Source organism: Tamandua tetradactyla, chromosome 25 (assembly GCF_023851605.1).
Source record: "Tamandua tetradactyla isolate mTamTet1 chromosome 25, mTamTet1.pri, whole genome shotgun sequence".
Taxonomy (NCBI): Eukaryota; Metazoa; Chordata; class Mammalia; order Pilosa; family Myrmecophagidae; genus Tamandua; species Tamandua tetradactyla.
Window position 1 is genome coordinate 12,313,430 of NC_135351.1, and position 144,179 is coordinate 12,457,608.

The window sequence follows — 144,179 nt, forward strand, 5'->3', positions numbered from 1 at the left end:
TGTCTGTTTGTGTCATTGCTTTCAGTTCTTCTGGGTATATATCAAGTAGTTCTATTGTCACAGGGCAACTCGATATTTAGTTTCCAAAGGAAGAGCCAAACAGTCTTCCATAGTGGCTGCATCATTATACATTTCCACAAGCAGTGCATAAATGTCCCAGTTTCTCCACATCCTCTCCACCATCTATAGTTTCATGTTTGTTCAATAGCAGCCATTCTTATAGATGTATGGTGGTATCTCATTGTAGTTTTGATCTGCATTTCCCTTATAGCCAATGAAAATGAGCATTTCTTCATGTGCTTTTGAGCTGTCTATATCTGCTCTTCAGAAAAATGCCTATTCGTATCTTCAGCCCGTTTTATAATTGGGTTGTTTGTTCTTTTGTTGTTGAGTTGTATGATTTATTTGTATATACAACAAAGCAAACCTTTATCCTATATGTGATTTCCAAATATTTTCTCCCATTGAGCTGGCTGCCTCTTCACCTTTTTGACAAAGTCTTTTGAGGGGCAGCAGCATTTTATTTTGAGGAGTTCCCATTTAACTATTTTTTTCTTTTGTTGCTTGTGCTTTGGGTGCAAAGTTTAGGAAGCTACCTCCTATTATGAGGTCTTGAAAATGACTCCCTACGTTTTCTTCTAGAAGTTTCATGGTGCTAGTTCTTATATTTAGGTGTTTGATCCATTTTGAGTTAACTTTTGTGTAAGGTACAAAATAGGGATTCTCTTTCATTCCCTTGGCTATTGATATCCAGCTTTTCCATGTCTAATTATTGAAAAGACTATTTTGTCCCAGTTCAGAGGATTTGGGGGCCTTGAGCCCATAAGTTCTCAAAAGTCTTTTATTGACGGAAGTAACAAAAAGCTTGTTCATATGTTAATACACCATGGTATCAATTACTTTAATCTTGTTAGCCACCAAAGATGCGTCCTTGATTAAATGACTAAAGACATCCAGGATCTAGCACTGGGATTCCTGGAACAGGTTCTGTAAATACTATAGGATCCAGTAACCATATTGAAGATGATGAGTTGAGCTAATAAATTGGGGATTAAATCAACATTTCAACAAATTCATAATCTGGTCTGAATACTAGTCACCTCTTTCACAACTTTCTGTTTACTTTTTTCTTCTCAAAAATTGTTAAATTTAGGAAATACGCTTAGTTTTACCAACATTTTTATTCTAATGAAGAAGGAAAAGAAATCCTTATTAAAGATCATATTATTCAGAAAACCATAAGAAATTTGCACAGAGGTTAGTTGAAGAAGGAAGAAGAGAAGAAAGGATCTCTCCTCTCTAAAAGTATTTGTGGAAGGGAACAGGAAAGCTTGGCTGATTTTTTTAAATGGAAAAACCACTTAAGGTTATGGTATCTGCTAAGAGAAATCTGTTATCACAAATTGTCCTGGAAACCTAGTGAGATCTTATAGAAAGTAAAAGGGAGAATTAGCAACCCAAAATACAATAGTACAGACATTTATATTTACCCAAGTTATTACTCTTACTGAAGGTCTTAATTTCTTTATGTGGCTTCAGTTAATTATCTAGTGTCCTTTCCTTTCAACCTGCAGAACCCCCTTTAGAATCTCCTGCAGGGCTGCTCTGAACCCCCTCAGTCTTTGTTTATCTGAAAATGTCTTTATCTCACCCTCATTTTTGAAAGATAGTTTTACCAGACAAATATAGAATTCTTGGGTGGCAATTTTTGCTGTCAGCACTTTAAATAGGTGTTCCTACTGTTTCCTTGCCTCCACAATTTCCAATGAGAAATTTGCATTTAATCTTAATGAAGCTTGCCTCTACTTGACATATTGTTTCTTTTGGTACCTTTCAGGAGTCTCTCTTTATCTTTGGTTTGATGGTTTGATTATAACATAGTGCAGTATAGATTTATTTTTGTTTGTCATGATAAACATCTTGGATGTATGAATTCATATCTTTTGTTAAATTTGGTAAGTTTACAGCTATTATTTCTTTGACTATTAGCTCTGCACCTTTCTTTCTTTTCCTCTGGGACTCACACAATGCGTATACTGGTTTGATAGTGTCCTACCAGCTCCCCAGGCTCTGTTTACTTTTCTTCATTTTTTCTTCATTCGACTGGATGATTTCAACTGTCCTATCTTCAATTTCATTGATTCTTTCTTCTGCCAGTTCCAATCCTCTGCTGAACACCTCTAGAAGTTGTTTTTTTTTTTTTAATTTCTGTTACTATGGTCTTCAGCTCTATTTGGTTCCTTTACAATTTCCATCTCCTTGTTAATATTTTTTTTATTTTCATTTATCATTTTCCTAAATTCTTTCCATTTTTTGTCCATGTTTTCCTTTAGTTCTTTAAGCACATTTAGGACCTTTTAAAAAGCCTTTGTCTTGCTATTCCTCAGGTCTGGTCCTCCTTATCAATGGTTTCTAATGTTTTAATCTCCTTTCCTAGGTCATCATGTGCTGTTTCTTTGTAGGTTTTGTAATCATTTTTTGGAACCTGAATGTTTGATATTTTAATATGTCATCATTGGAATTTTGACTCTAAGGCATCTGTTCTTCAAACTCGTATCCAGCTAATGTGATGACAGTGCCTTCCTTGAAAACCACAAGTTAAAGAAGAAGAAAAAAAAGACAGAGGAGGAAGAAGAAAGGAAGGAAAGAAGGAAGGAAGGAAGGAAGGAAGGAAGGAAGGAAGGAAGGAAGGAAGGAAGGAAGGAAGGAAGGAAGGAAGGAAGGAAGGAAGGAAGGAAGGAAAGAAAGAAAGAAAGAAAGAAAGAAAGAAAGAAAGAAAGAAAGAAAGAAAGAAAGAAAGAAAGAAAGAAAGAAAGAAAGAAAGAAAGAAAAAAAGAAGAAAGGAAGGAAGGTAAAAAAGTAAACACCTTTTCTAGTCTTTGCAGATTGACCTTTGGGAGTGCATTCCTTCAGAGTTTATCCACACATTAAGTTTAGAGACTAGCTCAAGGCTTCTGTATTTTTTTTTTCTGCATGTATGTCTTATCTTAGGCATGAACACGTTCCTAGTAATTCCCCTGTTTACAAGTGTGTGAATGTTCCCTCTTCCCTGAAAACAGCTTCCTCATGGTTCTGGACACTGCACAGGCTGTCCCACAGCCAGCCACCCCTTATCCCAAGCAGCCATGTTATTACTTCTCACCCATAATATTGTATAGGAGAGTATGATGGTTTGAAGCTGTTATGTAACCCCTAATAATCACATTCATGTAAACTAATAAATCCCCATTGTGAAAGCCAGAAAACTAAAAGCTCCATGAGCTGCCTTCTACAAACAAGGCAAATTCTGGGAAAGCAGGCCTAGGAAAAATGTCTTGGTCAGTTCCACAAGCCACCATCAGACAGATTAGGCCAGGCATTCATGCTGCCAGTATGTGCACAAGGGTGCTCTGATATCTCCGGAACCGGGATGACGGATGTGAGCTGGTTCCATACCAAGCCAGGGAGTGGGTGGGGACAAGGCCAACTGAGGAGCCACTGCTTTTAAAATGTCATTTTCTTGATTCAGCACTCATACCTTATTACTGAAATACTTTAACTGTTTCCTGGAGCTTTGAGAAACATGTTTCTGTCAGTTCTTTCTGGGTATTCAAAGCTTCACTGAGGGGATGGGGAGTCTTAAAACTTACACTCTGCCATCATGCTCAGGGCTATAGGGCATATATTTTGATTGATTTATGAAGCTCTTCAATTAATCACTATAAATCAATCAAGTTTTAAGTTTATTTATCTTACCCAACACCTGTACTCTATGAAAAATCTAAAGGAAAATGCTGTAAGTTTTTATTCAAACTGAGTGATTTATTTCTCCAGTGCTATTTATAGCTTAGGGGTCCTGGATCATTAAGACAACTGAAATCTCAGCAGTAGGGTCATGGGGGAAGGAGAACAAGCCAAGGCTGTAGAAAACAGTTGATTCTAGGGTCTGCAAACCAGACAGGAACCTTCAGTCCAACCTACTAAATCAAAAAGGACATGCAGAGCACTGTTCAATAATGGAGACACATCTACAATGACTACAGAGATAATGGTGTCCTCTAGATTTGTGAAGAGAATAACCAGTGCAATTCTGCTCGGCAGCCAGTAAACTCTCTTTGGGCCAAAGAAAACACCTAAAGAGTTCCAGCCAAAAGGTTGGGTATGATGGCAAGTGTGAATTCTTTGGAATGTTGAAGTAGGGATAGATGGCAATTCCTTGGCTCTGGTTGAATCTGCGGGAAAGCAGGGTCACAACCAATGACCTCTACTAGAAAAAGCAGGATCCAGATCTCAGAAGAAATTGGAGCTTAGAGCAAACGAATCATTTTTTAGGGCTCTAGCTGAATTGGACATAATTCAAAATAGAGTTTATGTTTTTAAAGACCAAGTGGTCCAACAATAAGAACAGTGAAAAGCTATAGTCATATGGCCTTAGGATTTGCCAATCATTGTTGTATACCATATACCTATAAACATTATACCAGGAGTGAATTCAAAACACATTTAATAACTCATGTGGCATGGTTATATATCAATCAAAATAAACACTGAATGTAGCAAGGAAAGCAGGTCTTGGAGGGTCTTGGTATTCCAAGAGTTAACTCTTTAGTTGCTGGATCATGATGAGGTCTTCTCAAATACATATTGGAATCAACTGTGTATTCTTTCGTGTCAGATGTTGTCATCAGGTCCCATTCTTAGAGATTTCGATTAATTGATCTGGGGTGTGACCTGGGCATGGTGATTTTTTTAAAGCTCTCAGGTGATTCTAATATTAAGCAAAGCATCTGAAGTACTTATCTGGCATTTCCCAATGGTAAGGCCAAAAATCCAAGCATGTGTGTGAAAACTGTGTTGTCAATAACTTGAAAATAGTTCACTTATGTTTCAATTTTTTTGTTTTAAAATTTCAAAAGAAATGAATCATTTCCATGTTTTCATATTCCCTTGCTATCAAAATCCTCTCATCACTCTCCATGCTCCTTATCAGATATCAGATATGGTCACCTGTCTTTGAGAGGTTGTCTGCAGCACCTTCTGGTTGACCCTTTATTTCACAAAATAGTGTGAAAAGTCTAAATTGCCCTAAATTGTTTCCTTTTATGCATAATTTTTCTTTCTTTCTTAAATATTTTTAGCAAGGAAAAATCCTTTCAACCTGGCTCCCTCCTCCTGAAAAAAAAAAAAGGCATGGAAATTTCTTTTTCACAAGCTTTCATTGAAACCCCAAATCATTATCTGAAATTTGGTTTCTACAAGAGCAGGTTGTATTGGTTAGCTACAGACATTAAAGGTATGGACCAATTTTTTAAATTAGCATGAAAATTCTTTTTTATGAGCATATGAGGACATACCTTTGAAACATCTTGCCAAAGATTTTCTTGTTTTCTCCCTGTTATATGAGAACATGCTCATCTCAAAGGAGTGAAAAAAACCTGAGTGTGGTTCCACTTTAATCAGGTTCCCAGTCATGTCCTAATGTAATTTGTCCTAATCCATTTCAGAGGAAGACAACCATTTATGATTCCCAGAGACATGTGGGAATAAATGTGGCTATGTGGAGATCCCATGGGTGTTCTATATACTATATTTACCAGTTCATAAAAAAGTTAATTACATTTCTGAAAAAAGGGCTTTATGGATGCAATATATATTCTAATGCAAAAACCCTACCCTAGCACTCTGCAATCACATAGCCCTGTTCTGTTTGCCATACACTTGCTATATTTTGGATTGAGGTAACTTATTTTACAATAAGGGGTTCCCCATATTACTGCATTTGCCTTATCACATATGTCAGTGTTTGAGAGACAATCCTATATTTAGTTGTTTCACTGGGAAAACAAATAGGTAATACTTAGCATAGCAGTAAATTATTCCCTGGTAAAACAGAAAGTTATTGGCCTCCAATTTTTTCCCTCAATGACTTGGAAGATAAGTACATTATGTGGTTTATAGAAACAAAAACAAAAAAAGCCCACCATATTTTTATCTCTGAGAAACATGAAGCTATTGTAGAAAAAGCTGCCAAGGGTAATGAATCTACAAGTTTATTTTATGATGAAATCCTTTTCTCACGGATTTTATTTTTCATCACAAACATATTTTTTACAAAAGCAATGTTTTTTCTAAACAGAAATGGTAAACAGATGACACGCTATTGAAGCAAGGCAGAAATGTAAATAATCAAAGGATTTCTGTAATAATCATGAAATCATACTGATCTAACATCTCATCATTTGTTTGCTTATTTTCCATTTGATGTATTAGTTTTCCTTTATCTCCAGTGCAGGTTAATGGCCATTTGTTACTAAATTAACTGAGTTAATTTAGACATATAAACGGAATTTGAAGTCAGGATTATCTGCTTTAGCTGTTTATATTATTCAAGTGACCTGGATAATGTCAGAATCCACTTTGGTTCTGCCAGCTACAGTCTCTATATCTTTTCAAATGGGTAGTGATGTGGTCTCCTAGGCCACTCCTTATGATGTTTTAAGAATAGTGTAATTGTTTACTGTCAGCAGAAATTGGTCTTTGCAGACCTCTGGAAATCAGGCCTTCCTTCCAAAAACACGGCAAATCCATGAGTTAACTGATTAGCAAATAAGAATATGGTTGAACAAAAGCAAAGTGATATTTAAGCAATGTTGTATCTCTGTGTATTGGACAAGCCTTCTCCAGGTCATGAATAGAGGTAAAAATTACCTATTTCATTGTTTTAATGTTGAGCCATACCCCTGGTCAACATTAGAACTTATATTTCAGGCCTCTGAATGCCCTAAAAAACTGGTTAATGGGTATCCTTCAACTCACTTCTGTCCAGCCCCTAATGATACTATCAAAGAAATGCCTTAATCACTCATCTAGTGTTTTTCTCTCTACTTTCCTCTCAAGAGCCCCCAAGGATTGCTTGGGAGATAATTTTGCTTGCATCTCAGAGGGCTAAAATAACTACCAGGCTTGGCATGAAAAGATGTTGGAATGCAAACCGAAATGCTAAGTAGCAAAGATTTAGCACGGATCTTGTGAAAAGGGAGTGCTTTATAGCAATTACTCAACTGGACTGATTTCTGCCAGCCTTCAAGATACATCAAAGAGGCTGAAGCATAAACCGCACCTAGAATTACTCATCATGACTCATTGATGTTTGATGTTCAGTACCCAGCAGAAGTCTCTTCAAGGAGATGTGCGCCTTGGTAATGGAGCTTTCAGAAAAAGAAAAGGAAATCCCCTATTTCCGTTTTGTCTCTTTTTCAATACATGATCAACTTTTCTGTCTCTGTCTAAAGTTTGAAGTTACCATAGAAAGTTACGTTTAGAGATGCTTACTAATAAACTAACATGAACTTACATACTCTCATCTCAGTTGATTAGAATCTGTAATAGCTGAAAGTAAGATTGAGACTATGACCGCTGAATAGGGTGCTGGCATCTGCAGTGTCACAGTCTATAACCCATCTTCCCACCAGCTGCCTACTAATACTTGGTTTTTTATCACTAAGGCCAGACGAAATAGCACAGACTCAGCAACATAACTCGAGAAACAGTTCTAAGTGAGTGCTCTAATAAGTGCAGTGCTATCACATAGAAAATGTAGCTGGCATTACAAGTGAGATATGACTAAGGGGAGAACAGACGACCTTTAAATTCTGTGGAAGAAAGCTACAATTTCCCCAGGACCATCCCTATTTTCCTGGGACAGCCCCAGCTTATGCAAGTTTCCTGGGACAATTATTGAGAACACTAATTTCACTCCAAAGTTGAAGTAGTTTGGACAGGGAATTATATAGTCAAGCTAGTTTGGACAAAGAATCATACCTGTTTTAGTCCATTTGACCTGACTCAAAAGGTTGAGAAAACAGTTTTATTTTGAACAAGAATTTCTTGTTTTACCTGGTGTCGCACGTGCTACATAAAGGATCTTTGCGTATTATTTAAACAAAGGAATGTAACCTGTTCTTTTGGATAATGTGGATACATGGCAGTGAGTGTGCTTAATTGTATAAAGAAACGATTAAGAACAATCATGAACTCTTTTAATCCTGATTTTGTTTTAGGACTTTAATAGCAATTATTCCTAAGTCAAAGTTCCTGAAAAGGATTACTAAATGTGAAACTCATGGGATTATACACACAAACAAAAAAAACCTTAAACTGTAAATGGGCCAAACTATTACACTTGCTCAGACCCCAACATTCGCAGGGCTGAATGGAGATAACCAAAATTAACAGATGAACTGTTTCCTGTCCCAGTTGGCAGCTTAAGGCACTGAATAATAGAATCCTTTGATGCTAAATACATCAATTATCAATTTAATTTAAGACACTCATGGCATGCTATAATTGTTCTGAATACTGGCAACTTCAATTCAGGAACAAAGTTGTAGAAATATCTAACATTATGAGCCTAAAGACACTGGTTTCTGAGCACCCGCCCCAACAATATTTTGTGTGTGTGGCAAAGATATGCATGTATTTTGCTTGACATAGGTCCCTTAGACAAAGAACTCAAAGTCAGGTGTATTCATGGTTGCTAAATGTGACTATAATATGCCATCTTCTCAGTTATTACCAATTGTGGCTGCTGAGTCAATTGTGAAGTAATTTGCATCAATTGTTTAACTAGATAAAATGTTCATCTTAAGTGAAATTAGGGACACATTTTTTGGGAAGCTTTAGGGGGCAGAAACTGAAGCCCTAAATAATTATTGTAATCAACACTGCAGCACATAACAGCAGCTAAGAAACCATTTGAAACAACACTGTGAACAGTTTTTCCTCTCTTTCTAATATCTCATTTTGGGGCCCATATGCCTAGATTATTGCAACAACTGTTTTGATGAAACTAGTTTGTCTGGTTTAATCCTTTCCCTAAATAAGTAAGTGTATTTATACTTCAAGTCATCCCTGTGCTAAGATTATTTATCATTAAATGATTATTGAGGCCCTAAACTATACAACTTAAATTATATGTGTTTTGTGAAATTGGCAATAGTTTTAATAACCTAGCATCACTTTTTTTCCTTCCACATAAGGCATAAAATCACCAGAGAACGAATGAAGTAGCTCATTTTGATTTGATATAGTGCTTTAGATATTAACCATAATGGAAGTGACTAACACTTAAATTTATTTTCAATTAATTTCTTTTAAAAACTTGGAAGGAGTTGTCACAGAAACTACAAATGTGCTTTCTCAAAAACAATATGAGTAATCTTTGATACAACTAGGCCTATTAAAAGCATAAGCATAATATCTATATAGGGCTGCAAAAATAGCTGAACTGAGAAGTCCAATGGTGACAATAAAATGCTAAGCACAAATATTTTCAAATATTTATTGTAAGGATTTGCTTAATAAGTGCATCCTATGAATTGAACCCAGGAGTTGTTTCAGCACACGTTCATTTCATTTACTACATCTGGATATCAGTTAAAGCAACTTCACTTTACACTTTTAAGGAAAAAGAAAGATCCAGACCTGTTTACCAAACCTTTTTAATACTGATTTGGCCAATAAAGTCAAACAGGCACTCAATTCGACAGGAAAGAATTTAATCAAATTTGGAAACTAGATGCCTGATGAGGCCAAGTTATATAATTGTCCTAATGGTCCTGAATTGCAAACATGCAATTCAAAGCTAAATTCACAGGAATACTCCTCAAATAATCTTAAAACTTGGTTATGCATTCAATTACATACATCAATTTTGACTCTTCAGGTCAGAAACATTTGTAAGCACTAATTTTTCTTCCCCTGTATGTATTCTGTATTTTAGGCTATGTAGGCCCATCCCTTTTTAGATTAAGACAACTGCCTGTATTTCAGAATGTATGTGCTTATTCAATTATTCGTCAAAATTTTATTAAGCATTTACTCTATGCCAGTTTCATTCTAGATTTGAAGATAAAGTGATGGGCAGAGCAGACCAAGTCCCTGCATCCTGAACTGTTAGCAGGGTCTGGAGAATGGACTTTTGGGGAAATAATCACCCTAATTTTAGTAAGGATTTCAATAATGAAAGTCAAAATTACTTTGGAAGCACAAAGGAGCATCTTGCCTAGTCTGTAAAGAGAAGGTGGTGGTTAGAAGGGACTTCCTGGAGGAAGTGACATTAAAGGGAGTGAGGAAGGAGCTAGCCAGAGAATGTGAGTGGAACAGAGCGCCACCTAGACACAGTTTCTCAATTCAACTGACCTTCCCAGGTAGGAAAATCCCTCCTCCACCCCAGAGTTTCCCACATTTTAGTGACAGCTTAAGGCAAAAGTCAAAACCTAGGGTGCACGGAATGGTTCAGTGGTACAATGCTCGCCTTCCTTGCAGGAGACCTTGGTTTGATTCCCAGACCATGCATCCCCCCCAAAAAAAAAGTCAACACCTGACATCTCAAGCTCAATCTAGTCTGAACAGATATATTAATTTACAGGGTAAATACTGCTGTTGTTCGATTGCATTAATTGATGACATCAAAAAACTAGGACATTTCACATAGAAATCCACAATTTTGGCTTCTCTTGAAAAATGTAATCTCGGACAACAGTTGGTTTCCTAAGGAGCAGTTGACACCTTTATATCAAATTTGAGTTCTCATATGCACCAAAGTCCCTGTTGCTCTTTAGTAATTCTCAAAATTGAGACTGAGCATCTACAGTTTTTTTTCATTCTATCAACATCATTCGTTTAGGTCCCTTTCCTGGCCTTTTCAGGCATTTCAAGGTTCAACCCTGACCTGGGCTCAAGGCTATTTCCAAAATTTAAGTAAGAGAAACACCCGGCATTTCATAGCCTTTTGAATTTTTGGTTCGATTAATCCTTCTCCACTGCAGAGAAGGATATAGCCATAAGATATTTAATTCAATCTTTAATATATCAGAAATATTATTCAGGATTTTTTTTAACATTTTTTTTTTCATGCCTTGTTCGCACACTTCCATGTAATTTTGTTGTAGTGGTCAAGTGAAATGCAGATAGTTTGCTTAAACAAGATATATTCTCAGACATATGAAGCATCATTTTTAAGTAAAAGGATATGCATGAACTATAAAAAAATGAGATGTAAAAACTAATTTAAAACATGCTCAAATTTTCTTTATTTGTACTTTGCAACTGATTCCCTCAAGCCTGTCTAGGAATTAGGGAATTTTTTGAGGCAGATAGCAAAACCCTCGCACTTGGAAATTGAAATGAACAGTATGAAGGACATTGCAAAAAGAACAATTTAGTAAAGGCATCTGGACAACACCTAGGGGTACATGCATACACAACTGAGAAAATAATAATATGGCGGTCTTAATGAACTCATTCGCCATGCAGTACACTCTTTAGTGTCTTTTTGTGTGCCCTTCAACTGTGTATCAGACGTGCAAAATTAAATGGTGGATCATGGTGTGACAGAAAGGGAACATTTCAAATTTGTCACTTTTTCTTGGTTCTTTGTTTAATAAAAGAGAAATAAGCAAATGTTGTCTGGGGGGGGCAGTGGGGAGGTGGGACACTTTCTTACCAGCTAAAGCCTCTGAATTCCTGGCACAATGCTGGCTCCTCTCTGAGATCATAGGAGACATTTGAGTGGATTTAGGTCTGAGGCACTAAGAAATCGTGAATGAGAGGCAAAGAGGTGTTAGCTGGGATTGGGGTGTAAGGCCGCCTTTCCAGGAGAGTGTGGTTCAGTGAAGGGCAGTTTTACCTACAGCAGATGAAATGGGTGGGGGGGAGAAGGGCAGTAACTTCAGTCTTGGCAGCCAGCAATCATTTTCTACATTCTTCCCTATACAAAGCCTGGAAAGTTAAAATCTACATTTCCTAGAGTCTTTTGCAATTAGAATTCTGGACAGGATTTCAGTCCTCTATTTAGATATACCTTCAGAAGATCTGGAAAGTGAAAGAGGACACAGGTTATCTTACTGATGCTGATTCTGAAAGCTGGCAAAGCCAAGGTCATGTGAGCGTCAGGAGATATTTGCAAAGTTCAGACTTGGCACTCCATCGGCTTCCTGATCTCTCCGTTGTACCTATCTGTTCTTCAGCTCAGTAGTTCCAGAGTTGATTATTTATCTCCTACTCCTGATGTCTAATTATTTCTTTGCATTCTTTTTTGCTTAAAATACAGAGTGATTTCTGTATTCTGCACTGAACTTCAACTAGCAGAGTCCTAGTTCCAGTGCTTGCAAATGACTGATGGAATATATCCAATTGGATAGTTGCCTGTAGAAGAGTTAAGGTGGCTTTGGTTTTTGTTTGGGACCATCTATCTATAAACAGTACAATCCAGGCCCTTGGTTTAGAGGAAATGGCTTCAGTTCCAGGAAAAAGGGCTGGCAGAAATTGGATGTGGTCCCAAATCAACACTCAACTTTTGGAAGCTGTGTCAGGACTCCAGTTCTAGAGCAATTGGGGACTGAGGTAGTAGGTTGAGCAACATGTAGATAGTAAGAAAGAACTAAGGAAAAATTGGGCTAAAGTCTAATTCCTTTGACTGGATCATTAATGGGCATATATGCTACTAGAATAAAAATTTAAAACTACACAGAGTGGTACAAAATAAACCATGAACCCTAATGTAAACTATGGACTATAGTTAATAATACAATTAGAATAGTATTCTTCCATCATTTATAATAAAACCATGCTAAGGCAAAATGTTGATAACAGGAAAAACTGTGGGGTTCAGGGGACTTAGAAGGTGACTCTGTTTCTTGCATCATTTTTTTCTGTAAACTTACAACTTCTCTAACAAAAATAAAAGTAATTTAAAAATAATGAGTTGACAATAGGGTAAAGGGAAATCTGTAATTGAGAAAAATCATCCCAGGTCCTAGGTTGTAGCTGAGGGATTATTAGGGGATGAAAACAAAACAAATCTGTAGTGGCTAGGTTCCACCTCCCATATCTAGAAGCTGACTGAATTCTAGAGAAGTGAGCAATGCCTGACCTGACAAAAATAGAACTGAAATTATAGGCAGGAAAAGCACTTCAGAGGGCAGGTTTCTAAAACTTTATACTAGAGCCTATTAAAATGCTAAGTCTGTGGAGACAGTGCGCAAGTCTATTATACAAAAAAAGTACAGCAGGGGCAGCACAAGAGAGGAACACCAGGGGAGGCTGTGAGGAAGTGGCAAAAGTATGGGGAAAGATGATTATCTCCTTATTATTTCATTTTTACTATTATGATAATGATAATGACATTATTATTATTTTATCATTATTATTTCAAAAGAATCATTTTGATTTATACCCAGAAACTGAGTAAAAGATTAAAAACTCGAATAATTTCACCATCTGCAACTAAAAAGAATGTCCTATTGGTCATCTATAAAGAAGGCTGGAAAATATTTTTAAAGGGCAAATGTCTAAATTATGCCCATCAATAGAATATTTCTTTCTCTAAAATTTTTATTTGTCCCTAATTTTCCTTTCCTGCTCTTTTTTAATAACTTAATTATTTCGGAAGCTAGGTGGAAGCCTCAAGCAATGGCATAGACAGATACAGTTGCCAATTGAAGTAGCATGATGTGAAAAAAGAAATCTGATTAGGAATGCTTCATGTCTAGATGTAGCCATTAACCAGTTGCATGTACTTGGACAATTCATTAAATTTTTCTGTGCTTCAAATTTCTACACTTATAAGAAAAAAAGTTGGATTAGCTCATTTTGGCAGGTGGGCATGCTGTATGAAGGGGGTCACATTTATTCTTTTTCCATATGACTGTCTCGTTATTGCAGCACCATTTGGTGATTTTTTTCTTTCCTTCTTTGTTTTTTTTTTTTTTTTTTTTTGAGGGGGGATGTGGGAGTGCATGGGCCAGGAATTGAACCCAGGTCTCCTGCATGGCAGGCAAGAATTCTACCACTGAGCTACCTTTGCACCCCCAGATTAGATGACCTTTAAGACCAAATAAGACTGATCTAAAAGTACGTGAATGAAATTTTATAAGTGGTCAAAAGAAAAAAAGGAGTGATAATATCCATTTTTGTCCATGGTGCTAAGAAACCATCACTCATATACTGCAGTTGGTAATGTATATTTGTTCAGATTTTCTAGAAGTAATTTGTAATATGCTCCAGGGGTCACACAATTATTTATATAATGTGAACTAGTAATGCTGTATTTTGAAATGTACTATTAAGCAAATGATTTACAAAATATAGGGTCACCACGTTACAAAAAAATATCCATCACCTTAGTATTTGTAAGGTCAGAAAATCAAGCAACTTAAATGTTGAAGACAGAATATTTAGGTTAATAAAAATCTACTTAAAGAAGTGTTATCAGGTACTATAATCATCTTTAAAAGACATTGTAGGTACCTAGAATATATGTATGCTGTAATCCTACATTGAAAACAAATTCAAAATTACATATTGTGCCAGTTTGAAAGGATTTATGTACCCTAGAAAAGCCAGGTTTTAATCCTAATCAATCTTGTGAGAGCAACTAATCCCTATTCAGTACTATAGGTTGGAAACTTGATTAGGTTGTCTCCACGGAGATATGACTCAATTAGTTGATTAGATGGAGACATATCTCCACCCATTCAAGGTGGGTATTGATGAGTTTACTGGAATCCTATAAAAGAGGAGAAATTTCAGAGAGACTCCCTTTGAAAACGAGGGGAGAGCTGCAGAACCGCCACAGATTGATGGGAGATCCCACGAGAATGAAGGGAAAGCCTCAAGAACCGCTCACAGTCCACCAGCCAGTGACCTTTGAAGATGAAGAAGGAAAACGCCTCCCCAGGAGCTTCACAAAGCCAGAGGTCTGGGGAGAAGGCTAGCAGACATCACCATGTTTGTCACATGCCTTCCCAGTTGAGAAAGAAACCCTGAACTCATTGACCTTTCTTGAGTGATGGTGACTGCTTGATGGTGCTTTGGTTTGGACACATTTGTAGACTTGCTTTAATTTGGAGATTTTCATGGCCTTAGAACTGTAAACTTGTAACTGATTAAGTTCCCCTGCCATTCCATTTCTAATATATTGCATTCGGGCAGCTAGTAAACTAGAGCACATATATAAAATATGTAAAATACGTAAAATAGGTAAAAACGATGAAACGAAATTTTCCAGGAAAAATACACTTCATAATCCTATCATCCCCATTGTTCTTAGGAAGACTATTTGTTCAGCGAAGGAAGGCACCACTGTGTGTTCCCACACTTTCTCCATCCATGGTCTGCATGGATCTCTAGTGAGTCCTGTGTGCCTTCCCCATCTCTCTGGGCCTTCTAGTCTCTTCTGATTACCATGTCAAGTTACTTTCAGCTTCTCTACCTCATATACCATAGGCCAATGCCATGACCAAGCCTCCGAGGAGACATTCCATCAGTGAATTAAGACAGGCTCAGTTGTCCTTGTCAGCTTGTTAAATCCCATATCACTAAAAGGTACTTAATGTTAATCATGGCCCTTCCATTTAGCCTTATATTCTGCACCCCATGTATTAATACATTCATTCAATCTCCGACACATTCTCTCAGTTGCTTTTGGAACAAATTAGTCAGGACCTGCAATTATTTTGGTGGCTATTTCATTTCTTCCCATGCAGGAACAGTACTTTCCAAATTAAGCTGGGCTGAGAACTAATTCTAGTTTTCGGTGTGGATATAAGCTCAGATCTTAGAAAAGATCATCATTTTATGAGACATGCTTTATGTGAGCTCTTTGGAGAGCCCCTTTCTCAGCAAGCATAGTTGGCCATTTCTGTTAGCTCAAGAAGATTCAGATAATCTGGAGGAGAGAATATTCTCAATTGTGTACACCCAAAATGTCTTCATTTTAGATCTCTAGGTCCCATCTCTTTCCCTATTAGATCCGACTTTAACATATAAAACTTTCTGAGGCTAAAAATTGAGTATCTCTTTTTAATCCACAAACAATGATTGAATCTCAAGCCTGAATTCATCAGATTCTGCTTTCTGTAGATGAGGACCTCTTTACACCCTGTCCTGGAAGTTTTTCACACTGCACTCTGAAGCACCAATTGACTGAGTCTCTTATTATTTCTTATCAAGATTTTTATAGCAATTAACAAACCTGAACCAACTTCATAATCCTTATAATGACCTCTGCCACCCTATTGTTCAATTCCAGGGCTTCCAATTCCACCTGTAACCTATCGCATTCCAACCTGGTGAGAGCCCTAGTAATTGTGACACGAGGGCTGTTACCACCCCACCTATGACCAGTTATAGGACACTTGCTGCCATCCTTTCAATGACCCAATTCCAGAATGTCAATATCAGAATCTACTCTCTAGGGTACTAACTCCATTACTTTGAGTTCCCCCCATAGCAGATGCTGAGGCAGGACTTTGGTCCTGGTAGTTTACTTGGGAAGTTATCACAGAATGTATGTTGTGGTGGTCAAGAAGGGAGAAAAGGAAGAATATGCTAATGAGACTGTTATAATTGTGAGGAGCTGACCTCAATCCTGGCAGAGACCCTCAGATTCAATCCACTGAGGCACAAGGAAGCTGGAAAGGGTATCCACCAACTCCCATCTCTCCTTTGCTGATGGTCATTCCTAGGGACCTAACTCCCTAACACTTCTGGTGGCTTCCAAAGCCAGAGAATACCTCAGGGGAAAGAGAAAGCAGGGAACACTTGGCCTTGAATCAGACTGCCTGCAAATAAATGCCTTTGAGGATGAACAGAGGAGATGGGAATATGGGAGAGGACTGACAACATCTGCTACAGCTAGGAAGTAAATCCTCAATGAAGACGAAATTACGGTCTCAGTCAACATGTACCGCTATGGGCTTTACAATATTTGATAAACTAAAAAATCGCTTAGCTGGTAGATTAAATAAATATGGCATAAACCTAAGAATCCTTGTAATGTCTCTCTTTAGAATAGGAACAAAGTAAAGTAAAGGGGAAATAAATAAGAGCAAAAAGGCATCTGACTGGGAGCTCTGTAATGCTCTCAAAATGTGAGGATCAACCTTTGCTTAGAGATATATGATTACTGAGAAGAGGATTGGCAGTAGAAAGAGAAGGAATAGGTAAGGCCTTACAGCAATAAAGAATCCGTGTAAGTAGAGAAAATGAAGCACTTTGATATACTATTTAAACTTTTATTCTCTTTTTTTAATATACATTTCTCTACCATACATGTGGATATATATATATATATATATGCTTAAAATACATAAGTATATGATGCACAGCTCCATTATAAAATCATTTAAATATGTTCATTTCTGGACTTTTTTCATAAAAAAATAAATTTTATGCTCCTTATTCATCTTCTTTGGTTCTCTAAACAGAAGAGAAGATGGTTTTAACTTTCTCTCCCTTCTGAAGATTTGTGATCTACTAAAAGAAATTGAGTGGATGGATGAATGGATGGATGAATGGATGGATGGATGCAGGATGGACAGAAAGAAAGAAAGAACAAAAAAGAGAAAAGTTTTATATCACTAAAATATAAAAGTTGCTATGACAGCAGATAGTTCAGAAGACATTGAGCTTGTATGGATTTTAGAGGCTCTTGTAAATCCTGACGGATTGCATTTAAGCTGAATCTTAAAGAATAATTAAGATTTGAAACTGTGGAGCTGGGAGAGGGTATGGAGAAGAGACTGTCTAGATGTTCAAAGAGTATACTAACTAAATAGCAATAAGAAGGAGGTGGAAGAGGTTTATATTTCAGAATTCATTACCCTGGGAATTATTGCATAAAATTGTAGCTGAAATATGATCCAAGGTCAAATGCCCACCTCTGGTGTTTCTTTGAGGCTAAGATGAGATAACAGACAATGTGTATAATTGCACATAATTACAGTAAAAAGTTAGTGCCAGCGAAATGGCCACAAGGGGTATTAAAATAACAGACATCTATGTGATATTTCCTTGTTCCTTCTTGTCTGGGGCACTTTAATGATATAAAAAAAATCAGGAAAAGTGTTATCCATTTCTGGCTATTGTCCCCTTTTTGGTTGATTTCCCTTTTGCCCTTTTGGGTTTCAGGCTGTTCTCAGAATTCATTCGCATACCCCTTTCTGCTGCTTCTCTGGCTCAGCACTCAGTGTTGCCACAGCAGATTAATGACAGCTAATAATATCTGATATATCTGGACATTGCCACATAATGAGTTGCAGTCCCACTGGGTCCCAGAAGTGTCACCACTAACAAATTCACTGGACCTGCACATAATTAGCATGTAAAGGGAGTGATCACATAGTAAATCTGTAGGGAAAGATGGATAGCCCAGGAGAGAAAATATAAGGGTGAAAAAAAATTCCCTCCTTATCATGCCTTACTAAATATATGTTTCTTGGCAAGAATATTTTCTTGATAACAAACCGTGGACAGGTTACCTTTGCAGTAACATTATTCCTTCCATGGCTGATAGGCAGAATTTCATTATGTCACTGCTAATGTTTCAATATTTCTGCAAAATGTCACCATATGTAAATTAGGAGAGGTTAGGGTTTCCCTGGCAGTTTTCTTTAAAGATGCACAGCCCCCTTTTCACAGTGGCCTGGTGCTCACTTACCACCCTTTGACAAGCTGGAATTTAGTGAATAAACCCACAGAAACTTTGCCCTTACCCTACCAAGGCTAATGAAACAGAACGCATGCTCGAAGGCATTGCCCGAAGAGCTACAAATGGAACTTATACTAGGAGGGGAAAATAAAAAGGGAGAAGAAATCCAGAAACCCACAGTGTGCCTAGTATAATTACCAGCTCCAAGACATATTTCTCACATGACACTGAGTATTTAAACCCACATGGTAATTTTAGGATTTGTCTCGCACAATCAGAACCGAAATAGAAATGTTTCTGATTACATCGGGTATGGCATGAAAGCTTTGCACTTGATCCTTCAAACCCAGCACACAAGTCCTTGCAATAGAGTAATGCACGCTACTTGAAAGGAAACAAAAATATGTCTATGAGAATAAATCCATGGAGGGAGACACGTTTGAAATTTGGCTCAACCTTTTTCTTACAAGAGCATTGTTATGGCACTGAGCCAGAGGGCAAAGGTGAAAATTCAAAAACCATTTTAAAAAGCAAGGCTCAGAAGGAGAAAGAGCATTTTTACATTTGGCCTCAGAAGCAAGTGATGATAGAAGCGCTTTCTATCTCTCTCACCTATGATTTGGAAAGTGTGGCCAGTGTCAGCCCCATTTTTGACACCTCACAATTCTTCCAGTAGCCTCGGGATGGGTGGGGGTGTAACTCTTCAGCCAGCAATTGGGAAAGACAGCCCCAGATGCTCAGAACAATGGAGTAGGTCAACAGCACTTGTGATCTAATTGCCCCGTGGAGTAATCAATAAGGACCCTGAAGCAAGAGGCCTTCTTCACCCCTCAACACTTTATACTCAGGCTTCTCCTCCTCCACCTCTGGAAAATGACACCCTGAGCTCCAACGTGCTGAATGGAGTGGTTGCTTTCAGGTCTCCTTTGATTTCCAAGTTATATATATATATATATATATTTAATGGGAAAGATATATATATATCTTTAATGGGCAATTCTACTCACACGTCTTCCACTATCCTTATCCCTGCTAATTTCTCACTGTGCACTTGCACTTCAAATCTTCCTCAGGAGCTCAAGTCGCCTTTAACCAATATCCACATGAACATCTGCTCCTGAATGGCCCAAAGTCTTCTCTACTTTTATACGTGTAATTTAAACGTCTTTGTTCACTGACCCAATCCCAATCCCCAACCTGCTCCTAGATTGAAAAATACTGATACGGTAACTCATCCAATTTTCAGAAACATTCTATCTGTGTTCTTCTCCATCACCTTTGAAGTTAATCAGTGACACAGTTTGTGTATTTACCTTTATATCCATCCTCTTGTCAGTGATTCACTTCATATCCTTCATTTTTCTCCCAGATTACAGAAAATATACCTGATGGATTTCCTGATTTAATCCTTATCTTTTATGCATCCTTTCCTGACCTTCTATAGTAACAATCCTTCTAAAACCCAAATACAGTCATGCTATTCACTTACTGCAAACCCTCCGATGGCTCTCCATGGCCAAAAAATCAATCTGAATTCCTAAATGCATTTAAATAGCACATACAAGTTTCCTTTGTCTGGATTCTGACTTCCTACTGTCTGGCTTTATCTTCAACTGCTTGTTGCTATTGTTGTTAGAAGTGTAAAACCTCAGGTCCTACCTTGGTCCTATTGTACCAGAATCTTCATTTTAAGAGGATGGTCAGGAATTCACATTTAAAGTCTGAGAGGCTGGCATCTGCTGGTCCCTTCCTCCTGAGCCTCATTGTTTTCAGTCTCTGTCCCCATGGAGATTCCTTACTTTGTTTCTCTTGACCTGGCTTTCATCTTTTGACTTCCTTTGGCTCTCTCAGGTTCTGGCTTGCTTAACATTTCATGGTGATGTCTGATGGGCTCCAAACATCTTCAAACATCCGTGTCTCTGTTCTCTGAAGCAACTGTTCTACAAGTGTCTTTATCTGCTCCTTCTGTCGGCTCTGAAGCTTCTGTCATTTCTGGCTCTCTCCAAAACGTTTCCTCTCTTAAAGGATTCCAGGAAGCTAATCAAGACCCACCTGGAATGGGTGGAGTCACATCTCCATGTAATCAAAAGTTAATACCCACAATTGGACTTGTGACATCTCCATGGGGATGATCCAATCAGAAGATTCCACCTACATTTTTGAAATGGGATTAAAAGAAATGGCCGCCTCCACAAAATGAATTCAGGATTAAGATATGGCTTTTCTGGGGTACATAATATTTTCAAACAGGCACAAAGTCTGATAATTCTGCCCGGTTAAGGGACTTGTCTCAGGTCATACATTCACTAAGTGGCTGAGCCAATTTGGAACCCAGGAATGGCACTCCATGGTCCACCTTCTTGACTGTTTCACCATGGTCCTCAGCCTAACCTGACCCAGCACTCAATTTAATAATGGATATTTTGTAAGTTCCTCTTTACCATCCTGAAATGAAATTCATAGATAATACACACTGCCTAAAAACACACTTTAAAAAATCAATACAGGGCGGGTCGCTGTGGCTCAGTGGCAGAATTCTCTCCTTCCATGCTGGAGACCCAGGTTCGATTCCCAGTGCCTGCCCGTGTTAAAAAAAAAAAAAAAAAAAAAAAAATCAGTATAAAACTCTAAGTATAAGATCAAGGAGTAATAGAAAATATTTTACAATAAGATAATATGTGTTTCATTATGTAAATGTTTGGGCACAAGAACAGTAAAAGATGTACCAAAGAAGTGAGATGTTTGCAACTAAAATGCCTTGAATGTGACAGCTAAACATAAAATGATACAGATGTATCCTATTGGTGATGGGATGGTGACAAGTAGTGTTGAGTCAATGATGTGATGTTTTAAAATGGTGAGCAATCTTGGACATTTTCCAAACGAAACAAACTGATATTTCCTCTATTTATGTGGCAGTTGTCTTTCTAAAACATTCGGTGTATGTTTTAGGAAGGATTTAGAGGGAAATCAACCACAATGACTTTTTGTCCATATCTAAAACCAAGTGAAGCTCTAGGTACAGATAAACAGTTTCCTCTACTGAATTTTCACCCAAAGGAAAGTCATGAGATACACAGGTAATTCTTCACAGGATAAGATTGAACCACACACTGTAGTGACAATGAAGCTCTTTGGCATCTGTCTATTAAATGCTAAGTTCATGCTGCAGGCAAGGAGCCCTTCATTCATTGTGACAACCAAAGAAAGCCACAAATACCCAAACCAAAGAAACCCACAAATACCCAAAATGCTTCCCTGAGATGATACTGCCCCACTGAGAATCACAGAACTTCACAAATAGTCACTCTCATATAAACTCTTGGAGCATATGTCCCTCTTGATAAACAAGAAGCAAATTTCTTACTTTCAACTTGGAATATGAGACTTATTAACCATACACGCACAGCCTTGTGGTATTTAAAATAATGACTATCGAGCATACAGATATAGCTAATGAGGCATTCACCTTTAACTAGAATTTGATACTACAAAGAAAATGTATCTCTTACTCAGAGACTACCATTGCATCTGGGGTCTAAGAAGCTTCTTTGGAATGGAGTTGACAAGTCTAATAATGGACTGGAAGTACACAACTAACATAGATGGATGGGTTACTGGGCAATCCTATGTTTCCCATTAAATACAGTTTTTGAACAAATCCGTAACTTTGAAAGGTTAATTATTTGAGTGTGCTCTGCCATGCTTGACTGAACCAATATCACTTGGTTTGTTCTACAAAAAATCTCGTTGCATGAAGTTATTCTTTCACTGGTCATGTTTCTTTGTACTTCCTAGTGTGAAAAACAATGTGTCCATTGCTTTTAAAAATAATGCTGTCTAGTGTTTCAGTTTCCTATTTAGAAGGAATAAATTAGGTATAAGGAATAAATAAATAAAGTGTGGGTATTAGTAAGCTCACTGTGCAGATGAGGAAAATGATGCTCAGAGAAGGTGGGTTTCACTTCCAAGCCGTCAGCCAGGAAGCAGACAAACCACAGTCCCAAGACTGGTGTATCTGACTTCAGAATCTGAACTTTCTCTACTAGAACATGTTGTAGAAAATTCAGCAGCGATCAGTCGGACTTGAATACTCACTCATCTCACCAAGGGTAAAATGAAAAGTAATAGAATCCTCACAGTAAATCCCAAAGCCCATAAAAGCAAAGCTGCTTGGGTGAAGCCCAATTCCTCACCTCCCCAACTGCCTATAAGGCACCTCTGAAGAACTGGAGTACTCCAGGGAAAACAATTTGAAAACCAGTGCTCTAGAGGTCAAAAGAGGAGCTAAGATGAATGGTCTAATCTTTGGAGGTCAAAAATGCAAAGTTTATTTTTTTTTTAGAACTTTGAAAATGGTACTTATAAAGATTTTAGACATATTCTTTTAAAAAAACACACATTTGGTAGAAAATGAAGAAAACATTGGGGTGCCAAATTATATTTACTCCACAACAAAGAAAAATGTGCATGGAAAAAAGTAAAACCCCAAATTGCACAGTGTTTATATTTCAACGACTGAGAGTCAATTTATTGAGCACCTATTGTGCTCTAAGCTTTTGTTCACATCTCTGATTTAAATCTCAGAGGAATTCTCAGAAGTGAGTGCTATTGTATTCATTTTTCAGGTACAGGAATTGAAGGTTAAAGAAACTAATTATTTGCCCAATGTTAGACATTTGGTCAGTAACAGAGCTAGGACGTGAATTCAAGTCTGCTACTCTAAGACCTATTCCCTAAATCTGTTGAATTGTGAGCAATTTTCTTTTTCTTCACTATCGTCTTATTTTTTAAAGGAATTATATTACACTCCTAATGGAAAATATTTCATTTAAAATAAAAAGGAACCCTGCAGCCTTTCACTGACTTACAGTAGTCAATTGATTAGAGTCTATGGGAAATGTAAAATAGAAGACTGTATATCTGTCATTGAATTAATTTTATGGAGAAAATTTGGTTTCCTTAATTCTTGATGAAAAATGAGATTAGAACCCATGTTATTAGGTTGCTTAATAAGAAAACCAAATTTCTTTTGTAAGTGTCAACAAATATAAGTACTTAGAATTGTGCCTGGCACGTCACAAGTACTCAAAAAATGTTAGCCATAATTACTACTATTATAATTGTGTAATGAGAGCTCAATCATTGGCTCTTGTTTGGAGGATGATTTTTCTGAGTTGAACACTCGCTGCCTATTTCTTCCAATTTGAAGAAACCCTTTGTGTCCTGAACAAAACAAAGATCCTTTAACAAATCCTAAATAGCCATATACTTTGAAGGGCAAAAACTTCATGGGAAAACTGTACATCAGGAAGTTTAATTTGTATTCTATAGACAAAACAACTGACCGATTGGCAGGAAATTTCACAGAATTTTGGCAAGTAGCAAATTCTTTGAAAAGAATTTTAAGATGGCTATGCTATCACATGGTCCTTAAAATATAAATGCACACAAAGTCAGTCTTTCTTCTGGGACAAGTCACACACAAGAAATAGACATACGATAATATGCCTGGAATGTGGTCTCACAGTAAAAATGCCATCACTTTATCTCAAGTTTGTAATTTTGAAAACAAAATGCATCATTTCACAACAGGAACCCACTGGGAATGATGAGGATTATAAAATATCTCAAGCAAATTAAGCTGGTTTAACATGTTTGGACTCTTCCATTTTTGTTTTCTTCTTTTGAACATGTGTCCTTTGTTTATAGCTGTTGCACGGGAGAAAACCAGCGCCGCATGTGCATGAGAAATCCGTCATGTGATTACCTGAAGGAAATTAAAATGATACACAATGTAATGAGGCAAATGGAATGTTGAGCAATTACTCAGGAAATCTGATTGGCCAATGGGCAGGGCAGTAATTTCTTAGACATTCCATTCTCAAAGAGATCTTATGCTACCCACAGAGATGTGAAAAAATGCCCTCGCCTGTAGAATGCCCATGGGAAGTCAATGCAAATCAAGGCACTTCCTCTTGTTCTAGTTCTGCGTAAAGGAACCTGAAGGGCAAAGGAACATGTGTCACGAAAAGCATATTATTATTACTATTAATAAGCACAAATGGAACCTTTGCATCTATAAACAAATCATGGGAGATTTATATATTTTTTTCTCAGCTTTTAAAAATCAATAATAAGTAGAAGGGTATTTTCTTGGGGTTAAAATCACTAGCCAGAGTTATTGCTACTTTGATACGAACAAAGCTCAGCCAGTTATTAATCTTGGAGAAATTCTATTCCAAGATATGGGTGGCTCCTCCCCCTGAGTCCCAGGGGAGGTGTTACAAAGACACCAGTCTGGGCACAGGATTGAAAAACAAATGAAGAGGAAAGCAATCGCCTAGGCTTTCCTGAGTATTTCTTGGAGTCAGAATTTAAAATATAATTTGCCAAGCAAATTTTTTACTGAGACTCTTACAGTGCTTCTGAGTCACTGCAAGTCCAGCATTTCGGGAAGAAAAGATTTTCTGTTGCTAGCCTGTCCAAGCACCTTTTGCTTTAGTGATTGGATAGAGAATTCCCAGAGGGTCAAAAGCAAGCAGCATCACCTGGCTCCCTGCCCAATGTGTAGCCATCGCCAGGCATCAGTTCTTTTTTGTTGTTGTAGTTAGTAACCCAAACTATAATCAATTTCACGTGTTGGTTGTATAGGAAAATATTCTTTCCATTATCGTATTTAAGTATCACATTAACATGAATAATTCACTCGTAAAGAGGCAATTTCAAAATCATTAAGGAACTTCCACATTTCAAAGGTGTGCATTATAAAAGCTTTGGCTCTGCCGAAGGATGACTTATTTAAAGCTCCAAACTCTTTGCACAATTCCACATTTGCCTTCTTTGATACCCTAGACTCCTTCATACATGATCTATCAAGGTTCCTACCACACCAGTCATGATGTGGCAGTTTATTATAAGAGTCTGAACAGCCTCTTTCATTGATTCATGTTTCCCCCACTATTCCCTGAGTCATCTTTCCACTGATAATTGGGAAATCTCTAAGAATATTAATATTCCGCAAAGCTTGTATTTCCTTAAGTTTCATTAAAATTTAGCACTTAGAACTTCAGTATGTTACTTAAATATTTTTTTCTGAACAGCCAACTGATACAAATCCACATCAAAATCCTTTTGAACCACTTTCTTTGAAAACAACAAATATTTTATAGGTTTATATTTGAATATTCATAATAGAAATCCCTCCTGATATTTTTTAAATCAATCTTTCCACAATTTCTGTTTTCCTAGCATAAGGTTAACTCAGATTTCTACGTCTAATTGGTCCAGCTCTCGTCTTTTTTTCTTTTCTTTTCAGGATTCACTATTTGTGTAGTGCAATTCCATAGATTTTAAAAAATTATTCTGTTATCATATATATATCTATGTACAACTTAACATCTTCCCCCTTTAACCATTGTTCTAGTTTGCTAGCTGCTGGAATGCAATATACCAGAAACAGAATGGCTTTTAACAAGGGGAATTTAATGAGTTGCTAGTTTACAGTTCTAAGGCCAAGAAAATGTCCCAATGAAAACAAGTCTATAGAAATGTCCAATTTAAGGCATCCGGGGAAAGATACCTTGGTTCAAGAAGGCCGAGGATGTTCAGCACCTCTCTCTCAGCTGAAGGGCACATGGCAAACATGGCAGCGTCTGGGGGCTTTCATGGGGCTCTACCAAAAGGGACTCTCTCCAAAATGTTTCCGCTTTTAAAGGACTCCAGCAAGCAACTCCACCTTCAGTGGGTGGAGACACACCTCCATGGAAATCATCTAATCAAAAGTTACCACCCGCAGTTGGGTGGGTCACATCTTCATGGAAACAATCAAAATGCTCCCACCCAACAATATTGATTGAGGATCAAAGAGCATGGCTTTTCTGGGGTCCACCACAGATTCTGACCAGCAAACCATATTCAGCTATATATTTCAGTGCTGTTAACTACATTGTGACTACAATGTTGTGCTACTATCACCACCATCCATTATCCAAATACATTCATTACTACAAATAGGAAACTTGTAAATTTTAAGCTTTCACTTCTCATTCTCTATCCTTACCCTGTACCTGGTAACCTAAAATGTTCTAGATTCTGACTCTATGAGTTTGCTTATTCTAATTATTTCCTATCAGTGAGATTGCATAGTGTTTGTCCTTTTTGTGTCTGACTTATTACACTCAACATGATATCTTCAAGATTCATCCAGGACATGTCATGTATCAGGATTTCATTCCTTTTTCTATAGCTGAATAACATTCCATTTTACATATATACCATAGTTTGTTTATTCATTCATCAGTTGATAGACACTTGGGTTGCTTCCATCTTTTTACAGTTGTGAATAATGCCACTATGACATTGGTGTGTAAATATCTGTTCAATTCCCTGATTTCAATAGTTTTGGGTATATACCTGGTAGTTGGATGGCCAAGGAGGCATCAATTCTTACCTAAAGGAAAAAAAAAATCAACTATGGCGGAGTGCTCTATCAGTAATGAGTGTACCCACAGGGGTAGGCAGGCATGTGCGTGAGTATTTACTAATCATAATATAGATGTGGAGAAGAGTGATAATTTCAGTTAACACCAAGTATGGAGTTTAATGAGAACAGTCAATAGTCATTGAACATCATATGACACATGGGGGATAAAAGTTACTGTTTTCTAGATGATAATTGCATTATTTATTGTACCTTCAATTAGAAAAAAATGAACTGTTAAAATTATTTAGATATTTTTGATAGCTCTTCATATGCATTTATTAGAAATTAAGGAATTTGCATTTGTGTTTTCTCTATGACATTGAGGCAACAAATAATTTGTTTGTTGGGTATAGTTAACTGTTAAATGAAGAAGGAAAGTAAAATAATTTTCACTCGAATACTCAGAACTCATTTTGGAGCCTGTGACTCTGCTTGCCACCCCCATCATCTTTCTAAGAGGATTTTCTCCTCTCAGATAAGTGTCCAGACATAATTCCATGCAAGAACTCAAACACTAGTAAGGAGCATGGAAACGAAAGTTGAAGCAGTAGATTAATTATATCTCACATGCCCTTACTAGAAATGAGCGTTAAAACATTCCTGCAGTTACTTCCTTCAGTGTTCAGGGTGTACCTACGAGAGGCAAGAAAAATGAAGATTCCTCTCATTATCTCAGGGAAAGTGTGGTAAAGACACCACATTTTCTATGAAAGCAAGTTACCTAGCTCACATGCCTACTGTTTCCTTTCTGTGAGATTCTGGACAAACCCTCTGACCTCTTTGATTTCAGTGATATGACCTTAAAAAATGGCTGATACTACTAGCTCGGTTTTGTGTGGCATTTTATGGTTTTCAAACACCTTTCTCATATCTCAAACATCCTTGTTCCCATTTTTCTGCTAAGGAAACTAAAACTAGAGAAAACTAAAGGACCATCTAATATCTAAAAAAGTGACAAATGATGGATTAGGTAGAGAATAAGTAAGCTGAGATCTTTTCCCGAAATCTTCTCACTAGAACAGACTCCCTCTCTCATCTCCAGGAAGATACAGCACAGGACACGGATATGTTTTTAAATTCCATTCAGGCTCTAAATGCTGGGGTGGGAGCAAAAAACAAAGGAAGTTTAAGGAAAAGAAATATTGTTCAAATTTTTATACATTTCCAAAGATAATTGGAAGCAGAGCACTGGGTTACATGAGAACAAAAATAATATACTTGTATTTGATTTATGAATTGAGAAAAGCTTAATAACTGATCTAAAACCAAAACCATGACTAACAGAGCCTGAATAGGCACTTCCCCTGTTTGTCCTTATTTTCCCCCTTGTATTAATCAACTGCTGTCAAAATGCAGTGGTTCCAGGATAGTGATATCCAAATTTTCTTAAATGCTTTCCTCCTGTTTATCCTGTGCTTTATTGAGTCACTTGCCATATTTTGATCCTTACTATTTTTCTCTCTCTATCTCTGGAGTCCTACTGTTGATACCCAAGAGCAATCCTTTCTTAGCTCTCACCTGAACCACTGAAGTAGCCTCCAATGCATTCCCTGCCTTTGGTCTGTCACCAGTCACCTCCTGTCTTAGTTTCCTAGGCTGCTTAAAGCAAATATCATGAAATGGTTCAACTGCAATAATGGGAATGTATTCACTCGTAGTTAGAGTACAGGAAAATGTCCAAATCAAGGCCTCACCAAGGTGACATTTTTCTTCCTGAAGCCTGTCTGAGGACAATGCACTGCCACGTGGTAAGGAACCTAGCAGCATCCGCTGGTCTCTCCCTTCTTTTTCAGATGTCACTGCTTTCAGCTTCTTGCTTCCAGGACTTTGTCTCTTGCTCGCTGTCATCATTCTGTTTATAATGGGATTAAGACCCATCCTGATTAAGGTGGGTCACACCTTAACTGATGCAGCCTTATTGGGTCCTACTTACAATGAAGTTATACCAACAGGAATGGATTAGATTTAAGAACATGTTTTTCTGCAGTATATACAACTACAAACCACCACGCCTTCCTAAAGTATAAGTAAAACCATGTCATGATGGTTCTCACATTACTTAGAGCACTGTTTTTCAAAAATTGTATGTGTATTCAAATTAACAGAAAGTTTGTTAATACAGATTGCTGGACCCCACCTCCAGAGTCTCTGATTTAGTAGGTCTGAGTATGGACTAAGAATTTGCATTTCTAGCAAGTTTCCAAGTCATGCTCATGGTACTAGTCCCAAGACCACACTGGCAGATCTATTGGCCTAGAAAAATATATCCTAATTTACATTTCAAACTTCAGTTCCCACGAAATCAATTCATAATCAAAATAATTGAGCTTGGTAGTATACTTTCCATCTGGGTAATGTGTCATTCAATTTAATAATAAACATCTCCTGTTTAGATAGCATCAGAGTCAGACATTTAGATTTGAACTCTGTAGTATGACCTTGTGTTTACTCAATCCTTTGGATCTCAATTTTCTCAGTTGTACAAAAAGCGATAATAGTATAAACTTACTTCAAAAGATGTTGAGCACTTGGCATCTTGTTGGTACCAATTATCTCAGCTCTTGCTGTTATTTTTTGAGTCGTTTTTTAGAGGCCAAATCTTGGACCATACACTTCAGGTCTATTATCCCCAATTCTTACTATAATCCTTGAAGGTAGCTATACTCATCCCCATTTAATAGGTGAAAAAGATGACATTTATAGAGTTTAAAATATTATCCGGTTTATCTGGGTCTACAGGCATATCTTTTTCATTGCATCATGTTGACACCTTTATGTCTTTGATCATTTTATTCCTCCACTTCTCCATTCCCCAGAATTCAGTTCGTCCCTTAAGGCCAATCAAGAAGACTTCCTCAATTTGGACATCCCCTGGATAGCCCTTTATTGCACTTGCATTGGAGTACCTCTTTTATTCTTCTTTGCTATCTGTCTAGCCAAACAAATTAATAAGAAACTTCCTGGCAGCCACTGATCTCGGAAGCTCTTTTTCTCCCACAATGACTAAATCAGAGTTTTGCTTAGTGTCCCTTCTCAAATGTTTGATGAACTTCAAAACCAAAATACAACCCACAATATAAATTAAAATTAAGATTTATCCTGTTCTCTCCATTCACCATTTTTACTTCGAAAACCTGAGATGAAATTTAAGCTACAATAAAAACTTTCCAAAGTCTACTAAGTCATTTAATTTGCATATATCTGGCTGAATTTGATGAATTCAAATTCAGTCATATGTCAATAATATTTCACATTCTTTCTTCTCAATTTAAGTTCATGGTCAGTCAAAGTGGAATTAATTCCAACAGCAATCTCTATTTCTATTCTTGACCTCCAATGTTAAACATAAATAAAAGTAAATTTATTGCCAATAATTTTCTGGATACATCTATTGAAATGTTTCTTGGCCTGCTTGCTATCTTAATGACTGACTCAGATCTTCACCATCATTTCTTATAAAAAATTCTTCTAAAGTGATAACCACTTCTACCACTTTGAAGGAGCAGTAGATACATAATATCTTCATATTTGTCATTTTAAGTTACATGACTTTAAAATTGAATTTTTGGTGGTTTTAATTTTTTAATTATTTTATCTAAAGGACTAATTCAGAGTTTAATGTTGTGACAATATTTTGACTTTTCCCCTACCCGCTTTTCTGCCCTAAAATTCTAACTTGAATATTTGATGAAACACAAATGTCTGTACCATGGGATTTATTTGTTTTTTTAGAGATTTGGTGTTAAATATTAACCAGTATTTAATTTTTTTTTAATTTTCTCTTACTTTCCACTGACTAAATTGTGAGTCATATTCTATATCCTTAAAAGGAAGGGGTTCGTATGATAAAGTCAGTGGTGAACATACATAAAACTTTTGCACCCTGAAAAGAATAATATATAGTGTCTTGTATCCCAATTAGGTGGAACAAATATGCTACAATTTGTAATTATTATAGCTATAACCACTGTTTTTAATGAATCCATTCTTGAATTAAGGTTCTCTTCGGTTTATTCACAGTTATTATAAGGACTCATAAAAAATGAGCAAGGCTTTCATCCATTTATAATAAAAGCTGAATGACTAAACAGGCCTACATTTTTTTATTTGCATTAATGAGTTCATCCCCAAATATGTATGCAATAATATAGAAAATCCAGTTATAAATGTAGGGATGTGCTACATGTCACCACAAAAATCTGCATACAAATGCATAATAATCACAAATCTACAATATTACAATATTAAAAAATACCCACAATTAAATTATCATGTGGAAATAATCATAATGTTATTGGAAACTCAATTATTGTGGCAACCCTTGTTGAGGAATTAGCAGAGTATGGCAAAGGCAAGTCAGACCTGAATTCATCAAATATATATTATCACAATATTACATGTTCACTTCGATTCCATGTAAAGACAAACATCCTCTCTCACCAGTATCTGCTCAATGCATTTGTATTATTCATGAACAACTCTGTGATCTATTATACATACAAAATGGATTGTACGCTTCTTGCCGCAGGCTATGATGCAGAGACACAGAATTAATTTTATTATATACACATGCATGATAATTGTGAAGGATTCGGTCAAATACCAAACTCTGGTCCTGTGCTCCATGATGCCACTTTCCTGACAGTGAAACTCTTTGTCATTTAGAGTAGAAAGTTTCCTGGTATTCTTTGAGCCCTCAACTTTGATGAATAGTCCGTACACTGCTCTCTACCAAAGCATATAAATAAGTTCATTTTCTTTATACCCTAAAAACTTGTACTTGGATGACATTATTACTCAGAATATCTGTGAATTGCTGGTTGCAGCTACCTTGTAACTGGTCAGTAGTCCTGATGGGGAGAACCGGGATTCTGACATTGACCAGGTTGAAAGTGGGATTTAAAGGTAACAGTGAAATATAACTTTAAGGTTGGCTGGTTCCTTACTGAGTAGCTCTCCTTCCCTGTAGCATTGCTTCCTCCCTCGTGCTAAGTGTAAACAGTTCTGGTTCCTTTCCTAAACTGTCAGTTCCTCCAAGGCCTTGTTTACTTTTGATTTCTGCTTCCTTCTGTCACCAGAGTCCAGCAGACCACTACAGACAGAGAAGAAAATAAATACTTAGTAAGTTTATTATTCCGCTACTACTCTCCACCATGATTTCATTTTCTGGATTGGTCTATACCAGCACTGTCCCATAGAATACCATGCAAGCCACAGAAATGATTTTCAATTTTCCTGCACCTATATTTAAAAATATACAATAATAAGCAGGTGAAATTAATGTTAATGATACTATATTTAACCAAGCACATCCAAAGTACTACCTTTTTAATACATACTCAATATGAAAAAAATCATTATTGGAAGAACTTAGTTTCTCATCAGGTCTTCAAAATCTGGTGTGTATTTTACACATGCAGCACATTTCAACTCAGACTAGTCACATTTTAAGTGCTAAGTCACTACCATATTGAAACAAGTTGGTCAAGACCACGATAAATTCATTGAAAATACCCAGCTAAACCCACTTAGATGTATGTATTCTAGATGAGCAGATTGACTGTTGCTTTTCCTTTTCAATTTATTTTCTATGTGCCAAGTAGGTATTGTCTCGCATTGAGAGAATGTTTTCCCTAATTAGAGCAAATAAAAATAATTTTAAAAATTAGATAAAACAATTTTTAGGAAGGGCTTTACTCTACCATAAGTAACTCTCTTAGAAGTAACAGAAGTTAATGTCAATTTTATACACTACACCCATCTACAAACTTGAAGTGAAAGAAGTATATAGAAGAAAATGTAGTATAAGAAAAAGTGAGCATAATATAGAGTCCAGCAAACCTAGGTCTAGATCACTACTCCGCCTATTAGGCCAGTTGCTGCATATTTCTGAGCTTTAAATTCCTAATCTATAAAATGAGGTAACAGTACCTCCCGGAACTTGCTGTGAGAATTAAGTGAGAGAATGCATAGAAAGTGCTTAGTATAGTATTTGGATAACTATGGACACTAAGTGAAACTTAATTATTGTTATCCTATTAATCATCACTTGTACAATTATTCAAATACCCTTAAAATGTTAACCAATTTCTTCAATATAAATCCTTGTAAAATGAGAACGGTAAAAGCAGCCTTCCAGGCTCCAGTTGGAAAGATGGACAATAGCACACTGAGTCAAGTCTGTGTAGAAGAAGTGTAATATGCCATGTTTATGCTGATGATGTTTCCTTCCCTACACAGAGACTGGGCAATATCAGCTTTTAAGGGATGCTTTCAGAATCTTCATTGATCGGGACCAACAAAAGAAAATAATCTGGGCAGGCCATGGTGGCTCAGCAGGCAGAACTCTCACCTGCTATGTCGGAGACCCAGGTTTGATTCCCCATGCCTATATTGAGCTCTACATTTCTTTTCTTTTTCGGTAGTATAGAATCACAGATATGGTATATGTAAGATGAACACACACATTTCTAGTGTGCTGACGATGGATATGTCTTCTTCCTCTTAACCCAGGGCCACAGATAATATCAACTTCGTTAAGTAGTGAAGCAAGCTAAGTAAGTATGACACAAATATCGAATAAATTAAGCAAACTTGGTTACAAAAACAGATGATTCTGTGAGGAGTTCTTGAAAAGTTTAATAGGGAATTCAAATTCCAATGAGTTTTTTAAAAGTCTTTAAATACAGTTCATTCAAATTAAAAACCTGTATTACCTTTATTTTGTGTGTGTGTGGCGGAAGTCGGGGGGGTGCATGGTCCCAGAATCAGACCCGGGTCTCCAGTATGGATGACAAGCATTCTACCCCTGAACCACCATGCACCCAAAAACCTTCATTACTTTTAAGAATCTCTTTTAGCATTGGAACTGGTGACCCTCTTCCTCGCAAACCTTTGGTTCTCATATATACTCAAAAAGTCAGTCTTTGAGAAGCAGATGTAATTTGTGTTTAGGGGTGAGTAAGGGGAAGGTGGATGATAATATTAAAAGAAATAAAATAAAATAGAGTTTTTCTGGCCAAGAAATTTTTCAAACAGAGCCAGAAGGTCTTTCTGGAAGTTATTCCTCTGCAGGTCTCAGCCAGATATCACAAACTACCACAGTAAGCAGAGCCTCAAGCAACAGTGTTCCTCAAAAGCCTAAGGACATCTAGACACCATCAACAAACTACAAGATAAAGAATTCAGTTAATTCTCTAACCTGAAGGACAATTAGAGTACTCCAAAAACCCACCAACCTCAAACAGCCTGTGCATTCTCCTTCTTTTCTTTTAAAATCCTTTGCCTGGAAATGTCAAGATGGGATATGATTTGGGTTTCTGTCTGAGTCTTTGCTCCCCAAATTGCAATTCTAAGATCCCCCAGATTGCCTATATCACTTTGCAGCTTACTTTATTTCTAGGTTGACAGTAAAATCTCTCAAGTGTTGTAGAGTCTAAGCTATTTTTTCCTTTTTTTTTTTTTTTTAAATATATATGTAGGCATCTGCTTCAAAGGGCTTAATCATGGTTTGTTGCAGAACATTTTAGCAACCTGCTCCAAAGCACTGGCTATATGACAAAGCTGATCTCAACAAGCAGAAACACGATTAGGACAAAGGTGAGGCTCAGGCAAGAGATTTTGGGAGTTCTTCTCCAGTATTTATTAGCTCCATAACTTTCAGAGAGAAACACGTTTGCTGTGTCTTGAACTTTCCACAAACTTTTGATGTATGACAAGATCGCACCCATTCATTTATTTTCGTTTTCTTTTAGCTTTTAGTTTTATATACTAATAGAGTTTAGAAATTTCCGTAGTTCTCTACCAATGATCTCTCAGACTTTCTCTCTCTAGTCTCTTTCTAAACACCTTTTGTTCTTTAAGCAATATCCATTTTCAAGTAAGCCTCAGGTAACTTAAGTTTCCTTATTAGCTCTAGACACTTAGATGTTCCTGGAGAGGAAATAGCTCAAGGAGCTAGGCAAGACTCTTATAGAAATATGACAGCTAATGCTGTATTTGCATCTATATATATATATATATATATATATATATATATATATATATACTTATGTCTGAAAATAGGATTCATTTAACTAAAGAATTGTAAAACTCAGAGAAGAGCTTGTTTGTATTTGCTTCTTAAATTTGCTGGTTTTACTACATGAAATGATCACAAGACGTCATGATGTGTCCCACCCTCCCTTTTTAATGTAAGCTTCTTACTTACTGTCATCTCTCAAATATACAGACAGCTGGTGGAAAGAAATTTGCTGCCTTTACATTGTTGACCAGAGTTTTCTTTACCTTCCTAGAAGTCTTGCCCAGCATTGCCAGAAAGAAGTAGAAATTTGAGTCAGAAATGTGAGCCACCTATGTAATTTTAAATTGTCTAGCAGCCATATTAAAAAAGTAAAAAAAAAAAAAAAAAAAAAAAACCACCTGAAATTAACTTTACAAATGCAATATAGTTAAACAAAATATATCCAGGAGAGGATCTTGTAACAGATCATCGATATAAAAAAAATTACTGAGATTTTTACATTTTTTTCATACTGAGTTTTTTAAATCCTCTGTATTTTATGCTCCCAGCCCATGTCAGTTCAGGCCAGCCACAATCCAAGTGCTGGTTAACATGCGTGTTCCCTGGCAGCCACCATATTGGACAAGCAGCTTTAAACGAACTTTTTTTTGCCTGTCTTAGACTGAGCCGCAGAATTTTACCACCCATAGATGAAACAAAAGCTTTCCTTTCACAAAGCTTGGATGCTGACTGACATTTGAACAAAGAAAATGTCCTTATATTTAAGCACTGGAACTATTACTTTTCTAATAAAGCGCAACCCTTGGGTCACTTCAGGCCATTTCTCGTGATTTGCATTAGGTGTTCTTTAAGACACAACATTAATCCAGTAATAATTAAAATGATATACTGTTCTATTAACATTCTCAAATCTTTAAAGCAAAGTGATCTATGCCTGCAGCACAGCCTGGACTGACTAATTAAACGGCATACAGTTGTAAATGGCTATTGTAAGCACTTCCCTCTTCCAAAATACAGCTCTGAGAAGGGCAGTTTATGGTGACAGGAGTGCTACTGGGATTCAGCAGCTTTACTTAGAGGCCAAGGCAGCAGAAATAGTAAGTTTTCCTTGAGAGGCTGGTATCTTACTTTGCCGCAAATCTGGAAGTTTCGCCACAGCTGGGCACTTTAGCATGGGAGGCTGTGGGCCAGGGAAAGCCAGGTACCCCATGGGGACCGAGGTTTCAGGTGACAATACTCTCTGTGTGGAATCCTCCCCTCACATGATGCATGTGAGTCAGCATTCCTGGGCGGTACAACCAACCTTCTCCAAAGAAGGAACGCAGGTTCCACTCCACCCAGCAACCTCTAATCTGCCGTGATCATCCCCTGAGCCAAGAGATTTGGGTGTGTAAAGTAAAAGAGTTGCCTCCATACTCTCTTTTTTGTCTGCCGGGATCAGAAATGAATTGCTATTTTCTTGTTCTCCCTTTCCCATTAGTAAATCAAAGTTAGTCATGTCTGGGATTTTTTTTTTACAATAATCTTTCCTGTTCTAAAATGCAAGCTATGTTTGAGTAGCCTTGGAAAGGAGCTAAAAAGGTGGAGGCGGTATGCCCTTGGCAAAGGAGTGGGAACTTCTTTTGAACACTTTGCTTCCTTTCAGTACTCCCAAAGAAGACCTCAGAGACACTTGGCTAGCCTGAATCTTGGAACTGGCCTTGGTGATGCTGACATTTCTGCTTCACCTACACCATTTCTGCATGCCTGTCACCCTGTAACCATTTTTACTTTATCAAGCATCAGTGTCCCTATGTCACGGATGTGTAGAATGGCCTGGCTACACCCACAGTGCCTGCTGCAGCCTTAGCGCTCACTGAAGGAATGACTACCTGAACTCACATTGCTGTCAACTCAGAATCAGATTCCTTGGCTATCTCTCCTGAATCTCAACTTCTAAGTTTGCTGTTTACAATACTTTCCAGGAAAATGGTAGGACATTCTTAGGTTGTAGACTCTAAGCAGGTTGTAGAACGTAAGTATCTTACATTATTACTTTTGCTCCTCTTGCAGTTCCCAAGATTCGAAGTCGAATAAACCAATTCTTCCCTAGATCAGGTATAATTGAATTAATAAAAGAGCACTGCTATGCCAAAAAGGATTCAGAATTGTCGTCTAGGAGTGAGGTCAATAAAGGCACAGTGTAGCTGTTTTCTCAGAATAATAATTCTAGGCATCCAGACATCCACAGAATCTATTTTCAAAGCATGTATTTGGATAAGTAAAGGGTTTGATTATCCCCTTTACTTTTCGTTCTCTATGACTTTCGCTCACAGAGAGTCTCCGTGTGGACTGAATAGTCTAGTAGACTCAGTCAATTCAGGGTGACTCAGTGGACAATAAACTCAATCCTGGGTATGTGCAAACACACCGCTCTGTAATGCCTCAACTTGCCCAAGGGAAGAGTGAGCTGGTGACCAAACACAAGCCACGTAGTGATTAGATGAAAAATATAGGATCAAACCTCAACCATATTTTCTAAATATATTCAGAATGAATTAAGTATGATCAGTTTTGACCCAAGTAGGCTTAATTATAATAGTTCAGACTGTCAAAATTGCCATGGTGGCCACATTAAAATACAGGAGAATACAGTCAAACCTAGAAATTACATTCATTATAGGATAGGCTTCATTGCTAGCTGTTTCATATAGTTTGGCAGAGGGGGATGATGAGGTTCAACTTGGGCTTGAATCAAGCTAATGCAAATTGAGGTTATTGGGTAAAATATGACTTATGATAGCTCTGAAGAGCTGAGGAATAAGGAAAGTGAAAAATAATATTTAGGGGCAAGAGTAGAGAAGCAGTAAGCAATACATTTCTTATTAGGATCTTCTCTAGGGCATCATGTTCAGAGTTAAGTCCAATTTGAAAGACACATAAACACTTGTATATGTGATGGGATTAAAAAAGTATAAGCATGCTTAAAACAATGCTCGGGTGTTCAGGTGACAAGCATAGAGTGTCTTCATTTTTGCAATAGGCAAACTATTCTCAAATGAATTATTTAGCCCAGTAACTACATGAATACTTCGCTCTCGAAACAGATATCTGGACCTAGTATTGACACATTTTATTTTGGAAGTCCAAAATAAAAATAAATACATGCATTTTAGGGCTCTAGACTATTAAAAGACTTTGTGGTTTGGGAAATATCCACTAAACTGTTTAAGTAAGAAACACTAAACCATTTTCTAAATATCACCTGCACTAATTTATAGTTAACATAAATATTTGAACAGATTCTAAATGGTTCTTCGTCATCTTTGTGCAGTCAGTTTTTACACAGGGTATAACTAATATTAGCATCTATATCATCAGATATCTTAAATGAGACTGAATTGCAGTTCAAAAGGGGAACAGATAAACTGAAAATAATTTTAAAATATATACGCTATGGTACAATTAGTCATCTGCACAATTACAGGAATAAGTACTTTTATTTGTAAATTATCTACATTTCTGATGATATTCATTGATCTGTCCATATCAACTCTCACCCAACTTTGCTCTTTTTAAATTATCATTAAGTATAATACATTCAAATTATACGTACTTTACTTTCTGAAAATTCTCATAAATATGACTGGTTTCTCCACCATTAGAATTTGAGCCTCTAAACATTGACTAAACCCATTTGGATATATGTTTCAACCATAACTAAATGTAGTAATCTATTTTAAGTCAAGATAAGTTCAAAATAATCTCAATATCCCATGGCCCTTACCACCAGTCTCAGTAAAAACAGATCAATGGAAAACAATATAGCGGAACAGCAAACATAAATACGGAACCCTTATTTGTAGATGTTGCCATAAATGTAGCACCTACCATATATAGTGGAGGCTACTGAAAATAACTGTATTTCGTATTAAGTACACTGCTTCCTGAGAGAATGGTAAACTGAATGTTATAAATATATTATTAAAACCGAAAAGAAAGTTACTCCCTAAAGGTCTCACACATGCAAGTTTATGCTGAAAAGAAAAATTCCCTTTTGGGTTATTGAGCTAAAAACCTGATGGGTATGATAGATGCTTGATTATATTCCAAAGGCATCAAAGCATTTTAACCATTCAATTCAGAATTCAGTCAGTTAATTAGATATTTTATGGATGTGAGATGAAAAGTCAAAATATGATGTGAATTGAGCAGATGCCTTGGAAAATATAGGTCAGAACGTTATTGGGATTGGATTATAACATTTTTATTCTAAAATAAGGCAACAGATTCATCAAAGCTAAAGGTTGAGTGCTGCATAAACAGAAGCCCCATCATCATTTCACAGACCTACTTCTACAGTGGTAGCATACTGTTCTTCTGCATGCATCTCTTCTCTTTTACTTTTGTGTGACAAATCTGCAATATCACCAAGAATTTGAACCCTACCCTTAAATACTGCATATTCTTGAAAGAAGTTTCAGAAAGCAAGCCATTTAATGGACTATTTATTGCAAAAAAATGTTTAACTTGACATTGAGCAATTTATCTAGAAGCGAGTTTCTCACCCCTCTTCTGACTTCTGTGATTCTCTCTTGGAGACCTGCATGGTGATTATTTTAGCTGAATAAATAATCAAAGGAAAAGGTAGATGAATTGATTTGCCATTTCTAAGATGGTGGCCGGTATGGTGATTCCATCTGGAAGGTCTAAGGGAGGGTTACTTTCTCTCTTGAGTCCTGGTGACTTTCATTCCCCCACTCCCCATAGTCTCTCCCAGACTCTGTCCATTTATGGTCCTTCTTAATGTATACAGATTAGCAGATCACTGGGATTTTCCATCTCCATATTTGTTTCTACACATTACTATTATCAGCTCTCAATCCCAGTCATGCAATTTTATGTGGTCAACATAAGAAAGGAGGAATCCTAAAATAAATTAGCATTAAGCATTTCCTATAAGCCTATAGGTGTCATGTAGCGTCATCCGTGAATCTCACAGCAGCTCCACGAGGTGACTACTTATATTTAACATGTGTAAATGCTACTTCAAATAAACATGTCCCATGGTTTGTAGGACATAATCATACGGGGATTTTATTCTGATCTTCTATAATCCTTTGATGTGTTCTATGGGGCTTCTTCTTCTATCCCCAGATGACATGTTTGTTAAGTCCTTTGGAATTCCTGGTCACAGGCAGTTGATAAAGTCAGATTCTGATCAAGAACTTCATCTCCATATAATGGTCCGAACTTCAGATTTTTATTTAAATTAAGGCTTCTTTCTCTTTTTTTAGCTCAGGCTTGTTGCAGACTAGCTTCAGGAAAAAGAGGACCATGTCTTTCCCCTATATCCTGCCTTTTACTTTTACTCCTCTTCTGCATCCTATCGAGCATGGAGCCTGCCCCTCCAGGACGGATCATTGGAGGACCTAGATTAGTCAGCAAACATTTCAAACAAGTTACTCACCTTCTTTGCAAATCCCACCTTGGTGGCCCAGCTCATTACTTTGATATGTGCCATTTATTGGCTGAAAACATGGCTAAGATCCTATTATCTTAGAAGACACCATGAAAAAATTAATGAAGATTTAGCAGTTTTAGAAGGGATGCATAATACATTTTCTAGCTTTCATCTGCCACAGCATAACTGTGGGTTTGGAATATGATTAGCTTCTTGAAAACCATTGCTTGTTGTCACTCCTGCGTTCCACTTTCAGAAGAAGAAAAGAAATCTTGAAACGTGTTCCACCTTTAAAGCATTTTAAACATGATAATTCCTATTAATAACAAAGTGGACTAAATAGCCTCAGGTACCTGCATTCATGAAATGAAGAGAATACAGCTGGTGGAGCTTAAGGAATGCTATTAGCACAAGGATGAGAGTTTCTACCAGTTCAGTCAACTATAATCACAAAAGTGACTTTTTTCTTGCAAATCTTAGAATATATCTACACATTTCCTAAAACCCACTTGAAAAACAAAATGACAAAACTCTAACTGGTCTCAAATATCTTGGAAATAATAGAGTAGTTGCTTTGTGAATGTTGTGCTTATATTCCATGATAGGTTCAGTGTTCCATGACTGGGTATGTGGTTTGTGTTTAGATGTGTGTGTATATGTGTGCACGTGAGACAGGTTTGCATTTCTATTTGTTATGTAAAAGGCCAGCGTGTACACTGGCAAGCTGTGTCAACTTTAAAATGGAAAAGAGTACCAAATTGTAGATTACAGAAATATATAGAGAAATTAAGTGAGGAAGCCAAGCTTCAGCGCCTTTCCTGCTTCAAACATAAGCAAATACCATATAGAAGCATAAAGAGACGGAAACTTAAGAGTTCATAACCAGGATTAAATATCATTTCTGGGAAAAGAAAGAAAGCAGGAACATCAAAAGAGAGGAGGAACGAAAGCATAATTTGGGCAGTGGCAGCTGGGAGTTTGGCTCCTGAAAGGAAATGGAGTCTAATGGTGCCAACAAACAAACAGGGGTATTAAAAAGGACTCCCCACTATTTGTGACAAGAAAATCAGGCAGTCGTACTATCCTCTGTCAGCAGCAATGACTTTTAGAAAACCATAAGCCTAGGGACCAAAACTTAGTTTATCTACCAGAAACTACGTCAAACTATCTACTGGGTCAGTAATTGGATGTGTATCCTGTAGTCCTAATATCAATTTAAGTCAGGAAACCTGATTCTATGAATTGATCTGGTTCTGAATTAGGTCTATGGATAAAAGTGGAAAATTGTCGGACACAGAGGGGTTAGCAGTGAGGGGGAAAGTAAGGCAGAGGAAATCTTTTACTCAACTCTAGCATTTAAATCAAGTTTCTGAGGCACACAAACAATCTAATGTAAAGAAAGAAAGTTAAATCAATTAGTATAAAAATTTGTTACAATTTGTATCAATGAGTCTGACCAAGTTTTTGATACATGTTTTAAATTTTCAAAAGGAAGACATATATACTGTTTTTTAATTATAAAACAAAAGCAGGCATAAATGAAAAAGTATATGTGGATATAAAAATGATATAACTTGAAATAGTAAAAATTAAAATTTATGGAATAAGATAATAAGAACAGTAAACAGATTTTTATGCCAGGGTCTGTTCTAAATGCTTTGCTTGTGTTCATGTAATTCTTTAACAATTCTATGATGTAGCCTTATTAGATCCTCATTTAAAAATGAGAAAACTTGGAAGTATCTTGTCCAAGTTTGCACAGCTAATAATTTGGCTTTACAATACAATCTTTGAAAAAAAAAGTCAATACATTAAATGGAATAGACTCACGTACAGACACAGTATGAGAATTATGGAATTGTAAGTTAGTGCTGAGAATTCCAACAAGAAATCAACATGAAGAAAAAATGAGACAGAGGGGGCAGTAAAGAGAAACTAAAGAATTTATCACATGAAAGAGACTTAGAAGAAGAGAATTTACAGAATGATGGAGAAGCAACTAGAAACAAAAATAATAACTTGCTGCTATGAAAAATACCACACAATGAGTTGGCTTAAACAATGGGAATTTATTTGCTCCTGGTTTTGAGGCCAGAAATCCAAAATCAGAGTGTCAGCAAGGCTTGCTTTCCCCTGGAGTCTATAATGCCCTGTGGTGCTGGCTTGCCGTAATCCTTGAGGATGCTTGGTTTGTATCCCTGCCCTCTGTCACATGGCAAACTCCCTCTTTCTGTGGCTGATCTTCTGGTATCTTCTAACTTCTGGCTTCAGGCACCTCACTGTGGTTTTCCCAATTCTGCCTTCCATTTTATACTCTTTATAAGATCTCCAGTAATATGGATTGAGATTCACCCTCATTCAGTTCGGCCACACCTTAATTAAAATTAAACATCCTGTGGCCTCTCTCTCCAGCCAACACAGCAAGCAAACTCACCACCCTCCCCCTGTCTACGTGGGACATGACTCCCAGGGTGTGGACCTTCCTGGCAACATGGGACAGAAATCCCAGAATGGGCTGAGATTCAGCATCAAGGGATTGAGAAAAACTCTAGAATGAGCTGAGACCCAGCATCAAGGGATTGAGAAAACCTTCTCGACCCAAAAGGGGGAAGAGTGAAATGAGACAAAGTGTCACTGGCTGAGAGATTCCAAACAGAGTCGAGAGGTTATCCTGGAGGTTATTCTTACACATTGAGTAGATATCACCTTGTTATTCAAGTTGTAAGGGAGAGGCTGGAAGGAACTGCCTGAAAATGTAGAGCTGTGTTCCAGTAGCCATGTTTCTTGATGATGATTGTATAATGATAGAGCTTTCACAGTGTGACTGTGCGATTGTGAAAACCTTGTGTCTGATGCACCTTTTATCTACCTTGTCGACAGACAAGTAGAACATGTGGAATAAAAATAAATAATAGGCGGAACAAATGTTAAAATAAATGTAGTTTGAAATGCAAGTGATCAATGAAAGGGAGGGGTAAGGGGTATGGCATGTAAAAATTTTTTTTTTATTTTTGTTTTATTTTTCTGTTGTCTTTTTATTTCTTTTTCTGAATTGATGCTAATGTTCTGGGAAATGATCATGATGATGAATATGCAACTATGTGATGATGTTGTGAATTGCTGAGTGTATGTGTTGGGAGTATTTGTGTTTCTTTGTTGTAATTTTTTCTTTAATTAATGAAAAAATTTAAAAAAAAAAAAGAAGAAGAAATTACAAGACATAAGTGGCTACTGAACACTGGGACCATAACTGGTCTGAACTGAGATGTTCTACAAGTGTGTAATATTCACCGATTTCAAAATAAAAAAAAAAAAGTACAAATGTTTCCCCAAAAAAAGTTAAAATCTTTTGAATAATTTTGCATTGATTACATGTTCAAATGATAATTTTTTTTTACATATCAGGTCAAAGGAAATATATTATCAAAATCAAAAAAAAAATTAAACATCTTGAAGAGGTCCTATTTACAACAGGGTCACACCCTCAGGGAGGCAGATTAAGATTATGAACATGTGTTTGTTGGGATACATAATTCAATTTACCATATAACTATTGACTTTTTTCCCATTATTTAAGAAAGCCATAAGGTCATCAGACTGAAAGAGACCCAGGAGAACAAATTACTAAATCCTTATGTAGACACTATAGCAAAACTGCAGAATGCAAAGGACAATAAAATATTCTAAAGCCAGCAAGGTGAGATACATTCCCTACACTGGAAAAAAAAAAGGCTAATTTCCATCCATCTTCTTATTAGCAATCAGAAAGGAAGCCATAAACTAGGGAATAATGTCTTTAAGTTTTGCACCCAAAGCAAATAAAATGTTAACTCAGAAAGCCATTCCAAAATAAACCATCATACAAATAAAAGAGTAAGCTTTTTGGTTTCTTTCCATTACCTCTTCCTCTTTCTTTTCTTTCCCAAAGCAAATCAGTCCTAAAGCCATTAGACGGGCTAAACAGGGCAGGCATGCATCCCACAACCCCAAGGCCTTGTTTCTCACTGTTGGAGATGAGTTATAAATATGGGGAAAAAAAGAAAGTGAGAGTAAACCTGTGATTTTTTAGTGAAATTAGAGTTATACTTATGCTTTTCCACATAAATTGAAGATATCAATATAAAACTTTCTATATTTATGTCAGATATCAGTCAGGGCTTGTTCTAGTTTGCTAGCTGCTGGAATACAACACACCAGAGATGGATTGGCTTTTAAGAAAAGGGGATTTATTTTGTTAGTCTTCAGAGGAAAGGCAGCTAACATTCAATTGAGGTTCTTTCTTACATGGGAAGGCACAGGGTAATCTCTGCTGGCCTTCTCTCCAGACCTCTGGGTTCCAACAACTTTCCCCGGGGTGATTCCTTTCTGCATCTCCAAAGGCCTGGGCTGAGCTGCGAGTGCTGAGATGAGGCATGCCAAGCTGCTTGGGCTGTGCTACATTGTACTCTCATTTAAGTACCAGCCAACTAACTCAAACATCATTCATTGCAGCAGGCACGCCTCCTAGCTGACTGCAGATGTAATCAGGGACAGATGAAGTTCACATACCATTAGCTCATGTCCACTGCAACAGAACTAGGTGCCTTCACCTGGCCAAGTTGACAACTGAATCTAACTGCCACAGGGCTTGATCAGAGAAAGAGATGTATTAGGAGTGATATAGAATAAGGCAGGTAGAGATTTAATCCTATACAATCACAGAATCTGGTTAAACAGTTTCCTAAGTTGTGCTTCTGATGCTGAGCCAGAAGTCAGCAGAGCTGTAACTCAAGAAGGAAACAAGGATGTGAAGTGGGAGAGGACAGGGAAAAACTGCAACCCACAAGGATGAGTGAGAAACCAGGAGGATGCCTTGAGACCCATCAATCTATTGCTGCCTTCAACTTTGGTGATGAGGCAATCTGCCAGAGAAACCAACGCGCTTCATCACGAAACTAAATGTGTACCTAGCACAGCTTCAGCAGGAGCTGGAGGAGCTGGGGGTTCAGCTGCTGACGCATGCCTGCAGGATCTGTGAAAATATTCATGAGCCCCTGCATCACCTGGCACTACAATGACTTCCCTATCACAACCATGGCGGCTGCTTGGCTTTTACCTCCCGGACCACACTCAGGTTTCTCTTGGGATCCATCCTGGCTCAGAATCAGACAGGGAGTGGAATTCTGGGAACCTAAGCTCAAGCTTGGTTAGATTTCAACAGTATAAAGGCACCTTAACCACAAAAGGACAAAAGTAACTTTGTGTGGAAAAGCGTGGCAGATACCAGATTAATCAAGTAATCATTATGAGCATTTCAGCAATGGGACAAATTGCATCCTTATAGGATGCAAGGAAAAAACCTCAGTTTCTCTCCTATAATATTTCTGCCAAGGATCATAGCCCAACTATTCCTGAAGAAATGTCAGACAAGCCCAAATTGAGGGACGTTCCTCAAAAGAAAACTGACTGGTCTATAGGCTTCAAAATTGTCAGGGACATACTATCAAGGAAAAAGTAAGAACTCTTCCAGATCTAGGGAGACTTAAGAGATACAGACAACTAAAGGTAACACAGGCTTTGAAACTTGATATTTGCTATAAAGAATATCTTTGGAACAATTAAAAAAACTTGAGTGGGGTCTTAGGACGACAGTAGTAATGAATCAATCTTAAATTTCTGATTTCAATGATTGTGTTGTGGTCATGTAGGGGAATGCCAGTTTGTAAAACTACGTACTAAAGAACTGAGGCTTTAAGTAATAAACTCTCGAAAGGTTCAAGAAAAACTTTCTTGTACTTTGCTTGCAACTTCTTGGTATGTTTGACATTATTTCAAAATACACAAACGAATAAATAAAAATAGTAAGAGCAAAGTGGTAAGAAGATAGCACACAGTTGTGAATGTTAATCAGGCGTCTAACACTGACCTCTGCCCCATTATATGTATTCGCTTATTTAATTCTCACCAATTTTATGACTGAAGCAATTTTACTCTTTTATATGAAAGGACAGAAATGTTAAGTGACTTGCCTAATGCCATATAGCTAAAGAATACAGAAACAAAGTTACACCAGTTTGTCCCAGAGTCTGAGCTTTTCCATCACTATACAGTACTGATTTTTTAAATATAAAATGACTGATTGGGGTTACCACAATAATGCCCTCGATAAAGAATGTATTTTTGTAAGGGGGGAGAAATAACTGAACATAAAAGATGTAGGATAAAAGAAACAATAGTTGAACATAGAGACTATGAATAAATTGGTAAATGTAATTAACGAAATCATGTACTTCAAAAATAACCGCTTGTTTTACCTTTGAAAGAAAAACTCTAAGTAACAAGATTGAGGTGAAGCATCTTTTCAGTGTATGATTAAAGAATACTAAGCTCCCTTTCACACACAAAGAGAATACAAATACTGAAAACCCAGTTTTGTTAGAAGATTAATGGTGAAGCTTGAATATTAAAAATCTAAGTGAAATAATGGAAATACAATCTAAAGCTTTGGAAACAGAAAACAGAAAAATAAATAAAACTTTTATCACTCTGAAAGAAGGCAGATAAAGAGAAAGGAGTAAAGAGGGTTTTTTGTTTGTTTATTTTTCTTTTCTTTTTTGCATGGGCAGGCATGAGAATCAAACCCAGGTCTCCTGGCATGACAGGCGAGAACTCTGCCACTGAGGCACTATCATACTGCCCAAGAAAAGAGGCTTGTAATGAGAAACTCATTAAGAATGATAGAAATAAGTCTAAATATATTTATCATCCAATAAATGTAAATTGAGAAAATGCATTTATTTAGAGACAGAGGCTTTATACAAGATTTTAAAAATTGAATTCTCAATACTGTTTTTGAAATACATCTGAAATTTCAACATAAGAGTTGAAAATACAGGGATAAAAAGAGGAAAAAAGATGGTATAGCAAAATTATTAAAGGACATTGGAATTCAAGGAAAAGCTCTAAATGTTACGGAAAAACTATATTCTATTACCAGAACACCTACCCAACATTTATAATGGTCATAATCTTATAAGCACAGAAAAATGTAGCTTCAAATATAAGCACGGAAAAATGTAGCTTCAAAGTACAATTCAAATCTGACAAAATGTTTATTTCCTAAAAATAATGAAGTGCTTTAATATAAAGCTGTCAGAAATTATCATTTAAGTAGACTAAAAAATTGGGAAACAAAAGGTAATTTGAAAATTATAATCAATACATTAATTCTATATATGATACGTTTGTATATATATATCATTTGTATGTATATAGCTATCAAATATAAAATATTCATTACTTTAGTTTTTATGAAATATTTATGCAATTGACCATGTATTAAGTTACAATGAAGTCTACATTTTAAATAATTATAAGGTTATATTTTCTGATCATAATGCAATTAATTTTAAAACAACAACAAAAAATTTAAATAGTTAAAAAATTGAAGATTTTTGGAAATTTTCAAATGCACCTTAACTTATGAGTTAAGGTGAAAATCTCAGAGTACACGATATATTTAGAACAATGAAAGTGAAATAACAAAGCTTAGGGATAGAGTGAGTGTGCTATTTAAGATTTATAGTGTGTCTTTAAAATCTTCATTAAATAATAAGCAAGATGGAAAATAGTGGGGTAATAAATAGAAGCTTAAAAGCTATGGAAAAAAAAGATGGACCTAAAGAAATATAAGCAAAGAACTAATGGAGGTAAGTGCTAAAATTAAAGTTAAACTAAAAGGTAACCATGCTAACAAATTATTGGTATATATAATGAATTATTACTGAATCGTTATTCCTAATGAATTATTGTTATATATGTGTGTGTATATATATATATGTACATATACACATATATACACAGAGAGAGGAAGAGAGAGAGGACATAGCTCACTCAGTAGTGAAACAAGAGTGAATCACCTGTAAGGAACATAGGAACAAAAATAACAAAATATATTCACATCCTCTATGATGGAAATTACAGAACATTACTGAAGACCATAAAATATCTTTATAAATGGAGAATATACCATATTAATGGATGGTAAAACTGAATGTCAGAAAAGACATAATCTCCGAATTAGTCTTTAAATTAAAATAAGTCAGTAAAATAACAAGAAAATTTTCATGGAATTTGACAAGCTGCTACCTAAAACAGGGTGGTGGCAGGAGGCAAAAATGACAAAAAGCAGTCAAGACACCACTGAGAATAGCAAGGTGGGAATATGGTCTGAAGACACATTTTTGAAGACTTAGTCTTTAAAACCCTATACCATTAGTTCAATAATTAAGCAAAGAGACTGCTGGAGCAGAATAGAAACTGCAGAAACAGAAAATATATCTCTATCTCAATCTCTATCTTTATCTCTAATCCACCCATCCATCTATCTTGATAGACATGTAATTTTAAGTCAATATAAAAATAATAGCTGATGTTATTAAAGGCACATTTATTTTTCTCCAGGAAAACCTAGATTTAGATTTTGACCGCAAACCATGCACCAACAATTGTGGATTTATGGCTTAAATACAGAACAAAGTTTTTCATATCTGGCAGAAAATACAAACCTTAATACATTTCCATGAGATCTTGTTATTTTGTACAGGTTAATGTAGTATACCCCAATACATCCCAGAGTAATTTGGGCAGAAAATAAAAAAGCATTTGCATAGTCCCCTTGAGGAACTGAGAAACATTTTGGAAATATTTAACTTCCCCATCTGGGGAATTCCTGTTATTCTTGCAAGCATTAGACTATCAATTTAATAAACCAAGCCCTCAATCTTGGAGCATGCCCTTATGAAGCCTATTTCTGCAAAGGAGAATCCAAGCCTACTTCTAATTATGCTTAAGTGTCACCCCAAAGGACCTCTTTTGTTGCTCAGATTTGGTGTCTTTTTCTAAGCCCATTCTGCAAATAAATTCACTACCCTTTCCCCTACATAGGACATGATTCCCAGAGGTGCAAATTTACCTGACAATGTGGGACATAAATCCCAGGGATGAGCCTGGCTCTGGCATCATTATGGATTGAGAAAGCCTTCTTGAACAAAACGGGGAAGAGAAATAAACAAAATAAAGTTTTGGTGGCTAAGAGATTTCAAATAGAGTTGAGAGGTCATTCTACAGGTTATTCTTATGCATTACAATAGCTATTCCTTTGTAGTTTTTAGTGTATTAGAAGAGCCAGAAGGAAATACCTGAGACTACTGAGCTATAGTCCAGTACCTTGGTTCTTGAAGAAGATTGTATAACTACATAGCTTTTACAGTGTATGCAGGTTTGAAAGGATGTATGTACCCTAGAAAAGCCATGTTTTAATCCTAATCCCATTTTATAAATCCAGCCATTTCCTCTATTCCCTATTCAGTACTGTATGTTTGAATCTATAATTAGATCATCTCCCTGAAGATGTAACTTGATCAAGAGTGGTTGTTAAGTTGGATTAGGTAGAGACGTGTCTTCACCCTTTCAGGTGGGTCTTGATTAGTTTACTGGAATCCTATAAAAGAGGAGCATTTTGGAGAAAGCTGAAAGATTCAGAGAGAGCAGAGAATGCTGCAGCACCATGAAGCAGAAAGTCCACCAGCCAGTGGACCTTTGGAGATGAAGAAAGAAAATACCTCCCAGGGAGCTTCATGAAACAGGAAGCCAAGACAGAAAGCTAGCAGATGACACCATGTTCGCCATGTGCCCTTCCAGCTGAGAAAGAAGCCCTGACTGTGTTCCATGTGTGCTTTCTCACTTGAGAGAGAAACCCTGAACTTTATCGGCCTCCTTGAAACAATGTATCTTTCCCTGGATGCCTGAGATGGGACATTTCTATAGACTTGTTTTAATTGGGACATATTCTCAGCCTTAGATCTGTAAACTTGCAATTTATTAAATTCCTCTTTTTTTTTTTTTTTTTTTTTTTTTAAAGAGAGAGGGAGGAAAGGAAGGAAAGACAGAGAAGGAAGGAAGGATGGAAGGAAGGAAGGGAGGAAGAAAGGGAAACATCTTTAAACATTTTCTTGTTTTTTATTATATTTTGTTTGTTTGTTTTGTTTTTTACATGGGCTGGGGCCGGGAATCGAACCGGGGTCCTCTGGCATAGCAGGCAAGCACTCTTGCCCGCTGAGCCACCGCGGCCCGCCCCTAAATTCCTCTTTTTAAAAGCTGTTCCATTTCTGGTATATTGCATTCCAGCAGCTAGCAAACTAGAACACAGTATGACCTTGTGGTTATGAAAACCTCATAGCTGATGTTCTCTTTATCTAGTGTATGGGCAGATGAATAAGAAAATAAATATAAGATATAAATAATTAATGCCTAAGAGAAAGAGGCAATGCAATATAGAAATAAGCAAAACATATGAACAGGCAATTCATAGGACAGGAAAAACAGAATGGCCAACAATTATATGAAAATATGGCCAATATAAGTTATCATGAAGGAATTGCAAAGTAAAACGAGCAATCTTTTATTTTTATTCAAGTAGTAAATGTACATGGTTAAAGATAGAATGCCAAAAATATTGAGAAAAAATTAGAATCTCATGTACCACTGCCGGAAGAGTAAATTGGTACAACCACTTTGTGGAGCAATTTGTAGCACACAAATGCAGAAGGAGGCAAGTAATTATTGACAGTGGGATGTCTTAGACATTTTGCAGTGAAGGGGCTATTTTTCTCAAGTACGACATGCTGGCTATTTAGGTTGAAGCACTGGAGCAGGTATTAGATGCCAACTGTTTCTTCTGTATCCTCTCATAGCAGCCAGTCCTGACGGTATGGATTCTATGAACCTCTGACTCAGTCTGTAGACATGACATCAGATAACCAGATGGAAGACAGTGATTCAGCTCTCTGCTTCTTTGTTTGAAAATACATAGACCTTTGTTTGTCAGGGTGAAGTTTTGCATCAGACCATTTCAACACACATGGTAGCAGTTTTGCATCAGACCATTTCAACACACATCAAAACCACTCCTGCTGTGACATTAGGCTAAAATGATGACAAATAGGATTTTAATGTGGGTGCTTGATTAAAATAATGGTTCATCATTGCTAATTTGTTTTGATATTTTAAGCTTAATTGATAAACAGCAGAAGTTATTGTTTATTTGGAAGCAGTATTCATGGCTCAATACTTTAGATGGCATCTGACACCTTAAAGTTTTCCCTTTGTGATTATTTCACACTCTGGAGCAGGCAAGGTATTTACTGAGCTTTTGCTGCAACCGCCCATAGATAGAAATTTCCCCATTAAACAATGCTTGCTGTTGAATATTACTATATTAATATTCATAGACATATACACATAGACATATACATTTAATTTCCTCTAATGTCTGAATTTGGCTTTAGGTATGCCTTCTTTGGGTAATTATATGAAAATGAACTTATATTAAGTATTATGCCATTACTGGCAATTCGAGTTAATCATTCTTTCATTTCGATCACAAATTTTATTGGGTGCCAACAAAGTAACCAGTCCTGCCCCAGATGCTGGATACAAGAATAACCAACATTTATTGAGCATTTATTATATACTAGTCATTGTTTGACAGCTTTTTGTGAATTATCTCATTTATTCTTCCCAAGAACTCTATGAGGTAGATGCTATTACTAGATGCTTTCTAAATCATTTGTTCTGGGTCACACAGCTAACAAGAGGTATATTCAAGTTTTAAACCTGGATAGTAGAATGTATTTCCAGCTACTAGGCAAGTCCACCTCTTCTGAAAACAGCAACCACATTTTTTGGCCTCAAGAGCAAAAACAACAAAAAATAGACATGGGAGATTTTTAACCTGGTGTTTAGGTTTGCTAAAGTTTCCAGAATGCAATATACCAGAAATGGATTGGCTTTTACAGGCGAATTTATTAAGATACAAGTGACAATTTTAAGGCTGTGACAATGTCCAAATTAAGGCACTAATAAGAGGAAACCTTCTTGGAAGAAAGGCATCTGGCATCTGGGATTCCTTTGTCACATTGGAAGACACGTGGTGATGTCTGCTGTCCTTCTCTCCTGGGTTGGTCTCAAAATGAGTCTCTCAGCTCCTATGAGTCCTTCTGGCTTCTTCTGGGGGTGTTTTCTTTTCTTAAATATTTCTGGCTTTCTCTCATAAAAGGCTCCAGGAAAGGGTTAAGACCCACCTTGAATGGGTAGGGTCACATTTTCCTGGAAACCACCTAATTAAAAGATCCCATCCAACAATAGCTCCGTCCCCCAAGATTGGATTAAAAGAACATGGCTTTTCTGGGGTACACAACAGCTTTGAAACTCACCTGGTGTCATAGTATATAATAATTTTATCTAGTGAACCATTATTTTTTTACATAGTTATAGTTTAACAAAATGACTGAACCCTTTGCTTCTCTTTACCCTGTCTTGAGTTTATTCTGAAAAAATAAAAGGCTTTGGAGAGTAACGCTAAAATATCAGATTTGTAAGCCTTGGCAAGAACTAAGTAATAGAGGTCTTCAAATAGGGTGGAAACAGAGTCAAGTAGTCTTGCTAAGGGGTCTGTGTGATATGTTTCCTTCTAGAATTCAAGTTCCCAGAGGGCAGAGATGAAGATGATGATAATGACTTCCTTTTAGCATTTTTTTTTCCTGGCATAGAGAAATTACCTACTAAATATTTGTGGAAAACCTCCGTAATTTTCCATTTGAAAATGCCTTTCAAAATATTATTGCAAAAAAATTAAAAAGTAAAATAAAAATTAAAAATACATATATTTTTGCATTTGATCTTCAGCATACCCCAGTGTAAAAGTCTCACCTTGTCCTGGACCCAGTTACTGGCAGTGATGTACACGGCGGGGTTTGTTCACAGCAGAACTCACTTGAGTTTCTTTGATAGAATTGGTCCCCATGTCTGAATAGAAACAACTGGATTCCCAAGAGATGAGGTAACAGAATTAGATACTTTCAATATTAGCTTTTTAAAAAAAACCTCTTCCAATAGAGTATAAAATGCCATGGTGTATCATGTATTGGTAATAATTTATGACTTTTGTTTCAAGACTTAGAAAAAAATGCTTTACGTAGAAAAGTGTTTAGTAATTCCACAAAGTCTCTGTATTTTCGCATAAAAGGCTGGTAATATTAACATTTAAATAAAGTAATTGAAATCCATAATAAAGAAGATGAAATCTGGAGAAAGAATATTATTGTGGCCAGATACAGGATATTGAGAATAATAAAAAAAATGTTATTTTTGAAAAGAAAAATAAATAATGGAGACCAAGAGCTTAGGACAATAATAGGGACTAGCAAATAATAGTTAATCTTCTGGTTTAATGAAAAGTTGCCATGTGTTTGTTAATTGAAAATTAATTATAATGCTTATTTGGTGATGACTTAAATGGCAATAATAAATAGCAGTTATGAAAAATGTTTGAACCTAAACATTAAAAAGGAGTAATTTTATGGAAATTACCTTTGTTCTATTTTGTTAATGTGACTACAGGAAGAAACCTTCAAAAGAAGTGTGTTTGATTATTTGTGAAGGTGCCTTCCATTAATCAAGTTATGGTTAAGACAGGGAACTATGGGGAACTATATGCGTGTGTGTGTGTGTGTGTGTGTGTCTGTGTGTCTGTGTGTGCTTGTAATAATGTACAGTGATGGGACCTGAGCCAATACCTCAGGTACAAGTAGTGGGAAGAATGGAAATTGCTTTAGCTATTGAGTTTAAAACCTATTCGGCCATTCATTAGCAACTGCCCATTACAAATTATTTAACGTCTCTGAACCTCAGTTTCTCCATATATAAAATATAAAATGATGAGCATCAGCAATACTGCATATAAAGCACCAATTACAATGCATAGCAAGTAGTACAGGCACCTTAAATAGTAGCGGTGATTATTATCAATATTTTTCTTACTATAGTTCAATTATATGTGGCTAGTTACTTAGGAAGATTTGCGGAGAAGAGGCCTAAGTATTAGGGGCTTAGATGGGATAAGCTTTACTATACTTCCATTCTCGATATCTATGACTCTCCACAATATCTATATCATTGTTATCAAACACAATCATTATTATTAAGTGCTTAGTTTATGCAAATTGCTTTCACACATATGTGATCTTTTTTGTTTTACAGAAACCCTGCAATGTTGGTGTCACTCTTCCCACTTTACAGATTAGAAGACCAAGGTCTGGGAAGGCTAAGGAGTTAAACTGGCATTTGACCAGTGTTAGAGCAGATATGAAATGCAAATTCCAGTATAGAAAGCTTGACCTTTCCTGCCTTTCTCTATTAGACATCTATTAGACAATAGACCAGTACTGTGTTTTGCGGACAGAATTGATCATCCAAAGCAGTACACATTTGTGAATGAAAGGAGGTGCTATCCTATGAATAATATACTGTGACTGTGGGGATAATTCTGGACAAGCAGAAAACACATTCAGAATATAAAGAATAAGGCATGCATTCAAACCCTAGCTTCCTTAAGAAACAGCTTGAGAGTTAGAAAATAATTAAAAACAAAAAAATTCAAGGTAGCTTAAGAGAAACAGGTAACTAAGGTCTATAGCCATTAAGATAAGAGAAAGGAGCAGACTTTCATTCATTTCTAACTTGTCAGCACTTAACACAGTACTTAGAACCTAGCTGAGGTTCAAAAGATGTTTATAAAATTGGCTCGGATATGTTTGAGTTGAGGTGTTCAGTGGAAATGAGGCAGAGGGAGACATGTAGCCAAGGTTCCCACAGTCTCTTCACTTAGCTCAGGGTGTCAATAAGTTGTTTATTTTTATGTGACTTTCTTTAAATGGGAAGCTCAAAATATCATTGTGTATTAAGAATGAAAACCATGTTGCATGCTAAGTGAGGATTAATTCCATTGTGGGATAAAAATTAGGGCTAAAAGGCAGAGATAAAGAAATTCATTTCCTGTTTGAGCAAGAAATATCCTTCTTGCAAATGTTAATCAAAGATAATTGGCTGTTTTAACTAATAATTGGTTAAATAGGCTTTATGATTAAAGTAATGGATTCAATTCAATCAAAAGGGCCCATACTGCATCCTTGGATAGATACGGCCATAATGTTTTGGATGTGCTAATTTAGAGGATCTTATTCTTTTTTCACATATTATTCACGCCTGATTCCATCACTAAGCATAGACATTACAGTGTTCTCCAATAATGTGATACTGTCCTGTGTTTCTGATGAGTAAACCTTGAATATACTTGAGGTGGGAGTTGTCACCTTCAATGAACTGCCTTTGAAGGAATTCAAAATGATATCACATGTAGAATCCGTGGGTGTGAAAAGTCGGAGGATAGGGAAATCTCGGTGACACACAATAGCTTCATAGTTGGCTAGACATACACCCCTCAATTTATTGGGCTTCAAGGGTTGGGTCTGGAATATATAGAGGAGATCCATGAGGTGGCAAGATTGGCCAATGAGAACTCACTCTGGTATCCAGGACTACTATAAACTGACTCTCCGTAAACCCTCCCAGGCCTTGCTGCATCATTTGTCATCTATAGAGATTTTCCTCAGGAAAAGCGCATTTTGGTATCAGAGGGAAAATATGATGTGGTAACAAAAAGTCCATAGTGGAATCAAGAATGCTGACTTTTAGTTCTGGCTGTGCCACTGACTAAGTAAATGTATGCCTTCAATTAAGTCACACAAGACTTTAATTACTCATCTCCAAGATGCATTTGATCTTGCATGAGTGCTTGGAATTGATTAGACCTAGGTTTCTTTGTACCCCTGATGATATTTCCAGGCTCACTTTCTGCAAATGTTTGTCATCTTTCTTAGTGTAAATGGGATCAAAATGTGGAATGAGTGAACTTCACTATTACTCCAAAATCTTTTAAAGCAAAAGCAAAGGGTGCTTCTAAATTTTTACTCCTCATTCTCAAATTGTATGAAATTTTGCCTTGGTACCCCTTTGATTTTCAGTCAACTTCATTGTCCTGAAAACCAAGATACTTGCAGTTTTCTAAGGTCCATGGGAGGAAGATTTGCAAGATATGAAGCTAATTTTAGTAACTGAAATTACATACAGCTTCATTTAAGCAAATGCTTTAGTTAATCTGCCAGCAAGTTCCTGTTTGGGTTTGCTAAAGCTGCTGGAATGTAAAATACCAGAAAATGGATTGGCCTTTATAAAGGGGATTTATTAAGTTACAAGCTACAATTCTAAGCCTGCGAAAATGTCCAAATGAAGCATCGACATGAGGATACCTTCATGCAAGAAAGGCTGATCACATCTGGGGTTTCTCTGTCTCATGGGAAGGCACATGATAATGTCTGCTGTCCTCTCCTGACTTCTGATTTCAAATGGCTCTCTCAGCTTCTGGCATTTCCTGGGACATTTCCTTCTGCATCTTCAAATATTTGCATCTTGGTTTCATCTCTCTCCTCTCTGTGTTGGCTGTGAAGTTCTCTCTCATAAAGGGCTCCAGGAAAGGATTAAGACCAACCTTGAATGGCTGGGGCCACATCTCCATGGAAACAACTTAATCAAGGGTCTCACCCACAATTGGGTGGTTCACATCCCTATGGAGATAACCTAAGCAAGAGGTCCCACCGAACAATAGTTCTGCCCCCACAAGATGGGATTAAAAGAGCATGGCTTTTCTAGGGTACAGAACAGCTTCAAACCAGCACACCCACCTTTCTGACCAGCACATTCCATCTTCTGTACCCCCAAAAGACATGTTCTTTCCAAATGCAAAATACATTATTCCATCACAATATCACAAAAGTCTTAAGTCATTTCAGTAACAATAAAAATACAATACCAAGAAAGAAAATTAAAAAAAAAATACAATACCAAGTCAAAAACTGTACAAAATCTCATCAAAATAAGTTAGTGGCATGGTTTGTCCGAAAGCAAAGATTCTCCTCTGGCTGTGGACTGTAAAACTTAGAATAAGTTACCTGCTTCCAATATACAAAGGAAGGACAGTCATAGGATAAACATTCCCATTGCCACAGGAAGAAATTAGAAAGAATCTGGAGATCACTGAGCCCAAACAGTCTAGAAACCAGCAGAGAAAACTCTATTAGATTTTAAGTTCTGAGAATCATTTGTCCTTGTCCTCAATCAATATTGCTGGGTGGGAGCACTTTGATTGTTTCCATGAAGATGTGACCCACCCAACTGTGGGTGGTAACTTTTGATTAGATGATTTCCAGAGAGGTGTGTCTCCACCCACTGAAGGTGGAGTTGCTTGCTGGAATCCTTTAAAGGAGGAAACATTTTGGAGAGAGTCCCTTTTGGTAGAGCCCCATGAAAGCCAGCAGACGCCGCCATGTTTGCCATGTGCCCTTCCAGCTGAGGGAGAGATGCTGAACATCCTCAGCCTTCTTGAACCAAGGTATCTTTCCCTGGATGCCTTTGATTGGAGATTTCTATAGACTTGTTGTAATTGGGACATTTTTCTCAGCCTTGGAGCTGTAAACTAGCAGCTTATTAAATTCCCCTTTTTAAAAGCCATTCTGTTTCTGGTACATTGCATTCCGGCCACTAGCAAACTGGAACACCACCCAATGATTGGTCTGCCCCCACAAGGTTGGATTGAAAGAACATGGCTTTTTGAGGGTAGATAACAGCTTCAAACCAGCAGAGTTCTACATTCAAATTCAAATTGATCTAAACTTGCCAATTATTTGCAAAATGACCAAAATGATTCTAAAGGGTAAGGTGAAATGCTTTCTCAATTGTATTCGACAGCATGAGAGAAGAATTACAGCAATTTACTAACCAGCCTGTGTTATGAACCCTGGCTGGAAGATTAGGCATGTAAACATTCTGGAGGGGAAAGGGAGGTGAGGACAGTATGTTCCAACAGACCCAAAACACACCCAAACATGGAATGCCCCATTCACTGAGGAGAAGTGGGAAACACATCCAAAGGCAGGAAGATCACAGAAGAGTGTACCCAGCCATGTCTTGGCTATGGCTAATAGATTTCCGTTAATAATTAAGTAGGAGGAATCCAAGGAGTTAGTGGTCTTGTCTCAAATCCCAAAGTGAAGCATTTGCCGAGTGACTTGAATGTCTGTTAATGGTCACTGAAGGTAAAACTGGCTTGTTGACAGCATCTTGCTTTTTCTTGAGAAATTATTTAGCTCCTTTGGGATAACTGTACAGGGCTTTTGACAAAAAAATATTAAAATTCTATTTAGATGTACAATGTGCTAATGCAAATTTTTCACCATAAAACCAAATGCTCCATTCAGTTAAATTAATAGAATTACAAAAAGATGTAATGATGGCAATTAAGTCTTGAAAATGCAAATTTTATAGTCAAGGACAATTACCTCATTTATAGTATATTGGAATGGTGCCAGATGAAGGTAATTTAGATCCCCCCAGTTCACAGTTACATTGTGATGGATATCTTCATTTCATTAGTACAACAAAGATGGGTGAGAAGTTAGACAATGCTTAAGAGAAAAAAGAACTAAAGAATATTTGGCCTTTATAGCATAACTAGAACCAGAATTCATTCCTGAATTTATCCTGTATTTAATGAATACCAATTACTTAAAATATTAGTAATGTATGTTTTTTTTAACTTAGGGATAAATATTCTCTTTATTATCAGCATCCACAAAGCACTGGTTTGTAGACAAAGCAGATTCCTTCCAAAACAGGAGTTTTTTTGGTGCTGGGTATACAGTTTCATGTGTGTGAAGACGACCTGAATTCATGTTAGTTGGAGTGATGCCAAGTCTCCCTGCAAAAGATCAAGGGTTCTTCCACTAGTTCCCTTGTCTTTAATATGAGCGTGCAAATTTTGGTCTCTTCAAGTCATACAGCTGTGAAAGTTGTACAACCAATGACCATTCTTGGCATTTTAATATTTTACTATACACGTTCTAACATTGCATATGTTTATTTTATCATCTTGGCTGCACTTCATTTGCTCAACATCAAGAACTTTCTCCTTTCCACATTACAGGCAGATAAATAACTTTGCCCCGGAGGAGGGGCCAAGATGGCGGCTTAGTAAGGTGCATGCGTTTTAGTTCGTCTTCCAGAGCAACTACTAAATAACCAGAAACAGTACAGAACAGCTCCCAGAGCCACGACAGACCGGACACACAGCATACCCCAGTCTGGACCAGATGGACCGGCTGCGAGTCTCCCCGAGCCGGCTGCAACAGTGAGTTCTCCAAGCCGTGTGCACTTCCCCAAGCCACGGCGGCCGGCGGCTGGTGCCCCTCCCTCACAGGCGGCTTCCCGGACCGGCTGCAAGTCTCGAACAGTGAGTTCCCCAAGCTGCAGTGGCCAGCGACCAGTGCCCCTCCCCAACAGGCGGCTTCCTGGACTGGCTGCAAGTCTCGGAACAGCGAGTTCCCCAAGCTGCAGCTGCCGGCGACTGGCACCCCTCCCCAACAGGCGGCTTCCCGGACCAGCTGCAAGTCTCAGAACAGCGAGTTCCCCAAGCTGCGGTGGCTGGTGGCCAGCACCCCTCCCCCACAGGCAGCTTCCCGGACCGGCTGCGAGTCTCGGAACAGTGAGTTCCCCAAGCCGCGGCGACTGGCGACCGGTGCCCCTCCCCCACAGGCGGCTTCCTGGAGGGAAAGGAAAGAGTCTCCAACAGTAGCAGGGACTGAGTCCAACCAAACACCAATAGTGGCATTAATAAACAAATTCTGACTACTGAAAATAGGCCCCCAGCTCAGGTGAAACTGATCAAGGCAGAGGTCACCTATTGGGCTAACTGAAAAAGAGGAAAGGGGACAAAACAGAGCCTTCTGCAGCTGTTTCCACAGAGGCTTGGTTGCCTCTGGACTCAGCGCCGGGATCACACAGGCTGCAACTCCCCCAAACGCAGAAACAGGCTGCTTTCAGGGCTGTCTCCCACCTGAACCTTCTCCAGGGGAGGGGTGAAACGCAACTCAGGTGGAATCCCTCTCTCAAGGAATTCAGATCCCAGGGATTTGCAATTTGAAGCCATTAAAACCAGCCTACAACCTTTCCTCTGTCTCCACCATGCCCCCAGCAGGGAGAGCCTTCCAAAGTTAAAGGAGCCACAACATCTTTTGCTGGTGGGACCCACAGACAGACAAGCGCCACATACTGGGCAGGGTAAGAAAAACAGAGCCCAGAGACTTCACAGGAAAGTCTTTCAACCTGCTGGGTCTCACACTCAGGGAAAACTGATGCAGGTGATTCCTTCCCCCCAAAAGGAGGCCAGCTTAGTCCAGGAAAACCCGGCTGGAGTCTGTAATACCTATGTAGAACCTCCTAAGGGTAGGGAGGGAAAAGGCACCTTACAAGCAGGACAAGAAACAAGAAAATAAGAACTGAAAATTTACCCTCTGTTAAACAAAACTTAAGTTAGAGGCCCAGAAAAAGCTGAACTGAAGGTCAATGAACAGATAGACAACAAACTCATCTAGCAAGAAAACCCTAGGTAAGATAAGTGAAAGCAATCTCCAGAATAAACTAATTAAGGTAATTAAATGTCCAGATGCCAGCAAAAAATAACACATCACACCAGGAAAATTGAAGACATGGCCCAGTCAAAGGAACAAACCAATAGTTCAAATGAGATACAGGAGCTGAGACAACTAATTCTGAATATAAGAACAGAAATGGAAAACTTCATCAAAAACCAAATCAGTGAATTGAGGGAGGACATGAAGAAGGTAAGGAATGAACAAAAAGAAGAAATGGAAAGTCTGAAAAAACAAATCACAGAACTTATGGGAATGAAAGATACAGTAGAAGAGATGAAAAAAACAATGGAAACCTACAATGGTAGATTTCAAGAGACAGAGGTTAGAATTAGTGAACTGGAGGATGGAACATCTGAAATCCAAAAAGAAATAACTTTGCTCCTCAAAATTACTATTAAAGGTAATTTTTCAAACATATCCTTATTTTCTTCATTTGTTGCTTGTTCTTTTTTTTTTAATTAAAGAAGTTATAGATTTACAGAAAGGCCATGCACAAAATACAGAGCTCTCATATACCAACTCCCATTTCTCACATATAATTTCTTAACCCAGTTTTTCTGCTTATAGCCATAAAAGTTTCCAGTGCCCATAATCTCCTCTTTCATCCCCTAGAGGGCACTAGATTTCCCTACTGTGATAAAAGTAGTCAAATCTAAACCCTACTTGCTGCTGTTAGCATTTTCCCCTTGAATCATTATCCCTTGAGAGAAAATTATTCCTGTCTACAGGAGCCACGAACTATTAGCAGGTGGTTTTCTCTTTGCTGTGTAGTTCCTGAACAGAGGGAAAGCAATGTGCTGAGGGCAACTGAGGGGCCATGGTGGTCAACAGGAGAACTTTGGACTGTCCTATTTCAAACCTGGCTCAGGCACTTCCTGCATATGTAAAGCTGGGTAAATTAGTCAACCTTCCTGTACCCTACTATCCTCATCTGAAATATGGCAGTAAAAGCAGAACCTATCTCATAATGTTGTTTTGGAGATTTGTTTAAAAATACTAATATGTATAAAGGAGTTACGACAGGGGCTGGTCTACACCAAGCACTCAATAATTATTAGCTTTTGTTGTTATTGCCTGTTGCATTTCGGAACATAGTCTACGATATGAATTTTCACTTTTGCTTCTAGGTTTTTTCCTTAACCTCGAAGACTCAGATTGGCAAGCCTTTATTAATTCTCTCTGAGAGATAAATGCAACTTCCTTCAAAGGGTAGATAAGGGATCAAAGCACTTTTAAAGAAGTTTATGCATTTGATGCAATGGACTTAGAAACAGAAGGTAAACCTCTTAAAACTCAGAGTGACATAGTTTTGTAGTTTTACTTCTTTGGTCATTCTTCGTCAAATAAGCTTCTAACCAAAACATTCAAGAGTTCATTGTAACAAAAGGTCAGAGGTCATATACTAATACAACAAATATACAAGATAAAAATAGGGTTCCTCAATATCAGAAAGGGTTAGGGGTTGTTTATTTATTTCACATGGTATCATTTAAAAGCCACATTATTTTAAGAGTCATGGGGATTTCTGTTTTCTTAGCACTAATTTAGTAGCTAGGAAAGCCAACAATGCTTTTGCAAATCAATGATTGTTCCGTTGTTCCTAGTGAATGATGTGCAAGTTTTTGTAGTTTCATTGTATTGGTCCATTTAGATGGTAGCACGAGATTTTCCCCCAAATAAGCATCTTGCTCTTGGTTACTTCTTTTCTCCCCCTAATTTTTATATTTATTTGTTGAGTTAAATGTACTGAACACTAATATCAGATTTTCAAATGAAACTGCCTAAATTATATTCTGATACTTGTCTATTCATGGTGAATCCCTAAAACAGGCCTTATCTAATTTGAAGATGCAATGTAAGAAACCCTGTAAATTTTGGGGTACATCAGTGTTCAAAGAAATACTTAAAATTAGTTGTCCTTGGTGTTCTCACCAGTGAAAGGTTTTAATTAATTCCTATTGTGAGCCAGTCTGTGCCATCCTGTTTATTAGATCTGACTTTGTCCTGGAAGCCCATTCAGCTAAAATCCACGGACAACTCTTTGCTTGGATTACATTTCTAAACCTGCCAGATTTTAAAGCATCTGATAAGCATTTCTAGTGTATCTATTTTTATATACAGAACTGATTTGGTCATTATTAATGAACTAATAAGCAATCTTAATAACTGGTTAGATAGCCAGCTAGTGCAGCCTAATAATCGAATCAGCTATGCATGAGCATATCCACTGACATTCTTGTAGATTGATCCTTTGATGATCTGACACATACCCATCTTTACAGATCCAGTCAGAGTGCACAGGCAAAATGAAAGGACATTCAGAGATGTTCACTCTTCGTAATGAATAATTCTATATAAATGAATTATGGTTAATGCAATCTTATTCTCTTAAAGTCATAATAGAATTAGAAACTAAAAGTTTATTTTCCTAGTTAAAAAAAGAGAGAGAGAAATGATTTGATGTCCTTATTTAAAATGGCTTCCTATGCGAAGTCACCAAATAGCATCAGAGAAAACAAAGGTGTTTTCTGATACTCTAGCTGCTGGGTCTTGGTTGTAAAAACCCCGTCTGTGATCATAATAGGATATTGATTAGTTTGGATGCCATACATAGCTGAATTGCATTTCGTGGTGGAGCACTAAAGGTCACTGTTTGATTACTCAATAACTTTTCAAATACAAGATATGCTATTTAAAAGTATGCTTGAATGATCTGGTTGTGTTATAAGAGAGAAGAAAGAGGTAAAAACGGTGCTTCTTGCATAAGGATAGCTGGGTAGGCAGTAAGATGTTATATTTGTATAACTTTTATTTACTTATGTTCAACATTCTGTTACATTTTATATACTAGAAAATAAACCATGAAATGAAATTATGAATGCAATTTCTACACGTTATGATCCACGTGATATCTAACTTAAGAAACATATAAATCACTCATTTCTTTAGGTATTAATTGAGTTTGTCACTGAATCCATCTTATAGCTAATAGTGCTTATTTTCTGTGGTCAGGAAAATAATGCATTTTGTCTTACATTGTATAAAATAAGAAAAAATACAGAAACTCATAAAGAGAATAACAAGTATCCCTAATTTTAATATCCGGGCTCATTTCTACTCTTTTCTCTTTTTATTTATGGAAACAACAGAAAGTATTATGCATGTTATTATATTTAATTCAAGTTATAAAATTAGGATCATCTTATAAGAGTTTTTAATGCTTCTTTTTCTCTCATTTTACACTGGGCATGTGATCTTATGACTTTAAGAATTATTTGAAATCTTGGTTTTTAATGGCTGCATAAAATTCCAAATTATGGACACACCCAATATATTTAACCTGTTAGATGATGCTCATTGTATTGTAAAATCCTCCCATTTCCCCATTCCTATGACCTGCTCTTTGACCAGTAGGAGCCATGTATGATGGAGAGTGACATTGTCTTCTCTCATCCCATTAGTCTCTCCTCACAGTCATTACTTTCCTTCAACCACTTCCCTGTTTACCATTCAAGATTTCCTCTAATCACTGGCACCCTTGCCCCAGCCTGACTCTCAGTATTTGCCCAAAGTATATTCACCTTTGATGTATTGACTTAATCTGATCTAATAAAATAAAGGCAGCCCCTTGCATCTATGGCAGGATGAGCTTAACCATCCCTAGCACACACATAGAACTCAAGACCAGGTTACTGAATACATAGTTGACAGAATGAGAGGAATTATGTCAGAGAAAGTAGAAAACACTTCATGGATGAAGAGTGGAGAGTTTTAATTGTAGATTGTGAAGAAGGAAGAAAAACGGGATGACGTAGAAATAACAAGAACGCCATGTGAGTGGGTGGGAAATGCTTACTAGAAGTAGGGTGGAGAATGAGGGAATGGGGTAGAGGTGTTAGGTGTCAGGGAAAGAGCAGTGTGGGGATTAGCTGATTCATCATAACACATTCATGGTCACCATCTTGGGTACTATAGGAAAGCATGATTAATGACACTTCCAGGCCCATGTAACCACACAGGGACACAAAAGAGACTGCTTTCTTGTTAATTACTATACTTAATGTAGTAAGACAATGATGTGATTACCAACATAGATTATATGCATATAGTGACATTGGCAGAAACAGAGCATCTAGAGATGATGGATTTGCTCTTCTGTGTGCCAACCAGAACTTCCTGAGGCATTTTATTTAGGTCTGGAGTAATGCTTTAAAAGGAAAATAGACACCATAAAGGCACCTGAAAGATGATAACTTCAGTGAAAGACCTAAATAAAATCACTCTTCTCCTACACTCTCCCTGCCCAAGCAAGGTTGAAAAAAAGCTTGGAGAAGACATGATCCAAGGAAACATCACAATAACGTCTTTCAAAGGAATGCCAAGTGGAAGAGGATCAGACCGGCTCTCTTTGATTTCAAGGAGAAGAAGACAAGAGACAATGTACAGACTTTTGAAGAAGATGGATTTTAGTTCATTCAAGGAAAGCCTAGTAAACAGCAGAAGTGCTCGGAATTGAGATTGGATTGTCTTGATGACACTTTGAGATGCTAGAATTTTATTCAGATCTATATTTAGATTCACCAGAGGAAACAAAGATGTTATTTTTTCTTTCATAATAAAACGGCTAAAACAAGTGCAATACTCATAATGCTAAAATACATCATTGATAATGGCCTCTCTCCTGGCATCGTTCAAACATATAATACATTTCAAATGTGGAAAGAAACTGTAAAGCCTGCTTTGGAAAACAGAGGGGGAAGCTAAGTGAACCAAGAAGAGTGAAGGATAGCTTGTGGTGGATGCATGCCAGAGTTGGGTCTTAAAGCAAAAATAAGAACTCTCTGAGTGAAAAAAAGAGGAAAGGGGTAGAGAAAAGTGCCCCATGAAGAGCATGTGAGTGGACATCTATAGCATTTGTAGGTATCCTCAAATAGCTTATTAGAGCTAGAACTTCTGCTTGAGGTGGGATATGAGATATGAATGGACCAGTGGCTAGCACAGTCAGATGGAAGAGGCCCTTCTATACTGTTCTAAGAAAACTGAATGTAGTTACAAAGGCTATGAGAAGCTCTTGATGTGAGTCAGGCAGATTTGACTTTCATCTAAACATTGCCATTTTATACAATGATCATGAAATACAGACTTAAATAGATCAAGAATGAAGGCAAAGAGACCGTTTAGGAGACAACTATGGTAGGCCTGAGAGAAATCTTAAAAATCGTGGTCAGAGGTATAGAGAGGGAGTGAACAAAATTAAAAGTTATTTTTGAAGTCAAATCATTCATCATTACAATACATTGATAATACTGGGCATTAGGAAAATGCAGGACTCCGTAATGACTACAAATTTCTTACTTAGGTGCCCCTGAACATGTTACAATCCCCAGCTGAGGTGGGGCGTATATGTTTGAGAACAGTGTGGGGAGGAAGTTGACTAATTCAAATTGGGGCTTATAAACTTTAAAGTGCTTTGGAGCCCTCTAAGTGGTTGTATCCAGCTGAAACTGAACATGGAGACTTATCTCAGGATAATGAATCTGCTGGAAGATGAAACCAAGTATTATTTAGATGTAAAGAAAAGCAAAAGCCGTGAGGGTCGCTTCATAGGAAAAGGGGAAAAAGAGGTGAACTAAGGACAAATCCAAAGAAATACCATGTTTAAGATGGTGGGCTAAGAAAAGAGGATCTCACAAAGGAATAAGGAGTGAAGGGAGAAGGAGGAAAGTCAAAAGGTGTGATGCCATAAAATCAAGACAGTAGTTCCAGGGAGGGCATTATCAAGCACACCAAATGAAATGGACAGTCTAGAAAGGTAAGCACTAATAGCATCTGCTTGGTGTGGTGACTAAGTGGTCACTGGCTACCTTCAAGAGATGATTTTTACATGGATAAGTGGTCAGGAGAAACATGGCTGCATAGGCTATCAGATGGGAAGCCAAGAATTAAGGGCCTTAAATATAGATTGTGCTTTTTAAGGGAATGTGTTCATCCTCTTGTGTCACTTTGAGAAGTATAGATGAGAAAGGGATCAAAGAAAAGGTTTAGCTAGATGAGAGAAAAGTTCAAGAATATAGTGGTATTTGGATTGCATTGATTTTAGTTCGTTTTAAAATGGGAGCTATCTTCAGTCCCTGTTTTTATATCCTGAAGTGTAAGACCTAGCAGAGAGGAAGGTTGAAGGGAATGAGGTGGGATAAATGAAGAGAGATGTGATGAAAAGTATAGAAGGTGAGGGTGACTTAAATAAGTGGAGGAAGACTCAACCTTTTCCAACTCCCATGCTCTATTCTCTAATTCAGCTTATTTACTCGGTGCAGTGGATTTGCATATGTGTATTGGTGTGTATATTAAGCAAGTACTTCTTTGAAAATTATCTAATATTAAATAGTTAAGGTTTATTTTTTACCCCAATTCTTAGCTATATAATTTTTCAGATGTGATTAATAAAAATCTTCATTTTTTTCTTTAAATTAAACATTGAAAAAAAAACTTTAAAAATCCTACCTTTGGGTGGGCCACGGTGGCTCAGCAGGCAAAGTTCTCGCCTGCCGTGCTGGAGACCTGTGTTCAATTCCTGGTGCCTGCCCATGCGAAAAAATAAAGGAAAAACCCTACCTCTTTTTTTCTCTCTAAGGTTCTTTTCATCTTCCATATCAAATTCTTGAGCATTTTTCCTTCTACTTTCAGTGAAACTACAAAAACTAATGCTTCAAAGATTATTTACAGAACATATGCGAGCCATTCCTATACACCAAATATGCACAGTGGCAAGGATAATGGAGACAGTTAACAAGGAAAACCTATACCAATTGATGGAGTCCTTATCGCTGTTAATAAAAATATCCATACTGTAAAGACAGAATGGTGAGCTTGTTACAGTGACTCTGAGAACATTCTGCAAAATCGGCATCAACATAGAAATTATATGAAATTTAGAATAATGTTTGTAATTAGAGACCTGTATGATAGATTGAATGGACCTTGGGCTTCATAAAGCACCAGCAATAATCTAATAAGAAGGGAATCCCATAGCACATGCATATCATCATTGAATTGTTTTATATGCTTGTTTTAATCATTGAATGGTCTATTAAAAATTAGCCAGACTTGGGTTGGTTCATCTCAAATCTTCTGTAGATAGTATTGTTTAGAACTGGGTAGAGCCAATTGAATTCATTGTCATTGTGATTTTTGGACACAGAAGAATAGATCAGTTCATCCAAAATTGGCATTAACCAGGTTATGGCATTTAGTCAAGGTTTCCTTAATTATGGTTTTCTACTAATATTTTTAATTATGCAAGTGATATATAAATGCATTTTCACATAGCCCTCATCAATCCAAATGTGCACTCAAACATATCACAAATCAATGAAGGATCTGTTTGGGTTATTCTAGGTCCTTTCATGTTAAATCTTTAGATAGACGTAATGACTTTCTCTCTATAAGGCTGCAACGTCTTCCTCCTTCATGTGTGTCTATAATTCTCTTTTTAAAAAGCCTTAGAGAAATCCAGTAGTTTGGCAAAATTTCTTTTGAAATACTTGCAAATAGCTTGTATAATCAGTTACCCCTGCACTATAGTGTATACTTACCTATTTTATGTTTGTATATGAAACTTTGTTTCCCCTAGAAAAAGTATGGATGTCCATAAAGGAAGATTCAAGGCAATAAGAGATCAATATATATTCAACTGAAACCTCACATCTTAACCTGTACTCTTCCCAATTACATAACCTTGTCAACAGATCTCTTCCTCCAAACCTACTTTTAAAATGCCACCTTTTTTGTCAGGACAAAGACCCTGTCCTAATCACACCTGACTAAATATGTTTTGCAAATAAATTGGTGGGGAAGGAATTACACAACATACAATTATATATTTTAGTACAATTTTTCAATCTCAGTTTACACAATTAATTGAAATAATTCTTCAATTTGAAGCATCTCTTTTCCTTTAGTTCAATTAAATATTTTCAAAAGTCTTTACTGAGACATTACTTACATTTTCTGCACAGCCATAGTGATTTGTACGTCTCTTTGTTGCAGTATTATTATATTACTTAACAAATATTCTTTAACAAATTTAATTTTTCAACTGGATCATGAACTCAAGAACAGGGTTTGTGGTTTTATTCATATTCAACTAGCTAAATGAATAATGTTTAGCCACTGCTCCCATCTCCTGAAGTTTCCAACTCAGGACCACCCATTGTGGGTCACAAAGCGCTAAGAATACCTGAGACTAAGGAATGAGCAGGAACAGCCTGAGAGAAATTGAGCCTGAGCTGAAGAGCCAACCATATGCAAGCAGAAATGAGAGTTAAATCCATAAAGAAAGTACATTTATTTGTCAATTATAAAGGACAAGTGTGAAACCAATGACAGAAGCCAAAACAAGTAACCCAAGATCAAGTAAATGCAATAACAAAACAAATGGTGAGGTGGGTTTGAATTTTGAATGTCTACAGTGTTGAGGTACTTAGAAGCTGATTTGAGGGCACAACTTGCAAATGTTATTATGTCTGGTGAAAACAAGGAAAATCACCCCTATGCACTCATACACATATATATGCACATACCTACATAATACATACGTACATATAAACAAAAAGAAAAGGAAGCTATGATGTCCTATATATGTTAAGGTAAGTAAGAACAATTAGCAAAATCCATGAGGTCTTCAATACTGTTCTTTGCCTATTCCAAGCCTGTGCTGGTTTAAAACAACTATGTACCCTAGAAAAGCTATGTCCTTTAATCTTCATTCAATATTGAAGAGTGGGAACTTTTTATTGTTTCCATGAAAATGTGACCCACCCAATTGTGGGTGGTAACTTTTTATGAGATAGTTTCCATGGAGATGTGTCTCCACCCATTTCTGGGGGGTCTTGATAAGTTTACTGAAATCCTTTAAAAGGGGAAACGTTTTTGAGAAACCTCAGAAAATGACAGAGCCTACAGAGAGAGAGCTGATAGAAACTTCAGAGAAGAGTTGACACAGATGCCGATACTTGGAGAACAGAGACACGTGTTTGGAGATGCTTGGAGCCCAGCAGATGTCACCATGTGATGTGAAGCAAGCCAGAACTTAGAGAGAGCCATGGCAAGCCAAGAGATGAAAGCCAGCCCCAGAGAAGCCAAGTGAGGAACAGAAGCTGAAAGCAACAGAACCCAGGAGCAAGGGACCAGCAGATGTTACCCATGTTGCTTACTAACTGACAGAGGTGTTCTAGACCTATTGGACTTAGTGAATATAACCTATTGTTGGTGCCTTAATTTGGTCCCTTTCCCTTCCTTAGAACTGTATACATGTAACTCATTAAATTCCTCTTTTGTAAATGCCATTTTAGTTCTGGTATATCACAATCTGGGAGCTTTCAAACCAAAACAGATTTAGGTACTAGAGAAGTGGGGTTCTGTTGTGGTTTGTAAATACCAGACACTTTGGAACAGCTTTTCAAATGGATAAGGGGAAGATTCTGGAAGAGCTGTGAGAATCTTTATAGAGAAGGCCTAGCATGCTTTGAAGAGATTGTTGGTATAAATGTTGACTCTAAAGGTACTCCTGATAAGTTTTAAGGCCGAAATGATGCATGTGATATTGCAAACTGGAAGGAAGGCAACCCTTGTTTTAAACTGGTACAGAATCTTGCAAAATTGTGCACATCTGTAAGATGGAAGTTAGAATTTAAAGGCTGCAACTCAGGATACTTAGCTAAGGAAATTTCCAAGATAAATGTGGAAAAGGCAGCATGGATTTCCCTTGTAGCTTATAGTAAAATGCAAAAGGAAAGAGATGAGCTGACGATGGAACTCTTGGGAACAATGAAACCAGAAATTGACGACCTGGAAAATTCTGAGCTTCCAGAAAGGAGACCCCAGGGAATAGTGCCTCACATGGGGATTTCACCAAACATGGAAGCAGTCAGCCATTACAGAACAAGCAAGGATTGAAAATGGAGTTTTCCAGAAAGGATTTGTGGAAAGTCCTTTTGTCTGACAGGAAAGATCCCTGCGTATTGCACAGAAAACCAGACTGTTGTGGGATCTGTATAAATGGAACCATTACTAGTCTGGACCAAAAGAGACAGAAAAGGGACAAACTGGAGGAAAAAATCATTTCAGAGGCAGAAATCTGGAAGCTAAGGAAACCTCTGGCCAGGAGAGAGGACCCATCCAAGCTCTTGGAGAGGGTCAGTTTTCCCTGAAGGCAGAGGATGGGCCTTCTATCTAGTTGCTCAGGAAAAGTTGTGTCATCTCAGGCTTTGGAGAGGGTAGAGCACATTGCATTCCTTGGGGATTAGGGAGAGCCTGGATGCCACCCCATTGCTCTGGAGGAGTTGAGTGTGTGCCTTGGAGATGGTGGAGAGCCGGGGCGTAGTCCAATGTTTTTGGAGAGGCTGGAGCCAAGAAAAAGGTGATCTCCCCAGTGTCCCCCTACGTTGCATTTGAGAGATCCAGGCCACTGCATAGGCCATTGGAAAGGGTGGGACTGCCGCTTTCTAAAACCCTGAGGATAAATGACTCAGACTTTAAAATTTAATGGAGTTTTCCCTGCAGGTTTTAGGAACTGTATGGGTACAGTGACCCCTGTGTACCTTCCAATTTCTCCCTTTGGAAATGGAAACATGCATCCTATGACTGTTCCTCCTTTGTATGTTGGCAGCATATAACTTGTTCTGAGTTTTACAAGTGCAGATCCAGAGGAAAATTTTGCCTTAGGAGCCACCATTCCTATACATGACTTTGTTGAGATTTTGTGCTGTTTTTGGCTTGGCTTTGTATTCTATTTGTATTGTTACTGAAATGGTTTAAGTCTTCCTGATATTAATATGAAATAATACAATTTGAATTTGGAAAAAACATGCCTTTTGGGGTCCAAAGGGTAGAATGTGCTGGCTTGAAATTATTGTCTACCCTAGAAAAGCCATGTCTTTTAATCTTCATTCAACATTGCTGGGTGGGATCTTTATAATTACTTCCATGAAGATGTGACCCACCCAATTGTAGGTGGCAACTTTTGATTAGATGGTTATCCATGGAGATGTGTCTCCACCTGTCATGGTCAGCTTCATGTGTCACCTTGGCCAAGTGGTGGTACCTGTTTGTCTGGTTGGGCAAGTGATGGCCTGTCTGTTGCCATGAGGACATTTCATAGGATTAAATCATGATCATGTCAATTGCATCCACAGCTGATTTCATTTGTAATCAGCAAGGAGGAGTGCTTCCACCAGGAGAAACAATAATGATTCCATTGAACTGGAATCTAAGACTGCCACCTGGTCACTTTGGGCTACTCATGCCCCAGGATCAACAAGCCAAGAAAGGGATTGCATTATTGTCTGGGGTGATTGACCCTGACTATCAGGGAAATAGGACTGCAACTATACAATGGAGGTAAAGAAGAGTTTTCTTGGAATATAGGAGATCCCCTAGGGTGTCTCTCAGTACAACCATGCCCTGTGATTAAAATCAGTGGAAAACTGCAACAACCCAATCCAGGCAGGACTACCAATGGGTCTGAAACTTCAGGAATGAAGGTTTGGGTCACCCCACCAGGCAAAGAACCATGGCCAGCTGAAGTGCTTGCTGAGGGTAAAGGGAACATGGAATGGGTAGTGGAAGAAGGTAGTGATAAATATGAACTACGACCATGTGATCAGTTACAGAAACGAGGACTGTGATGCTGTTTTGTTCCTGTTATACTCTTTAAGTTGTAAGATATCAAGTTTAAGAATGAATATTACCCAAGAACTTTCACCCTATTCTGGAGAGAGTTACTGTGTTTCCATTTATATGCAAGACAGTTGAGTATTGTTAGGTGAAAGAAAAAAATGTGTGTTTTAATTTTCTTTTATTTAGAAATGAGGTATGGTTTAAGGTGATATATATAGCTGCCAAGTTGACAAGGGGTGAATTTTCATGGTCAGCTTCATGTGCCAACTTGGCCAAGTGGTGGTACCTGTTTGTCTGTTTGGGCAAGTGCTGACCTGTCTGTTGTAATGCAGACATTTCATAGAATTAAATCATGATCACGTCAGCTGCATCCACAGCTGATTCCATCTGTAATCAACCAAGGGGAGTGTCTTCTGCAATGAGTGATGCTCATTCTAATCACTGGAAACCTTTTAAGGAGGATCCAGAAAAGACATCTCTTCCTTCTTCAGCTGGCAAGCCTCTCCTGTGGAGTTCATCCAGACCTTTCATTGGAATCATCGGCTTCACAGCCTGCCCTGTGTATTTTGGACTCTGCATTTCCATGGTCACATGAAATACTTTTATAAATTTTATATTTGCAAATGTTCCTGTTGATTCTCTTTCTCTAGAGAACCCTAACTAATACACCACCCAACAAGGTGAGGTTGCTTGATGAGCCCTGTAAGAGGGAACCATTCTTGGAAAAAGCTTTAGAAATGATAGAGCCCACACAGCCAAAGACCTTTGGAGATGTGTAAAGAAAATGCCCCAGGGAAGCCATTGAAGAAGTCTGGAGAGAAAGCTAGTAGATGTTGCCATGTGCCTTTCCTGCTGAAAGAGAAACTCTTCTTGAGTCGAGGTATCTTTTCATGGATTTCTTAGTTTAGACATTTTTATAGCCTTGCCTTCATTTGGATATTTTCATGGCCTTTGAACTGTAAACTTGCAACTTAATAAATTATCTTTTTAAAAGACATTCCGTTTCTGGTATATTGTGGCCTGGCAGCTTAAGCAAACTAAAACAAAGCCTAGAGCAATTTTGGTTTAATGATGGTGTAGGTAAAAACGTCAGTGTTTTTATAAACACTTGATATAAACCTGTTTAGCCCAAGGTACCGTGGAAATTTATATCTAAACCTGGTAAGATCCAAACTGGATAGAAGTGCCTGGCAGATCATACAGAATGACTACATACTCACTGATATGATTTCGAAAATAAGAAAATGTCAATGAATACAGAAACAAAGAAAATGTTGACAAATATGTAAATTATAAGGCATACTTCATTTTATTGTGCATTGCTTTATGGTGCTTTGTAGATATTACATTTTTTACTAACCGAAGATTTGTGGCAGCCCTGCTTTGACCAGGCCTATTGACACCATTTTTCCAATGGCAAGTATTTGCTTCATGTCTCTGTGTCACGTTTTAATTAAAGTTTATATATTTTTTTCAATATAATACTATTGCACACTTAAAAAACTACAGTACAATGTAAACACAAATTTTTTTAAAACATTTTTTATTGTGAAATAATATACAAAAAAAGTGAAAAAATTCAAAGTACACTTTAACAAGTAGTTTTAGAACAGGTTTCAAAGTATTGTATGGGTTACAGTTCCACCATTTCAGGTGTGTCCTTTAGGCTGTTCTAAGATACTGGAGACTAAAAAGAAATACCAATATAATGATTCAGTAGTCACACTCATTTGTTAAATCCTGTCTTCTCTGTTATGACTCCACTTCTCCTTTGATCCTTTTCCAATGGATGTCTGGATGATGGCCATTCTAAATTCTTCATGTTGGAAAGAAGTGTTGATGCTATGGGGGAGGAGAATGCCACTGACTGATGCTCTTGGAGAGATTGGTAACTCTGGGCTTCAGGGTTTATCTGGCCCAGGAACAATCTGGAGGTTATAGTTTTCAGAAAAGTAAACTCAGTGAGTGAAACTTTATAGATTCTCAGATAGAGCCCTGGGTACTCTTTAGGGTCTATAGGAATATTGTTAGTTGGGGCTTGGCATACCATGGCAATTAGCAATATCTAACTGAAGTTTGTATAAGAGTAACTTACAGAATTGCCTCTTGACTCTTTTTGAACTCTTTTAGCCACTGATACCTTATTTTGTTACATTTCTTTTCCCCCTTTTGGCTAGGTAGGTGTTGTTACTTCCATAGTGCCAGAGCTAGGCATAGCCCTGAACATCACATCCCATGTAAGAGGTGGTGGTGGTAATGTTTTTACTTGCTGTTGTAGCTTGTAATCTGCCAGAATGCAATTTACCAGAAATGGAATGGTGTTTATAAAGGGCATATAATAAGTTACAACTGTATATTTCTATGCCTATGGAAATGTCCAAACTAAGGTGCCCATGGAAAGATACCTTAATTCAAGAAAGGTTGATGTATCTGGAACACCTCTGTCAGCTGGGAAGTCATGTGGCTGGCATCTGCTGGTCCCTTGCTCCTGTGTTCCAGGGCTTTCAGCTCCTGTTCCTGTGGGCTTGTAAAGAAGCTAGACTTCTCCAGGGTTGCCTTTTGTCTCTTGGCTTCCCTTGGCTCTCTCCAGGTTCTGGCTTGCTTAATATCTCATGGAAAGACACATAGCAACATCTGCTGGGCTCCAAGCATCTCCAAACATACGTGTCTCAGTTCTCCAAGTGTCAGCATCTGTATCAACTCTGCTCTGAAGTTTCTGTCAGCTGTCATTTCTGAGGTTTCTCCAAAATGTTTCCCCTTTTAAAGACTTTAACAAACAAATCATGACCTACCTGGTATTAATGGGTCACATCTTCATGTAATCAAAAGGTCGCATCCACAATTGGGCATGCCACATCTCTGTGGACATAATCTAATCAAACTTCCCACCATATGGTTTTGGATCAGGATTAAAGGAAATGGTTGTCCATGCAAGACTGGATCAGGATTAAAACATGGCTTTCCTGGGGTTTTCATAATAGCTTCAAACCAGCATGCTTTCAGAGTCGGCTTTGAGCAACAAACAAGGCTCTCTGGAAGTAACTCTCAGGCATTTTTATAGATAGATTTAGCTTCTCTGTTTTAGATATGTTTCCTAAGAGCAAGTCTTAAGATCAAGGGCTTGGCCTGTTAACTTGGGAGTCCCTGATGATTTAAAGAGTATCAGGGATTTCCCAGATGGGAAAGTTTAATAGTTTGATGTTTTTCTCCAGCCCCTCAAGGGATTGTGCCAATATTTTTAAATTATCTGCCAACATATTCTGGAATGTGCCTGGGTGTTACATTAAGCTATACAGAATTGCAAGAGCTCATTCCGAATTCTAGGCTCCATGTGTTTAGGTTGTTTAACTGAATGGGCCAGCCAGCCAGGATAAGTTATATTGTGTGTTATAGAAAGTTTAGGTTTTGAACAAAATAAACTTATCTTTCTTTGGCCTCATATGGACGGTGAAGTTCTACAATACAGACAATATCATCCTTTACACTGTATTCTGATTTACCATAGTCCCAACACAATTAGCTTTGTTCTTATCTCTCATTGAAGCCTGATCTCTTTTTCAGCTTCTTCAACAGTTGCCATATGTAGGAATACTTACCTTCAGCTCTAAGTCTTAGTGTCTCACTGGTACCCAAAGTGCCAGGAAAATACCAGGTTGCACACATATGGCATAGCATCTCAGAATTTAGAAATAACACTTGAAGCTCAGGAATAAATGTGATTGCTGTAAGAGCTTACAATCTAGGCCCCAATTTTCTTATACGCATTTTCTAAAAGACACCATATAATATTTCTCCTTTTGCTTCTGGCTTATTTTACTCAATAGGCATCCTCATTGTTGCTTCAACCTGCTGCTTGCCTCATGATTTCATTCCTTTCTGCAGCCGCACAATATTCCATCATATGTATATATCACAGTCCGCCCTTCTTCTTCTCAGTCTATGTACCCTTCAGCCACCCTCACCCATTGGGTGTCATGAATAACATCACCATAAACATCAGTTTACAAATGTCTGAGTCCTGCTTTCAGTTCTTTCGAGTGTATTCTCAGTAAGAGGATTGCCTAATCATATGGCAACCCTATATGTAGTCTCCTGTGGATACACTACATTATCCCCCAGAGGGGCTGTCGCACTCTGCAACGCTACCAACACTGCATAGGTATACCTCTCTCTCCACATTTTCTATAGCATTCGAATCTTTCCGTTTATTTATTTACAATGGAGCTGCAGCTTTTGTTGTGATATATGCATCTAGCATACATTCTATCCAAAATAAGCAATGCTTCACAGTATCCTCACTTAAGAGGTATAATCAACCATCATTCTCAATTTTAGACAATTTTCATTGCTCCAAAGAGAAAAATAACAGATAGACCATAGCATTCAATATGCAGTTTTTACTATTAACTCTCTGTACAAGTGTCATACTTTTGAAGTAGTTCATGCAAGAACTTACTTATGTTGGTAGTATTAACTGTTGAGGTACATGACTCTAAACAACCCATTTCAGTCATGTTCACCTTCAATATGGTAAACTTACTCATAAACCCACTAGTGAACTACCATCCCCTCTATTCATTCCAATACTTCTAAATTCAATCTCATTAAATGATCTGTACATATTAGGTAACTATTCCCCTTCTCTAACTCCTGTCTCCCTCAGTCCCTTATAGTCTACATTTTAAGACTCTGAGTTTACATTTTCAAGGGGGTTCATTGTGAAATCATACACTGTCTATTCTTTTGTGTCTGGCTTATTTTGTTCAGCATTATGTCCTCAAGTTTCATCCATGTTCTCATATACTTCAGGACCTTATTTCTTCTTATTGCTACATTATATTCCATTATATGTATATACCACATTTTGTTTATCCATTCCTGTGTTGGTGGGCACTTGTATTGTTTTCACCTTTTTGCAATTGCAGATAATACTATGAACATCAGTGTGCAAATGTCTGTTTGTGACACTGAATTCAGCTCTTCTGGGTATATACCTAATATTGGTATTGCTGGGTCATGGGGAAACTTGATATTTAGTTTTCTGAAGAACCACTAAACAGTCTTCCACAGTAGCTGTACCATTATACAATTCCACCAGCAGTATACACATGTTCGAATTTCTCCTCATCCTCTCCAACATTTGTAGTTTTCTATTTCAGCAATTCTTATAAGTGTGAAATGATATCTCATTGTGATTTTGAGTTGAATTTTCCTTATAGCTAAAGAAGATGAAAATATTTTTATTTGCTTTTTGTCCATTTGTATTTGTGCTTCAGAAAAATGTCTATTCATATCTTTGGCCCATTCTATAAATGGATTTTTGTTCTTTTGCTGTTGCATTGTATGATTTCTTTATTTACTGGACATCTAACATTTATCAGATATATGATTTCCAACTATTTTCTCACATTGAGTTGACTTCCTCTTCACCTTTATGACAAATCCCTTGAAGCACAGAAACATTTGATTCTGAGGAGTTCCCATTTATCTATTTTTTGTTTTGTTGCTTGTGATTTGGGTATAAGGTCTAAGAAGCTATCTCCTACTACTGGGTATTGAAGATCTTACCAATATTTTCTTCTAGAAGATTTATAGTGCTGGCTTTTATATATGCATTTTTGATTCCCTTTGAGTTCATTTTTGTTTAGGGTATAAGGTAGGGGTTTATTTTTCATTCATTTGGTTATTGATATCCAGTTTTTCTAGACTTATTTATTGAAAAGACTATTCTGTCCCAGTTTAGTGGATTTGGGGGCCTTGTTGAAGATTAAAACTCTGTTTCTGAGCTCTCAATTTCATTCCATTAATTAATATGACTATCTTTGTGCCAATACCATGCTATTTTGACCACTGTGGCTTTACAATAAGCTTTAAAATTGGGAAATTTAAGTCCTTCCACTTCAATCTTCTTTTTTAGTAGTTTTTGACTGAACCTCCTTTTTTTTCCAAATAAATTTGATAACTAGCTTTTCCTACTCTTCACAGTAAGTTGTTGGAATTTTTAGTAGGCTGTATTGTGCTGAACCTGCAGATCAATTTGGGTAGAATTGACATCTTAATGATATTCAGCTTTCTTGTTCATGAACACAGAATGTCTTTCCACCTATTTAGGCCTTTGATTTCTTTTAGCAGTGTTATGTAGTTTTCTATGTACAAGTCCTTTGCATTCTCAGTTAAGTTTATTCCAAGGTAATTGATTCTTTTAGTTGCTATTGTGAATGGAATTCTTTTCTCAATTATCCCCTTAGTTAGGTCATTATTTGTGTATAGAAACATAATTGATTTTTGCATGTTAATCTTGTATCCTGCCACTTTGCTGAATTTGTTTATTAGCTCAAGTAGCTTTATCATCGATTTCTCAGGATTTTCCAAGTATAGGATTATACCATCTGCAAATAATGAAGTTTTACTACTTCCTTTCTGATTTGTGGGTGTTTTATTTCTTTTTCTTGCCTGATTGCTCTAGCTAGAACTTCTAGCACAGTGTTGAAGAATAGTGGTGACAGAGGACATCCTTCTCTCATTCCCAGTCTCAGGGGAGAGGCTTTCAGTCTCTCATCTTTGGATACGAATCATGCAGTTTCTGGCCGAATGCAGAAACTTAATTTGTAAAACCATGAGCCAGATGCCTACGTATTAGAATTTTGGCCACTATGAATAAATGCCTTCCAATGTCCCCAATCTAGACAATTATCAATTAAGAGCTAAATGGTTTGGGGCATTTTCTAAATGATAAGCAAAATATTTTAGGTGAGTGCTCCAGGCCTCTGTGGCAAAAAGATAGAAGGAGGAGGACTCAGGGAGTCTCTTTCACTCGTCATTGTCAGAGACGCTTAGCTCTGTGTTTCCCTTCCTCCCAAGGGAAGGAGCTCCAGTCTCAGCAAAAATCAGGTACCCACAGCAGCCTACCCCAGGGATGGGGAATAGACACTGTGTTCTGCAAGGTCTCCATTCTTAGATATACCAGGTCTGCTGGCTTCCAGGTTCCCCACTGGTGCTCCCAGCTGCAGAGCTGAGAGGAAAGATCTCTCAAGTTGGAAGTGTAAGAGTATGGCTCTCCTTCGGCTTCCAATCCTGCTTATGTGTTGCAGTCCACCCCAGGTACAGATCAACTCACCCTGTCCTCTCAATCATAATTTATCCACCTTTTGACCCACCCTCTCTACATATAGGCAAAGGCCCTCTCTGGTCACTTGCACCCTGGAACCACTGTCTCGGTTGTTTTCCTGTCACTTATCTACTTGTTCCACAGAGCAGGGGTGAACTCAGCCTTTCCTATTCCACCATCTTCCTCAAGTCCTCCACACATAACTTTCATATGCAGTGGGAAATCACAAAAATTGCATGACTCACTTTATTGGGATATTCGCTTTATTGTAGTGGTCTAGAACCAAAAACGCTATCTCTGAGGTGTGCATGCATATGAATGAGATATTTATGAAGGTGCAATTGGAGGTCTGGCATTTATTGGTCTGAGGCATGTCTGTGATATGTAGCCAGGCAGAGAACAGCTGTTCTCTCCCTTCCCCCTCATCAAGAAGGTTATAAGTGTTCTGTGAGCCCCTCTGGATTGACTTGTTAAAGGCTTCATGGAGAAAGTGGTAGAAATTCAGGAATTGGTTGAATAATGGGTGAGAGAGTCTGCAGAGCAAGGGTGTATTCCATATATAGAAGCAGAGAGAGCAGAGGCCAAAGTTAGGAGGAGCAGACAAAAGACCTCACCCAAATGGAATGGAAGTGCTGGAGGCAATTCCATGTGAAGTGTAGATGTTATGTGTTTTTATTACACCAAAACATTAGATAAACTATTAGAGACAGCTGATTACAGATGTTTATGATTAGCACAGCACCCTGCTCACATTGTCTAGAATTCTTCTCCCTTCTAAATAAACCTGGATTATTTTAGTACTTATTTATGCAACTTATTCATATTGAGGAAATTTTAAGCTACTAAGATAGATGCTGCTTCTACATATTATATCTTGTGAGCTGTTAGCATACTGCAAAATCTGTGTTCCCTAACGAGATAATGGTATTACTATATTTTGAAATAGTCCCTTCGGGACAATCCTTAGGTAGTTTCCAGTTTCCTGTCAGTATAGTTTAACCTACACGACACAGAGAAGGGTTGCAGACCTCCAATTGCACCTTCATAAATATCTCATTCATATGCATGCACACCTCAGTAAAGCTGGTTTGAGGTGCATAGAATAATTGCTACCTGAAGCAGAGAATACATCAGGTTCAGGTGCATGCAGTTGATTTTTTTATGGAGAAATCTTAAAATGCTGGGTTTTTTTTGTCACTTGCTTGTATCACTTTTAAATGTCTTCCAAATAGAGGTAACTCATAAAGTTTTGGGAAACTTGAGATCTGTGTATGGCAAGGTCTACAAAATGGGCTTTCCTCGCTTCTCTGTTCAACAGGCCTTGATTTTTCCTCTATTTGCAGTATTTTAATAAACAGAATTATTCACAATTAATGCTGGTCAATCACTACAGTGGGGAATATGCACTTATAAAATTATGACAAATAGCCACACGCCATGTGATCAGAGTATACAAATTGCACCACAAGCAGAAAGGAGTTATGCTTGATTGGAGCAATTAAATGTTTTCTTTTAAAAAAACTCCAGTGAGAATATTTAGGAAAATGGCTTTTTAATCATCTGTAGAACTGCTAAAATTACTGTCTCATAATAGTTTTAAAGTACGCCATGTTTAGAATTAACTATAATCCTTTACATAGCCATGGGATTCTTCCCCCAGAAACATGTTTACTTTAAACTTATTTTTAATCACAGACTTAACACCAGCTCCTTTTCATTCTGAAAGGAATGACAATATTTTTCTAGGACTAGAAAATTAGGCACGTGGCTTTTGTGAATATGCAAGAGCTGTCCACTTTGTAAGCCAAATCAGGGAAAAGAAAATCTGAAAACAGTATGTCTTGTCACCTTACAGTGTGACTACCTTCCCCATATCTGAACTGACCTGAACCTCCGTTGTCCTTTAGGGACAAGGAAGGCACATGATGTCACCTGAGAGTGGGTAGTAGGGTCTGTGAACCTGGTCAAGAAAGGAGGCTAATGTAGAGAAGATATTTGACTTGAGTTTTGTTTTTGTTTCACTGTTTGGCAGAGAGTGAGGGAAGAAAGAGGAAAGAGAGCTAAGGTTCTAAACAGGTGTTCTGAACAGGGGAGACCAGAACAATGGGACAACTGTGTCCCACTGGGACCCAGGAATAAGGTCTGTCTTCTGTGGAGATTGGACCAATCTTTTTTTTCTTCTCAGCTGTGCCCTATTGGAAAAGTCAGAAAATGTGTCTGAGTAGATTCCATAGCTCTGGAGGAACATCCTGAAACACCAAAAGGCAGAAAATACATTGGCAATAGAGAGGATACTCAGTAAGGGCAGGAGAAAGCATCCATGGGTATGGATTTGATTCTGACTATAGACAAAGTGATCCCAAGAGACTTCCAGACATAATTAGAGAAGCTTTGTAAGGGTGCTAAGGAGCTTTGTCAACAAACAGAGAGATACAACCAGCAATATTTAGCTAGACAATGTTAATGACATCTTATTCATAACCACAGGTGGGTGGAATCTGGAAATATTTGCTTTATGTCTTTTTTGTCCATTAAAATTTGAGAACTTACTTATAAGACCAGATTTTTCTGGTAGAGTCTGGGGATCTCCATAAATAAACTGATGCAGAAACTTACCTTGGAAAGCCATGAGCCAGATGCCTGCATATTAGAATTTTGGCTGCTATGAACAAATACCTTCTGATGTCCCCAATCTAGAGCAAACATCTATTAAGAGCTATGTGGTTTTGAGGATTTTCTAAATAATAGGCACTGTATTTTAGGTTTATGTGTGTTAATACATTTCCTTTCCTCAGCTCTAAAACTTTTTCCAACAATTTTCAAAGTAAGGAAAACTAAGGCCCAGAGATAAAAAGATTTGTTTATGATAAAAAAAAATCTCATACTGGATGGTACCTACATTGAAACCAGTCCCATCTGATTTCAGATATCAAATTTGCAAAAAGCAGGCCTTCCTTCTGGCTTGACACAATAGTATCATTATTTCATATTGGTGGAAAATATTACCATAGATGTAAAATTGGAGAGGAAAAAAGATGCCCAACCTAATTTTACAATATTAATAGTGAATGCCACAAAATTAAAAATGTCTCCCATTGCCTTATAACCACAGTTTAAACCCTTAATTTAAACCCTTAATTGGATACATGCTTTTCTACATCTTGTGTGAATACTACATCATGTTGACCCACGTTTACATTTTTTTTGTTTGTTTTTCACCTGATATGAAACTTTTGTCTCATTTCTGTTTGAAGTTAAGGCAAAAACAGCATTCACAAAACTAATGGTCTAGTTACAGTTGTGATAAGGACTATATGGTATCTAGAGATATGAGTGAAAAGAGTCATTTAATGTGTACTGGCAATGTTCTAGAAATCACATTCCTCCCTCCTTCCTTGAAGAAAAGTATTTGAGACTGAGATCTGAAGGACATGTGGGAATAACTGGGAGCAGATGATGTTGAGGGTATTTCCTAGTGGAGGGACAGGCCACAGGGGTTCTAGGGCAGGAGGGGGGATGGTCACTTTCAGGACAGTCAGTGAAAGAATAAAGTGACAAGAGCAGGGGCACTTGAGTAAGTGAAGACCAGAGGCCCTGAAGACCTCTGTAAGGCTTTCGATCTTTTCCTAAGAGTAATAGAAAATCATGGAAGGGTTTTTAAGCAGAGAGAGAGAACAAGATCTGATTCATAATTTTAAAAGATCAATCTAGTTTGAGTAGAATTATAATGCTAATTTACTATTAATGTTTATTTTTCAAAATGATAACGCAGGTCAGACTAGCTTTGGCTTGGAGACCAAAAAGAACCAGAAAATCTCTCTGGATGATTTCCTTTAATGAAGAGAAAACACGGCTGAGAAAGAACCTCATAGCTGTTGACTTTCCCTTCTAGACTCAGTTATCCAGATAACTTGATGTTCTAGTTTGTTAGCTGCTGGAATGCAATATACCAGAAATGGAATGGCTTTTAAAAAGAGGAATTTTATAAGTTGCTAGTTTGCAGTTCTAAGGCTGAGAAAATGTCCCAATTAAAAGAAGTCTATAGAAATGTCCAATTTAAGGTGTATAAGGAACGATACCTTGGTTCAAGAAGGCCGGTGAGTTTCAGCATTTCTCTTTCAGCTAGAAGGGCACATGGTGAACATGGCATTGTCTGTTGGCTTTCTCTCGAGGGCTCTTCTTCCATGAAAGTTCCTGGGAAGCATTTTCCTTCTTCATCTCCAAAGGTCACTGTGCAGTTCTCTCTCCTTCTGTCATGGATCTGTGATTCTCTCAGTCTTAAATGCCGGTAATTGGTGGACTTTCTGCTCTGAGGTTTGCTACATTGTCTGCTCTCTGAGAATCTCCAACTTTCTCCAAAATGTTTCCTTTTTTTAATAGGATTCCAGAAAACTAATCAAGACCCACGTAGAATGGGTGGAGACCCATCCTACATCTAATCAAGCTTAATACCCACACTTGATTAAATCACATCTCCATGGAGATAACCTAATCAAGTTTCCAACCTATAGTACTGAGCAGGTATTAGAAGAAACTGTTGCTCCCACAAGATGGATTAGGATTAAAACATGGTTTTTCTAGGGTGCATAAATCTTTTCAAACCAGCACATTTGACCACAGCCTTCTAAAAGAAGAGATACAGAGCTAATATTCTATCACTGCCCACAGATAAAAATGTCCCAAGAACAGTTTTCACATTTCCTTTATATTTTTTATTTTCTACTTATCTCTCCCAAGATGACAGAAGTCATATAAAGCTTTGCTTATGTAGTTATTTACCCATTCCCTACACATCTTCTAACATGTTTCAGTTTTTATAGAGGGGATGGCATAGGTTTACTACTCACTAGATTTAATTGATTAGTTAATTAATTAAAGCAGGATGTATCTTATTTCTATCTAAAACCATCTCTAACTTTGATTATTTGGAGATTTACACACTTTCCTCTAATTCCTAGTTTTTGAATTACATCTATATGTTCACATGAAATTACGGCTTTCAAATGCCCCTGAGGCATTTTTCTCCACCCACGCTTGCAGTTTACACAATTTCTGGAGGTAAATCTATACTGAGCTCATATTGAGTGATCTTTTCTCTTGACTTTTCAAGTACTTCTTACCACTTCTGGGCAGTATGGCATGAAGAGATATGCTTGTTATAGAGTTACCAACCTCATTCCTGATAAAGGAAGGGAATCTGCTTTTATCATCAAAAGTCTAAGTATCATTGTCTTAAAGGGGTAGATTAATTATGTACGCTACTTTAGACATATTCGCAATTTTATTATGTCTTCCCGTAATGTGGGCCCATTATAAATAGGAGCTTTTGAAGATGTTAGTTTTAGTTAAGTGATGGTTCAACCGAATGAGGGAGGCTTATTCTAGATTACTGAAATCCTTTAGAAGTAGAAGAAATTTGACCCAGAGAGAAATTTGACCCAAAGGGAGGAGCAAGAAACCAGAATTCAACAGAATGTAGAAGGCAAAGAAGAGAACATGACCACACGGTGGGAAAGCCAAGGAAACCTGGGATTGCCAGTCCACCAGAATGCAACTTTCCCTAGTTGAAAGGAAGCCTTCTAGCCTCTAAAACCATGAACCAATGAATTTCAGTTTAAGCCAACCCATTGTGTGGTATTTGTCATAACATGATTGGAAACTAAGACACTTAGGAAAGCTGATGTACTTTGCAGAATGAAGATCAAGTTTCATGACTTTTAAAATTCTACAGTGCTGCTTTGAAAATCTATGAAGTAAGAAGTCTGGCCAACCACTGTAGATTATACACATTTTCCCCCCTTGATCCCTTGCTTGGTTCCCTCACCTTCAGCCTTTCAGTTTCTAAATTGGGACTCGGTCCCTGTATTACATATACATTGCCAGACATCCTCCTTTGAACCCGATTCAAGTGGATCTTTAACTTAAAGTAGAACTAGAAAAATCTTATAACAGATTATATAAATCTTATAACTTTTCCTATTCTAAATAAAGATTCTTGATCATTTTAAGTAAATGTATTCCCCTTATCTGTCCTGGGACTGACCAAATCCCAGGGTATGTCCTGTCTCTAAGAAGTCAAAACTTATACAAGCTTTATAAAATAGCAAAAGACAAAACATACTTTAAATTCTCAGCTCTATTTACCACTTCTCATTTGCATACATAATTGCTTCCAATAAGATCTCTTTGCAGCATAAATAGAAAGACATTGTGCGTCAGTGCACTCATGTGTGGTATCATTTGAAATCCACACAGGATTTTCATTTACCTGCTGTGCTTAATTTCAGTATACATTTCTATGATTAATTTTGTTTTTCTTCAGTACATCAAAATGTTTTAAGTCATTTGTGTTTGTGCATCTTATGTCATGGATGAAAGGGAACTTAAGAGCTATTTTTGAATTTTAAATCTGAAAGTTCTCCATAAGAGAAGATGATAGAGCCAGGCTTCTTTACCTGAGATGCATCGTCCCCTCCAAGTGCATCTATGGAATCAGGGAAGCTGGGAACCTGGTTAGGAAAAATTATTTCTTTATTTTCACTAAAGGAAATCTAGTATTCCCTCTCATTTTTAATATAGTCAGTAAGCCCTGGCAGTATTAGCAGTGCTTATGTTTGTTCTTCTCGCCAGTAGAGATCATAGTTATTTTCAGAATCTTATTGGTTCAGATATTCTGATATATTATTTATATTCATCACTATTTTGAAATTATGGTAGGATGCTGTTAAATCTTGCTTTTCATAAATTAATAAATTAACTAAAAATTATTTAGATTTCAGTAACTTTATGCTAATACTATCCTTCATACTTGCATTTTATTTTATTCTTACATTTAAAACCACAATTGTAGAGATGGATCTGTAGGTTTCATCAGTCTGCCAAAGAAGCTCATGACTCAAAAAAGGTCAGGAAGCACTGCTCTAAGTTACATAAAAATTTATATCACAAAGAAGCTGAAGTGTCACATTGGAAAGCTATTTTCATCTCTATCCTGCATAACTCTTAGTACACAGGACTTAAGTAAAGCTTATGCAATACCTAGTTTTTTCCATAAGATCTATCTTCATAGTTTCATAAATGTATTAGTATATTATTCTATGAGAATTGTTTGAGCAATTAGTATGTGTATTGTGCTGGTTTGAAACTGCTGTGTACCACTGAAAAGCCATGTTCTTTAATCCTGTTTCAATGTCGTTGAGTGAGACCTTTTAATTTTTTCCCATGGGTGGGAATTTTTGATTAGGTGGTTTCCATGGAAATGTGTCTCCATCCATTCAAGGAGGGTCACTTACTAGAGTCCTTTAGGAAGGACCCATTTTGGAAAAAGCTTCAGAACTGACACAGAGAAGTTTGGAGATGCACAAAGAAAATGCCCCCAGGGAAGCTGTTTGAAACAAAAAGCCAGCAGATGCCACCAAGTGCCTTCCCAGCCAAGAGAAAAACCTTGAATCTCATCGGCCTTTTCTTGAGTCAAGGTATTTTTCTCTGAATTCCTTAGTTTGGACAATTTTATGGCTCTAGAACTGCAAACTTGTAACTTAATAAACTTCCTTTTTAAAAGCTGTTCCATTTCTATATATTGCATTTCAGCAGGATTTAACAAACTAAAATAGCACCTTAGCAAGGTGCTGTGAGAAATACAAAGGTAATATGTCATGCTCCCTGTTCTCAAAGACTTTTCAGTCAAGCTGATTGCACCAAACTATGAATCGTTAAACAAATGGAAAGTCATCTTGTGCTAACTACTCTGAGGGTAGCTAGCAATAAGTGTCAAAGTGGAGTTCAGAAAAATAAAGAAATGACACCATGGAGCCCAGAATCTGGGGAAGACTTCAAGGACTAGTGAGGCTTGAGCTGGGAAGTAAGCTGGGAATGGTTAGAATTCTAGTAGACAGAGAGACAACCTCATGGGAGAGAACAGGGAAAAAGGATGGACAGGACCTTGTTTTAGTTTTTATGGTAACACTTTAAACAACTTGACATATGTGTACTTACCCAATTAACATGCAATATTAACATGCATATTGGGACTTTGTTTTGTTAAATGACACAGCCGTAGCAAAATTGAGTAGTTTCTGGTACATAGTAGGTGTCTGATGAATATTTGTTGATGCAAGAAAGATCAGAAATGAATAAAGTGAAGAGTGAGAGAAAAGAAAATGAGTTAAAAGAAGGGAGGAAGAGAGAGGGGAAGAGAAAAGATGCACAAAGAAACCTGAAGGGAATGGTCTGATTAGAGCAAAGTTGTATGTCTGGAGAGAGATGAAAATACCTATGGCGTGGTTAACACTAAAGAATTAGCCTTTAGAACCAGTGGCTGTGAGCCAGTCTTTTCACTGCATAGGTAAGAGGAGGGCTTCCTCTAATGAACCAATGTACATCAAAATGCCTAATTTAGCCCTGACCATGTGGAGAAGACTCAGGAATGTTAGTTCTTCTTTCTTAATATTCAAATATTTGAGTTTTGAAGCTTGAAAATTCAAGTCTAAGTTTAATTATAAGACGTGCTTCTTTACAGATATTTATACCTCTTAGATGAAAATCCCTTTCCCTCATACATCTTTATCATGTAGAACCTTGGCTTATGAAGTTATGCCATGTACTAGTTTATACAGCTTCTAAGGTTCCTCTAAGTAGCTCATTCAATACTTTATTGAATATCTAGTAAGACCCAGGCACCAATTTAGCTTTTCTTAAGGACTAACTCACTCAGAAGAATTCAATTTAGTAAAATGTTATTGTTGTAGACTCTCAGATATTTATCTATGCCTTCATTTCTCAGATTAAAAAAAAAAAAATCAGAGAGACATGACACTTCTTCAGCCAGAACATAACTTCTCTGACTCACAGAACTCCTTTTTCTGCCCCACTGTCTGCTGGTATCTTAAATAAACACACACCTTGAAGTGTCACTATTTTAGCTGTCCCTCAAGAACCAGGGCATGGCATACAGATTCTAAGTATTCAATGAATATTTTGAAAGAAGAGAAATAGACAGAGAGAGAGAGAGAAAGAAAGAAAAGTTACATTTTCCAATTTTGTGAGACAAATTACATAGTTTAACATCTCTTGTATAAATGTGTAATTATGGAAACTAGCAATAACTCCATAGTTTATTCTCACATTATATTATAAGGAAGATAATTTTCTTTTATGTAATGACCTAGGGATAATATTGAACAGTAGCTGGACGCAACAGGAAGGTCATATAATTTGGAATTTAAAATATTTAAATGTATGTATCACTATGTTACCTTTGTCAACCTCAGTTCTATCATGGAAAAGGATTAATGTTAATATGTTCACTATCTGTGTCATAGGATTACTTTGAGTCTCAAATGTTTGGGAAAATGCTTTTGAAAGTGGAATGTACTAATATACAGACAGCGGCTGTTGTTATACATAATTTCCCAAGGTGCCTGATAATGACGTGGGGCTATGTATAAGGTTAACCTTGTATCTGGCAGAATCGCATAAATAATTACCATTTACTGGACTCCAGGACTCTGACCTAATGTTAATTGTTTGAATTATTCTCTAATAGGGACTTAACTACTCACCCACATCACCTTTCTCCTCTCATGATTAACTGCATAATGGAAATTCTTAATGATGGTAAGAGGAAGGAGTTTGGAATGAATTCTAAAACTGGAACAATCTTGGACCAAAAGCAAAATTCCAGGATCCATTTGCAAGCCAAGGAATTCCTTGAAAGAAAATATGGGTGTAGCTCATTTCTTACCATCCCAGGGGATAGAAGATACAGAGTTTGCACAGGAAAAACAGTACGGGTAGGTGTGTATGGAGGGGTTGTCCATATATGCCAACGTCTTGAAAACTATCACGCTAGAAGTCACAGAAACTCGGCCCGTCTTTTACCATTTGTCATGCTAACTCTGTGATGGAAGGTGAGTCTGCCATTCTAGTCTTAGGGCTATAATAATTTATAATCACATGAAAGAATTACCTTCCATCTTACATGAGATTATAAATTATTCTTAGGGCATTATTATGCCCTAAGACTAGAAGGGCAGTCTCTTCTGGGTGTGTCTCTCTAGATTAAGTCAATCAATTCTCTATCAAGGAAGATGGTATATTTATGCTTTTCAGATTTTCAAAGAAGAGTTAAAGAAGCAAGCAACCGCTGAAAGATTTGAAAAGGCATCAGCAAATGGGTGAATCAAATAGATCAGCTATTTATAGACTCTCTGCCAATATCAAGTGTAGATCAATGCTAGAGAAGCTGTAAACTTTCAGGTATGTGTGCATTTGTGTGTGTGTGTGTGTGTGTGTGTGTGTGTGTGCGCGCGCACATGTGGGAAGGGCTTTGGAAAAATTTACAACCAACACCCCTCTGATGAATGAAGGCATTAGAATAGCAGATGTGGAGTTTGGGAGTTAGAAAGTGCAAAACTGAGCCCTGCCTTGGAGCACCGGGAAATGGAGCCTCTATAGGGAAAACCAGCAAGGTGCCTGAGCTGTGAATGTTTTAGCATACAATAAAGCACTTTGATAGCTGCCTTTAAAACAAAAACAACTGGTAGTGCTTGCAAGTGTTTCCCAAAAGCCCTACTGAAATACCTCCAGCAGTTAACAAAGGGGAAGAGAGTTGTCACTGGTGATGTAAGGAAAGTTGCTAAATGACTTGCAAATGGCAGTAAGTGAGAGTCCTGGGTGCAGGGTGGGGGCACAGCAGAGAAAAGGATGGGGACCAGGAGAAGCTGATCTTCCTTCCTGGTAAGGAATAATCCAAAAACAACTACCACCTGCTTCTGAGCCTCAAGCTTTATAACTGCCACTGAGGACTTTTGCCCTCCCAGCTCTGTTAGGCTTCAGTTTTGACCCCTCAATCCACCACTTCAGCTTTCACGAGTAATCTGTTGTACAAGTTAAAGAAAGGGAATTCCCATGCCTGCTCATAAAATGCTTTCCTTACATTTAGAGAAGACTTAATCCAAAACCAGAATAGAGAGAAATTCTAGTTTCTTCCTAATGGTATAGGTCCCTAGATGAGATGGAGGAAATATAAATAAACAATACACACAGTGTTTCACATATCATTCCTTATATAAGAGGTCGTCTAGACAGTGGACCTATTAATTTCTCCCTGTTCACCACCTCAAACTGTGCCCTTATGTAAGAGCAGCTTGCTTATAAATTAGTGTTATTGTTTACTTAGGGAATTAGCTAAGAGAATGGATATTATGATCCATCATTACTTCTGCAGGGGAAGTTACTGATTCACTTCTCCAATGTTATGAAGGCTTTAGGGCTTTCCTATCTAGAGAATAACACATATAAATATTTCCGAAGGTGTGTGGTCTATATACCAATGAAATGACCGGTTACCACCTGGGTGACTCTCTCTTAAGTTTTTGATACATTTTAATGAAATCCACTCAGGCAATAGATACTCTAACCACGGTTTCCTTCCAACACATAGATTAGACCAGAAGGGTAGGTAAACGATTTCCTATTTCTCATGAGGGCAAATATTTAAAAGGAAACAAAAACATTTTCTCAGTATGTTTTTGAAATGCACATGTCATTAAAATTCAAGACTATAACTTTAATGCTTCATCCTTTAGGTTTGTTTCTAAGCTATTAATTTGCTATCCTGTTTTGGGGGAAACTTGTCAAGTTCAAATTTTTTTTCCCCATATCTGCAAAATACGCACACATTTGAATTATGGCTTTCCTACAGGAACTAACAGCTGTATGTACAAATCATGCATATAAATCAATTACCAAGTCCTATGTACTATAAATGCGCCCATTAATTAAGCAATGTCAAATGCCATGAACCATGAAGTTCATTACATCTTTAGCATTCAAAACCAAGGATTATTTGAAGAAGAAATACTAAGTTTACCTAATAGTTAATGAAATTAAGCCAGGTTGTTGCCAACATTCTTATTTTATGCCTAATTCAGTGTTTAAATGTTTATGAATAAAACACTAACTGCTGAAAGCAGATATGTTGAAATGTAATTACTGGTAAGTTATAACGCTCTCGAGGACTCATTATTCCAGACTTGGGAGTTTTAAGATCACCAGTGTAACACACTCTCCAAAAACACTGAGTTTTTATGGGCTCAAAGCTGGAAACACATAAATGCTGTTGAATTTGTCCTGGCTGAGTGGAAATTTTGATGATCGCGGTGGTATGATTTATGAGTATAACATTTTCCAGTCATTACGTGGTTGCATTTCAGCATCGTGACATGATTTGCATATGTGAATACCCCAGCAAATTAGCTTCTGTTGACTGTTGCATCTGCCTGGATAAAGAAGCCCTTATCTTAAAACCAATGCAGCTGCTGCTACAAAAAAAAAAAAAAAAAAAAAACCTGCTTGGAACAGAAATGTTCAGTCCTGTTTTCCTTTGAAATCTGTAGTTGGTGACTTGGCACACATGTCTTCAATTTCAGGGGTAAATACATGCTCCAAATGACGAGGTTTACACATCTGTAGACATTTTAGCATCCCTTAAGTAGTCTGCCTCACAAAGAACTCCTGGATGTTTCAGGGAAGCCTGACACCTTTTCCCACACCCCGATATCTGGGCTTGCAAATCCCATTCTTCAGTCTGCCTCCAAGAAATTACTTATCCTAGCCCTCTACATGTGAATTACTTACTTACTTGAGACCTGAAACACAACTTGTGTTAAAAAGATATATATGTGTGTGTGTTTCTCCGTAAGTCTACACACACGTATAATATCTGTGTTCCTATGCTAACAAACTCTCATTAACTCTAAGAATTCTGTTTACCTCAAAGAGGTAAATAAATCCGTTGCTTCTCAATTATAGACTTGGGGAAATTCATTCTCTATTTCATATGTGCATTTGAATGTTTTCAGTCTTGCATTTCACATGTATAATCAAATATTTTTGTAGAGAAGCAGCTTTGTTCATCCAGAAGATGCTAATAACATAAGCGATCTTTAGAAATATAGTCTATTCAATAGCTTTTTTTGTTGGTTTTTCTTCCCTGCCATGTCGCTGGTTATGTTTAGCTGTTTTTAGTCTCCAAATAAGTTAACATTTAATTACTTGCTTGGTTTCATATATTTATTTAATGTATATTTCCCATGGAAAGGAACTCTGTCCGGACCTTCCTCATTTTTTTTCTCCAGATATAGATGTTAAGTAATTTTTTCTTCTGTTTTTAGCATTGTTTGCCTGTGCTGCAAAGGTGACATAATTCTTAAAGCAAGATTTACATTCATGCTGTATCACTCTTGGATTGTTCCTTTCGTTATATTTCCTATAAATGTCCATAAAGATCTAAACACATCAGAAAATTCTTTCTAAATGCAAACTGAGTGACCTTAATAGTTTCTTCTAATCTATGCGTGTGACGTAATTCCAAATGCATAAATACAATCTTCTTTTAAAGATTTCCATCATTGTTAATCATGTCCCTTTCAGGGTTTACACAGCTAGACAATTATAGCGATTGTTAATCTGAGAATTTTGAAATCTACTCTAAAAAATAATTGGGAGACATATCTGACTCATTTCCTCATTAAATCCCTTTATTATTTTTAACTCCAGAATGCCATCAGGATTTTCCCCCAAGATTCCCATCTCTCTTGTGTCACGTCTCTTGTTGGTTCCTTCTTATGGAAGAAATTAAAACAAATCAAAGTTTCTAAAGGTTTTTTTTTAATTGACAGAGCAATCAGTATAATGGCAATAGAGAATTTATTCGATGATAGCAGACTTAGAATTCCTAAAGATGTATTGAACTGTATCTGCACATCTTTAGGTGGGATTAGGTAATTAGGAAAGCATATCCTAGATCTTTTTTCTTCCTGCATAATTAATTCTGATTCACACCATCACGCGTTCTATTTTCTCCCATTTGGTCTCATCCCAACTTTCTTAGGCTTCATTCTCCTGAATGCTGAGCCAGTGAGAAGTCTGGAACGGAATCCCAGGAAGCAGATGCACAAAACAGGGGTGAGCAACAAGAAAGGATGGAAAATCCACTACAAGGATGCATTAAAAGGTTGACCACTGCTGTCAGGACCCAGTGATGAGATTTGAAATGTTTCTCACATTACCTGCATGGGAGGTGAAAGAAGGAAGCATTTGTTCATCATGCCCCAACACCTGTTTCTCAAGGATGGCTCCCAGACATTAATCCTCTATATTTCCAGAATTTGCTTGCATGAGTCCTCAGCTGGTTCCCACAGAGGTCCCTCACCATGGCACAGAGAAGACCCAAGGAAAGGAGGGAAAGAAATGGGGTGCTGGTTCAAATGAGGCAATACCCAATAGTTCCTGCACAAAATTGGTTGCAACCATGTGGCATGGTCATCTCAGCTCTGACTGGAGCAAAAACTAAGGCTGAGAGAATATGGAAATGGCACCTGAAAGCTCTCAGAGATGGTCTACTTTTTTTCCACTGTGATCATATTCTCCAGTAAGGCCAATAAATTACAGTGTCCCTTTGAGGGGTGGTCTACTATAATATCTGCAAGGTGTTAATACAAAGAAAGTTAGTAGAAATGGCTATAGCCCTGTTGCTAGCATTCACCATCTCTCTCTTCCCCTCACTCTAATTGAGTGAATGAATGCCCCAGACAATTCAACCTTCAGAATCATTCTGGCCTTAAGAACCATAACCTCTTACCTAACAAAACCTAAGGTTTGGGAAATAACTTTCCTTATGTGAGTTAATGGAAGTGATTGTGAGAGGGATTTCCCCTTTTGGTCGTCATTGGATTTTTTCCCCCAAACATTCCAAAACAGTTCAGAAAATCTAGTCAATGCTACTGTCTTTTAAATTATAATTGCCCTCATAGGCTTTTAATGTCAGAGATACTGAATAATACAATAGTTCACCTTCTACCTGTACCTCATCCTAATCTACACATATGAAAATCTTAATATTTGGGATGCCAAATATGCCTGGAGTTATCACCACCCATTTGCTACCAACACAGGAATTATTGACATCTGGTTGGTGAGTCTCTCAGCTCCAAAATCCCACCCTCAACATCTGCTTTTTAGGACTAATCCAGATATATATTCTTTTACCCTGAATTTATCCAAACAATGAGCCTGAAAATGAAAGTGCAAGTAGTTTAGGGGCAGTGGGGTCTCAGGGAGGGGGAGTGTAGGGCAGAAGGAGTAAAAAATGGAATTAATGAAAACCAGTAGTAGAACACATAATCACGTTGGCGACCAGGATCCACTAGAACCTTCGGAAGAGTCTTATAATGTGTGATAAAGAGCTGTGCACCTAAGATCAGAAACACGTAGGAAACATTTCACCATGGACTCCCATTCCCCGTTGGTCAAAGTTGGTTTCAAGGGTACTGACTTTACCCACACTCCCAAGTTAGTCATTCATTACCCCAGAGGAGTGTCCTGTGCCCATCTTCAGCCATGGCATTTAAAAATCCCCAGGGCAGGAAGCAAAATGTCCCATCATGGACATGAAGCAGAGCATTCCTGGTTACACCTGCATGAAGCTGCTCATATCTTGTACAAAACGATTGGCACAGTGGTGGTTGGAGTAAGAGATGATGTCAAGATTTTAAATTGATGAGTAAGAGGTATCTAATTCATTGCTGCATTCCATCGCATGCCCACACTTGAGCCTACATATGTGCATGCCAGTACCTACCTTTTCTCAATGTGCTTTGCTAATGCTTCCTGTTAATCAAACATGTTTATTTTTAATAGTTCTCTTACACTATCATATTATTTTTACCAGCCTTACATCTTTTCAAGTTTTGTTGATATCTTTGGAATGGTATTTAAAACATTGTGTTAAGATTTAAACTTTCCTTTAATTATCATAATATTGAAATGCTACAAACTTTACCAGAATTAACACCGGTGAAATGATGATGACAATGATGATGATGATTCTTCTTTCATAGGGGAATAATGTGTAATTCAAAGAAAGGAAGAAACATGTCCAAGGTCACACAAGTCCTGAATTCCAGATTCAAGCCCAAGTAATCCGGTCTGCTATTATATCCATATGCAAACTGCATGCAAGTGTTTTGAATTTATAGGGCAAAGTAGTATATATGACTTCTGTATTTTCTGTCCTATGAATACCTTACAATAGTATTCTTTTTAAAATTTATTTTATTAAGCAACCATTGTGCTCCATTAAGTTCAAATTTAAACTTGCATCAGGATATTGTCTTCCCTATAAAATTTCAATATTCCAAATACTCTTTCTCCAGCTGTCATACATACTCTGCCCCATGCCTGGTGTTCATTATTAAGTGTTCTAAGATTTGGCCCTGGACAACAAAATTTAAATATTTTTATCGTTATCTTTTTAATCAGCCATTATTTTCCCTGTAGATTCTTCCACAATTATGAACTTCAATTGGCAAGCAGAGTAAAATATTACTTTTGCCCCATGTCCTTCAGTTTCCTTGAAGGCTTTCAAAAATATTAGAGATACAGTCCACCCATCTTCAATTATTTTAATAGATTCCAGTATAATCACAGAAAGCACAATGGCTAAAAGTTTTGAAACATTTGGATAGTCTTTCCTTTGTGTGTGTGAGAGTAAAATACTTCCATGACTCATTTCTTTCAAAAGTCCCGCTAGCTCATATTTGCCATTCCTTTAAGATAATTTGCTGCTCCTCCTCCAGTATTCTTAAAAATATGGGTCTCCAACTTTGCTATAGATGATAATTATTTGGGAAGTTTGTTAAAAGGTAGATTCTGAGTCCAACTTTTAGAGTCGTTAGATTTGCTTTTCTTGTAAGTGTCTCAGGTGATTCTGATGAAAGTTGCTCTCAAAGTGTACATATCTTAGAAACACTATGAATAAAATATCACAATCTCCTGTTCACCAGTCTTTTGACATTAATTGTATTTCCTTTCCTTCTTCTATAATTTTGTATTTCTAGATTAACTTTTTCTAATCTAAGAGTATACAATTCTTTTTCATGTATAAGACCTACAAAGGTGAATCCCAAGCTTTTAAAGTTTTTTCTTCAAATGGGACACTGGCTTCTGTTTTTAGCATGTATTGGTGACATTCAGAGTCTTAAAACACATCTAAAAAGCACTGGGAGGGCAGGCCATGGTGGCTCAGCAGGCAGAGTTCTCGCCTGCCATGCCAGAGACACGGGTTCGACTCCCCGTGCCTGCCCATGCGAAAAAAAGCACAGGGAACAGGAACAACAAAAATATCAAGAGGAACCATACAGGAAAGTTGATTGGAAAGAATAAAATAAAAGTGGTTAGATTTTCTGTCATCTCATATTGGTCAACAGCCCTCCATCTTATCTTCTTCCCTGCCATATTTATTGGCAATTGAAATAGGAACACTTAGTAGCATCAATTCTTATTACTCCTACATTGCTTTTATATCCAATTGACATCAATCTAACTTTTCCACTAAGTGGTCAAGAACTTTCAACCACTCTTCTAATTAATTCCCCTTGCTTTCAAGCATCCCTTCAAATCTTCCATCTTTTACAGGCATATATACCACGTATTAACAAGTAACTCTTCATTCTCCAGTCTATATTATGCCTATTCTTTACTCTTGGATAAATTTTTTGTTACGACAATTTAAAGAGCCAAAGTTTGATGACTGGAAATATCAAGGAGGGATATAATAGATTTACACATGAGATTAAAAGAAACATCTATTTTTTTAGTAGGTGATCAACTAATTTATTGTCCAAACCAGAATATCATTGAGATTAAAGGGACACAATTAAAAATTACATCATCACCCTTGGCATAAATAAGGACTGTTCCAAACAAACAAAAATATATATTCACCTTAGATGTAGAAGAACAGACAAAAAAAAAAGAGCAAATGTAGAATTAGATCATAATCCTGTTCAGCCTCTAGTAAGAAAGCATTGGTTAAGAAGTTGGACAAAGGCCAGCTTTTCAAAACTATTGTCTTTTCTTTAAGCAACAATGCCAAGGAAAGATAAGCCTGGTAGCATTTCAGAGCCATGTTCTTCTACATAAAGATACTCAAACACAAGTCAATCTTCTACCAATAATGATGATTTAATGATTACTCATTATCATCTAGAAGGGACAAATTTACTATAAAATCTTCAATGTTAAAGATACATGTCAAAAGATGGAAAGGAAAATGGTTATGTTAAGTAAGATGCATAAAACCCAAAACTATTATGTCTGACATTAAAACCTACAGAATCTAGAAGTTTAAGAACATTTCAAAAGTTCATAGCAAACCTCATCTTTCTACCCTGTAATAATTTTATTCTGCATAGTAAATCTATAAATTTCAAATTAGCCTATAATGTCAGAGAATTACTTTTTCTAAACACATTACTGCATCATAAAGATTCTTAAATTCTTTTTCATAAAATTATTTAAAAGGAGAGGGAATTCCATTTTTAAGAAATTTTATCACCATTTCTTAAAGCTCAACATTCTTGTATAAACTATTTACGATCATCTTTTCCCAAAATTGTTTCCTCAAATATGCAGTTCTACATAATGTGTATCTATGGGGTGTTCATACAACAGTTTATGTAATTGAAAAGTGAATATAAAGGCATAGATTTATTCATGTACCCTTGTAATTTTCACACTTCCACTGACTAGAACACATGTAAATATTAAGATTTTTTGTATATTAACAAAAACACATCACAAAAATTCTGGGCATGTAATGTTTAAAGCACAAGTAATGAGAACTTTTAAAATAGAAGTATACCTGACTTTCAACATTCAAATGAGCATTTTCCCTTTTGAAGTCATTATCCTGTCAGTCCACATATTTACACTATCATTGTTTGCTTGATATAATTTGAAGCCACTCTTGGAATTGTTTCAACTATGATGGTTATTAAATGTTAGTATGTACGTTTTTATATCAAATATATATTTATGTGGTGATTAGTCTTAATCCTTGCTTGCAGGTGAATGTAATTTTTTCAAATAATCAAAATTAATTTGAAATTAAATAAGGTTAATAGCTTTGAAAACGAAGAATGAGTGCAAAATTAATGACACTTTCTTAAGTGGAAATAGCTGAAAGTTTACTGAACTAAATTGCTTTAATAATTTAGGCACCAAATATAGTTACTTTTCAAGCAATAAATTGTATAATTGTGTCACTAACTGGTTGTAGTTTTAGTATTTACTCTTCCAGGTATTCTACTAGATTGTGAAAAGTGTCATTGAATAACTTCAGGTTTAGGTTTTTCTGGGAAGATGGCTGAATAGAGTAGCTCAAGATCAGCTCTGCTCCACGGAATAGTTAGAGAAGGGACAGGAGGGCAACTGAGGTGGCAGTTCAAGAGTGTGGTTGACCTGGGAAAGCCTTCTGAACCACATGGGGTAGCCCCAGTTGCAGAGGCTGAGGAACCGGGAGGCAAAAAGCTGCAGCCTGGTGTAGAGGTGTGGAGCCCAGTGCAGAGGTGTGGAGCCCACAGGAGTACACATAGGAGTCTGGAACTAGGAATTAAGCCAGGATGTGTTCCATGAACACATTACCCTCACCAGTGCAGCCCCGTGACTGGAGATTCACCCCACAACCCACGCAACCGAACCCTGTCACCCGCTCCTATTCTCCATGCTTCAGGTGGCCCCACCCTACTAGCCCCCAGTGCACGTACCTGCTCCACACCCCCACCCCAAGTCAGCCCAACCCACCTCTCCTGCACCCCTCCTGATACTAACCGCCCCCTCCCTGAACCCCACAGGCTGTTACCAGTGCATAAAGACTGCCAGCACCAACCTCCATACTTAGGCTACCACCACCCCCACTCATAGTATCGCACAGCCTCACCCCGCCCACCCTGAGCTCTGCATATCTGTTTAGGACACTCCTAGCCCCATGCATGTGCACATGCCCCCCAATCACGTCCTTCAGTTCTGGAAACTTCAGTTTAGGGCAGTCCTAGAACCGCTCATGAGCATGGCCCTCAGTCACACTGTCCAGCTCTGAGAAAGTGCTGACCTGCTCAGCTGGGTCACATCTGCCCCCAGCAAATGAAGGTATAACACCGACCTACTGCCACAGCTCTAGCCTGGTGCACAAAGGGCTCCGTGCACTAGACCCGCACACACCACATGTTCTAGCTTGCTAGCTGCTGGAATGCAATATACCAAAAACAGAATGGCTTTTAAAGGGGGAATTTAATAAGTTGCTAGTTTACAGTTCTAAGGTCGAGAAAATGTCCCAATTAAAACAAGTCTGTAGAAATGTCCACTCAAAGGCATCCATGGAAAGATACCTTGGTTCAAGAAGACCAATGAGGTTCAGGCTTTCTCTCTCAAGTGGAAGGGCACATGGTGAACACAGTCAGAATTCCTCTCTCATCTGGAAAAGCACATGGCGAACACAGTCAGGGTTTCTCTTTCATCTGGAAGAGTATGTGGTGAACATGGTGTCATCTGCTAGCTTCTTCTCCTGGCTTCCTGTTTCATGATGCTCCCCAGGAGGCATTTTCCTTCTTCATCTTCAAAGGTCACTCGCTGGTGGACTCTGGTTCTCATGGCTATATTGTTCTGCTCTGCTCTCTGCATCTCTCATTCTTCAAAATGTTTCCCCTATTATAGGACTCCAGTAAACCAATCAAGATCCACCCAAATGGGTGGAGACACATCTCCCCAATCCAGCATAACAACTACTCTTGATTGGGTTACATCTCCAGAGAAATGATTTAATTACAGATTCAAGCTTACAGTATTGAATAGAATTATTCTGCCTTTATGAAATGGGATTTTGATTAAAACATGGCTTTTTTAGGGTGCATGCATCCTTTCAAATCAGCACAGCAGGGTGATGCCCCCCGAGACCAGTGCACCTGCACAGCTACATCCTAACTGACCACTAGGTGCCCATGTTCACAAGCATCAGTTTGATATCCCCAACCTGCACCTATACCTGCTGTGAAATGAATCACCACACTGTTGTGCCCCACCCCATATCCTGTTCCCTGCTGCACATCCATCCTGCAAACACAAGACCTTAGACTATTGAAAGAAATCAACTCCCAAAATAAATCAATCAAGATATTTACATGTGATAAAAACAATAGAAGATCACTAAAAATACCACAATGCAGATAAATATAGCCCCACCTAACGACCAAATTAAAACACCAGAGGAGAGACAGAGTTTGTAACAACGCATCACAGATGTTCATACAATTGTACTTAATAAAATAAGTGGGGTGACTAATGAATAAAGGAGATCAAGAAGACAGGAGAAGAGCACAAAGAAGAATTTGCAAGAATAAATAGAAAAATAGTGGATATCACAGAAATTAAAGACTCTGTTGACCAAATTAAAAACATACTAGAGGCACACAATGTCACATTTGAAGAGACAGAAGAAAGAATAAGTGATATAGAGGACAGGATAACTAACTTCGAAGAGTCAAAACAGCAAATGGTAAAAAACATGGAAAACTTTGAATTTGATCTGAGGGAAATAATAGACAAAACAAAGTGCACAAATATAAAAATCATTTTTGTTCCAGAAGGAGAAGAGAGGAGTAAAGGGCTAGGAAGAGTAGTTGAGGATATAACAGGAGAAAACTTCCCAATCCTTATACAGGACATAAATATACAAAGAAACCCAACAAACTCCAAACAGAATAAATCCAAATAGGCTTTCCTAAGACACATACTAATCAGTCTGTCAAATGTTGAAGAGAAGCAGAAAATTCTGAAAGTGGCAAGAGAAAAATAATCTACTGCATACAAAGGAAACCACATAAGACTGAGTTTCAGACTACTCAACTAGTACCATAGAAGCAAGAAGGCAGTGGTAAGATATATTTTAAGATGCTGAAGGAGAGAGATTTCCAGCCAAGAATTCTGTACCCAGCCAAACTGTCCTTCAAAACTGAGGGAGAGATTAAAGTTTTCACAGACAAACTAGTCCTGAAAGAATTTGTCAACAAGAGGCCAGTGCTACAAGAAATGCTAAAAGTTCTGCCAGCTGAAAAAAGAAAAGAAAAAGGAAAAAAAGCAGGAGAAGGAGATCTGATAGAAGGCCCAGAATTGAAGAGTTCCATAAAGGGTAATCTAAAGGCTAAAAATAGAAAGAGAGAAAAGAATATATAGGTCTGACAAATAAAATAAAAAAGAAAAAATGGTGGATTCAAGTATTGCCTTTTCGGTAATTACTTTGAATGTTAATAGACTAAACTTACCAATTAAAAGACACACATTGGCAGAATTGACTAAAAAATGTAATCCAGCTACATGCTGCTTACAAGAATTAGACATAAGAATTCAAATAGATTGAAAGTGAAAGGATAAAAAAAGATTTTCTATGCAAGTTGTAACCAAAAGAAAGCAGGAGTAGCTATACTAATATTGGACAAAATAGACTTTAAATGTAAAGACATCATAAGAGACAAAGAAGGACACTATATACTAATTAAAAGGTCAATTCACCAAGAAGATATAACAATCATAAATGTTTATGCTCCAATCAAGGAGCTCCAAAGTATGTGAGACAGACAATGGCAAAACTAAAGGGACTGATAAATGTTTCAACACTAATAGGAGACTTCAATGTGCCTCTCTCCTTTATAGATAGAACAACCACACAGAAGATCAACAAGGAAACTGAGAAGTTAAGTAACTTGATAAATGAAATAGACCTAACAGACATATATAGGTCATTGCACCCCAAAAGACAAAGATAAAAATTCTTCTCTAGTGCACATGGAATATTTTCCAGGATAGATCATATGCTGGGACACAGAACAGGCCTTTATAAATTTTAAAACATTGAAATTATTCAAAGCACTTTCTCTGATTACAATAGAATGAAGTGGATCTCAATAGCCACCAAAGATGGACAACATTCACAAATGTATGGGGATTAAATAACACACTCTCAAACAACTAGTGGGTCAAAGAAGAAATTACTTGAGAAATCAGTAGTGGCTGGAGACGAATGAAAATGAGAATACAACCTATCAGAAATGATGGGATGTGGCAAAGGCTGTGCTGAGAGAGAAATTTATTGTGCTAAATGCCTATATTAAAAACAAGAAGGAGTGAAAATCAAGGACTTAACAGCACACCTAGAGGAACTTGTGAAAGAACAGCAAACTAATCTTAAAGCAAATAGAGAAAGGGAAATGACAAAGATTAAAACAGAGATAAATGAATGGGAGAACAATAGAAAGAATCGATAAAACAAAAAATTGGTTCTTTGAAAAAATCAATACAATTGTTGGGCTACTAGCAAGACTGACGAAGAAAAAGAAGAGAGAGGATGCAAATAAACAAAATCAGAAAATCAATAAAATTGTTGGGCTACTAGCAAGACTGACGAAGAAAAAGAAGAGAGAGGATGCAAATAAACAAAATCAGAAATGAGAAGGGGTGCATTACCACAGACCCTGAGCAAATAAAAGAAATCATAAGAGGATTCTATGAACAACTATATGCCAACAAACTAGAAAACTTAGATGAAATGACAATTTCCTGGAAACACACAAACAAGCTACACGGACTCAGAAAGAAATAGAAGATCTCAACAAACCAAATCACAAGTAAAGAGATTCCAACCAGTCATCAGAAGTCTTCCTATAAAGAAAGGCTTAGGGCCAGATGGCTTCACAGGGGAATTTATCTAATATTCCAAAAACAACTAACACCAATCCTGCTCAAACTTTTCCAAAAAATAGAGGAAAAAAGAACTCTACCCTATTCATTTTATGAAGCTAATAGCATTTTAATACCAAAATCGGGTAAAGATGCTATAAGAAAAGAAAACTACAGGCCAATCTCCCTAAGGAACATAGATAAGAACACAGCAAAAATTCTAAACCAAATATTAGCAAATTGAATCCAACAACACACTGAAAGAATTATACAACGAGACCAAGTGGGATTTATACCAGGAATACAAGGATGGGTCAACACAAGAAAATCAATTAATGTAATACAGCACATTAACAAATCGAAAAGGAAAAGTCACATGATCATCTCGTTGATGCTGAAAAAGCATTTGACAAAATTCAACATTCTTTTCTGATAAAAATCCTCCAAAAGATTCCTATCAAAGGTAACTACCTCAATATGATAAAGGAAATATATGAAAAAAATATATGAAAAATTAATAACATAATAAATTTCCTTTTAAAAAAGTCACCCCATTTCTGATATATTGCATTTTCAACAGCTTTAACAATCTAAAGCACCTGTGTTAATACAGTCCCACGTATCATTCTCTAGCCTTCCCTCTAGTAACACATACGACCCTAAACTTCCCCCTTCAACCACATTGATATGGATAATTCATCACTGTTAGTTACACTCAACAAAATGTGCTACTATCACCTCTATTCAACTCCAAATATTTATTATCAACTTAATTAAAAATTCTTCACTAATTAAGCATCAGTTCCCCATTCTCTACCCTCATTTTATGTCCTGGTAACCTATATTCTGAATTTTAAGCCTATGAATTTGATTATTATAATTAGATTATATGAGTGAGATCCTACAATATTTGTTGTTTGTGTCTGGCTTGTTTCACGCAACATAATGTCCTCAAGGTTCATCTAAGTTGTGACATATATCAGGACTCCATTCCTTCCTTTTTTTTCTCATAATTTTTAAAAATATTTTTGTTGAGATATCTTTGTACACGTAGAGTCCATCCAAAGCATGCAAACCTCACAATATCATCACATAATTGTGTATTCATCACCATGATCATATTTTGAATATTTGCACCATTCCAGAAAAAGAAAAAACTCATACATCCCATACCTCTTACTTCTTCCTTTCATTGACAATTAGTGTTGCAATCTACCCAATTTTCTTACCCCTTATTCCCCCTATTATTTATTTATTTTTCATCCTTATTTTTACTCATCTGTTTATACCCTGGATAAAAAGAGAATCAGACACAAAATTTTCACAATCACACAATCACATTGTTAAAGCTGTATAGTTATACAATCATCTTCAAGAATCAAGGCTACTGGAATACAGTTCAACAGTTTCAGTACTTCCCTCTAACCACTCAATATACCATAAACTAAAAAGGGATATCCAGGGCAGGTCATGATGGCTCAGCAGGCAGAGCTGTTGCCTGCCATCCGGAGACCCAGGTTCGATACCCGGTGACTGCCTATGCAAACAAAAAGGGCTGTCAATGTAGTGCATAAGAATAACCTCCAGGATAACCTCTTGATTCCATTTGAAATCTCTCAGCCACTGAAACTTTATTTTGTCTCATTTCTCTCTTCACCCTTTTGGTCAAGAAGTTTTTCTCAATCCAATGATGCCAGGTCCCAGCTCATCCTGGGAGTCCTGTCCCATGTTGCCAGGAACATTTCCATCCTTTGGAGTCATGTCCCACGTAGTGGGGAGGGCAGTTAGTTCACCTGCCAAGTTGGCTTAGAGAGACGGGGCACATAAGAACAACAAAAGAGGTCCTTTGGGGTGACGCTTAGGCTTAATCGTCCTGCTTCTTCTTTGCAGGAATAAGTTTTCTAGGTGCAAACCCCAAGATGGAGAGCTCAGCCTTTTGAATTGGTGTGTCCTCACTACTCGCAAGAATATCAGGAGCTCCGCAAATGAAGAAGATTAATATTTCCTCCTTTCTCCCCAGTCCTCTAAAGAAACTTTGCAAGTACTTTTTTTATTCTCTACCCAAATTACTCTGGGATGTATTGAGGCACCACATTTACTTGGAAAACCACCAAGATCTAATGCCCTATTGAAGATCCCACGTATGCTTGTTTGAAAGGATTGTGAATCTTCGTAAAGCCATGATCCATTCTGGTAGAGGCAGCAGTTTCCTTTAATCCTTATTCAGTACTGTAGGTTGGAAACCCGATTAGATTATCTCCATGGAGATGTGACTCACCCAATTGTCGGTATTAACCTTTTTTTTTTTCTTTTTGCATGGACAGGCACCAGGAATTGAACCGGGTCTGCGGCATGGCAGGCAATAACTCTGCCTGCTGAGCCACCATGGCCCACCCGGGTATTAACCTTTGATTAGATGGAGATGTGGCTCCACCCGTTCCAGGTGGGTCTTGGTTAGTTTACCACACTACTTTAAAAGAGGAAACATTTTGGGGATAGCCACAAAAACCACGAGAGCCCATGCAGCTAGAGAACTTTGGAGATGAAGAAGGAAAATGCCCTGGGGGATCTTCATGAAACAAGAAGTCTATAGAGAAAGCTAGCAGATGTTGCCATGCTTGTCATGTGCCTTTCCAGTTGAGAGAAACTCTAAACTTCATTAGCCTTTCTTGAGTGAAGGCAACCTCTTGTTGGTGCCTTAATTTGGACATTTTTATAGACTTGCTTTAATTGGGACATTTTCATGGTCTTAAAACTGTAAACTTGCAACTTAATAAATTCCCCATTTAAAAGCCATTCTGTTTCTGGTATATCACATTCCAAGTAACTAGCAAACTAAAACACCATGTAATCATGGAGGTTAGAATAAACTGACCATACCAGTTAAATTAGATAATGCGCTACCCAATATCTAAATTTTGCATCAAATAAACATCTCTCCCTTTGATCTTACAAAGAAGTTGAAGTTTAAAATATGGACCTAATCATCCTTTACCCTGTATTCTGATCTACCCCAGTCCTATCCAGATCAGCTTCATCCATATCTCTAGTTGATGTCTGATCACTTTTTCTACTTTTTTCTTAACAGTTACTATATGGGGTGATGTTGACTTTCATAGCGTCAGCGCTCTAATTCTGAGTCTCAGGTGTCACATAAATATTCAAAGCTTCTGGGAATGGCAATGTTATATGCAAATAGCTCAGTATCTTGGAATTTAGATATAACAGTTACAACTCCTGAACATATGTGACTTCTGTAAGAGTTTACAAACTAGGACCCTTTGAAATAGGCCCCAACCTGACAATCCATGCTCTCAACTTCAATTCTCTGAGTTTGTATATTATGGTTAGTCCATATAAATGAAGCATGATAATATTCATGGTTTTGTTTCAGACATTTCATTCAACATACTGTCCTCAAGTTTCATTCACCTAGTTGCGTGTCTCACAACTTCATTCCTTCTTGCAGCTGCTCTGTAGTCTGTTGTATGTATACACCACAGTTCCTCCTTCCTTTCCTTAGCTGCTATACCCTTAGGACACCTCCATTCATTGTGAATCATGAACATTGCTTCCATAAACACCAGTGGGAAAATGCCCGTTTGTGTTCCCACTCTCATTCACTGCAGGTGTATACCTAGCAATGGGACTGCAGGATTATATGGCAACCCCACCCCTAGCCTGCTATAGAACCAAAACATTGCCTTGAAAAGAGGCTGCATCTCTCAGCTTCCCTACCAACAAAATTGGTGCATCTATTTCCCCACATTTCCCCTAGCACTTCTTTCTCTCTGTTCATTTTTAAAGTTTTATTTGCACATCATACAATCCAACCTAAGTATATAGCTATGCCTTAACCACCATAATCTATATGAAAACATTTCCTTTTCTTCTACAAAGAACCCATATCCTACATTCATCCCCCCGCTTGTTGACATTTAGTTTTCACATAATGCCTCTTTTACATTCAGCCTTCTTGAACTACCCAAGGTATCTTTTCCTGGATGCCTTACTTTGAAGATTTTTATAGTCTTACCTTAGTTTGGACATTTTCACAACCAATAGAGCTATAAACATGCAACTTAATTTAAAAAAAACCATTCCATTTCAGGTATATTGCATTCTGGCAGCTTTTACTGACTAAAACACTTGTGTTCTTAACTCTAACTCTTGAAGTTCAATCATTAATATTAAGCCATGTTATTGAGATCATACGGTATTTGTCTTTTTTGTTTCTGGCTAACGTCACTCAGCATAGTGTCCTCAAGGTTCATCCACACTGTTACATGCTTCATGACTTTATTCTGTCTTACAGCTGTGTAATATTCCATCATAGATATATGCCACAGCTTGTTTAGCCATTCATACATTGATGAACATCTGGGCTGTCCCCATCTCTTGGCAATTGTAAATAATATTGCTATGAACACTGGTGTGCTCATGTCTGTTTGTGCCCTTGCTTTCAGTTCCTCTGAATATATACTCAGTAATGGGATAGCTGAATCATATGGCAATTCTATACTTAGCTTCCCAAGGTACCACCAAACTGTCTTCCAGAGCTGTTGCACAATTTTACATTCACACCAACAGTGGATAAGTTTTCTAGTTTGTTAGCTGCCAGAATGCAATATACCAGAAACAGAATGGCTTTTAAAAAGAGGAATTTAATAAGTTGCTAGTTTACAGTTCTAAGCCCGAGAAAATGTTCCAATTAAAACAAGTCTATAGAAATGTCCAATCAATGGCATCCAGGGAAAGATATCTCGGTTCAAGAAGGCCAATGAAGTTCTGGGTTTCTTTATGAAGTGGAAGGGCACATGGCAAACACAGTCAGGGTTCCTCTCTCATCTGGAAGGGCACATGGCGAGCACAGCGTCATCTGCTAGCTTCTTCTCCTGGCTTCCTGTTTCATCAAGCTTCCCAGGAGACGTTTTTCTTCTTCATCTCCAACGGTTGCTGGCTGGTGGACTCTGCTTTGTGGTGCTGCAGCATTCTCTGCTCTTCGAATCTCTAATTCTCTAAAATATTTCCTCTTTTATAGGACTTCAGAAACTTATCAAGACCCACCCAAATGAGTGGAGACATGCCTCTACGTAATTCAGCTTAATAACCACTCTTGATTAAATCACATCTCCAGGGAGATGATCTAATTACAGTTTCAAACATACAATACCAAATAGGGATCAGAAGAAACGGCTGCCCCTAAAAAGTGGGATTAGGACTAAAACATGGTTTTCTAAGGTACATACATCATTCGAAAACAGCACAATAAGTGTGCTTCTTTTTCCACATCCTCTCCAGGACTTGTAGTTTTCTGGGTTTTTTTGTTTGTTTTTTTGATAATGGCCATTCTAGTGGTTGTGAGATGATATCTCATTGTGGCTTATTTTTCTTTTCAGTGTGGTTTTTATTTTCATTTCCCTAATAACCAGTTAAGTTAAGCATCTTTTCATGTGCCTTGTAGCCATTTGTATTTCTTCTTCTGAAAAGTGTCTGTTCATGTCTTTTGCCCAGTTTTTAATTGGGTTGTTTGTCTTTTTCTGTTGAATTGTAGAATCTCTTCATATATTACGGATATTAAACTTTTATCTGATAATGTGGTTTCCAAATATTGTCCTCCATTGTGTCGGCTGCTTTTTTACTTTCCTGACAAAGTTCTTTGATACACAAAAGTGTCTAATTTTGAGAAGTTCACAATTATTTATTTCTTCATTCATTGCTTGTACTTTGAGTGTAAGGTCTAGAAAACCACTGCTTATGACAATATTTATAAGAAATTTTCATACATTTTCTTCTGAAAATTTTATGGTATTAACTATAATGTTTAGGCATTTGATCCATTTTGAGTCATTTTTTGTGTAGGGTGTGAGACCTTTTTTCATTTTTTTGCATATGGAAATCCTGTTCTAGAAACACCCTTTATATTGAAGAAGCTAGTCTACCCCAGTTGGGTTCGCTTGACTGCTTTAATAAAAACCAATTGTCCATAGAGGAGAAGGTCTATTTATGAACACTCAATTAGATTCTAAAGGTCAGTATATCTATTTTTATGCCAGTACCATGCTGTTTTGACCACTGTAGCTTTGTAATATGCTTTAACATCAGGTAATGTGAGACCTCCCGTTTTATTTTTCTTTCTTAAGATATTTTTAGCTACTCAGAACACCCTGCCCTTCCAAATAAACTTTATTATTGGTTTTTCTATTTCTGCAATATAAGTTATTGGGATTTCAATTGGTATAGCATTGAATCTATAAATCAATTTTGGTAGAACTGACATCTTAACTAAGTTTAATCTTCTAATCCATGAACATGGTATGCCTTTCCATTTATTAGGTCTTTCATGATTTCTTTTAGGAATTTCTTATAGTTTTCGGCATATAGTCCAATGTGCCCTAGGAGATCAGGAAGGATGCCAAACTTCTTATTGATGGTTCCCCAAATCTATGCTTCTCTGGCCTGCCCAGCAGATGACAATCTTCAGCAAACTATTCCTTGCAGTCCTAATGTGATACTGTGCCTTGAAGACTCAACCACCTCTGCCCTATTGCGAGGGTAGTTGAAGCAGAGGCTTCTGGTTGCTTTTGTTCTGGATATGTTGAAATTGTTTCACAGAACCAGTACCCAGCAATCTGAATTCACTGATCAAAAGCCATGATCAGTGCTCAGCCATGCTGCCCCCCCATTCTTGGGGAAATGCCACTCCTCAGGAAACTTCCCCTCAGCCCCAAGGAGGCACTGTGCTTCTAAACCACCCCCACTTCCACCCCTGTTGGGGGCATGGTTGAAACAAAAGCTGTAGGCTGCTTTTTGTCCTGCACTGGTTGGAACAGTAGCTGCTCTCACAGCCAGGACCAGATTAAAAATCATAATCAGTGCGTGGCCATGCACCACCCGACTCCTCACTCCCAGTCTCGGGGAAGAGGATTTTTATTTCCAGTCAGGAACTCAAGGATGACCTGCCATTCCAGTGGGGCTGGGGACCAACCTCCACAGAGGAGAATTTTACTCACAGCTCATCACTGTGAGGTTATTAATCTTTTCTTTCAACTCTTCCCTGGAGGATGTATGTTGTTCTTATGGTCTCCAGACCCCCAAACAGTTGTTCAGACAGTTCCTGGCTGTTTACTAACCACCCTGGGTTATGAACTGAGTTTTGAAGTTTCCTGTTCTGCCGTCTTACCTCAAGTGACAACGAAATTATTTTTTTTTAATATTCAGTACATTTTATTGTTAATTCCAAATAGCCGATTAATTCCTACAGAGGGCGCTTGTTGATTTTTGTATATATAGCCAACCTGCGTTTGTAATTGACGAATGAGTATGATTCCAACATAAATGTTGGCTGATAATTTTGTTCACATTGACGAGTAAGATGAAAGCAAAACAACAAAGGCGATGTTGGAACTTTAGTTATATGTCAGTGATGAGAGCGAATTCTTTGCTGAATTGTGCAAGAGCATTTGAATACTGGAAGAATATTTCCTCAATTTTTTGCATTATAGACATGACGCATTTTTAAGTTTAATTTGCATTATTGACATTTTCCCCTCAACTTTCTTAAATCTAGATAATCAATGAGACAATCAATAAAGCCCTGATTTGTAGTAGTTGACAATTTCTGAGGTTTAATTATTCCCACCACGGCTGATTTCAGTGATTGATGCAGAGTTGGAAAAGCATGCTCGGCAGTGCATCATTGTGTAGTATTTCCACCACGTAGATATAGTAGATAGGGGATCTAAATAATCTTGAGAGCACGGATAATAGTAAAATATAAAATAATTAGGAAATAGTTGATTTGGACTATTAGCATTGTTTTAAATACAGTCTCTTTAATTGTAAGGGTATATACTTTAATTTTTAATGGTGACAGTTTTTAACAACAGGTTCATACAATTCCTGAAAATTTAACACCTTCCTCTCAGTAAATGGTGTACGGCAACTCCAACACACCGCCAAAACACCGATTACTGTGCTTACTCTGGGACTGACACAACGTAAAATTCTATCCACGCATTATCTTATTTAATCATCATAACTATATAAGGAAAGCTGTTATGCCTTCTTTTTTAACAACTGAATTATTTTTAAAGTATTTTTTACATATACTTTATATGTAAAATAAAGTATTTTATTTTTATCTAAATGTTTATATGTGAAATAAAGTATTTTATTTTTATCTAAAATAAAAAATTATTTTAGAAAATTTGGAAAATACCATAAACCCTACTTCTGTGATATTCCTTGTTCAATTAAAAAAAGGCTGTCAGCATCTTCCACCTCCTTAAATATAATTCTAGAGGTTAAGTGTAGTGGCTGCTTAGTAACTAGTATTTTTGGTTTTATGACTAATATTTGGTATTCGACCATGTATATTTTTTTATACTACCATACTCTTCCTTCATTCCTAAATTTTTCTCTAGGAACAATTTTTTTCTATGGACTTTGATTTTCACTAATAAATTAGAAGGCTTATGCACATTTTAACTTTTTATTAGAATAAATGATGTCTAATTTTAGGATAAGATAACTTGGAATTCTTCTATTTCATTTCTTTCATGACACGTACAATTATACTTTTAAAAAAATGATGAAGGGTTCTAATTATTTTATTGAGAAGTGTTTATTTTTTTATGGTAGACAAATATATACATATCATTTGGCCAACTCTTTTTAAAACATATGTATGTATTACATAGGTATATATACACACACACACACATACATACATTTGTGCATATAACTGTATAATATTTCTTCACATCAGAAACTAAAAAGCAAACAAAAAGAACCTCATTCTTTCTGAAGATTTTGAAGGCATTGTTTCAATGCTTTATTTCCTTTGAACTACTAATTTGGCTACTAAAACACCCAATGCTGTTCCAGTTCCTGGTCTTTCATCTACGCTCTATCTTTTTATCTTTCTTTTCAAAATATTTTCAGAGAAAACTTACACTACAGTAAACCAATGATTCCTATTGTTGAACTTGGCCTATCCACAAATCCAGAAAACTACTAAAAGCAGGCAGAAGCCAAAATTCTATACGTTCCAGGAGGAGCTGTTCTTAAAGAAGAAGTTTCTTTTTCATGTGTGATGTGTTAGCTGGAAATTACCCACTATAAGGGCCCAAGGACTTTGTTTGACCGAATTGTCTCCTTTATGAGATGCCTGTAGTAATCACTTCCCATTGGCAGACTTTCCCCACAAAGAAATCCTGTGAGATCCCTGTTGGACTGCTTTCGCCTTGAGCAATTCTACATGGTGGGGAAGGAAATCAAACATGAACCCAGACCCAATTTTATGCTCAAACTTTTGAGTTAGGGTTGTTGTAGGAAGTCCTTTCCTTCCTGCCTCATCATTATTATGTTTTTACAGACATCTCTCCAAGGTTTCAGCATGTGACTTTAGCTTATCAAGTGTCAGTGACAATGTAAACCTTTTCCCGTACTTTTAAATCCAAATTAATATTTTCATAGAGAGCTGGAGATGTGAACTTAAGTTCCTCTCAATGCCTGTTTCTAAAAGAAACCTAAAATAAATGATTTACATGGCAAGAACACAGTTTAGCAAAAGTGGTTTCAGGTAGTGAGCAGATAAATTTAAAGGAAGAAGGATATGTATCACTGTTTTAATCTGGTTGAGATTATTGTCTGATTTTTTTTTTAAAAAAAAAAGCATTTCTGCTTTCCCTGGTGAATATGGAAAACTAAAAACACAGATTTGTATGACTGCCAATGCAGAGGTGTATCTCTTTTGAGCTCAAGTAACTTGGTTGATTGTTGGTTTCTGTTCACAGCAACAAACAAACAAACAAATACTATCAGCAGGCAATGAATACCTCAGAAGAGCTTAATGTGTTTTTAGAAGAGTTCTCTGTAAGGTAATAGAGAGAGTTTCAATGATTAATAATAGGATCATTAAATTGCCCCAAAACATGTAGATTATCTAAGCAGTTAGAAGACATAAACTTTTCATCTCATCCTTGAAACCAGTTTTTAAAATGTTGAAGAAAACATTGCAATAATTTACATAAGTAGATTTTGTTTTTAATTTATTGAGGAAGAATCACATTGAGAAGTTGCTTGAAATCAACATTTAGCAAGGAATGTAGCCCATCAATCATAACAGGCTCCAAGTGATTTTGGTGTCAAAAGCTTTGAGATATTTAATAAGGTGACTTATTTGAGGAGGAATTATTAAGTTCCAGACTGCTGGTAGAAGACTGTGGTCTGTAACAGTTGAGTTAGTAGCTGTGGTTCTATAAATCTTAGAGGATTAGACTTAACCATCACCTAGAACCTGCTTTTAAAACTTCCTTTACCACAGTCATACCAAGAAAAATTTTGAGCCAAATCCTCTACCATTCACATCATTAGCAGTCAACTCAGGGAGTCTATAGAAAGTTGTATTAATTTTTAAATTTCAATATGGTTCATTTTATTTTGGCCATGCCAAACTTAACAGAGGTTATTTTTGCATTCTAGTAGTAGTTAACCGTTCATGAGATAGAAAACTGCTATGCATATTTACCCTAAATGATCAATATAAACTAAAGCAAAATTAGCACTCTATTTTCTAGTCAGCTGAAATTAGTGATTTCCCTCACTAATTCCCTTGGGATATAAATTTGAATTTAAACTATTAAGGGAAAATGACATTTTAAATATTGAAACAAAGCATATTTAAATGTTTGAGCTAAAAATTATATGTTAATTCCTCATCTGTGAAAAATGTATGTATTTTCCCTTGGAGAATGTCACTGTCAGAACAATAGGCCTTTCAACCAATGAGCTAGATTCTCACAGGTATTGACCCAAATGTCCTCTTTTAGAGTTAGGGTTGGAACAGCTCAGCTGTTAGCAGATGGTAGAGTGTGGGTGAAATGATAAGTGTTTTGGAGTCAACACACCTTGAATGGTCCTGGCTGCTCCAACCCTGTAACCTTGACCAGGTCACTTCATTCTGGCCAGTTTCTTTATTGGTAAGGGTAGGAAAGTTAATATAACTTATCTCATCAGAGTATTTAAGGAATAAACCAGCCCATATGTACTTAAGTCACTGAGTATGTTTCAGATATTAAAAGAGTATTCTTTGTCTACAATTTAATTCCTACATGGTCTCCAGCTTCTTTTAATCTTAATTTTTTATTGTGTATTATACACAGAAAACTGTATGAGAACTTTAAGAAGGAAGAAATACTTCTACGCAAGCATACTTTATAAGTAAACAAATAACACAAGTGTCTTGGTTTGCCAGGATGCTCTGATAAGTAGTACACAATGGGTTAGCTTAACAACAGGAATTTATTGATGCATGGTTTCAGACATTACAAGTCCAAAATCAAGTCATCACTGAGACTGTGCTTTCTACCTGAAGTCTAGGGTATTCTAATGCTGGCGTACCACAATCCTTGGGTTTCCTTGGCTGGCAGCCCTGCCTCCTGCCACATGGCAACTCTTTTTCCCTTTGTGTCTGCTCTTTGAGCTTCCACTCACTTCTAGCTTCCCTCTGTGGCCTTCTCTGACTCACTGGGTCCAAATTTAATTTGCTTATTAAGGATTCCAGTCATATCAGTTAAGGCTTATCCTGATTTAGTTGGGCCAAAGCCTACCTAAAAATATCATCTTCAATAGGTCCTATTTACACATGAGTTCACTCCCACAGGAATGTGAATCAACATTAAGAATGTTTTTTATCAGGGTACTTATTTTAGTCAACCCCAAGTAATTGCTAAGTGCCAAGCTAACTTATTCAAAAGCATCCTAGATATGATTCTACATCAGATCAAGTGATCTTGGAGTAGTAAAGTTTCACCTACAATATATACCGAAGCTCATAACTACTTAAAAGTAACAGATATCAAGACTGATATTTATATTTACCCACTGCATATTTCACAGGAGGAAATGTTGTACACATAAATATAAAATTCAGAAAATAAGGTCAAATACAGCTTTTACCCTTTCAAAAGATACATACTTTTTTACACTTTGAAATATGTTAAATATTTTGAGAGCTTTCATGAAAAGATTCTACCAGCAAAAGCATAGCTACTTAACAGAAGTAGTTATCCTACTATGTCATGAGAAGGCTCATTAGTTTTTCTTTGATAATTAGCTATAACTGCATCAAAAATTATTAGCTATAATGAAACAAAGGATCTCTGGAAAGTGAACCAGCGTGAATACTTATTATGAGTAAATTAAATTGAAAAATACTTGATTAAGCAATACACACCTAATTTCACATAAAAATGCTGATTTCTCCCTGAAGAACAACTATGGACTCCATTAAAATGGGAATGTTTCATGTGAATATCAATTAATCAAAAAATATTTATGGGATGTCCCTGACTAGAATACAAAGTGTTTTATGGTCTCATATATTCAAAAATCCAGTGCATTAATATCAAAGCCTTGTATCAAAACAACAACCGACTTCGTCAACCTAAGTTAAGCAGGTTCATGAAAAAAAATTGTACTCATTTTGAAAAATTCCCTTCTCATCACAATCTTAGAAATATTTTTGCATATTATACCTGAGTATATACATTCTGAAACCTTCAGGATGTTGTAAGACTCATGATTTTGAAAGGATTCCTTGGTAACTATTTTAGATGAAATGAAAGGAGCATAGAATGGAGGAGAAAACACAAGAAAAATTAATTTGGCAGGAGAATGATAGTAACTGGAGTCTACGCTTCCCAGAGGTCAAAATCAATAGGCTTGAGGTATGCCTTCTTCATAAGCAAAGCATTTCAAGCACACTTTGGAATATGTGTTTCAACAACAGCATCTTTTTTTGGCACATCTCTGCACCTTCAACTTCATAGTTGGCATTTTTAGCCCATGTGACACCCTTCACCCACAGAATCAAGAGCTTGTGTTCTCGTACTTCTCGTGGAGCATGACAAATGGAAACATAGCTCACAGGTGTCTTAACTCATGACTAGACCTCAGCAATCCCCTTGAGGCTCTCCCAGTTGGGTGGACAGAAGAAATAGAGGCAGGTTTACAATGGAAGTATTGTATTAAATTCTAAGCTTCTAGGATTTGAACATAATGATTAAGAAGCAACAGTGCTTTCCAAAGTTTTGTGAAGGGTCATACCTACATGCAAAGAAATGTACTGTGTAGGTGTACCACAGATGTCTATGGAAGAAGCCTGTTTTTTAAGAATTTAGCAAAATTGCCCCAAACCTACGTGAATGATGGTATTACTCTTGACAGGTTGGTGATTGGGAGGGGGCTAAAGATTTTCCTAGTTAGATTTTGGCTTCTTGGTTCAAAGTCTCTTTTCTGTGTCATGTGCCAATCAGATAACTATTCATCCAAGATCTATTTATGTTTTCTTGATTTTCCATGAAAAAAAAGCCCACACACATTTTTAAAGGCATTGATAGGTTTAAGAAACTTTATTGTAGGTTTCATGAAATAAGGAATTTATATCCCAGCAGTAAAACTGAATATTTAGCATTCTCTTCCTATACATTTTAAGGCTTCCTCCTGAGTTATTTGAACTTCCTACATCTTCCTTCTTCTCTCAGAATGGCCTCTCTATTTTTTTACATCAGATTCATTCCATTCCATTCCTCTCCCTTCATTATACAGTTACCTTTCCATCACCCTTTTGGGGATGGACCTTCAGGAAAGTGTTCAGATAAATTTCAGACTTAATTTCCATTGTGCATTATCGTGGTGGTCTATGTGGTGATGAGACACAGGCAAACAAATAGTGAAAAAGACTTGTGTAATACACGTATTTGATGAATCTTTCATCCCTAGCAGAAAAATGATAGTAACTGGAGACAATGCTTTCCTGGGGGTCAACATCAAACCCTAAGTCCTTAAGCCAAATTCTTCATAACAGGAGCTAAGGCTCTGTAGTAGTCCCCTGACACCCATCCTCCCCCCATAATATGCTATCTCCTCTGCTACCTATAGGTGCTGGATTCTTTCCTATTTCTACTTAAAAGGTAAGCTAAGTAACTCTCCAATACCAAATCAAACTTAATTCAACTAAGCCATGATCAGCATTGTAATAATTATTCAGTAAATCTTAGCCTATTTAAAATCAATCTGAAATTGGTTAAGTTGTGGGTTTAAAGATGAAGAGCAAATAGATAAGTGAAAGAAACTGCATTATTTGGTGGACCTTGATTTCTTCTTACCCACCGCCAAATTTACCGGGTAATTTCATTAGGCTGTCTTCTGTTTCATTATATCTATCAAGTCAGGCCAAAGAAAACATTTATACTATGCTGTATTAGAATTTAGCTGCTATACTGTATATAAATTATTTAACATATATATTGTATTTTTCACATATCTTGATTCCTGATATAGCTTATAACTACTTTTGAAGGTAGAAATCTTGCCTTATGCAAAATTGTGGTTTCATAACACAATTCTTAAAGTGTAGTACGTGGTTTGTAAATATTCCAAAGTTAAAGGATTGTCAAAAATAACCACACTCATAGCATTAGTTAATGTTTCCCTTGGAGTAATTGCAGAGGAATCAAAACTGCTTGGATGAGGATTATAAAATCATATTATGTAATGGAATATCAAACCTGCTCAATATCTCTGATTAATCTGCACCAGGAATGGATTTGAAACAATTACATTATAGAATATTTTTCTTCAAAGTAACCAAGATTAACCTGGAAGCTTGATTTTCTAACTGTACAAGATAGGCAACAAAGTGACTGGGTTTAATATTACCCAATATTTTAATAAAACAGAAGGTGTTTTCTTTTACTATCATGAAAATTATGACTTTCCTGTTAAAGGGCTTATGCATGCAACTGGAAAAAAATACGTGGCCTGAGAGGTTGGAATAAACTCTTTTCTATTCATTCGCTATAAACCAGCATTCCCAGCCTCATTTAAGGAGGACCTGTTGAAAACGAAAATGGACTCAAATGATTTTCAGATGTGAATAGATTTCCAGGTAGCCACCTGGCCAGTCACACTCTCTTTAAAATCTCTTTAATGTTGCTAAGGCACCATGCATGAATGGGCATGGCCTTCCAGACCATTCTACAGGATTTTCCTTGTTCAGGTCAGTGGAATCAATCACACTAACTCTTTGCAGTGGAATATGTGCTAAATGAATCTCCTCTAGAAGGAGGAGTGTAATCTATGCAATATGAGAGGAAATGTTAGATTAATGGTATCCAAGGGCTAGAAAGGAATTCAAGGATAATTTATTTCAGTCCACACTTCAGCCATAGAGATCCCCCCAGAATATTATCCATGTTCTCATGAGGTCTTTGCTAAAAAACATTAATGATAGCATCTACGTTCCTGCATAAGGAATAGAAGTACTTTCCAGCTCTCCTGGTCTGTGATATTTTCCTTGCCATAGTCAATGAAACATCTTAATTTAAAATCAGTCTTGGAAGAGTACCCAGACTGAGTCAGAATCTAGGAGCTCTCTTCCCTGCAAGGCAATAAACAGAACAGGTTTCCTGAAAGTATAAAATCTTACAATTAAGTAACAGACACTAAATAGATTCTGTCTAATCTATTTGGCATGTTAAGCAGTTTGGAAAAAAGCTACTGTGGTGGTTTAAAGCTGCATGTACCCCCAGAAAAGCATGTTCTTACACTCAATTCATTTCTCTGGGTGTGAACCCATTGTAAGTGTGACCTTTTAAAAGAACATGGAAGTCATTGGCGAACATAGCAAGCCATGCATAATTAGCAGCCATTGCAAGTTATCAAACCCTGAACGAGTACTGCAGATCATTTCGTCTTCAAACTTTTTAGATGGATGTAGAAACAGGTTCAGGGCATTCAAGTAAATCTCCTAAGATCAATGGCCATTTAAGAGTGGAATATAGGTTGAGATTCTGTACCAAAACTCTCTCCAGGTTATGCCACGCTCACTGATGCTTTGTGATCCTGGGATATCAATTGAAATTTTTAATTAAAATCATCCTACCTACTGCTCAAAGCCATATAATAGGGTTTACTTCTTTAGAACAGTAAATGGCATATTATATTTTAAAGATTGGTGGGAGTTAATAAACTGAGATACTTTAAGAAAGAACTCCAGAGATGTTCTTCAACAAAGAGGCTTCCAAAGAACAGAAGGGTCCAGTCCAAAATTGTAGTGTCAGACAAGTAGAAGACACCTTTCTTTTTGACATTAAAAAAGCAAAAAAAAAAAAAAATGGCTCAGTTAAAATACAAACAAACATATTGTGAAATGTCATGTTAAACCAAACCCAAACAAAAAACTGCAGACATCATCTTACAGTAGTATAAAAGGAAATATTTGAAAATGATTACATGCCATTACTTTTTTCACTTTGGTAAAATGAAAACAACAACATGATTTTTTTTTTTCATGTGTTAACAATGCACTCTCTCAGGCTAAGACCTTGTATTTCAAGTTGTAGCTTGGGGCAAATTTTTATAGCTGAATTATAAATCCCTGAAAATGGAGATTTATAATGGAAATTCTGGAAACCCATACCTAATGGATCTATACTTCTTAGGGCCCCTCTAATGAAAGGCAGTCTCTGAGACTGTTCTGGATAGCTTTGCTACTAAGAGTAAATGAATGAAAGGATGTCCAGATGAAATATTTAAGATGTAACCCTTTTTTGGATACTTGTTTGTATTACAGTGGGATCAACACAATGAAAAACATAAAAAAGAGACTACGTTACAGCTGGATATAAGAATGTAAGATATGAAAAATTCTTAGGGAAAATGATGAGTTATTAAGGTGTGGACTATAATATCATCGTCATTCTATAAAACTTTTACAACCTGATCTTATTTGCACAGAGATTACATCCCCAAAGCTCAGTACCAAAGACACATGTTAATAAGCTCACAACTTTTAATTAAGCAATATGTAAAAGTAGATTCCCATTAAGCTGTGATTTGTGGGCTAGTTCATTACAATGGGCCCCAACCACCAGACACATCTTCAATACAAATCAAGCAGTCTGCATATCATCCAGCTTAATGTGAGCCGACTAGTGATGTTTTATTGCCAGTTCAGAAGAGCAATTCATAGAAACTCTTTTTCCCCAAAAGGCTAGGACAGAGAGCAAAACCTAATGACCCCATGTTGCTTGTTTAATGAAATGTCTCATCTGCATTGTTTATTTGCATAACACAATGATTACTCATACAGTTAATTATCATACATCAGATTCTGACCTGAGGGGTTAGAGTTTTTATTGTCATAAACCCATAGAGGGCAGACCTGGTAGTTAGTTTAGGTGGTTGGGGGCAAGATTAAATTTCCCTTCATTTCAGTTTCGTTTGAAGAGGAAGTGTTAGAGAATTAATGGCCCAGGGAGAATTAGTTAAGTGAAAAAATAAGTGAGTCTGGATCTTTCGTCCATAAGGTAAATTCTCCAGGAACTAAAACGTTGAATCTAAAAAATAAAGCCATGTAGCCATGGGGGGAGAATGTGATCTGATGACTAAGAATATTTTTAGAGTAGGGATGGAGGAACAAAACGGATGCGTTTGACTGCACAGACAATAAAATCTCTTTGCATAAAACATAATCACCAACCCCTTTAAAAATTGAAATGGTGTATGAAATCCTGGGAAGAAATATTTGAATGAATCGTTTAGTCAATAGCAATTTACTAATTGAATAAATATATATGTATATATACATTCAACCTTCATTGTGTATCAGACATTTTATTAGATACATATATGCACAGAAGTGTATGTATTCATCCAGATAAAAACTCTTAAGTACTCATCTTTGAAAGCCATCTTCACCAAATATTGATGTCTTATACTTTGCTTGCATCTGTTTTTAGGGCTTGTATTCTGTTCTGCCTGTGCCAGTGAAGTGTTTTGAAAATTGATGCAGTTTTAAAATTCATTTTAAGTCTCATTTGCTCAGGTCCCTTTACTCTTCTTTTTCTTCCATGTATTAACTATTTTATATGCTGCATATTTATTGCAAAAATGTTCAAAAATATAGATGCAGATTTTTTTTAAAAAGTCACCAAAACACCACCACCAACAATCAGTGTTAACATTTTGGTATATATCCTTCCATAATTTTAGTGTAAATATACACATATATTTGCATCCTTGTATAGAAAAAACAGATTTGCATAAAAATATATTTAGACTATGAATAATAATCTATGCATTTCCTTTAAAATTCATTGGTGATATCTTATCCAGTCAATTAATACATTGTGGTGAAAACAATGGTATGAACTCATTAAAAAAAGGGTCAGGAAATTAGGCTTGCGGGCCAAATCCAGCCTGACACCAGTTTTATAAATAAAGTTTTATCAGAACACAGCTCCCTACTTTCCTTTATAAGTTGGCTATGACTGATACTGTGCTATAGCAAGGGAATCAAATAGTAGTGACAGAGATCAAATATTTATTATCTGGTCCTTTACAAAACAGTGCACAGACCACTATATTAATTCATTTCTTCTTTGGAGAAATACATCCTTGTCATGCAACAACACAGAGATCATATAATTCTGTCCGATGAGACAAGGGTGAAATTGATTGAGCCATTTCCAGGTCTTGACACAGAATGCTTTCACAATTCTCTAGCTCTCTTTTCCTCTTTTTAGTAAACTTAGTAAAGAGCTTTGAATTAAGTGAAAAATATCATTTTGAGTGTGCCATTGAAATTTCAGATTCATATGCATTTTTCAAAGACATTAGAGAATCCCATTATGAGAATGTCCTCTAATTTGCTGCCAGTCCTTTATTTTTGATTGAACATTTACATGATTTCTAATGTTTTGCTTATAAAAAATGCACTGTGAAAAGTATTATTTATTTTTATTTCTGCACTTATTTAACTCCTAGGATAATTAACTCATAATGAAATTTCTTCGTTAAAGAAATTCAATTTTTAATTTATCTGGTAGCAATATCTTTGGGATTTTTCACTTTTTCTGTATCAAATGACTGATTGGTTCCACCAACACTCTTTATTACATCATTTCTTCCCTTTTGAAAAACTGTGAATGGATGATAAACGCTGTCAATAAGATTATTTTTGTCTTTATCCCCTACTAATATTATAAACTGTATTAATACCCTTTCTAATGCTGAATCGTTGTTCAGTGATTAAGTAAACCTTATTTGGGAACAGGATATTTTTCTTAATTTAGTGCTCTACAAAATTGGCTAATCTTTCCCTCAGGTCTGTAATTGTGTGTGTGTGCATTTGTGTATACACATACTATGTTTGCTGGGTTTGAAATCAGACTTGTTTTAGCTTATAAAGATTTAAAACAGCTAGCAGTTCTATTTTTCAGCTATTTATAATAATTTAAATAGTATAGGATTATTCATATGTTTAATGGTTTTAATTAAGTGAAGCATAAAACCATCTAGAGTAAGTGAGTTTTTTAATGGGCATTTTTCCAATAGCCTTTAAAAAATGTTTTCTATGTTAATGTATTCAGCAATTCAAACTCTTCAAAATAATAAAGTAAATTTGGTGTGCTTTTAATATTATTTGCTCCATTGAAATATTTTTATTCACCACCACAGAACTATATATTTTAATCTATTCTATATTTTAACCTATTCTTTATCTGTGGCTATACTACACTTGTTTGATTTCTAATTTTGCATGTTTGTATTTTTTTTCCTCTTCATGGTCAATCTGACCAGAAAAAGGAATCAATTCTGATTTCTATAACTTTAAAAAAAATCACTAATACATTAATCTTCTTATTTTTACTAATGACTTTCAACTTTTGAAAGTTTATTTTATTTCTAGCTTCTTTATATTTATTTTTTAGTTAATGAAATTATTTCTATCTGAAGACAGCTTTGGCCATATCTCATAAGTTTTCACAAGTACTGTTCTAATTGCTTCATTATCAACTGATTTGTAAAAGCTGATGATTGCAATTTTGATTTTCTCTTTTCTCCATAAGTAATTAAAAAGTTCCTCCACCCATGTCCTTTTTATATAAATTTCCATTATTTTATCATATTGATATCTGAATATTTATTATAAATCTTCATTTGTGATTTAGTGGGTTTTTTTTCTCTTTTATAGGGAAACCTAAAATATGATACATCCTGGTAAATGGACATAAACACAGGTAAATGATATGAATTCTGATTTGATCATATGACATTAACATCCTTCTAAATAAATTACATTGATACATTATACTATGTTATTCATATTAGCAGATACCTAGAAGATTGTACGATTACATTCAGTACCTTTTAAAATTACAGATTCCCAGAAACCACCCATACCCACTGTATTAATCAGGGTTGTCTAGGTAAGCAGAACCAACAAGAGCTACCTGTAAATATGAGATTTTATAAAAGTGTCTCACCAATGGTGGGGATGATGAGTCCAAATTCCATAGGGCAGGATGCTAGCTGGCAACTCCAATGAAAGTTATCTATGAACTCTTCAGGAAAGGTTGGATGGCTGAAGAAGAGATTCAAGTTCTTTCTTCTAAAGTAGAGATGAAAGTTCTCTCTTCTGCCTACTGCAATTGTCACCTCGCCCTTAGAAGTGTTCGACTGATTGGATTACATACAAGATGACTGGGTCGGGTCAGCTGATTGGATTAAATACAGCTGATTGTATTGGATAAAACTGATTGGATCCTCTCATTGTGCAAGACACTATCCTCAGTTGATCATGGATGTAATCAGCCATAGATGCAATCAAGTGACTGATGATTTACAAAATGTCCTCACAGTAATGGTTAGGCCAGTGCTTGCTTGACCAGACAACTGGCCACCATTGCCTAGTCAAGTTGACACATAAATCTGACAATCACACCCTTCTAAACTAAACTATCCAAGAATCAAGTACAAGATAATTTATTTAAAAATTGCCATATGATACTTAGGTCAGTTTTTTCCTAGAAGTTGATATAAGAATTTTTTCTCAGGAGAAATACATTTTTAGTGAGCAAATACTTTGAAGAACCTGCTCATTTGTCATTTTCTATTTTTTTTTAATAACTACCACCATAGTAGTATGAAGTGGTATCTCATTTTGGTTTTGATTTTCATTTCCCAAATGACCAGTGATGTTGACCATCTTTTCATGTACTTATTGGCCATTTGTATTACTTCTTTAGAGAAATGTCTATTCACATCCTTCGTCCATTTTTAAATTGGTTTATTTGTCTTTTGTTGTTGGGTTGCAGCACTTTTATATTCTGGATATTAAAGCCTTACCATATATATGAGTAACAATTATTTTCTCTCTTTCTGTACATTGTCCTTTCACTTTCTTGATAATGTCCTTTGTTCAGCACTTGTGAGTATGTGGAGAAATGGAAGACCTTATACATTGTTGTTGGCATTGTCAAATTGTGCAGCCACTGTGAAAATCAGTTTGGCGATTCCACAAGAAGTTGAACATAGAATAATCACATGACCTGACAATACCACTTCTTGGTATATACCCCAAAGAAATGAAAGCAGGGACACAAACAAATATTCGTATACTTTATTCACAATAGCCAAAACTTTATTCGCAATAGCTAAAAGGTGGAAATAATTGAAGTGTCTATCAATAAATGTATAGATAAAAAGTATGCTATTTACAAACATGGACTATCACTTAGCCATAATAATGAGTTCCTGATGCATACTACAACATGGAAAAAGCTTGAGGACCTATGAGTGAAATAAGCTAGACACAAAGGACAAATATGCTATAATCTTATGTACATAAAAATACATAGAACAAGCAAATGCCACAGAAACAGCACGTTGCAGATTATCAGGAGCGGGGCAGTGGGTAAGGGGGGAAGTTACTGCTTAATGAGTACTAACATTTCTCTTGGAAGTGATGAAAATGTTGGGGTATAGAATGGTGACAAATGTAACACATTTTGAATGTAAGCAATATCCCTGAATTGCACACTTGAAAGTGGTTAAAGTGGGAATTTTTGAGCTGTATATATATATTCCTACAATATACACATTTTTAAAGACTGTTTAGGGCTTGTGTTTCCAGCCTAAGACTGTGATAAATAAAAACAGTAGGACTACTCTGCCTGAGAACTGAGACAGGATTTAGGGGCTATATGACCGAAAGAAAAAACAAAGTTGAGCAAAAGTACAGGGATGGGGAGTGAAATGCAATTTCTAAATAGAATGATCAGTGCTTGTTTCTAATGTGAAGAGGTCATTGAGCAAAGGCAAGGAGAGGTGAAAGAGTAAGCCGTGGGGTTATCCGGGGGAACCTGGCCATGTGAAACTCTGCAAAGACAAAATCCTGGTATGTTTGAGAACAGGAAGGAAGGCAGAATGATGGATCACAACAAGGAAAGAACTGGGCAGCCATGAGGGCCGTGAATGAGATAGAAGAGGACATGGCTGAGTGGATCAGAGCCCAGTGTGCGTCTCTCCAGCTGCCTTCAGTTTCATGGGTACAGGCACAAACTAGGCTCAGGTGGATTCAATGAAGGCTGTGGGATTTGCCAAGTGTTGAGAGGAAATGGAAGTGGGAGATGAGAGTGAATCGAGGATGTAAGCAAGGGTGTGATTATTGTGTTTTATAAGCAATTTAAGCTGGGTATTTAGGAAAGAGTGAATAAAAGGAAGGCAAAATCAAGGCAGATGTGACAGAGTCCATGGCTTAGGGTGAGGTGGGATGCAAGAGTTGTCACAGTTAGTTTCCAGAGTAAATGAGCCGGAAAGACAGGAGGTGCTAGACAGCAAAAGGGATGCAGTGGAAATAATGATTTGCTTTCTGAAGCACCACTCTGCTTGTTTGAACCTCCAATATGTATTTTAAATTTGTGATGGCATTTTTAGTTTCCTTTCATCTTTCTTACCCATTCATCTTCCTTTTTATTTCATCCTGTTGTATTTTCATCTAAGTGTGTTCACTATTTATAATTTTAATCTTTCTGCTCCTTTTTCAGAGAATTTGTCTTCTCAATGTTCCTAGAATGTTACTTTTCAAACATTTTTTCTTAGGCAGATATATGCAGTAGATGTAATAATGGTCCCCCAAAGATTCCAACATCCTAATCCTCAGAACCCTATGAATATGTACCCCTACATGGAAAAGAGACTTTGGTGATGTGATTACATGACGGTTCTTGAGATAGAGAGTATTCTGGATTATCCAGGTGGGACCAATGTCAATGGTCTTTGTAAGAGGGAAGCAAGAAGGTCAAAGTGAGAAAAAGGACATGTGAGAACAGGACCAGAGGTTGATTGGTGTCTATCTGGAGAAAGGGGCCATGAGCCAAAGATTGCAGGTGGTCCCTACAAGTTGGAAAGGACCAGGAAACAGATTCTTTCATGGAGCTTCCACACACAGAATCAATCCCCCTGTCTGACATCCCTAAGGCTCATTTCAGATTTCTGACCTCTGAAACTTAAGAGAATGTATTTGTGTTGTTTTAAGCACCTGAGTTTATGGTAATTTGTTACAGCAGCAATAAGAAACAAATATGTTATAACTTTTTTTGACAGTATATATTTTCTCATTTCTTCAGTGGTTTTAATGCTTAACATTACATTTGTTGCTTTAATACTAATAATACAGGCAACAAGAACTCAGAGAATTTGGAAAACAGAATAATATTAGAAAAAAATACTACTATATAATACATCATCTCAACACCCAGAGCTAACCACTATCAACACATCTACATGTGTTATTTCAGCTTCTTTCTGTATTATATATATACATATATATGTGTGTGTATTGTAATTGGGGTCTTACTGTATGTAACCTACCCTTTCACTCAATTTTATATTTTTAACATTTCCTCATGTCATAGATTATTTTTTGAAAATGTAACTTTAATGGATGCATCATATTATATCATACGTGTTTAATGAATATCCTGTTTCATGACCTTCTTAACTTATTATTATGGTTAAAATCAAACATACCCAAAAGTAAGAAGAATGGTATCTCTACTTGAATTCTCATGTTTCCCTTGCCTGGATCCAATATTACTCTTCATACGGTGTTCTCTGTGCTCTCTTCTCTTCATTCTCGTCTCTCTGATGTTGCTAGTAAATCTTTCTCAGTAGTGAGGAGTTTAGTCATGGGATGTTCCTGATTCATCTATGAGCTACCTTAATTAAATATCTGATACTACTATGAGAATTGATAACAAAGCAATGGAACAAAAACACTTTCCAGAATTATATGTAATTATAAATATTATTATATTATCATTGTGTATATATTTATATACATGTGCTTAGCAGATAATATGTGACATTTCAAAATAGCAAGGAAATGACAAACTATTTACTATACCATGTTAAGATAATAAATAAAAAACTTACAAATGTAACTATCTAAAAATTTAAAACTCCTATACAGCAAACCAACTAAACAAATGATAATCTTGGTATATTTTGGGAAAAACACAATAAACAAAGTTTTAGTGCACTTGATATATAAAGAGCTTTTACAAATCAATGGGAAAGAAAATGAACCCCAATAGTTAAACTCTGCATTTTCATTAGCAATGAAAAAAGAATGTTTCTAAAATAATTGATGTTAATTAACTCACATGAGCTACTTTTAACTTTTCCAATAAGAAAATATGTTTATATTAATGTCTATTACTAACAATAATTTGGAGAAAGAAGTTATTTCAATTACCATTTGATTTGTAGCTGAAACGAAAATTGGTACAGTATTTCTGAAACACATTAGCATACATTAAAATTCAAAATGCATAACTCATTGATTCCCTATTTTAAATTCTAGAAATCTATTCTTTCGTGTTTTCTTTCATTCCTTCTTTTCTTGCATTCTTTCTTTGCTCCATCCTTTTACCATCTTTAATTCTCCTTCCTTTTTTCCCCCTTTTCTTCCTTCTTTCTTTTCCTTCTTTCTCTAATTCAATTAGCTAACCAACCACAATAGCTGACACATTCCATTCATCATCCCTGTTATTGCTCACAGCAACACTGTGAAGTGAACATTGATAAAGCCACAGGGATGATGGGCTGGAACTACTTTGGGAGCCTTCATAGAAGGAGCTGTCAAGAAAATTCTGCATGCCTACATTGAGCCTAGGATTGGTTGAACAACTGAAACAGGGACACCAAGGTCATTCACTGAACGGAAAGTGTAAAGTCAGCTTCAGAAGAAAAAGAAAAACCATTGGGTCATTAGCTATTAATAATCTATCCATTGAAGCACAACTGATACTTTTTAAAGCTCCCTTTTTGACCTGAAGCTATGACATCCATGTCAACAGGGTAGATCAGTTGAGCCCTAATATGAGGTAACCTTTCTCCTGGGATGAGATGAGATGGGATAGAAAGAATACAGCATATATTCAGATATTCCAAATTGCCTCTCTAATCACACAATTTCAAACCACAAATATAAATACATCATTGGATTAGAAAATATTATTGAGGCATTGTTCAGGAAAGTTGAATAACTTGTCCAAGGTCACATAATTAGCAAATTATAGAATCAGGGTTTCAATCTGGAGCCTAAGATCTTAACCATTATGCTTACTGTCTTACTCATTCCTTCATCTATTTATCAATAACTCCCAATTTTGAGACAAATACTAAGGAGGCAATCTTTAAGAAATTTATACCATTAAAGGAAAGAATGGTAAAATGGATCTTCCCTGGGGTCTCACCAGAATGAGGGAATGAATACGAGAAGCAATGAGAGAAGGTCTCTGAACTGCACTGTGTTCTGATAGCTGAAACCTCCTTGTAGTCCAAGATAAAGCAGAACCTTGATCTAACAGTGCCCTGTTTACATGCCACAAGGCAGGAAACCCCAAGACTGATATTGGTCTGGTCTCCTTGAGCATTACATGTGGCCACAGCCCATGGAGGTCCTGCCTTTCTAGGACCAACTAACTACAGAACGGGGAGATCACTTATTTTTCCATATAGTGTCAAAGGAACTTAATGCTTCCTCTATCTTTCCATCATAAGATACCTAAGATCTCTTTCATTTTTTTAGGAATTTACAAAAGATAGGAAGAACTTACACTTAGTTTGTGATTACCATCTCACCAACTTCCTGAAGCAAAAACGCAATGCCTGTGAACTTGCCGGGAACTGGAAAAAAATATAAAAGCATATCACATTTATTAATATCTCAATAAATCATCCTTCCAAATATGCTACATAATAAACATTTAGATAAAGTGTTGTAGAATTACTTAAAAAGTAACTAAAAACTCTTAAAAGATAAAGAGCCATTAAGCAATGTAGTGTGTAATTCACATCTTATGTGGATTTAAGGAGAGTTTTTTTTTTTTCTTCTAACGGTCTATCCCTCATTGTGGAATATAAAAATTGGATTGTATTTAAAGCATTATGGGTGTTCCTTGGGTAGGTATATAACAATAATAGATTTGGGGGGGAGTGCTAATAGAGCCCTTCCTTGATCGCTGGAAGCAGTACCCAGACTGGTATTGATATCCTTTATCCTTGAGTCTATCTCCACCCATCAACTGTTCACAAATCAAAAAGGAGAAAATCTCTATTAATACCCTATATTCAAATGAAAAGAATTTGACTTAAAATAAAGGATGAGGATTTCTTTATTTCGTTCAACCAACAACTACTTAGCTAGGAACTACCATTTTCCAAGTCTCTGAGCTGGTAAATTAAACAGATTTTCACAAGAATCTCAAAGCTGCAAATAGCCATTTTCAAACTATTAAAGTCATGATTTCCCCATCCCTAGAGGTATTCAAGCTTAAGATAGATGGCCAATTGAAAGTGATGTAATAGAGGAGGTTTGTATTTCACATAAGTGAATAGACTAGATGAAGTTGTGTGCGTGTGTGTGTGAGTGTATGTGTGTGTGTATATGTGTGTATGGGGAGATTATCATTGTTGAAGATATATAGAAAAGATTATTTCAGAGACACTTTGAATAAGTATTTATAAAATGGAAATGCCATAATGCCATCAAAGCTTTTTTTCTCTGCTTATTCAAGCATTATCTGTTGATTTATTTAATAAAACTGAGGACCAAGAAAGTGTGGAAATACAGCTTCCAATAGAATGCTACCATGCTGTGATTGGTGAAGTGATAAGTAATTTGCTTTGAATACAAGCACATACTATTTAGCACCATATTTAACTGAAGGATGAAAATCACTCGTTTTTCATCCACTTGCTTAACTGACACTTAGTATAATCTATTTATTGCCACTGAGCTTAACGCAAGGAACATTTAATAGATCTTACTTTTAAATTTGCAGCAAGCATTTAAATTTTTAATTCATTTATATTTATGTTTTTATTCCTTAATGGAATTGAATTTCAAATGAATAATCCACTTAGGCAATAAAACCACAGTAGGTACTAGCAAAAATGATCTAATAAAAGGATTTTTGTATTTACAGTTTTCAATTATGACCACATTTTATATTATATATTGTCTCCATATGAGAAGAAATATCAATGTGAATGAGACAAGTCAATAGTAACTATCTATAATACTAAAGATGGAGTTCCAATGAAATGACTGAGAAAATATGTGTGAGTTTATAGAAAGAGCACAGCTTGTTTTACTGATCATTTCTTGAAAATTGAAAATCTTAGCATTGCAAATTATAATTTAATCATTAAAAAGTATTTATTTAATAAATTATTAATAAATAATTATGCATAATTAAAATTATTTATTTAATTATAAATTATCCGCAGTAAACTTGGTTATAATTATCTTCATGACTGATGACTGAATGCACAGGTATGTAGTTTCCCAGAAATGTATCTTGAATTTTAAAACAATACTGTATGGTGGATAAATATGCATAATTCACTAAGGAAACTTTACACAGGAGATATTCTCATTAGAATTCTGTTCTTGCAATGCACCTATCTAAAAAGACCACACCCATCTCTCCTTATCTATGGGAATTACTATTTGCAGTTTTATAAAAGGCCACAGAAAATGAGGAATTGATTCTAAGAATGAAAACTTCCTTTTATTTTCCCCTACTTTTCTCTTGAGAACCTAATCTGAGATTTACATTCAGATAAAAAAAAAATTAAGTAAGTGTCTTCAAGGTCAATGCAAATATGGTGTTGTACTTCTGAGACAGACAGTACCAAAATCTTATTTTGTGTTGGATTGCGATATGGTCATGAACCCAAGAACATCAGAAAGATGTTTTTGAACGCGAAGAGAGAACTTTGGAAAGACCTGTTAGCAAAGGTCTGTTCTCCCACACATTATTGCATCTATTTGTTATGAAAGCCTTAAAATAAGTCAAATATTGAACCTCTGACTAAAGCTCAGTAAGATAAGTCAATGGCAGGGAAAGGAAATATAAGGTAGCAACAACAAAACAACGACATGGAACAACAAACACTTCATGGATTTACATTTTACACATATGTAACAACTCATGCTTTGCAATAGTAAAAATATATTATTAGTAAATATATTGTGGTCACGGGCATCCTTTGGGGGTTGAAAATAATGTTTTTCTCTTGTTACTCCTGCCCTTTCATTAGGGCAACCAATTTCTTAAAGAAGACATGAAAAAGGAAAAGTATTGGTTGATGGATTGCTGATTTCTGTGTTAGTCATTTGATTCACTCTCATATAGTACTTCAAATATAAAGCTAAGTAAAATTTGACCTATCCATTTAAATTCTTTCATACAACAAAATTTTACTGAGCACAGTGTTAAAAATTTGGTATTAATGGTAAATAAACAGACTATCATCACTTTCCACCTAGGGCTTAAATTTTAATGAGGAAAGTGTAAATAAAAGTGACAGACTGCAAAATCGGTAAGTAGATAAACCAGTTAAGTAACTGACAATTTAGAGGGAAAAAAAAAATTACTTCTTCAATTAAAGTATTTTATCAATTTGACCTAATAATTTCATGAAAATACAGCTTAAAATGCAGAAAGATGCGTAGAAGTCGATTTTATTCCTGCTCCATATATTTGAGTTGATGTATGTCTATAATAGAATTTAGAATAATCTATCAGCCCTGTACTAGTTTGCTAGCTGCTGGAATGCAATATGCCAGGAATGGAATGTCTTTTTAAAGGGGGAACTTAATAAGTTGCTAGCTTACAGTTCTAAGACCGAGAAAATGTCCCAATTAAAACAAGTCTATAGAAATGTCCAATCAAAGGTATACAGAGGAAAATACCTTGGTTCAAGAAGGCCGACGAAGTTCAGGGTTTCTCTCTCAAGTGAGAAGGCACATGGTGAACACAGTCAGGGCTTCTCTTTCAGCTGGAAGGGCACATGACGAATATGGTGTCATCTGCTAGCTTTCTCTCTTGACTTCTGGTTTCATGAAGGTCCCCAGAAGGCATTTTCTTTCTTCATCTCCAAAGGTCGCTGGCTCGTGGACTCTCTGCTTTGTGGTGCTGCACCATTCTCTGCTCTCTCCAAATCTCTCACTTTCTCCAAAATATTTCCTCTTTTATAGGATTCCAGTAAACTAATCAAGACCCACCTGAAAGGGTGAAGATACGTCTCTACCTAATCCAATTTAACAACCACTCTTGATTGAGTCACATCTCCAGGGAGATGATCTAATTACAATTTCAAGCATACAATACTGAATAAGGATTAGAAGAAACGGCTGCCTTTACAAAATGAGATTAGGATTAAAACATGGTTTTTCTAGGGTACATACAGCCTTTCAAACTTGCACAAGCCTGTTCCCACTTACTTTGCCTTTTTTCTTTATACCATAAATGAGAATAAAATTAAGATCTGGCTCCAGTTTCACACCTACCTCTCTTTTGTGCCATCTCTCCAGCAACAAAGAGTTATCAGTCCCTGCATAGTGTCATGCACTCTGCATATGCTAATATGCAGATAAATTATCTGTCCACAGGTAACTCATACTCTAATGAGTAAAGTAAATGTATCATTAAGTCATTAAAAGAAAAATCCATAAGTGAAAGTGGAAGCAAGTTCTCTGTGATCAGAGCTACGAGTAATTAATGCTTGTGGAGATGAGGAAAGGAAGAAATCAGAAGTAATAACATTTAAGAATTATCTAGAAGGAAGACTCTGTTTACCCAAGGTAAGGAGGTAAGATAATTTAATGTATTTAAACATGTTCTGAATGTGTATTAGTTTCTGTAAACCTAAGATTTATTGACAGAAGTATTAAGGTATATTGATTTGCCTTCAATAATAGCCACAGGGTATGAAAATATATAGACAATATGTACATGTGCTAATTTCTGCAACAGAGGAAACCCCAAGTGCAATTTTAATGCAATCTTCTCTTTTTTAGACCAAAGTTATCATGATAGTTAAATAGGGATTAAAGATGGGGAAGAAAAAAAATCACTAGGGTGGGTTGTGTTCATGTGTTGCTTAAGTACAGGTACCAGGTGTTTTTTTAAAGTTTTTTTTTATCCATCCAAAATATACAATCAATGGCTTTTAGTATATTTACAGAGTTGTGCATGCATCCCACAATGAATTTTAGAGCATTTCATTACTCCGAAAAGAATAAACCTATACCCCTTAGCAGTCACCTCTCAATCACTCTATTCTTTCCCAGCCCTACATAACCGCTGTTTGATACCTGTATTAAACAATGCTTTCATTTTGAGAGATGTGGCTCAAAAACTACTAGTTCACCCTTCCTTAAAGGTGCAGGCCGAAGGTCAGAAGCTCTAGATAGCTACTGTATTTTATGGCTCTATAATGAGGATGAAAGATTCTTAATGAGCTTTTATAACCCCCCAATCCTCTGATGGTTCATTGTCCGTATATGATTATAAATCCTACTCCAGTCCATCATTTGAAATAGAGGAAATAAAGGGAGTGAAGGGAAGCTGTTTATATGAGCACTGGAAAGTGGAGTACCCTATTTTAATCTTCTTAGAAAACATCCAGATGAAAGCAAAAAGTTCAAATTTGTGGCACCAGTTACGGACTGATTATGATTACGGTCGAAAACAAAATATATTTTCTATGAGGCAAATTATTTAAGTAATTGACTTTTTTGGTGGTCATTTAATTTTCCCATTTTTTTTCCTGCAAGTTCCTTTTAGGAAAGGGAATTTATCTAGACTTGGTCATATCATCTTCTAGCCCCTCTCCATATTTCTTCACAGTGAAAGGGCTCTACTATTAAAGAATGTTAAAACAGTAGCCCACCCTTCTTCAAATCCCAGAATAGCCAAGTAGCTCTTCTAAGCTAACAAAGATGAAGATGGTTTCTATTCTTTCAAAAAACAACAACAAAAACAAACACCATATTGTGATGAGCCTGACTTTCAGCTGTGGTTTTCAATACCCATTATAGACATCTAATAACATACATATTATAAGGCAATAAGCGTGAAAAGGAAGGTGGACATAATCTTCTAACCGTTTCTTGTGTACCGTGGTGGAGCTTTAGGACAAGAAGGAAGTAGCAATTGTTTGCTCCTTCTTGGTTGATGCATTCAATATTTAATCAGTGGGGAAAAATACTTTTCCATTTTAATGGGCTCTTTTCATTTCTCTTCGTTTAATATCAAGGGAGTCTCCCAACATAGTGTCCATTTCATTTATGTGTTCTTGAATAGCAGTGATCACATCCCTGTGGATAAGATTTATGGTGCTGATATCACCAAATACCTGAAAGGGATGATAAAAATTGGGCCCTTATTATTAATGATGTTTAAAAGAGGTATTTAGGTGGGATGAGCAAAAGCTGTTATTTTTTTCCTTTCTTTCCCACTAGTATTATAGTCTGAAAATCCCCTAGCAAATGCCGTATCTTAAGCCCATAATTTAGCTACAACTTACAATTTAGGTTTTATGGTCAGTTCCATTTATGACTTTTACAATAATTTTATAACAACCCTACCAAAACCATAAAGTAGAAATTGCATGAATACTTTTACTAATATAGAACACAGGGTCACAATTAGCAATTTGAACACATCTGAACAATAAATTCTTCTAATTCTACTGGACCTAAAAATGTAAAAATCAAATACAAGACTTGAATACATTCTTTTTCGCCTTTAATAACTTTTGTGTGATGAAATGTATCCAAAATAAAAGCTGTGGGGGGAAAGCACAGGACAGCATTCCTTTTAGTAGGAACTCATTGTCCCTAGGGAAGCTCTCTGTGTTTACAAAGACTAATTATCTTTGAGCACAACTAGCATCCACGCCAACATCCTATTTTTCTTGTCACACACAGTTTGGGTTTATGCCTGGACTGTTTATAATAATCACCAATGTCACTGACTTCATATGTACTGTCTACATATTGAAGGTATCTAACACTTTCAAGTATTCCACTGAAAGATTGTTTTCCCCCAGAACTGTAAGGCATCTTTAACTGAAGGCTATCCAGCTGAGACAGGCAAGGACTCACTACTACATCTAAATTGGCAAACTGAATGTATTTCTCTGGATGAGAAAGAGGTCTTTTTGACCTCTTTTAATTACAGAAGCCATTTTCTCTTTCTACAACTAGTATCTCTAGTATCTCTGAATAGGGCTATAAGTCATGTAAGTAGCCAATCAGAAAGTCTCATGATCCAAGATATAAGTAGTCCTGCAGGGGCAGGAAAATTGAAAGAAAGGTATCGATTGGGATAGTGGAGAAAGAAAATCTTCCATGATAGCGGAGAGGGACAAAGAGAAAAGAGAGAAAGATGGATTAATAGATTTGATGATATCCTTGGAACTCCTCAATTCAGCCATCTCAGCAGAATATCTATCAAGATTCCCACTTGTATGAGTTAAATGATACCTTTTGTTATTAAGCAGAAATAGGATAATAGTTTTACTTATACAACTAAGTAGTTTGAGAGAAACAATATCCTAGGACACATTGATCTTTCTTGTCCCATTGAAATCCTCTGGCCAATCTTTCTCAGAGTCTGCTTGCCCCACTTGACCCTAAAATGCTGTCACCTTTTCATTTATTTGCTGCCCTGTCATTCCTCTTAACAATCTGTTATACTTATTCTTTAAAATAGGCCTTTTCCTACATCTTTGTATACAATCTCTTAAAACCCATATTTGTTAGGAAACTTTCTCTGTACATAGCATTTATTTAAATGGCTTCAGTTCTTTTTCTTCAAAACTATCTGAAAATGCAAGCCAGAATTAAAATTTTAGAGATTTTCCCTGCCTCTTCAGATACCTTCCACTTTGGGCACTCCTGTGGCCCCCCATACCAATCATATCCTGAACTTCTGAAATGCACATTCCTGATATCAAATGAACAAATTGGGTGACACTCAGGCATCACCAAAATTATGAATTCCAAGCTGACATGGTCATCTTCTCCTAAGTTTCCTGTCTTTTACAGTCTTTCTTTGTTCTTGAGAATTATATTCAGAGGAACTGCCTTGATCATCATTTTGTCTTATAGGAAATGAATTATAGGGCAGTTTCCTTACCCAAAGATATGTCTTTATGGATGGAAATTCTGCTTGGGTAGATCATCAACAAGAATTACTAAAAGAAGTTCTGCAAGTTGAAATGAAAAAACAAGAGAGAGTGGCTTGGAGTAGTGTGCAGAAGGGAAGATTATCAGGAAGGGTAACTAAAAAGGTAAATTCAAGACCCATAATATTCTCAATTTACAGCTCAATTCTTTATTTCTTATAAGAGTCAGTACACAATTAAACAAGAAAAAGGCATATTTCCTGATAATGGGCATGAAAAAAAATGGTTAAGTGGCCAGAAACAACACAAAGAGAGGAAATCAAGATATAGAAGCAAAGAGCGTGTTTGTTACAGAAGTTAATGGGGTATCTTTTCAAATGAGCAGTTTATAGATGCAGGTTGTGTAGTGTAAACCACAGGGTAACCACAAATTTGAAATTTATACAGAAACAGAAATTATAAAGGAGTCAGTAAAATACATTTAAAAAATCAGCTATGCAGAAAAGGAGGTTGCAATGAAGGAAAAGAGAGACAAAAAGGATATGACATAAAAACCAGAGGACACAACAGCTGAAGTAAGTTCTGCCTTTACAATAATGACACTGAATACTAATGGGATAAACACCACAATCAAAAGACACATATTGGTAGAATGGATGAAAAAATATGATCTAAATATATGTTGCTTACAAGAGACCCACCTGGACCCAAAGACACAAATAAGTTGAAAGTGAAAGGATAGAAAAAGATATTTCTTGCAAATAGTTACCAAAAAAAGAACTGGTGTAGCAATACTAATACTAATACTAATACTAATACTAATACTAATACTAATACTAATACTAATATCTGACAAAGGAGACTAAGTCAAAACTTACAAATGAGAGACAAAGAAGGTCAGTATATGTTAATAAAAGGGACAATTCACCAAGAAGAAATAACAGTCATAGATATTTATGCAGCTACCATGGGGGCCCAAAATATGTGAGGCAAACACTAGCAAAACTGAAGGGAGAAATACATTCTATTGCAATAATATTTGGACACTTTGATATGCCATTCTTATCAATATAGAGAACATCTAGGTAGAAGATCAAGAAGCACAAAACTTGAATAATACAATAAATGAACCACACCTAACTGACATATACAGAACCTTGCACCCCAAAATAGCAGGATAGGCATTCATCTCAAGTGCACATGAATCATTCTCTAAGATAGACAATATGTTGGGTCACAAAACAGGTCTCAACAAATTTAGAAAGCTCAAAATCATATAAAACATCTTCTTATCATAATGGAGTGAAATTGGAAATCAGTAACAGCAGAGGACTGGAAAATACACAAATATACGTAAGTTCCATAAGACACTCTTAAAATCAGTGGGCCAAATAAATTGCAATAAAATCAGTAAATATCTTGAGAGCAATGAAGACGAGAATAAAACATGTCAAAACTTATAGGATGGCGCAAAAGAAGTGCTGAGAGGGAAATGCATTGCCTTGAACACCTACATTTAAAAAGAAGAAAGGACTAAATTCAGAGACTTAGGTGGAGAAATTAGAAAAAAGAACAACAAACTAATCTCAAAGCAAACAGTGGGAAAGAAATAACAAAGATTAGAGCAGCAATTAATGAAATTGGGAATAAACAAGAGAGAGAATTAACAAAGCCAGAAGATGGTTCTTTGACAAGATCAACAAAATCAACAAATACTTGGCTAGATCGAGAAAGAGAAAAAGAGAGAATCTTGCATCTGCAAATAAATAAAATCTGAAATGAGAGGGCAGGGATTATTACTGACCCCACAGAAATACAAAGGATCATAAGAGGATATTATGAACAATTATATGGCAGCAAATTAGGCAACCTAGATGAAACAGACAAATTCCTAGAAATGCATGAACAACCCACACTGACTCTAGAAGAAATGAAAGGTCTCAATAGACCAATTACAAGGAAATAGATCGAATCAATCATCAAAATTCTCTCAACAAAGAAAATCCCAGGACCAGATGGCTTCACAGGGGACTCTTACCAATCTTTCCAAGAAGAATTAATACCAATCCTGCTCAAACGCTTCCAAAAAAAATGAACAGAATAGAACACTACCTCACTCATTCTATGAGACCAATATCGTCCTAGTACCAAAGCCAGATAAAGATACCACAAAAAAAAAGAAAATTAGAAACCAATTTCTCTTGTGAATATAGATGCAAAATCCTTAAGAAAATATTAGCCAAGCAAGTCCAACAGCACTTCAAAGGAATTACACACCGTGATCAAATGGGTTTTATCCCACATTGTAAGGCTGGTTCAAATAGGAAAATCAATTAATGTAATATACCACATTAACAAGTCAAAGGGGAAAAAAACCACATGATCATCTCGATTGACATGGATAAGGCACATGATAAAATCCAGCTTCCTTTCTTAAGAAAAACGCTTCAAAAGATAGGAATAGAGGGAAACTTCATCAACATTATAAAGGGCACCTGTGAAAAATCCACAACTAACATCAATGGGAAAGACTGAAAGCTTTCCTTCTAAGAACAGAAACAAGCCAAGGATGCCCACTGTCACCACTGTTATTCAACATTATACAGGAAGTTCTAGCCAGAGCAGTTAGGGAATAAAAAGAAAGGAGACACATAAAAGTTTGAAAAGAAGAAATGAAACATTCACTATCTGCAGATGATATGATCCTATATATAGCAAGTCCTGAAAAATCTACAGCAAAACTCTAGAGCTACTAAACGAGCTCAGCAAAGTGGCAGGGTACTTCATCAACAGCAAAAAATCAGCAGTGTTTCTAGACACTGTTAATATGCAAACTGATGAGGAAATCGAGAAAAAAGTCTTATTTACAATAGCAACTAAAAGAATCAAACATCTAGGAATAAATTTAAACAAGATTCTAAAGGACCTGTATCTCTCTCTCAATCTCAGAGAAGACTATTTCATACTTTCCCTCTCTTTCGTCAAACTTTCAGCACTTCCTCACCACATCTTACTCCATAATGATCTTACTTTTTATTTCCAGGAGTGAAAAAAAAAATTAGGTCTTGTCTCCTTTTGCCTCTTTTTGGATATTGCTGTTGGAATTGTCTTCTCTCTCCAATCAGACAACTGCTGCAGCTGATTTCTCTTCTCCTCTCATGGTGTAAGGAATTTGGACTCACCTCAAGAGAGGTCTGCCCATTGTCCTTGCTCTTTTTAACCTCTAAACTCCTGGAATTTCCTCTAGCAATAAGTGGGACTTTGTTATTCATGCTAAGCATTAAAAACACTCTGTTTTATTTACTTATTGTCTGTTTAGCTCCATTGGAATGTAAGCTCCCTAAGAGCTTACATTGTATTGTTCACCTCTGTGATCTGAGAACCTGAACACAGAGTATAGTAGTTACTCAATAAATATTTGTTAAAAAAAAATAAAATCCTTGGCATTTTAATTGCTAGCTGGAGTGGCAAGTTGACACTACAGGCTCCTTGACTATAGGTTGACAGAGTGGGAAATGGGAGAACTGGTCTCCCTGAGTCAAAGCAATGAGCCAGGAAGACTAGCAATCTTCTCAATGAACTAAGAGGAAAATCACGCCTACTAGCCCAGGAAAGAAGCTCAGATCTTTGACCTTAGATGTGGATGGAAACAGTTCCAGAGAGATTTAAGCATCTCCACATTCATAACAGGATCATACAGTGCAGAAAATCATAGCAGGGCAGTTTAAAATAAAAATCAATCCCAAACTAACAAGTCCCAAGCAAACACAAACGTGAAACTCCATCATCAGGTCCATTCCATATCCCAGAGAATATACGAAGCTTCTCAGAAATGTAACCCTCACTGAGGTTTGTAACCTAAAAACTTTCATGAGAAACTTGAAAGGGATAATAAGTATGCTTAAATTTTCAATGAGCTGAAAGGAAAAGCAATGCATAAAGGAAAAAAAAAAGCATAATGAAAAAGATCTGACAGATTTGAAAACTAAATAAACAGACCTAGAAATGAAAAAAAAGATTCATCATGGGAACTTACCACTCAATAAGTGAACTATCCCATGTATTAGGCACAGCTAAAGAGAGAGCTAGTGATTTGGAAATCAAATCTAGTGAAATCACTCAGAATGTTGCTGAGAGATTGAGAGAGAGACAGAGAGAGACACACACACAGAGACAGAATACATAAAAGATTCGTAAGACATGGAGTCTAGAAAACAAATGTTCCAAAAATATCTCCAAAACAAGAGAATGGAGGGTCAGATAACAGAAAAAGGAATAAAGGCTGAGATTTTCCAAAATTTAAAGAGACACATATCCTTATACTGAATAATTTGATCAAATACTCTGCAGAGTAAATAAAAAGAAGTTCTCACATGTATCAGTCATGGGGCTACTATAAAATAGTAAAGACAATTATTAAAACCAACAAGGTATCAGTGAGTAAAGATTGCATGACTACCCTAGGATAACAAATCAAAGCAACACAGATTTCTTATTTGGGCAACTATTGTGCTGGAATGTAATGGATTAATATACTCAAAGTGCTGAGGGAAATAACTATACATTTGGGATTCTGCCTCCCCATTGGACATAAAGGTAAATATAAACCCATCTGAGAATTTCTTTAAGTTTGCTCCCATACACCCTTCACTGAAAGAACTCTCCAAAAATGAATTCTTCAGCAGGAAGTGAATAAACCCTTAATGTGAACTGAAGTCTCTATTTAGCTTACAGATACAGACATGGTTTGTTTTGCCCTCAACATTTTAAAAAATTTAGCTGACATACAAAAATGAAGAAATGCCTGGAACAATCAAGGCTTCTCATTTTCCTTTTTCAAAAAAAGAAGATCTGGCCATACTGAGCCCACACTTAGGGAAAATTTGCAGCTGGATCTGAGTAGCTGTCACCGTCCTTGGAGAATATTGCAGCAGGCAAGGTTGTCTCTCACACACCTGCTTGCAAATGAATTTGTACCTAGCCAGCTTCATTCAGCTAGCTTACCTGCCTGACAGTCAAGATTATGATTCAAGACCTCGAAGTTTTGGGAGGAAAACAAACTTTGGCTGAGGCTTCATTATGTGTTGTCAGTAATTTACGATTGTGAGCTTCTAGAGTGCAAGCGTGGGATATCAGAGTGGCAGCATCAGGTTGTGTGACTAGCAAGTGATTTCTGCAGTGACAGACATGGCTCCTTCAGGCTACGCAGACCCAGCTTTCAACGGTGACACCCGCAGCAATGAAGGTTACAACACGAGTAAGTTCCAGGATGACCCTGGATTTCTTAGAAATGTTGTGGGCTAAAACAGACCTGAAGAAAGAGATAGTGAATTGCCTGCTGATAAGTGTAGGTATAGCCTCAAGTGTCTAATTGGAAAAATAAAACTCTTTATCTAGCTGGTGGAATGGATCGTATCCAGCTGCCAAAAAAGTGTACAAAATTGATAAAGCTTCAGTAAGAAGCCATTATAAATATAGTAAGGAGGAAGAGGACAAAGGAAGAAAAGATAGCACATTCTTGAGATAAATTCCGATTTACTTTGCCCACTTACTACAAAGTATACATCATGCTAATTCACTGACTGCAGCAATGCAGCAATATTTGGAGGTCTTAGTTAAAATCATTATGGTTCTCAAAGGAAATGGATTTTCTTTTTTGCCTGAATGGAGTTCAGATTGCTACACCTGAAGCAGAGCAATCTGAATTGGGGGGTGAGATGGGGGGATTCTATTAAAATTAGATTAAAACTGTAGATTTCAAAAATAGAACGGGAACTAAGCTATAGGCCAAAGGCATGTCATTTCAGAGAAAGGATGTTTTGTGTTTTAAAAAGTAGAGCACTTATGTTCATTTCCCAGGCAGGGTAAATAAACTAATCGTGGACATTTGGATTTACACTCTGGGAGTTTAATGGTGATGGTGTGGGTAGCAATGGCTTTGCCTCTTGTCACCTGCTGGGAAAATTACACACCAAAGCCACAGTTCTTTCAATTTTACAAAGGTGTGCTTGACTCGGTTGTAAAATATTCAATGTTCTTGAGATTAAATATCTGAATATTGCTTCCGAAGGAGCAGTTGTCACCTTAAATCTAAAGTCTAGTTTATGTACTGGCTGTATTTTATATCCTTTAGAAAATGACACAAAATGGCAATAAAATCATTGTAAGTATTCTACAGGGGAATATAAATGCCCTATGGTTACCGATTACATATCTTTATACATAATTCCAGTTTATTTTCCTGGGAATTATGTTAAATATGTAAAAAAGCCTTTTCTCATAAAGGTAAAAATGCTAGATGTTTCCAAGTTGTAGTTTAGCATTAGTGTCAATGTTGCTTCAGAAAATAAGCCATTTTTGTTATTTCATTCTATTTAAGAGTCACTCAGCATACTATAGATGCTATCGCCCATAAAATAAATTTATATGATTTTATGTCAGTGTTTTAGACAACGTTAAGTGAAATTAAAAATAATTTATAGGATGTGAATAGCTAAAACTAACAGATTCTAAGCAAGTGTTTTATATATTGCTTCATCATATTATCATTAAATAATTTGTTCCATAAACTAAAAATGAAGGATAGAAGACTATCTTTAGATACTTAGGGAGAAGAAAGCAATATATTTATATACAGTTCTTAGATTAATGTTGACACAATTTTAGAATATGGCAAATTTTTTTCATAATAAAATTCTATATATGAAAACTATAAGAAGAAATAATTATGTTTAGAATTATTTGATTTAATTTTTACCATGAATGAAATATCTTTGACTTTCAAGAAATCAGTATCAGGCAACCTATTAAAAGGAGTTTTACAATCTATACTAATGCACTGCATAGTATTATCATGGCATGTTCTAAAAATACTCATCTCAAGCATTGACTTTGGAATACGTGGATTTCAAATATATTTATAATGCCAAAGCTCAAAAAATTTCCAAATATTATATTAACAAGGTTAATATAGAAAGAGAAACATGAAGGTATGTTTTCTCATTTAGAAATTCATTCATTAATAAATGATTTCCAAAATCCAATTAAATAAGAAAGAAATAGATATGGAAGTACAAGTGAAAATATTTTTTTCAAGGTAAAATATTTCAGTCTTTACCAACCATATAATAAATATTTCGCCTCTGCAATGTTTCAATTAAGACATTTAACCATATATTTTAGTTAATAGTCAAGGCTTATTTTTTAAACTACTTCTTTGTCCTTAATATACCTTTAAAGTTATTTCCTGTGATTTGGAATACTATGAATTCCAAAGTATGGCATACTTTAACCGATATTTATGTATTATTCCTGAAAGTTACATGCATTCAAAAATAAAGCAATTCTTTTCTACAGCTTTCATAACTGACAACTATGGGCAGATGCAAAGAAAATCTAAAATGCTGAAAACTATTTTATGTGTAAGAGCATTTTGCAGAATATAGGTAGGTGATTGATCATTCTTTTTCTTTATAGACTTAAATAAAAATATGAGGTCACTAAAAAGTGAGAATTTCTAATGAAGGGTTATCTCAAAATACAAATATAAATGAAGTATAGAGAAACTGGACATTTTACAAGATTGAAAAATATTAGCTATTTTCTTAAAGATGTAGAATCTCTAATA